We start from the raw sequence: 144,179 nt of genomic DNA on the forward strand, positions 1-144,179 counted from the left end.
CGCCACCTTCAATGTTACTGGACCATTAATTTCTATCCAAGAACAACGGGGTAACAACTAACCTACGTTTTGTTTTTATTTAGTCGTCTGAATTACTATCTCAAGAACATTTTGCAACAATGATTGTTTATATCTATAAAAAAATAATAAAATTTTCTTTTTTACATATTTAAAACATTTTTTTATTCAGGATATTTAAATGAGATGGGGAAAAAACCTAACCTATGTAAAACATACATACAGAATACAAATGAATAGAATACAGTCGTCGCCAACTCCCCAGATTTGGGAGCCGCGTGCTAACCAGGATTATCTCGGGTTTACTCTCGGGGTTGTCCGAGAAAGTTCCTCGGGTTTAGATTGTTTATAGGGAACTAGATTTATTCACTGATTATTCGTTAATTATAAAATGTAATTTATAAGGACACTACATTTGTTTATTTAACAGCAATTGATATGGCGATAAAAAACAATCCTCGAGCAATTTCTGTAGGAGTAATGGTAAAAAAAGTTACTGCAAACTTAAATTACAAAAAATAAGATTTACCTATATAATCGTGTTTTTTTGAATGGACACACGCCAGGATAGATTTGACAATGATTCCTCATGCCATTAAATTGTTTCGCTAGATGTTTTGGTACAACGTCATAAACGTCCGCAAACATTGCTTATGGATTTATGTTCCTGTGAGGCTGCGAATACCGGAGTCTCACTTCTGACCGAATAATAGTAAAATACTGAAAAAAGCATCATACAAAGACATAGTTTGTGTTAGGTTGTATTTTGTTCAACCGAATCATAATCATTTAAATTCAGCGATTGACTGGTCTCAATTTGGCTCACAATCTAATTTGAACACATTTAAATCTCAACTTGCAAGTGATTTTTAAGCTTGATAACAGTTGATGATATTTTAGAATTACATCATTCAAAGTAAATTATTTATTTGGGTGTCTTTTTATTTCCTGATGATCCCTAATGTGATATTAAGATCTGAATGAAGTACGACCTAGTTCAGCTGTAGATGACGGTGACAACATGAGGTAGCGGTGATGGCGAGCTACACCTGATACATGAACGTGTATTAACGATATTTATTCACCACATATGAATAAGATACGATTAGAGAAAACCACGGTGTTATTACCATGTATGTATGATCTTGTAAAACTTACAGGTATTTTATTTGTAGGTGTCTCAGTTTTGTCATATTAATACAAATAAAACACAATCAAATAGTTAATATGAGCTTTCCTCCAAATAACGGCCCTGTACTCTGCAGCGCCTTTGAGAACGCAAAATAACTGAAGGGGGGCAACCCTTGTCAGATGATCGTCTTCGACTAGTAACTCTCTCTTCACTGACTTGAGTGTTAATCGCGTAACATTTTTTGCCATACATCTTATTTTTAACATGCCTATCACCTTAATGTTTATAAACCCAAAGAGCCCAAACACACTGTAGAGGATTGATCGTTTCCATTTTGTTAAACCCCATTTCATTTCATTTCATTTCCGTTTCAATTTTTTCCAGGACTGGTAAAAGTCATCTATAAGCAGTGACCTCATTTTAGTAGGCAATTTCCACAATTCATATACTCTATGTTTACTTTCTGATCATCTCGCCTAAAAATTATGAATATTCACCAAAGTATGGCTGAAAATATAAATTCAAACAAACTTCTAGACCCAAAAAATTACAAGATATAGCACGCAAAAGGGAGTACAGCGAGAATTGCTTTATAGAACTACATTCAGGGGATGCATGATTATTTCCAGTCCTGATGAGGAATTCCACTAAAGATTCTATCCTGATTGACTTCAATGTTAAATTGTATTTTATTTAATAAGAATAGGATTGAGGAAACTATATACACCCCCTCAATAAATTTTATAATTACAATTAATTTACTAAAATACATGTATATAGCCGAAACTAGTCATATTGTGTTATTTGATACACATAAAGTTTGATGACGACTATAAGGCCTGAAAGTATACTTATAACATGTGGTAGTGGAAATAACAGAAGATAGTAATGGTTATATTAGACGGTAACAGTACTTAAAGTTACAATTTCATATTTTTAAGTTATATTTTTAAAATGTATTAAAATAAAGCCCTAAAATAGATGGTATCTATAAACAGTCCTACCTTGTTAAAGAATAATCCTATTAATCCTATAATTCACTATTGCCAGTTAAGAAATTGGCAAAAATATCATTTTCAACTTCAAATTCAAACGTTTGAAGATAGCTATTCCATGGTGGGGAAAAGGAAAACAAGGGAGGTAATTGGGAGGTAATTGTGTTATTATTTCCGATGTTGTGATTTTTAAGTGTGAGAATGACACCAGTGATCGTATAATAGTGAGTTGACAACCTATTGAGCAAAAGACATAGAAATAATTATGTTTTGACTTTCTTAGAAAATGTGAAATTGTAACTGTAATCCTAAACACGGGCATACGCTATGGAGATGGAGTGTGCTATGAGGGAACTTTTGTCCAGACAGCGGCGATACGGCCTACTCTTATTTTAAACCTCAACTGCCGAGGGTTCCATTACGTGCACACGGGATCACGGTTTTTCGTTCCAACCGAAAGACTAGACACTGTTACCTTCCACTCCCCCCCCCCCCCACAAGGTGGAAAAGTCCATGGTAATTTGCCAGCCAGCATCGGTACAAACAAAACTTCTTGGGCCCTGTGCACTCTTATATAACATTCCACTGACAAAAGTTGCATTACGTGCACGAGACCACCTGGTTAGTGAACCAGCGCTACCGTGGAGATTGATATTGGGGTGTGACCAAGAAAAAGCTTTAGTGTATTCTGTAAAACAAAATTGCCCTTGTAGCATCGTAACGTTATGCACATAAGAAGAGTAAAAAGAACAACATTAAACGATTTTTAGAAAAATCTGGATAATCCTAAGAAAAGGGAATTTAAATTTTAAATATTTCTTATAATAGCAAATCGAGCATAATGTATTCAAAATTATGATAGATATATTGAAAGCGTACATCAGAACACATATCAACATATAAAACTGACTCTCTTCTGAAATATAAATTCCTTATTTTAAAACAAGTATGATGTGGGTCGGTAGCTGCAAATTGAACCAAAAAATCTTTTCAATCCTATAGAATCTTTGTAATTTTTAGGTGTGGCAAGCAAAAACAAATGCTAAAAAATTTTTGTATAAAGTTTTTTTCTTAAAAAGTTTTTAAAGAGATAGGTTGCTAGGCAAAGAAATCATTAGAATATACTGTTCAAGTTAAATTGTTAAAAATTAATAGGATTTTTCGTCTTAAACAGGTATGAATGCAGCTTTTCAAGTTATCGAAAATCTTTGAAAATCCACAGGATTTCTTGTCTATAAGGACCTTAACGCGTGTTAACTTTCGTCTCTATGGTCACCATACGATTTTGAATGTGATCAAGGGCAATAACCCTGGCAATTGTTAAAAATCAATAGGCCTCTACCTTTCAAGACACGGTGTACAAATTTCAAGTCATTCGGGTGACACCTGTGGTCTACAGCATCCACAAGAGTTTTCAAACAGATCGAGGGCCATAACTCTGGCAGTAATTATCGGAAATCGTTGACAGGCCGGTCGACGGACAGACGAGAACGATGGAAATATATTCGGGAGTATAAAAATCCTGATCCAATTTTAACTCTAACCAGAAGGTTTCACCTTGTCATTGATGCAGAACCAGGGCGTGGGGACTGGTAACTAACAGTGTCTTGTGTCTTTCTGAGGTCCCGTGTAGCCTACACGTGTTCGTAACAGAACCCTTGTCAGTTGGAATTTGAAATTAGAGTAGGCACACTACAGACGTATGTCAGTCTTCATTGGTGGAACGTTCAAATAACCACATATGGACAATGTGGTGACGTTGGAGATAGTCATTCACGACACGAGCGCGGTGGGCACGGACATCATCCTCTTGAAAGATGAAACGTCGACCTGCACGTTGAGCAAAGGGCTGAACTATCGGTGCCAGGATGTGGTCACGGTAGTACACACCAGTGACCCTTCCTTGAACAATATGCAAGTCCGTTCTGCCAGTCATGACGTTAACGTTAGCATGATGCTCATTTACACGCCTCCAAACGGGAGCACGCCTATCGGTGAAATCCATGCAGAGTAAATCTGGACTCATCTGAGAACATTACACGCGCCCATCGACGATTACCCCAATTTCTACGCTGCCTACACCATTGACGCCTGTTTGCCATGTACTGGCGAGTTAATGGAGGCACAACACGCGGTCGTCGCGCATGCAAATGGGCTGCATGTAGCCGATTTCTAATCGTTTTGGGGTGTAACTCGAATTCCTGTAACTTGGTACAGTTTACAGAAAGCTGGTTGGCCGTTTGTCCTTGATTTCGCAGGACCTGTGTATGAATGTATCGATCCTGGGCTTGTGTAGTGGCTCTAGGACGACCTGAACGAGATCTATCATCAGCATTGTGTGTTTGTTGGTACCGGTTCCACAATCTGCTGATCACAGACTGTGACACATTAAGCATGTTGGCCACTGCTCGCTGTGTAGAACCCATTTGAAGCATGCCAATAGCACGTAGACGTTCATCATGTTGAAGACGCCTCATTGCAAATTAAACGTAACACACTAAAGCAAAGATACGCTATGCAAGAACCGATAGGAAAACAGAAATGGATAGGATAAACCAGCACGCGGCAGTTTTCATCAACCCTCCCTTGAAGTGTCAAATTTGACAATAAACCTTTCCCACGTGTATGGCGCTATTGCGTGTCGCACGTGCAGCTCAGTGGTTCTGTTGGGGCGATATGTTCTTCATCTGTGAACATACCCTCAAAGCATGTCAAGTGTCCTTGACTATTATATCACAACCTGCATAGGTATTGACATTTCAATATCTCCTACTTTTTTGAAGAGTATATAATGATAATTAATGCGGAGTTGTAATATTAGTCGATTAATGTGGATTTGTGTAGATTTGTGCTGTTGGTGGTAATTGGTGAACAAATCTACCAATTAAACTTCCTAGGCGGGATAACGAGAGGTCGAGGGAGCGAGAACGCGGGGATATTCAAAGGCGAGAAAGCGAGAAGTCGAGGTAAAATATGGCGACGATTTAGATCATATTTGAATGGCCGCTAACAGCCACCGCAGCCTTGCGAATATTCACTGCTGAACAATTTGTTCCGGATGCGTACTTTTAGTTTATTAATCAATACAAGGCAGTTTATCTTTTTTTATAAACTAAAGTAGTCAGGGAACGAAACTTTACTCCCACAGCAGTTAAATCGTCCGACGGTCGACAAGGGTTGTCGCATATTTATACTTTGTAGGTAATAGGGCGCATTTATAAGACAATTTCATACAGATCAGTTCGTGATTTTCGTCGTTTGAGGGTTAAAAAGGTTCTACAAGCTCAAACAAAGGGCCTTATCTCTGGAAGTAATTTACAGAAATTGTTGCAATTAGACAAAATTTTGAGTTTTACTAATCTAAATAATGCATTTAAATTTTATACAGATCGGATGATGACTCTTGGCGTTCGAGCGTTCACAAGGTTCAACAAAGTCAAACAAAGGCCATGATTTTAGACGTAATTAACGGAAATTGCTGATTTTGGTAGGATTCTTTGTTTTACTAATTCAAATGATCATAACTTTTGCTGTTAGAGCGTCCACGAGGTTCAACAAAATGAAACAAGGGCCATCACTTTATTAACAGAAATTACTGAAATTCAATAGGCTTCTTTGTTTCCCTAATTTGAATTATGTCGTTAGAGCGTTCACGAGGTTTAACAAAGTGAAAAAGGATAATAACTCGAGATGTAATTAATGGAAATTGCTGAAATTCACTAATTTAAAGGATGCATATAAACTTCATACAGATCGGACGACAACTTTTGTTTAATCACTGACTAAAACTAATCACGGACTACACGTATTATCAGGTGCTTTTGTTATTCATGTCCATGAAGCCCCTGCAATTTTTACGCCAAATTTAACCTTAGTTACTACGTCCGTATTTTGCAAAACCGTATATGACATAGAACCGTATATGGTAATAGTATTTGAAATCGTTGATTGGCTGATAGCGATCTATTGTTATGCATAGTCATCGGAAAATTCCATATTCGCCCGTGAATTTCAAATGGAGTCGTGATAAAAGTTGTTCTCAGAGTATACAAATGGTGATAGGAGGGTTTCCTCCCACTGCTAAAGAATCCTATGCGCATTTATGAAAAACTAGCAATTTATGGGGTTATATATAAGCTACTTGCTTGGATCTATTCATTTGCCACGTCACCTATTTTCTCAAAGGCAGCTTACTGGACTTACTCATAATCAGCTGTTATATTTACGGGATTATCAAATTCACCGTTAAACGGTAACAAACTTAGTCTCCATGGGGGTGTGAACGAGTCCACCAATGCCGTTTGGACGACCCAACCAATTTTTTTCGTAAAAATTACGTTTATAATTTCTTATTAAACAATTAATATCATTTTTTATTTTCCGAAATGCATTCCATGGTTTATGCTTCACCCAGAGGGTGTCTAGTGGTCTAATAGTCACATTCTTAATCTGAATATTATTTTTTGCAATATTAATCAAGTATGTAAATCTGAAACATCCTCGGTGGCTAGGGCGTGCGCGTTACATCAAAAGGCCATTGATTCAACTGGCGTGGTTTCGATTCCCAGGATGTACGTGACAAGGAGTAGGGTCGCCTGTCCAACCTCGTGGGTTTTCTCCGGATGCCCCCCCCCCCACACACACACACACACTGCTAATTATTGAAATAAATTTGAACCATAAGTTAGTCTCGAAATGACCTAGTTTGTGTCGAGTGTCTCTCTCTATCTCTCTCTCTCATGCATGGCTTTTAGGCAGGGAGTACACAGCACAGTGGTCGCTACAGAAATTATCCAAACAACCGGTTGTTTTAACAAAATACGGGCAATTAGTTAAAATTAGATGAAGTATTGAATTTCTACCGTGTTCTTTATATCTAGTTGGGGAGTTAATTAATTGTTTAATTTTAAAATGTTGACTATTTCATGAATAAAAGTATCCGTTACCTGACAAAAATCTTTATTAATATCACCCATGATTAAACATTTCGATATATCATCTAATACAACCAAACTAATAGAATTTAAAATAAAATAATTTACCCGAGAAGGACTACTTGGAGACCTATAAAATTTCCCAAATAAAAATATATTACTTTTAGTATGAATTATGATCCAATTAAACTCCGTATTGTCAATTTATATTTCAAAGTATATATTTCTAACATAAACTGCTACCCCCACCACCCTTGTTTGGTGTGCGGTCTTTCTTAACTGGTGGTTAAGACGCTGGCTCGCTAGCCTGGAGGTGTTCGATCCCTGCATTAGCCAAGAAGGTTCATTCAGATTTTCCGACGTAATGCAGGACGGAGGGCCTGGCAATGACAGCTGTCTAGTTGTTCGGGTGTGACGAAAATCCGAGGCCCCGTGTACACATTGGCCTGCACGTAAAAGATCCCTTGACAGTTGGAATTCGATATAAGAGTAGGCCGTAATTCGGAGCAGAATAATAGGATGTTAACCCCAGGTTATTTCATTTCATTTCCTAACTGGTACTTGGTAAGATGGAATAGAGACTAAGTTATCAGGAATGTCTGCTTTTAACCAAGTTTCAGATATTAAGAGAATATCGTAACTATCTGACTCTAAAGAGATGAAGTCAATCTTACATGTGATTTCTTGGTCTATAACATTCTTTGAGCATCCTGATGATCTAAGTCATTATAGATTGAAGAGTGCTAATTTATATCTATTTACTATGTAAAAGTGGGGAAAAGGAGAAGTGCTATAAACAGACGGATTAAATTCTAGTATCGTGAAATGACATTTATTATCCTGGGCGTAATATATTTCATTGGAAGATAATAAGCCACATATAGATTGAATACGTTTATGTTTTAATAGTGTAAAATAAACGTGGTATACCATAGCAACATCTCCGATTGTATATTTATATCAATAAAAAATACACCATACACCATTGACATGTTTCGTAGCCAGCCTCTTCATTCACAATCCGGGTAGACGTCGCCTTTAGTACTTTATTCAATACATTAATACCGAGTCTTAGTGTAGTACAACAATTTATATTTTCAACTTGAATAGTCCATGTTTAGTAGAAAAATATATTATATATCATATTTACATTAGTATGTTTGATTGACGCTTTTATTCTAAAGATGAAATATGTTTTCTTATCGAGTACCTGCCATTCGATCTATAGATTTGAATTACTTCCCTGTTGTTTGAAGTGATTCTCTAAACATCGTCTTTATATTTGAGTTCATTCAATTTTCATTCTTCAAACATCATTTGACTATGTAAATGACACCGTGGGCTCCACTACTTTATAATTACCAGAAATGTAAGATTCTTAAAGATGCTTTATATTTGGACTAATAACATATTCAAACTAATTTGTCTATCCAATTTGTCTTCAAATCCCGCTCGAAACATTATTAATCGCAAGAAAACTTGCTGTGTTTGTCACGTGACTTAATTTAGGGCGAATACATCCAGATTGTATTTGTCATTCGTCGCTGTCCATTAACTTAAATATAGAAGCCTATGCAAATTTTTTGATTATCCTCTGACAACTTATATCTTTTTCGCAAAGTATACTGGACTCATTAGATTAACACATATTAATTATAAAGCGCTCATTACGTAACTCGAGAATACAGACTGACAGTTAGTGATACCCTTACATTTTTGTCACGTGCCGCCCTATGTGTCTTTTTCAGGGAATCCAGAATTTTTGTAATTAGATTGGGTGTCTCTACTTTCCATATATACATAATATGCCATAACTTTATTGAATATAACCATACCCTATAAATAATTTCGTGCGAATGTAATTATTTCTAAAAGCCATATTTCGATTTTATGAAATATATTTATTCTTCGCTGATATTTATTGTCAAAGATGTCTTCTATTCTTACACACGTTTATCAAACACACGTTTGAAGCAACAAAAAGCCTTATAAATCACGTATAATAAAGCAACAAGAAACGTGGACGAGAAGACGAAGGCTATCTCATGTATGCTTATGCATTGATTTAGTAATATCGTGTTATTACTATTTGCATTTATTAACATATAGTTTTAAATTAGACAAAAAAGGATGAAAAATAAACAAGTCAACAGCATAGCGAATACAAATAAATGAATAATTCTGACAGACAATATAAAAGTTGAAAATTAAATGTAGGTATGTATATCCCATATGCTAAACAACGTTTACTATGAGTATAATAGTTGAGTCGTGCATTTTGCACAAAATGATTGAGGGTGTACACTTAATATACCGGACCCAGAAACCCCTATTTATTCATTCATTCATTCATTTCATTGGTTAACATGTACCGTCATATTAAAACCACTCAGGTATCAAGTTTCTACACCAGTTCATTCCCACCGTTTGTTATACCTGCATACAAAATGTTGCCGTATACCACTGTTTGGATTTATAGTTGTATATTTGTTTGTATCCAAGGTCAAGGTATGTTGTTTTATATTATTTATTTCCCTATTTTGGTTTTAAATATATAAAAATAGATGACCATCATAAATGAATAAATAGATAAACAAACCCTTTCCTACTTTACTGAGTGACTGTTTTAAAATATATGTTACAGAGTTCTCGAACTATAATATACATGTATAATGCAGTAATGAAATAGTTTTTTTGACAAACGTTTGACTGGTGTTTATCTTAAATTTCACACCAATTTTAAAAATAGTTTTAAAAAATAATAAAGCCATTATTTCCAACATCTTACTACCCGTTTATACATTCAATAATGTATTTTTCTTTGATGTTTAGTGTGTGTGTGGGGGGGGGGGTGTTAAAAAAAGAAAATTACAATATAACTGTCAAGCGAAAGTAGAAAATATACATACTCTATTACAAACATGACAACGTGATTGTAATAGTCACATTTTAGGTTGAGATAATTGTAGGTTGGTTAAAATTCAATGCTAAATTATTATGGATTATGGGAAACCTATTAAATATAATCAGAATCAAGCAATAATTTTTATTCTATAAACGTGGTAATGGATTTTTTGATGATATAGACTAAAGACATATTCAAGCTTATTTATCTATCAAGAGTTTGGTTCAATTTCCTCTTGATTGGGGAGGATCCATATATAGTGTGTATTTGTCGTTAGTCGCTGTCCAATTACCATACAAATCCATCTAAAAAAAATTTAATTGGAGAATCCATTTTAGCTTGTATTTGTGGTTTTCCATGTTCCCTACATATCGAAGCCTAGTTTATCCCCTGCCAACTTCTTTTATCGCCGGGGGGTTGGATGGCCGAATGGTTAGCACGTGCGTGCTGTATCATAAAGCCTGTTATTGAGTCAACTGGCGTGTTTTCGAATCCCGGGTTGTACGTGACAAGGAGTAGGGTCGCTTGTCCAACTTCGTGGGGATTTCTCCGGGTCCTTCGGTTTCCTCCCACTTCTAAAGACCCCTACGCGCAGGCGAATTAATAAAATAAAATTGAACCATATGTTAGTCCCGAAATGACCTAGTTTGTGTCGAGAGGACGTTAAACCCCATTTCTCTCTCTCTCTCTTTTTTATCGCCCAATTCTCTCAATGTTCTCACAAACGTTAGCTATTAGATCAGCACACAAGACGCGCTCCTTACGTCACATTTTTGTCTTGTGCGCACCCAATGGATGTTTCAGGGATTCCAGTATTTTTCTAGCAGGATTGATATCTGTATTTTCCAAGGAAATACCAAATTTGCAACAATTCTAGTGGAAATAATTACCCAATAGATGCTTTCGTGTGAATGTATCTTCAAGTATAAGGAAATGCTGATACTGAAACCTATGTAACGACTCTCAAAGTAAACTATAGACATGTATATACCTGTTCATGACAAGAATTATTCCAACGGACTGTTATTTCAGTTGTCTGTATTTCCAAAATAATGTTATTCAGTCATCCAACACGTTTTGAAAATAATTAGATTTGTATTCTCTTCCTTGTCTCTCTGTTCGTATGAGTTGAACAACATGCGTAATAATATATTTGATCTAAACGTACTGGACATGGTCATTTTTCAACACGAAGGTTTTGATGTTGGTAGTGGTTTGGTTTATACAAATCAACCAGTCTTATTGTTATCTAAGAAGTTGATTTTAAAATCATGAAATGCAACTACAGCAGAAATGGTTCTATATACTTGGCAGGATTTTGTTTCATGAAAATAAAAGATTGGTTGTAGATATATCATTTATTGTAGCGATTCTGTAATCTCTATTATAAATAATTAATATCCAACATACTAAACAAAATTACGACGCCTATACTTATTAACTCTTGTGCGGACACGTCTCACGAAAAACACTGTCGGCACCAAGGGGTAATCTAAGACCCCAGACACAAATTGTTTTTTGGATGCATAATTTTATTCAAATACCGCCAAATATTTGAGGTATTAAAAGTGACGATATGAATTATAAGGTATTTTTGAAACCATACAAATCTACAAATAACTTCATTTTCATTTCTTCATGTAGAATCGTCTTTTGATTAGGTTGGTAGAGTACCAAGATTTGCTTTCAGATCTAGATTACTAGAATGACCAACACAATATCATCAGTAAGAAAGATTCCAAATACAAAGCTAGCACTGAGCGAAGAACCAGCAAAATGTTGAAAGGAAAGGAGGGGTAAGGGGTTGGTGGTGGTCCAGAAGACATCCTTGTGTCCGACAATGTAATACTCGTAGTTTCTTGTCAAATGATGAATGTTGCCACTAACTCACTTCCGTTCTATTTGCAGCATTATACTCGACATTAAGTAGCTGATAATGTATAAATTTCTCGCTAGACAATTATGAACTAGTTCCTCACAAACGTTAAAGATATGGTCGTAGGGTCCCGAAATACCCCTTGTATAAGCTCGAAGGTTAAACTAAACATGGAGAATACAGCTTTAGTTGATGTAATTTAAATGGATCAATTTGTACCTTTAAAAAACTTAGCTGAGTAGAAAATTGGATGTGATTACTATCTAAACCTTTCATTCTTTATGTTGTCGTTTAAAGTAAATAGTTGATAACCCTAGTGACCAATCGTGTAACAATTACAAGTTTTCACATCTTGGACATCGCTGTTCATAGCTATTGAAGACGCTTTGTACTCTTTGTCTTGAGGGTTGGGTGGCCGAGTGGTCTAGCTCTTTGCTAAGTTAAGCGATCAGTATATTATATCAAACTTCAGGATTATCTGATCGCAAATGATTTTTTGGTTCCCGTACAGTTGGATCAGTTGGTCGCTGTATTCAGGTGTCTGAAAGTAGAACTCAAAGAAATATTAGATGATCAGACTATACTCGAGTATCGAATGATATAATATAATACAGACTCACACCAATCAAATTCTAATTCAGTTGTTTAAGACTTTATAAGAGGGGTGTTGTCTTGTGGTTGGTTTTATCACTTACAGTTTAATTCACTTTCATATTTTGAATTTTAACTTTCGTAGCTTGTGTTGCTTTATACATGAAATATTCTTCTATCTTTCGTTTACTCTTAATTCGTTTAAATATGTAGTATCGGTCTACCTGTATTTCAGAAGTTGACTGTTTTAAACGTATACATTGTTTTGCAAAAGCCATATACAAGTCATATACCTGGAATTAAGGTCATGAACATAATCTTGCTCTCGTAACAACCCTTACCACTGCTTCTGAAATATGCATGTATGGGCACAACATCTCATTTTCTAGCACCATAATGCTACCTGTAAAAACTAATTCGATCTTGATTGGTTTTCGGGGATGTAGAATATCAACACCTGGTCCCTGATTTTATACACGACAATGTTTAAGTACTAACTTAAATATTATGTGCACAGGACCACACCACACAAAAACAAAACCCAACAAAGTCTCCGTATCACACTGGCATTCAATTCAATGTTATTCTAGTATAACGAATTGACGAATATGGGTGTGGCAATGTCTAGCCAATTATCATAAACGCATTCCACGTGTGTATATTTATATAGCCGCCATACAAAACAACATTAAACCCACTTGTTGTCCTTACGATATAATAAAGTGTGGCTTTATTGATACAAATTAGTCAACCATATAAACCGAAATATATGTCTGGTGTATGTGTATTACTTCATTCTTTTCCAATTACTTATTTCAACGGATTTTAATTTATTGATTAGATTAAAGGGTTGTTTGTTTTCAGGATTTATGAAAATTGTTTTATTGCGTACGTAATATTTCACAATATTCAGTGATCCCTTTAAGATCTTAAAATAACTACGGTCGAATTACACTATTCTTACACAAAAATTACTTGTTTGTATCCAGCTTCTTTTGTGTTTCTCTGCATACCTGTATAATTGTGTCACGACCAAGATCCTTTAGTTTGTCCATAATACTGTTTAAAGCCGATGTGAATAAGTAAAATTAGATATTGAACATCGAAGAAGACCCTGATAATAAAGTGGCTTGAATCGTGATATTTTATGTTTTGTTGTGTTTGTGTGTCGTTATTTTTATCCAAGAGGTTTGGGCCCTCCCTGTTTAATTTCTATACAATATTAAAGGAGTCACATGGCTAATAAAAACAGTAATCGTTAATATTCACCATTGCACCATCACATCGTCATATCTCTTTTTAGGTGCAAAGCCACAGTCAGGCGTGTAAAAGTAATTTTCAATTCCCATGTAAAAAAGGGCGTAAAGACATATAATGTAGGTTTTTTTGTGTCACAATATTGTCGTTGACGCTAAACGTGAAGTTATGAAAATTATATTTGATGTTTGGCGTTATATGGTCGCAACATTTACATCGAAGATCTGGGCATAAAACGCGGTCCTTGTGATAGATGAGATGAATTTTCCTGTGGTTAGAGGGCGTTGCAAATTAGCTTGCTGTCTTTTCGACTTAATGAATTGAACATTGTCAAATTTCGTTTGGAGGTTGTTTTATGTCAGGTTTTACCTGCTCCAATGTATTGTTTTCATAAAGTTGAGATGTGAGGGGGTTATGCGTAGAGACAAAGGTAATGATATTATCCGAACCATATCTTTCACTTTAGTAGTCTTCAATGCATGGATATCAATTGCCAAAGCCTTATTTATCCCAATTTCTATTACCGCGATGGGGTAATGCTATTTCATTAAATTTCGTTGCTCACCTAATCTGAGAATCCGGAGGTCTTCATCTATCACAATGGGGCATATTTTTCTAACTAAAGAAAAGGGTATATTATTTTTGGTATGGCGTGCGCGACATGATTTATAAGATAGATAGTTTTTGGTGTCCGTTATAAGGATTTCTCCCTTTCGTTTGACTAGAACGTCCAAAAATGCGATTTGTAAATTGTTTGTTTCAATTATGCATTTGATACTTAAATCTAAATCATTCATTATTTCTTTCAAATTTGCAATGTCGCCTATGGTTTCATTCCAGGAACCGTTTCGATTGGTTTTCTAAATATAACCTGTAGTTCACGCCATACTTAATTTCTGCAATTGAGTATATTTTTTTTCTCTAGAAATCCCATTGTTAAAATTACTTAACTATGGTGCCGTCTTGCGACCCATCTATCGCTATACCAAGAATATGTTTGTCATTTGTTAGTCAGGATGATTCGTATGGCTTTGAGGATGACGTTTTTTGGGGTTTTTTTTTGTTTTTTACCAATTCTTTCATGACTGTATTTAGGATGTTTATCCAGTCAATATTCTATGGTCTGAAAGCATAGGTCATTGGAAATGTTGTCATACATATAACAAACCTCCATGGCTACAAAAACGTCGCCATCTTTTAGATTTTGGGGCAATCTATTAACAAAATCTATGTCATCCCGAATAACAGATTTTATATTTACAATAAGATTGATAGTCAATTAGTAGGGCAGTATAGATTGTCAATTATTGGTCTAAATGAAAGATTGTCTGGTTTGAGATACCAAATTACCAAACAGGATAATACAGATTCTGCTGATCATCACCGTGAGAACAGATTACACAAACTAAACACATTTCATTGACACGATTTTGTTAAATATTATATATATATATATATATATATATATATATATATATATATATATATATATATATATATAGTTTCAACATATAACCCAACTCAAGAAAAAGCAAGGGATGTAATAAATAAACATACATATTTATTAAGAAATAGTAAAAAAATGTTTGATATATGGGATGCCACAAAGATTATAAATTCTTTTAAACAACCCCCAAATTTACGACGAATACTTACTTCTTCAAAATTTGATTCTGAAGTCACAGAATCAAGTGTCACAAAGTGTGGGGACAATAGATGTAAAACTTGTGACAATATTATTGAAGTGAAAACAGTAAAAATTAATGGAAATGTAAATTTTAAAATAAATCAATCTATGACCTGTAAAAGTAAAAATGTTTTATATTTGATAATATTTCCAGGTTGTAATGAAGAGTATATAGGCAAAACTGAATCACAACTTAACATAAGGATAAACCTACACAGATCCCACATAGCTAATCCCAAAAATAGAATGATTACACTAAGCGAACACTTAGATACATGTGGAAAGGGAAAATTTAGGGTATTCCCCTTATATAAACTCAACTGGTCGGATAATAATTTGCTAGAAAATAAAGAATGGCATTTTATTAACAAGTATCACCCTAAATTAAATGCTGCATAATTTTATATTGTAATTTGGTATTCCAAAATATTTACATTTGATATTATTATTGTCATGTACATAATATATGTATTGTAACGTCATGACGCCATGTAGTTGTTCACTATCTCATTATTAAATGCCTGATGATCCCCGTAGTGGGTGAAAGTGCTAGCTAAGATGAAATTAGTTTTTTCTTTCTAAAAACCTAATATTTCTATATACTTTTACCTGAGAGTAGAATATTTTATTTATTTCATTTTCGGATGGTCAGAGTAATGACTTTATTTAAAATTCAATATAATAATATGTATATTTTAAGTACTAGCCGATTCTGTCAATGAAAACGTGTCTCAATTATATATGACTAGTATATTTAGAAATATAACCAATATATACAAATATATTAATAATCTAAAACAAAATATCTCAAAGTAAATAAGAAATTTTTAATGATTTTAAATCACTAAAAGGCCATAATTCAGTAAAAAAAATAATAATAATACACCGATTCCTACAAAACTCAAACTTGATCTGTAACCCTGCTGTTTAAAGCTTTGTGTACCAACACTCAATCAATCCCCCAAGGCTTAACACACATCATTTGTCGGTACGATTATCCATTTCATGTATAAATCAGTAGCAAATGGGATCCTAATCCAGTAAATATCGCAGGCTAGCGTTGACATCGAGAGTTTATTATGTTCTGGATAAGTTAATTAATGTCTAATAATATAGATAAGAAAGACCTTGCATAATGTTTAAGTCTAAAGTTAATCGAATCTCACGACACGCGAAGTGCATCTGTACAATCAGGTAGTGTATCATATTCCAATCGAATATATCTTTAAAATCTAGGCAAACAGAATTTTCAATCATTTTAAGATGACAGACGGACAGGCGCGCGTCTGTTGGGGATTAATAAGCGTGATCTTATTTACATTTGATACAAAATAAAGAGTTCTTTAGATAATAATGTTTACGATTATAGCATAAATCGTGGTGGGATGCTATTTAATGTTCTTGGACGTGAACAGATTATCGTTCAGGCATTTGTTAGCGATCTTACAAAAAGAAAGATGGCAGCATGAAATCAGTAAAAGGAATAGGGTCTATAGATGACCAGAACTTCTGGTATTGTGTGTGGAAGTCTAAATATGACTTTGTGTCTGGGGTATCGTTCCTTTAATAAAATAAGTTTGCCATTGTGAGCTGACCTGAGTGTCAAGCAAACTTTATACACTCAACTATTCACAGACATTCTTCCAATATCCGATGACTAACTTTTCAAGTGTAGAGACTTTTTTTTAATTTTTATACTTTCGTTCTTGTTATTTTTTAATGCAAATTTAAAAGTAACAAAATGTGATACCTGAATATGCACAATTATTTGTGGTTTTATTTTTTTATTTCAGTTTGGGATGCATATATAAAGTTTCATAGTCAGCCTGGAAATAACAAGTGCGATTTCCATGATACGATACATGTTACTTTACAGACAAATGATTCTGAACATTTTCTTGGTCTAAAACGTAACGATGACATCGACACACAGTTACCTTTGTATTCAATCTCTGCTGATACCGAGGGAAATACGCTCTATAAAAGACATTATGATACTGTCGGAAAAGTAAGTTTTTATGGCAAATGTCGTTTTTGTATTCACGTATTGTCGTAGTTCTAGTCCTTCAGTCTGTTAAGTTCTGTTTTTGCTAAATATTGTTCGGAGATAATGATCATCGGGACAAGGATTATCCCTTCCGTTTTAACATTAACAAGAACAATATAATGTAAACACATAAACATAACTACATGGTTAAACAAGGAGGCCCACTCAAGCAGTCTCACAACCAAACCTCGTCTCTCCGGGGTCTCTCTAACTCAATGCTCATTGATCTTATAGTATTGATATACCAATTGATATATCAAATGCAGATACAAAGGGAATTAGATATCATCCCTATCAGATAATTGAAATGATTTTACATTTACGCTCGTTTTTTGTCAAAAATTTGATGCTAGAAGAGGTGAAGGTGTATGTAATTTTAGCCAGTCTTTATGTCCTATTTAAAGATCAAACCCGTGTTATAACGCTGAAAAGAAAGACACAAAACATACAGTACAGTGTGGATATGCTAGCTGTTGTTGTCGTATGTTACATTGCCTGGCATGTCCACCAGATTCTAACATCGCCCTCTTAGAGTGTCATTCGGGGAATCACTGCCATTTATGTAATTTTGTAAAGTATCCGCCAGTTCTCGAAAATACCAGCGGTGACTTCTCGTATAAAAGAAAGCCCATTTTACATTTTATACAGGGTATTTTGCTACTGGGGATATTCCCTCATGATAGTTCAATACAACCACCCATCAGTATCATACTTTTGAAAGAAACTTGTACAGTTAATCTGCAGTCATAGGCGTAGGAGCCGGGCAATGAAAAATTCGACGACCTTTTTTTTTTATTAACGTTTAGAGAAAAAATATAAATAACTTATTTCTATGAGATCCACACTGCCCGAAAAGTATTTTCTCGTCTTTTTCTTGTCCACTGCATGCCCGAAAATATGCCCGAAGCTCTCTTATGATATGTATGCCCGAATAAACGGTATTGATTTCGGGCAATTTTCTCTTATGCCCCCCTGAATTACTTTGAGCTCCTACGCCTATGTCTGCAGTTGTCTTCATCGATATACTTATTAGCCTGTATTTATATTATTGCTAACAAAATATAAAGAACTGGGATGTATAAGTATAGGTTATTCTATGCTTACGTCATATGGGGAAAACCTACATATATTGCACCGATATCAAATTAGTATTCAGTTAATGTTTAATATTTAATGTCGGTCAATAAGTTATTTACATTCTAGTATCTAATATTAGAATTCCGTCTTTTTTTCTTCAGAAAATAGCTGTTTATCAGGACTTACAAAATGGCGCCTCGCTGTTGATCCAATGTATTAACGAAGTCAGTGAAACAGACGGTCATTTTCTTATGGTAAGTGGCAACGTGTACGACAAAAATCCTTCTTAATAAATATAATTATCTTGGAACATTACGAATAATCGCAAATTAATACTCGTCGCCAGAAATAAACACAGACTCAGATTAACAGCATAAAGCCATCTTACTTCTTTAATGCGCTACTGATGATGAATAATTTGTCAAATAGGCCCTTTGTTTCCTACTTTTGGTGTTCAGCCGCCATTGGTAATTGAAGTAAATCTTAGCATTTCGTGGTTAGTCTAGTTCATATATAATATTATAGGTAGTCACCGTAGAATTAAAGACGAACAATGGAGAAAAAAAAGTCATATTTGAGTCAAAATTCAAATAAATTGTTCTTCCAATTGCAATGACACAGAACTATTCTCAACTAACTCACAACTTTATAATCCAAGATAGCAACGGTTCTTCGCGTAATATTAATATGTAATTTTTTATATTTATGAATTTAATTTTCCCTTGATGGAACTATGTTTTATTTTAGCAACTGACTGCATTAGGATTACCATAAAAAGGGTTATAGAACGCATTCTTATAGCATCATTTCTACCCAACCAGAGTTTCTCCATAATCTGGTCTTACCTTTAACCATAAAGCCAGGTTTACACTTTTTAGGCTACCAGCCGCAGTAAGACACCGGCTGACGCAGCATCGAAGATATTGTCAATTCCGCCGTTTGTGGCGATCAACGGCGTACGTTGGAGGGGGGAGGGAGAAATCTGGTTTAACGTCCACTCAACACAAACTAGATCATTTCAGGACTAACATATGGTTCAATTTTATTTCAATAACTCGCTTGCGCATAGGGGTCTTTAGCGATGGGAGGAAACCGGAGGACCCGGAGAAAACCCACGAGCTTGGACAGGCGACCCAACTCCTTGTCACGTACAACCGGGGAATCGAAACCACGCCAGGCGTACGTTGGCATCAACCAAAACGTATGAACACAAACCAACGCCAGAAGAAATATGGCCCTTTACCTTCTGCAACTTCAGATATTGGTGTCATTTAATGACCAGGGTGAACAGACCAAATCTGCTGCACAATGTTGATCAATTTCTCATCAGTGTCATCCATGATTAAAGGTTTTGAAGTAAAGGCCAGTAATCCGGATTAGTATATTGACTGGCCCTACAACAAGTGTTGTGATTGGCAGGAAATACCTGTGAAAGTCAGGGTCAGCGTCGGCCTTGAAAATTCTACAAATCTGAACTCTACAAATTTTACGGTGTTGAACATTGACGTCGGTTTATTCGTGATGACGTTTTACGTCCATCATAAGTATAAGAATATATAGTTATGCCGCTCAACATCGTTTAACGCCGACTGGAAAGCTACGACGCCGTCCATCGGCGTTTGAAAGCGTGGGAAGTATAGGCCCGGTTTTATGCTGTCCTTAGCAACCTATGGGGAGGCTGTTTCAATGTAATGTTTCGGTATCCCTTTATGATTTACTATTGACCAATGCTGTATCTTCGCAGATATTTTATTAGTGCATTGTTTCAAAAACATTTAAATGATGTTAATCGGCTTATGTTCGTTGTTATTTTTTTTATTCACGGATTAGAAGATTGGGAAGGATCGATATAATATACCCTTAATCTCTGCTTAAAGACGTGTTCCTTCAATAGCCAGTTGGTCATCTAATGACAGTTTTCTAACCACAGAATGAAATCGCCGTAGCTCAGAAAGTAAGGCGCTGGTTCGCTAACCAGGTGGTCTCGGTTTCTGAAGCGATGTTGGCAGAAAGTTCCTCAAGATTTTATTGCGTGCCAGTGTACCCGGGCGCCCGTGTACACGTTTGCGTAATCGTAAATAACCTTGACAATTGGAATTCGAACAAAAATTACCCTCATAGCCCACGGACATGACTTCAGTATCCCAGTATATGCAGAAAAGTGGGATATTACGATCCCGGGCGTGTGCATTAAAAATAAAATTACTATGAATAACATAGTTATATCCTCAAAGAGCATAATAATCTGACAGTAAATTATGTAACGTATTCATTAAAACTGCTGAACTAATTTTCAGCATTTGCTTTCTGGCACTTCAATTACATGGCGACGTTAACATACCCCCATTCATCTCCATACTTGTTTTCCACATAGCGATAGCAGTTTTAAAATTGAAATGTGTACACTTTAAAATGAGATCCAAATGAAGCATTTGATACATTATAATGTTTGTGAAAACAAAATTATATTTCCCTATTGCTTGATTTTTTTTTCCAATCTGTTAGTACATATTTAGGATCTGATGGAAACATATCTTTAAGGATAATTAAGGCGCGTGTTTGATACGAATGTGTTCTGCCTAGACATGTCACAATCACGGCATCAAATGATACGGCGACGGAAAAGCGTGTTGGAAACGCCAGATATCGTGCTGTGGTCTCCATGGTCGGCAATGATCGCCGAGTCACGGCGTTTGTTTTGGGCATGTTCAAAGCAAACGCCAAGGTTCTGCGATCAGGCCTGGGTGGCTATGAGAAAGTGATTTTTTTTATAAAGTTTGTTATTTTTCGGGACATTTTCTCGCGTTGTGTTCACGTTTTCCGGCGACCTTGTGCGGTCGAATCAGCGCAGTAAGGACGCCACTCCGGTCTGACGGGGCGTAAAGCAAGTGGACAAACACCAAACGGTAATCTACTGAGAAAATGGCCAGTATGTTAATAGGTTTTTGTTCCTTGCGAATTCACTTTATATTTTGGGGATTGTTTGTAGCTTTTTATACAAGAATAATATTATTGTTACGTTATTACCATAACGCAGCTAAAAGAAAATAATTCTCAGACATAATTCAATTTCTTATGGCGTACTATGATCTAAAAAATGTCGACCTTACGGTCAATCGTTGGTTTAAACTACATTAACGATACCAATATGGAGACTTATTGATATCAATGTTAGCCGCGAGTCATTACATTTAGACTCTCTCTCCCTCTCATGAATATTCACCAAATCCTAGCAGAAAATATTAATTCCAGCCCTTTTCTTTGATTAAACACCAAAAAATTTACAAAAACAGACATCCTAAAGGTTTGTAATGGGAAATGGGGCGAAACACTATAAATAGATCGAGCTACATTGAGGGGAATATTTGGTGGTCCATATATGAGATTTGCCTAGAAGCAATTCCTCAGTGTGAACACGAGTTGTCCTGAACGTAGATTGATGCTTTGTAATGCCATTTTATTGTAATCATAACGGCGGTTCAAAGCCACCAAACACCTTACTATAAAAATAGTACTACAATATAGCCCTGATTATAGATGGCCAATAAAAACACCATTACAGATATATTCTAGAAGATAAAAATTGTATGTTAGATAAAATTTATCCAAGTGTAAAAAGGTGATAGATATAAATGTGATATACGCCCAGATAATCATACATATAGTCAGTACAATGCGCCATAAATAAATCTTACTGATTGTGGATATTCGGATTCGAACTGATGTCCTCTCACGGTCTCTATTTGCAGCTCCTCGTCTTCAAGGGAATTATAAAGGAGCTGACTGAAGGTTGTGTACTTCATACTACTCTTTACTTAAATAGGTCATCTGGAACACGCGCATAGATCTAATGGGTCAACTACAACATTAATCCTTCTTTAAAATTTAAATGACACTTGTTTAGTCTAGTTTATCACATCAGTGCTCGGGAATAATTTTGTAAAGGCTGTAAATAGGACAGCTTGTAAAAAGCTTAATTTTATTTTGCACTGGAGTTTAAATAGCCCATTAATGAAGCAATGGTTACGAACATTATCATTTCATTATCAATTGCTGAACTAGTTACTAGTATCGACTTAGAAGTAAGCTTAATATGAAAAAAACCTTTTCTAGGAGTCGGTCCAATATTATACCCTAGTGTTACAACATAATACAGTGCTTCGAATTTCTAATTCCACTATTGAAATGAATATATATTCCTAAAGCTTTATCGATGCTCGTGAGATGGATGTGTCACAGTAATTGTTTGGAAACACATTATAGTTGTGTCGACTATTTTGATTACTGCCTGAGCATACCGAGCTGCCAATATTTAATGAGCTGATAATGTGATTAGTAATACTTAGTAATATTAATATGATGCCACCTGGACAACAGTGTTTATATTTTCTTTCATACATATTCGCATAGCTACAGTATCTTGAATTTAATTTAAGGCAGTGAATATAAGACCAGTCTGGTTCAAATGACTGCAGGGGTGAGCCCCTAACCCTCTCATTTTACTAGATTTTAATCTTCAAAATTGATCAGCCATTTGATAAAACGTTAAACTTGGCCGCGCTGATAAAATAACAACACGTAATGACCAGTATCTTAGTTTATGCCTATCCAGTTCAATATTCACTTCCTTATTGTAATCCAAAACGTATTTCGATGATAAAGAGAGACAGGTTTATTTCACAATATCCCCTACATAATAATACATCTTTGGTTTGAGAGATGTAAACGATTCGTGACAAGGCTTTCTTTTTATTCGTTATTGCAAGTTGCGTAACTGTTGAGTGTTTATACTCAAAAGATCAAACTTCACCTTTAAGACACACCACAATGAAGGGAGACAATAAAACTCCTGGGGGTAATCACGATCTTACTCTAATATAATACAAGTCCTTTATATACAACATGGCCATATCCTTTATCAATTAAAGTATATAGTCAGTGTTTGCATAGTGTGTTTTTTACTACTTCAATTGAAAACCAACCCCACCATTCAGCATAAAGTGATTTGAAATAACATTTTTATTTTCGTGCCTTATATAAACTAAACTCAATATCTAGGGCAATGGTTCCCAACTTCAACGTCGCAAATTTTGTTGTGTCCTCCTTTGATATGAAAACAAATTGAGTTTTGTAAGTATAGGATATTAACCTACCCGAGGTTGATATGGTAGAGAACGCGCGGGCGAACCATATCAATCCGAGGGAGAGTAGGTTTATATCCGACATATACAACGCCATTTCACCCTTAAATTTAATGGGCTCTTCCATTAAAAGGCAACAACGATTGGATAATTGCTCGATAGTTTCCGCCAAATAGCGAAAATTACCGAAGTAATCAAATAATTGTCAAAAGAATAAAAATTCATTTCTGTGGGTTTTTTTTTATTATTTCGATCATCTACGTCATCAGCGGTTGATATGAGCCGAATATATTGATCTGAGATGACGTCATTAGCGGTTGATATGAAATATCAACCTGTCATGACGTCATCAGCGGTTGATATGAACGAATATATCAACCTATGATGATGTCATGACAGGTTGTTATGAGATATAACTGCTATGGACAACAAAGTAAAAACTACCGCCAGTTGTATATAAGTATATAATGCAATTAAATCCTTCAAATAAGATATTGATTGCTTCCAATAATATAAAATTATTCAAATAATATAAAAATAATCATAGCCAATTTAGTGAGATCCTTGGTGTTTAATGCAAAGACATTTAATACGTGCCTATAATTTGTTGTAATTCTCATATTATTTCAACAAAATAACCAGAATACAATGCCCCAGGCGAATAAAATTAATGTTAATATACGTACAACTGAAGTTGAATGATGGATCTTAAAAGTCAATGGGTGTCATTTTACAAATTCAAACATAAAGATATTAAAAACATAAATTAACACAGGGTAATCAGAAAATTGAAAACTCTTAGTTAATAGGGCTAAATGCCCCCTTGTGAGGCATGCATGGTGCATTTGGAATCACTGATCTAGGGCATTTATAGCGTGTTTTTATCATGATTTGCGTCAGTACACATTGATGGGCGTGTCACGAACCTTTGACAGAGTGGGTAAAAAGCGGCTATTCATTCGTATGTGAGACAGTTATTCTCAATAGTAATGATGTGAATGACGAATATCTTTCTATTGTATGTTTACAATGTCATTTATCCCACTGTCGTTTTAAATCTAACTTTTCTCAGCTAGAGGGGAGAGAAATACCTAAGCATTGCGAGTGGGTAGCCCCCCCCCCCCACCCTCCCATCTCACAAACATCAGTCTTTGTATTATTGAAATACGAGAATAATAGTTAAATATACAGTTAAAAGTTATATTATATTCAAAGCGATCAATTCTAACTGAAAGTGGTGTGACCATTTACAGTTTCCATTAGTTTCCATTGTTTTCACACCGCCATCGTCATATATCTTATAGTATAATGTAATAATAATTTCATATATTTCGTACGTGACAGTTCGTTCTTCCTGGAGATCTTTTTAATACTTGTAGCCGCTTATCACGTAGCAGTTATATTAAAATAGTGCTTATTTGTGTTTTTTAAGACATAGAAGAATTAACGCGTTTTGTAGTACATTTAAAAAATATAATAATTAAAGTAATTCCAGAGTTATGTCAGGTCCATGTATTATTTCACTTATAAGTAAGTCCTATTTCAGTGGATCAGGGCCCTGTTTCACGAAATTTTAACTTAAGATAAAATCCAAATTTTAGTAGATACTTCAGTTTTGATTGGCTAAGCACTAAAATCAATCTAATATTATCCAATCAAATTACTAAATTTTGGATTTTATCTTAGTTCAAATTTGGTGAAATAGGCCCCTGGTGTTTATGAACACAAATATTTTACAGGAAACGTTCGCATGTAATCTGGGAATTAATTATTGTTTCTCCTTTGTTTTATAGGATGGGCATTTGTATTTGAAGAATAGTCATTATCGAATAGAACCAGTTCTGACGAATGGTCAAGTAGATCGTCATCCCGATAATAAATACAAACATCGTTATAGTCTCTCTGTACAGGAAGATCACCATAGCTGCCACGTAGAAAAACCTTCTGGTAATCATTTATTATACCTTTCTTGTGCGTGCAAAAGAAATATTGGTAGTGCTTGGTAGTTTTAGGAAATTAGGGAATAAATATATTCGTATCCTGCAATTAGGCCTGGCTGTCTAAACATTTTCATATGTTTTTTCTTCATTCAACAGATTTAGTTGGCCGTCACAGAATAATAAAATAGCTTCATATAACAATTCATATAATATACTCTTCAAAAAAAGTAGGCGATATTGAAATGCAAATACTTATGCCGGTTATGATATGATAAATAGTCATGGACACTTGACATGCTTTGAGAGTATGTTCACAGATCAGATGAAGAATTTATCGCCCCAACACAACCACTGAGAGCTGCACATGCGACACACAATAGCGCCACACACGTGGGAGGGGTTCATTGTCAAATTTGACATTTCAAGGAAGGGTTGATGAAAACTGCCGCGTGCTGGTTTATCTATCCATGTTTGCTTTCCTATCGGTTCTTGCATAAGATTTACTGTTTAGCGTATCTTTGCTTTAGTATGTTACGTTTAATTTGATCGGCAGACGTGTTCGTCAACGTCAACGTCAACCGACAACACTGCAAGAATTGGCCGTGGCACTGCAAGAGGAGTGGGTCAGATTGCCCCAAATCGTGATTGAACGGTTGATTAGGAGCATGCCACGACGAATTTCTGAATGTCTGAGGATTGGTGGAGCAATTACTCATTATTAAGACAAAAATCATAAACGTCCATTCATTTTCACTTTTGACGGTGTATCTCTTTGCGAGTGAAATGGGGCCGTCAGATAAGCCGCCCATATGAACTGTTTATATTCATGTGTAGGGAATTGACCTGTTATTAACATACACTGATTACCTCTTATAAAAACAGCAGTGCATTTCCGCAGTTTTGTATTGTTTCTGAATATCCCCTACGTTTTTGAAGAGTATATAAAATCTGCCCTGGTGACTTTACAAACATCCAAATAATTGTATCCCATGATTAAATCTTAACATGTCTAAAATTACACACTGAAATATCCACGTACATGGCCACACCTTCGATAGTCAATGAAAAGGGAAATACTTATTCTAAAGACCAGGATACTCGTTTGTAGATGTTTACTTGTATGTATATTTATAAACCGTATGAAAAGATTTATGAATATTGTTATACAGCCGGGGACAGTGTCCTGTGGGTGAATTGGGATCACCAAATGGGTTAATAGAGACGAGCATACATGTACGTCATTCACTGTCCTACACATATTTCGATCTTTAATGCCATTTTGGTTTGGGTCCCATCCGAACGACTAGACACTTTCCATGCCAGGCTTCCCGAACTGCATGACGAGTGATGCCAAGTGATTTGTATGTGACGTATTTACGCTTGTATCACGCCTTTGAAATTCCACATTATGACGTAATCTTAAAGATGCATTATGTAAGAGCCAAATCTGCATATTGCAGAACTTTCTTTTGGCCGCAAATGTTATATAAATTATTAATTAGATATTCGTTCACATGACAAACACATAATCAACCTACTTGACCATCAAATGTTTATGATTTTGAACAGATTGAAACACAACCAAATTAAGACTTTGTTACTATTGTAACAACGGTAGCAATGAAAATTAAGACTACGCTATTCTTCAAACAATAATAGTCCATGGGCTGGAGGGGCTCACCTTGCAACCCCCCTTAGAATCTACAAAGTGATGTTTTTCTGGAAGGTTATTATGTTTATTTAAATATTCTATATGTTACCACGCGAAAAATTGGGTCTCACTAACTTTTCTAGGTAGTTTATGTAACTGTCACCACAAAGCGTGCGAAAAAAAAAATTGGGGTAGGGGAAATTAAAATGACCATGAAATTCGGTTAGAGTCATTCCATGCTTGACATAATCACCATCACGCTATAAACACTAGTACACATAGAATATTAGTTTAAAGATACACAATGTAAGATTTAGTTAAAGGGCTGACAGTTCTCACTATAATAGTTTAAATATAAATAATGAAAAATTACTTCAACCTGGGCCAAGTTATTATAGTCCATGGGCTGGAGGGGCTCACCTTGCACCCCCCCCCCCCTTAGAATCTACAAAGTGATGTTTTTCTGGAAGGTTATTATGTATATTTAAATATTCTATATGTTACCACGCGAAAAATTGGGTCTCACTAACTTTTCTAGGTAGTTTATATGTAATTGTCACCACAAAGCGTGCGAAAAAAAAAATTGGGGTAGGGGAAATTAAAATGACCATAGCTCCAAGTAGAATAGGTGTATAATAATGGTTGACCCCTCAAAATGTGTCTGTGGGTTCCCTCTACACTTTGCACTTGGTTTTATGCAAATGAGTTTACTTAGTAGGTTAACAGAGGTCAAAAGGTCACCGATTTCGGAGGTTGCTTGAAATTGGGCACTACTTTGTGAATCCCACTAAAAACAGATGATAACATGCAATTTTCTCATTATAATACTTTGAATTCTCTATTATAGATAGGATTGACAATTACAAATCACCCATGTTTAATTATTTTAGTACAAAATCATTTTGAGACAAAGAGAAAAAGGGCTTATTTACGAAGTCACCAAAACGACTGCTGATCAGTACAATATTCTCTAAAACTGCCCCAACAAAGTTTTTGTTCACCGATTCTGAAGTTTTGTACTCATGCCGCTAAATAGGTCAATAAAGGGCAAATATCTTTCAGACTTAGTAATATACCCGATGATACAAATGTGATCTACATGACAACACCAAATCAAAATTGCGTTTATCAAAAAGAAGTTATCGCCATATGTGAAGAAAAAGCCTATATTTTAACACCAGATGGTAAAACAGTTGAAAAGTCTGAGATTCTATCTCTTGAATCTGACCAGGAGGAGACAGATACCCGGGTGGTGCTCTATTGCTCATTTGCTGAACAGGAAAAAAAAACAGTTTGTACGAGTCAGGAGTCCCGACAGCGACATATTTTTCATCGTGCTCTATTATGCACCCAACTTCAACATCCGTATTCTGTTTGACACGGGCTCTGGTAATCACAGAAGACTGCTAGATGTGACAGACATGTCAAAGGATTTTTCTCCAATGTATTGTGCAGCATTGTTGGGTCTTCACGCCTTCACAAGATGTGATATAACCAGCGCGTTCAAGGGCATCGGAAAAGTCAAGCCAATAAAACTGCTGCAGCTTAAACCACGCTATCAGGAGGTTTTTCAAAACCTAGGCACAACTTGGAGAATCCCCGATGAAGTATACCAAGGCCTTGAAGAGTTCACATGCAAGATGTACAATAAAACGACTAAAGCATCAGCAGTGAACGAGGTCCGATATGAAATGCTTGCTTCGAAGTGCGGGGGACAAACAGGAGTGGAAATAAAGCTTGAAAGAAAAGTAGACCTGTCATCTCTTCCACCCCCAACGAACACATCAGAAGAGTGAACTACCCGGTCGGCATTTGGAAGAGAGCACACATCCCGAAGCCAATAATTCCCGAGGCAACGGATGATCATGGGTGGGTGAAGCGTAATGGCCAAATCGAACCGAAATGGAGCGCCGGGGATGTAATCCCACCCAAATTGGCAGATGTACTTGAGAAAATGGAATGCGATGATGATGATGAAGGTCAGGATGATAGCGAGACTGACTCAGATGATAGTGAAAACGAAGAAGAGATTTCAAGTAGTGACAGTGATGATGACTAAGATACACAAAGATATCATGGGTCTTTTCTATGTATACTCCGTCAAATCATGGTTAATTCAGTTGTAAATATTGATAAACGCAATTTTGATTTGGTGTTGTCATGTAGATCACATTTGTATCATCGGGTATATTACTAAGTCTGAAAGATATTTGCCCTTTATTGACCTATTTAGCGGCATGAGTACAAAACTTCAGAATCGGTGAACAAAAACTTTGTTGGGGCAGTTTTAGAGAATATTGTACTGATAAGCAGTCGTTTTGGTGACTTCGTAAATAAGCCATTTTTCTCTTTGTCTCAAAATGATTTTGTACTAAAATAATTAAACATGGGTGATTTGTAATTGTCAATCCTATCTATAATAAAGAATTCCAAGTATTATAATGAGAAAATTGCATGTTATCATCTGTTTTTGGTGGGATTCACAAAGTAGTGCCCAATTTCAAGCAACCTCCGAAATCGGTGACCTTTTGAGGGGTCAACCATTATTATACACCTATTCTACTTGAAGCTATGGTCATTTTAATTTCCCCTACCCCAATTTTTTTTTCGCACGCTTTGTGGTGACAATTACATATAAACTACCTAGTCAAGTTAGTGAGACCCAATTTTTCGCGTGGTAACATATAGAATATTTAAATATACATAATAACCTTCCAGAAAAACATCACTTTGTAGATTCTAAGGGGGGGGGGTGCAAGGTGAGCCCCTCCAGCCCATGGACTATAATAACTTGGCCCAGGTTGAAGTAATTTTTCATTATTTATATTTAAACTATTATAGTGAGAACTGTCAGCCCTTTAACTAAATCTTACATTATGTATCTTTAAACTAATATTCTATGTGTACTAGTGTTTATAGCGTGATGGTGATTATGTCAAGCATGGAATGACTCTAACCGAATTTCATGGAATTTGGTCGACACACTTCACGCTTTGCACCACATACCCACAGAATCTCAGCCTGTTAGAAATCGAGAAGTCGGCAAATCGTCTCTTTACGTGTTTTTATAAATTCTTTCATTTTTTAAATGAAAATCCATCATGTAATTTGCATAACAAATATATCATTGTAGACAATTTAAATTCACCAATATCTTCTAGGTTAAACTTTTGTTATCTCCTAAAGAAATTATTCAGTAAACATTTCTTTACAAAATTGAATATGTCAATCAAGTTGCAGGTTAGTAACTTAAAAAAAAAAATCTATCATTGCATAGAAATTTTATATTAATTTCACTAGATTTGCACCTTGGTGACCTTTCAAAATTTTAATAGGCAAACAAAAACTGTTGTGTTATCTAATATTGACTATTCAGTGCTCTAGCAGAGCTTTATATTGAGTTTTCCATTAAATTTAAATCTAATTGAAATCGTGCATCATGTTTTATAAAAGGTCTTTTGTATATTTGGGCTAACATCCCTTTCTTGTCTGTCTGTAAAAGGGGCCAAATGAATAATTGCTGATTGCAAAATGAAATAGGGTTTAATATCATGCAGTATGCTATGAGGGCGTGCCCATAATCGTATTACAATTATCAAAGGCTCTTTCAAGCCCACGCCAACGGGTACACGGGTGAACCTCGTTTTTGGTCCCACTGAAGAACTGCTGATATCTACACCTACAATAAAATATTAATTCTTATAACAGGTGGCCTCGTGAGTTTTCTCCGTACGTTCTCATCCCACTCCCTTAAGACTCTTGTGCTTAATAACCTAATTGTTCAAATGCGGATGAACCATGATTATGTTAGTCCCGAAATACGAAATAACCCAGTTTTTGTAGTTGAACCTCATTCAGAATATGATATAGTTTTCACAAGTACGATAGCTAGAACGTTCTGAGTCTGAGAAGGATAGATCAGTTGGGTTAAAACAAACTGTTGTGACTAACAAGTACAGTCATTGAATGAATCATAGACATAAGAACTGCAACTGTAGTGTTATTATTGTCTTCGTATCAGACCATCTTGTGAACCTACCCATTGAAATCACCAGAAATTGGCAAAACTGACTACAAGACAGTTATCAAGTACCTGCAACTGAAAGGACTAATCCCTACACAGATATATGTCAACATGGTCTCCACTTTAGGGCATGGTGCATCTTCCTTTTCACAGTAAAGAAGTGGGCTGAGAAATTTAAGCGTGGCAGGGAGAGCATTCACGATGACCCGCGTTCTGGAAGGTCTTCAACAGCAACCATTCAATAAAACATGATCCGGGTGCATGACATGGTGATGGTTGATCGACCGCTCGACATTGGAAGTGTTGTTGGCATCTCTCATGAGAGGGTTGGAAAGATTATCGCCAAAGATTTAGGAATTATAAAAGTTTCTGCACGATGGGTGGCAAAGGTCTTGACGTGACAGTTTCCTGACGTCCTGTGACAATCTGCACCGTTTTGAAGCAGATCCTGATAACCTTTTGGCCACATTTGTAACCATGGATAAGACCAGATTCTAATTTTGAGTCATTTTCCTAGTAATGATGACGTCATGTCAGCTGTAAACGACTTAGAAAAATATATAGAAACCATTGACTTTGTACAGCTCTTTCACAGATAGGCTTAGACCTTCTCAACCAGCCCTCGTAATTGCCGAAGCTAACTTATTTTACTTTAACATCATGTCGAGTGGATAGTCATCCAGTGAACGCTGGCAATCCCATTTAAAAATATAATAATGATTCAAGTATTGTGTTGTGAAGCGACTATTGAACACTCACCCGGCATTTACAACTTGACAATTGAATCAGTGCTGTTGGACAAATACAGGCAGTCTTAATAGACCCCACCCTCTCTCACGCTACTCTTAGTTCCGTGTTATTTTAAAGGGGTTGGGCATGGTAACTCATTAACTAGAAGGTCAAGGGTTTGTTCCCGTTTTTAGCCGAGAAAGTTAATCGGGATTTTCCATTTTGTGTTCCCGTTGTTAATTGTGTAGCAAGGAAGGTCTAGTAAAGAAAAGCGTCTAGCTGTTAGGTGGGATAAAAATCTGACATCCATCCGTGTACTCGTAGGTGTGCAGGTAAAACATGCCTTGACATCTGCAATTCGAATTAGGGTGTGCGGAAACGTCAGTCAGGATGAAATTTCCTTGGAAGGACACTGCATGTGCCCGTCTTCATTATCCCTGTTGGTGCAAAAAAAAGACGCTACCCCCCCCCCCCCACACACACACACACACATATATTTTAGTTCTTAAAGGATCATTCATATTCCATTCAAATACTTCATGGCAGAAATATCATTGATTGCTGAAGAATAAAAACAATATCTAGAAAATGTCACAAATTATCATCGAGTACTATGTTTTCATCTGTTGAAAAAATAGGATTATGATTAGGTTTGACCTTTTGTAAGATGAACTAATTGGGTTAATTGGGTTAAGGAGACGAAACCTAATCTTCCTACGACACCAAACTAAAATCTAAAAAAAAACACAACAGAACAGAGCCAGACCAACAATTTTAATTCATAATTAAAAATAATTTGAGGCGTTTTGAAGTTGTGTCAAGCTCTTCGGCATGATACCTACTGTCACAAATCGGATGCTATAAGGCTTAAATCGCACGATGCGAGATCCTTTCTAGTGGACTCGTCGTTTTAAGAAGACAGGAGACCGAAATCCATCGAAAGACGATTTGCTTCGATACAACCTATCTATGATTCGAACGATTAAAACTTGTTGGTCCAGTCAGTTTCGCTGGATTTACAATTTCGTTGGGATGATGCCAGTGGGGATCGGGCTTAAACCAACATATTTGTTGATGTGGGCATTTAAATTTATATGTTATGATTAAATGGAAGAGAAGGTCTGATTGCAGGTTACATTTATGAAAATATAATTACAAATATAAGTAAGATTTGTCAATGGCAAGATTTCTTAAGAATACAGATTTCAACAAGATGCCATTTTTGTTTTACTCTTTGCTCAGAAATAATCAATGAAACGAGATTTGAAATAAAAGATTATCTATACACAGGAATATTTATTTTTTGGTTGTTTTAAACATAAATGATGGATGCGTTATTTCAACCAGCAAATGAACATTAACTACAATGCTCTATTGCGGTATTTTTATGTCATAAGCCGGGTTTTTAGTGATGTATTCATAGTGTAGTATCATCGATCCAATAAAAAATGATTCATATCTTAAAACTGGTACTAAGGCTGGCTGAATAGTTCTAAGCCTAAAAAGGATAGATCAATTGGGTTGAAACAAACTTTTGCCACCAACAAGTGCAATCATTGAATGAATCATAGACCTTAGAACTGCATCTGTAGTGTTATTATTGTCTTCATACTAGACCATCTTATGAACCTACCCATTGAAATCCCACAAATGGACAAAACCGGCAATAGGACAGCCATCAAGTACCTGCAACTGAAAGGACTCGCCCCAACACAGATACATGACGACATGTGGGCTGCAGAAGTTACGCAGGGAGAGCCTTGGCGATGACTCGCGTCCTAGAAGGCCATCAACATCAACCATTTAAGTAAACATTATACGGGTGCATGACATGGTGATGGCTGATCGACGATTGATGCCAGTGTTGTGGGTATCTCTCATGAGAGTGGTTACGCACATTATTGCCAACGAGTTAGGAATGTTAAATGTTTCTGCAAGATGGGTGCAAAAGCTCTTGACTGCGGATCAGAAATATGTCCGATTCCTGACGTCCCGTGACAATCTCCGCCGTTTTGAAGCAGATCCTGACGTTATGTCCGCTGTGAACGACTTTTTTTAGAGTGGCTGAAAAAAAATCTTCCTGACCGGCATCCAGGCCTTGCAACATCGTTGGCAAAAGTGTGCACATCTCGAAGGGGAGTGTGTAGAAAAAGAAATGGAAACCATCGACTTTGTACAGGTCTTTTACAGATATTCTTAGAACTTTTCAGCCAGCCCTCGTATTGTAATCTGATATTAACACCTTTTTTAATACATATCCTTTCAGGATTTATATTTAGAGGTACAAAACGTTTGGTTATTTAAGAATAAAACAAGCATTATAAGTTTCAGAGAGATTTTAAAGATTTGCTGCATTTCTCAGCGATATCATTTATCTGGACGCAGAAGTTAAATAAACACACTTTACACAACACTTTTCACATTGTCTTTTGTGGATTTATTTTCTGTTTTGTACGGTTTCTTGTAAGCTTGTATTATGGTGATGTAAGGTATATCTACGTTCCTCTGGTAATCGTTACAGCGATGAAGAAACCCAGTTAATTGTCCACTCTGTTTAGGCCTATGATGGTTTGTGTCCGGACGTTCAAATCTGTGCCTGAAAATATAAAAAATAATAGATATGGAAATATAAAAATAATCGACATTGAATGAAAGAAATAGATAAATAATCGATATGGAATGAAAGAAATTCACATAGCTGTCTGTCAAATTTATGTTGTAGTTCTGAATATGAAGTCTTTAAGTTACGTATCTCGCCTAGAAACAAAAATTAAATGTGTGATAATTCAAAATCCACGCTAATATGTAACTCAGATTGATTAATTAACATTTGATTACGAAACTAAAATCAAAATACCAACGATAGATAAAGTCCTGGCTTTGATTCAATCGGATTTTTTTTTTAAAAAATTAATTTTTCGCGAACAACAAAATAGCGACTGATTTATTGCATAGCGAGCAGCATGGAACAATGAAATTTCAATTCTACATATTATATCTTTGTAAATACTGAACAGTTTTTGGACCGACATTCATCTTTCACAATAAACAAAATTAGAAGTGATTCTATAGCGCTAAAATGACGAATCTGGATTTAAAGTGTTGAATGGACATCACTCTCTCTCTCTCTCTCTCTCTCTATCGATCTCGATGTTATTATGTGTTTGATTTGGGGGTTTTTACGACAGAGGCTATATTTATTTTTCAGACGATAACTTCAATGCACCTTCTTCCAAACAAAAGAGAATTAAAAGAGAAACTGCAACATTACCACCAATCGTTATTGATATATCGGTACATGTAGACAAAGAAGGGTTTAAAGCGTACGGTTATTTTATGTATTTTAATTTTATATAAATAATGAACATCATATACTGTATGTTTTAAAATGGAATGAAATAGGGTTAACGTCAAACTTTTCTGCATCAATCGGTCTAACGATGACGGACACACTCTACGCAGTGCGCTAAGAGGGAAACTTGCGTTTCGGCTTATTTTTCATCTTTTACGTGCATGCTAATGACTACACGGAGTAAATATTTAATTCAAAACATTGCACAACCCATGTGGTCATATCAGCTAAATAAAAAAGCTGTTATTGGAGTAACATTAGAGGCGCAAGAAAATGAAACCCACATATCTAACACATTGTTTAATCTCTAATCACACTGTAACGTTACTGTTGTTGTTACATCCCTAATCCTACAGTTAGACCCGTGACCTCATTGTTAGATCTCTAATGACACTCTAAAGTCCGGCCCACACCGCCACGACTTGCCCAGACTCTACTCAACGAAACGTCTTGTCTCAGATAATCAGTGCAGTGTGGACAGCCCCACGACCACGATTCAATCGATTTTCATCGCGTCGTGGCCCGTCGGCCCGACTGAGCATGTCTGCAGTTGCAGAGTAGCATTTAGTCATGTGACTGTGCAGTTCATGTGCTCCTTGTTTTCCCGCGAAAATTCAGGATGACAGATTTTTCGAGGAGTCAACTTCAGCGGCATCTTGGCAAAATATAATGTCACTTTTATGCTTCCGGTTTACTTTTGGAATCACTCGCTAGAGGGAAGTGGCGTAACTCACGACGCATAATCTGTGAGAGTCGGGCCTGTGTGGACTGGTACCGTCGTAGGCAAGTGAAGTAAAGACGCGACCCGATTTTTTTTACACCTATCTAAGACGCTGAGTCCTGTCGGGTTGTGTGTAGTCGTAGCGGTATGGGCTGGGCTTTAGACCTGTGACCAAAGTATTTTATTGTCGACTCTTAGTTTTAGAATCTTTGTTTCTTTGTGTCACTGTAGTAAAAGTAGAGTAGTTCAAGTAAAGCCCGGTCCATACCGCTACGACTACACACAACACGACGAGACTCGGCGTCTTGGGTAGTTGTAAAAAAAAATCGGGTCGCGTCTTAACTTCACTTACCTACGACGGTACCAGTCCACACAGGCCCGACTCTCACAGATTATGCGTCGTGAGTTACGCCACTTCCCTCTCTTCCGTCCAAAAATCTGCCATCTTGAATTTTCCCGGGAAAACAAGGAGCACATGACCTGCACAGTCACATGACTAAATACTACTCTCTGATTGGCTAAACAACAGTAAGACAATTGATCGTGTCGTGTGAGTGTCCACACAAACAAAATGGGTTACGACTGCAACCAACTGCATCCGACTACGACTGAACATGCTCAGTCGGGCCACGACGCGACGAAATCGATTGAATCGTGGTCGTGGGACTGTCCACACTGCACTGATTATCTGAGACAAGACGTTGCGTCGGGTAGAGTCTGGGCAAGTCGTGGCGGTGTGGGCCGGACTTAAATTTAATGTAGGACAAACTCCTGCTGTAGCATGCAATGCGAATATCTTCTAAGGATTATAAAACAAACATCGTAGTACGTTTTACGTCCTAATAGTGGGGTAATGTCAACGAGCTAGCCAGGGGTAAGATGTTAAAAGTATATTGCGTATATATCACAATATTGAAATGAATATAATCACCTGGTACATTCTTTTAATTATTATAAGTGATGAAAGCGCATGTGTTTGTTGTGGCGGGGGGGGGGGGTGTCATTGGTTGATCAAACTCATCATAATTTGATTATCTTATAAATAAAATTTGTAGTGATATCATATCATTAGCAAGGCAATGATGAGCAATACATAATCACATTTAAATAAATCCATTACAGAGACTTTCATATAAAGTTTCTATGTGAGAAAGATTTAATCGAGGGTCTTCCTTAATACCGTCTAGAATAAAGACTGTTTGAAATAGCCTATAAGGCTTCTAGCCACACTTTAGACATCTGTCAACACTTGACGCTAGACTCTTCTAATATTTATAACAGCTTAATTTTAATGATTCACTTGTTAGGTATCAGTGTTGAATGAGGCTAAGTGACAACCCTTTTATTTGAGTAATTGTGCAATCTCATCGTAAACGAAGTCTTACAATACTGAAGATGAGGCCGAGTCGTTTCATGAGCGTGGTGTCTTTTTGTGGTGATCATCCAAATAAATCACAACGAGGGATAAGACATTAATTTTAGGAACTCTTTAATAGAAATGCACTTGTTGTTAATAATAGCTTCATTCAAGCTAACATTTTAAAATCATGGCCGGTAATAAAAGATTAAGATGATATTGCGTACATATGGATTTGTGCTTTAGATGATCCTGATAAATAGGAAAGTCTATGATAAAGCCCTCATTTAATACATTTTAGAGAAATAATAGCATCAGTCTATAGTTTCTTAGAATAATTTCAGGCAGTTGTATAAAAAAAAATTCCTTTTTAAAGAAACGATAAAAGGTTGCCTTCAAAAAAAAAGTTTTTCTTTTTAAAATTTGGATTGGTTTCAATTTTTGGTTTAAGTTATGCTTTTTCGGTTGCGAAAAAGATGAACCAATATATAACTGCATTTTCTTTCTAGGTGGCAAGACAGATCGAAAAATGATGAAGAAGCAAGAGCCGTCGTAAAGAAATATTTTACGCACGTCATCAGTGGGGTAAGAATAGTCTATTATATGTTGCTAAACTGTAATGTACATTTTGACTATTTAGGTGACAAGGAATATAAAGTAGCATGTATGTCTATAATTTTGTTCTTGCAGATAAATTTGAGATACCAATCTATGAAACCAGATTTAAACGTGGTTGTTAGACCGATATCTATAACCATTCATGAGGTCGGTATATAATTATATTGTAAATATTCATCATATACTTATGTACTTTACAAACACTTATCAACCTTCAGAAAAGTATAATTCTTCTTACTATCTGAAATGTGACTATCTCTTTCTCCAAGACTGTAACCATTTCTGTTTCATATCAAAATTAATATAACTTTAGACTCACCTAAGTGTGTATTAAAGGTCGAAGCTATGGACTACTTAGAGTAGTATACAGTATTACTGTCTATTTATTTGCAGATTGAACGTCCATTTACAGATGGCATAAAGGAGATAAGAAATGGCGTAGAAACTGTAAATGCTGAACATGTTTTAACTAATTTAACTAGTTGGATTCAATCTAATACAAATACTGTTGGCAATTATGATCATGTCATGCTATTTACCGGGTAAGTGATAGATATGAACAGTGCATAACATTTTTATATCAAGTGGAAAAGAGAGAGAGAGAAATGGGGTTTAACGTCCACTCGACACAAACTAGGTCATTTCGGGACTAAAATATGGTTTAATTTTATTTCAATAATTCGCTTGCGCATAGGGGTCTTTAGCAGTGGGAGGAAGCCGGAGTACCCGGAGAAAACCCACGAGGTTGGACAGGCGACTCCACTCCTTGTCACGTTCAACCGGGGATTCGAAACCACGCCAGTCGACTCAATGACAGACTTTATGATACAGCGCGCGCACGCTAACCATTCAGCCATCCAACCCCCCTCACGTGGAAAAGAAGGAGAGTCAAGTTGCTTAGTTTTGCAAGTAAAATAGTAAACCTATATAATATACATTAAAATCAATAAGGGAAAGAAAAGATCAAATTATTGGTCTATAAACAGAATAATAATAATAACTAGACCTGAAAGCAGCACTGAACCGGCTTTCAGGAATCAGACAGGAAGTGTCATACAAAAGCCCATTCATCGAGCTACCAACCGATACTTTAGTTGTTTTGATTCAGTGACACCCGACGGAGAAATCACGATTTTCGCAAGAGTATCTATTTTTTTACCGTTTTTTGGGGTGTTTTTTTTTTTTTAAATATCGGATATTTTTTCGACTACATCCGGTTTACAGATCATTGTTGGGATAGATTTAACAAGTGGTATTGGAACTTAACTTCCTGTACCAGAAGTTTCAGAAACATCCATTGAACAATTTTTAAAACAAAAGAAAACTAGAAGAGCATTTTCAGATAAAAAAAAAATAATAGAGGGTCTATCGATAGAGAAAGTTTAAGAAAATCGCTGACCAGTTTTCGAGATATAGGCGTGCCATGGTTCGGTTCCTGATCACGATATCTGTATGAATGGGGTATATAATACGATAGACCATTCATCGGGGGCCACGTAACGATACCTTAATTCGTTTAATCCGTTGATATCGGATGGAGAAATCGCGTTTCTCCCAAAAGCATCCATTTTTGCGGGGTTTTTTTTCAAAATAACGGACATTATTTCGACTACTTCCGGTTTAGGGATCATTGTTGGAATTGCTTTATCCAACGGTCCGACCATATGGCTTTATGTTCCAGGATTAACATCGATTAACCCTTTTAAAAAAATAAAAGGGTTTTGAAATGGGCAGAAAATTCGAAAAATAAAGGGCGATAACTCTGAATGAAACTTATATTACTGGAATCGGACCACGTAATGATACCTTAATTCGTTTAATTGTCCATCTTCTTTCAATTTACCAAAATTGCAACTTGAGAACTGTATTAGTGAAATTAGAAAATGGATGTCAAAGAACTTTCTAAAATTGAATGATGATAAAACCGAATATTTGTTATTAGGCTCAAGGCATCAATTAAGTAAATCTGCACAAGATAACCCCCCTGTTGTAATTGGTAATTGTGATATATTTTCATCTTATTCTGCTCGTAATATTGGCGCTATCTTTGATAGTTTTATGCTTATGGGAGCTCAAGTAAATAATATTTGTAAATTGTGCTATTTTAATATTAGAAATATAGGTAAAATACGTAAATGTGTAACTGTAGAGGCCACTAAGTCACTTGTTAATTCTCTGGTCACTTCTCGATTAGATAACTTTAATTCACTTTTAGTTGGTTTACCTTTAAAGCTTATAGATAAATTACAAAAAGTACAGAATACTGCGGCTAGACTTGTTACTTTAACTAAGAAATGTGACCACATAACTCCTGTTTTATATAATTTACACTGGTTACCTGTTAAATATCGAATTGATTTTAAGATTTTATTACTTACTTTTAAATGTTTAAATAATTTAGCTCCTGTTTACCTCTCAGATCTTTTAGAACTTTATACACCTGGCCGAACATTACGTACATCAGATAAACTACTTTTAAAGCCCAAAACTGTTCAACTAGTCTCCTATGGTCAGCGCTCTTTTAGTTATCAAGCACCTGTTTTATGGAATAATCTACCATTTAGTTTAAGATGTTGTACATCTCTGTATTCTTTTAAAAAACAACTTAAAACACATTTATTTAATCAGGCTTTTAACTGACTCTGTATACAATCGTTAACATGCCCATAATCTTGTTGTTTATGTGTGATTTACATTGTCACTTTGTAAAGTGCCCCTGAACATGTTATATGAAAGGGTGCACTATAAATATGCTGTAACAATAATAATAATATCGGACGGAGAAATCGCGTTTTTCCCAAAAGCATCCATTTTTTGCGGGTTTTTTTTCAAAATATCGGACATTATTTCGACTACCGGTACTTCCGGTTTACGGATCGTTGTTGGAATTGCTTTATCTGATCACATGGCTTTATGTTTCAGGAGTTTCAAAAAACATCGATTAATCCCTTTTAAAAAAATATAAGGGTTATAAAATGGGCAGAAGATTCGAAAAAATTCGAAAAATAAAGGGCAATAACTCTAAATGAAACTTATATTATTGGAATTGGGTGGACTTCAGGTATCCAAAAATGTAGGTCAAATTTAAAAATTTTGAAAAATATCAAAAATTGTCTCGTAAACAACGTGTTTTCAAATTTCGAACGATAAAAGCCATAGGTGAATGTTTAAAATTGAAAAATGTGAGATAGCCATTGTCTCGGAAAAGATTCAGGGTTTACAAAAATGTCATTTGTTCGAAAATAGGTAAAGAATTGACGAAACCACGGCCAATTTTTAATTTCTGGCCACAGTTCAAAATTCGGCCACTTTTGGTCTGCCCAGAAGTTTCAAATATAGTTTATCAAGTCACCACTACATGATTTCCCGATAGAAATTTGGTACCAGATCGATATATGCTTCCGATCATGGAGAAATAGGCAACGCGGTTGTAAAAACAATAGTCTTTCATCCAAAAGTCTGAAAGCCTAATAATAAAAAGTTAGGTAGGATGTTTGAAAACCATCACAGAGAATTAACAAAACTAGTAATGAAATGAAACAGAAAACAAATAGGTAAATCAATTCTCGGATTTAATAAAAAAAAAAAAGATGGATAAAATACAACAAGAAGAAATATGGCAACACCCGAATGTTTATGTGCTCAAGAATTTTTTTTTTACGTAAATAAGTATGTGCGAAAGTGAAATGAAACTTTTACCGCATTCTGTCATCCATAATATATGCCAGAAAAGGTGCCAGTGTAGCATGTAACAGACCTACAGCGCAAGTTTTAAATCGTGGTAACTGTATGTATTTTAACAATGGCACCTCAAAAACTCACTACAGCAAAATGATGGAAAGTTACTGGCTAGTCAGGGCACAACTCCCTGATCCGTAATCATTTCTCGGGGAACAAGGTTTGGTGATTGTTTCTAATAGAAGGGACCCCAGTGAAGATATTTGTAGTTTGATATTCCATACAAACAACAGCAATTGGAACACTGCATTGAGAGCACTGCAAACTTTCTTAAACTGAATTCTGACAAAACAGAGTACATGACCATTGGCTCAAAATCATGTGTTTAATCATTAGATAGGCACCCCATTCGTGTTGGAAGTGATCACATTAGCCCCGTTCAATCTGCTAGAAATTGGGTGTTATGGTTAACACTACCATGGATATGTCCAAACAGGTTGCAGCGGTATCGAAGGCATATAACTTTCAGCTGTTCAACATTGGCCGTGTACGGAAATACTTAAATACAGATTCAACTAAATTTTTGGTGAACTCTTTAATCACATCTAGATTGGACTATTGCAATTCCAGCTTCTTCTCTTCGCTCATTACAAAAGATACAAAACACTGCTGCACGTGTAATCACCAGATCAAAACCCCACGACCATATTACACCTGTGCTCAAATCCCTTCACTGGCTGCCCATAAACAGGCGTATTCAATTGTAAATAATCCTACTCACTTACAAGTGCATCATCCATGGTTTAGTTCCTGACTATCTGAGCGATGTTCTACAAATCAAAAGCGGAGAAAGAACAACTCGATCAACATCAAAACACAAACTTTGAAAGTGTCCTGTGGTGATAGGGCTTTTTCAGTGGCAGCACCCATCTAATGGAATAAACTCCTAGCAATATTAAAGGAAGCCAGAAAATTAGAGTCCTTTAAATCATTCTTGAAGACTCACTTATTTAATTGTGAATACCAATATGTCGGCAGCAATTGGCGTGAAATATATTCTTTCAATACCAATAACAATATACACAGATGATATGTAGTTTAGGGAGTTTTGGAAGACACGAGAAACGAATATTCCATTTCCAACCTTATGGGAATAATGGGAATAGAAATAACATACAAAAATTGAGCATTTTCCCGATACAGGTATACACATGTAATAATAACAACCATAAATTGTTTCAGTCATCCATGAATCTTACCCTTCATTTACAGCTATCATAATACAGTATAATGCAGTAGATGATAATGTATTTTATCGTATGAGATGTGTCAAAAGTCTCAGTATTTTGAATCATCTAGTGGTATACGCGTGATACACGCTGCAAATTGTATGTTTACAAGTCACTTAATAGTTTTCTAATCTTAGCGACCGCTTTGGAATTGGGGAATTTATAGTATTTTAAAAGGGTATAGGCACTAAACTCCCAACACATTTAAGGGTCAAATCGTACAAAATTTTCATAATGGCCGAATAGATATCTCTGAAATGTGATAAGGATCACCCTAAGATGATAAATATTGGTATGAATGTTACTTTGTTTGCGGTTGTTTAGATTTATTCGAATGAAATTGCTTGATCCGATAGTTTTTGGTACAAAGGCGCCTTGATAGGGCAAAGTTTGGATTCTCCGTGAACCATATAAAGGGGTTCAACAAAATTTGGTAGGTATGTTGATTGAGTGGTACTTTTCAATAATGCGTTCACAAGAAAAGGGTGGGACATTATCCAGAGGCGTGCATGGAGAAGGATGGGAGGGGGCAATTATCCGTTTCATGGTGAATCCAAACCCGGAGGGGAATCAAAATAAAATTTGTTGAAATTTGAAATTATCTTTGTTATAATATTTGTTATAAAAGGTTTATTTCGTCTGATTTTACATATATATTTAAAATGTTTCTTTTGTCGCATGTCTCAAAAGCAGGTCCTACACCTGAATATTGGATTGGCAGTGAAAGCATATAACGGCCCAGGCATGATCAAACGTCTTTACGTCGCCAACATTGACACCATGAAGGGACATATTTAGACATTGTGGACTTCTTGATTCTCTTATAACTCACGATGGATTGCAGCTAATTTCAGAACCATATTGTAGATTCATGGATGCCTGGAACAATTTATGGTTGTTATTATTACATGGGTCTGTAGTCGCAAAAATGCTTAATTTTTGTATGTTATCTCCTTTCAAATTAGGTCATCAGCTTGGCAATGGCAATTCGTGTTTCTCGTCCCCACAACCCCTGAAACGACCTATCACATAAGTATGTTGCTATTTGTATTTAAAGAATACTTTTTGCGCCAATTTCTTTATTCATTTTGGATTTTAGCCGCCATATTGGATCAACTGTTTGTGAGATGAATTGGAAACTGTCCAAAATGAGTCTGGTGACCAACAAAACCTACAAAATGATCTATAATCCGGGTCATTTCGCCAACACTGTTTGTCACGCTCAATTATTGTCGCATCTTGGATTTTCGGTTCTCCTGAAGTTAGCCAGTAGTTTTCAGAGGTAGAAAACCCCAAGTATCTTAGGTAGGGTCCCTTCTATCAGAAACCATCGTCAAACCCTGTTCCCAAGAAATGGTCATGGATCTGAGTGTTGTGCCTCGACTAACTGAGTTACTCGACATCCCTTGTTTTTATCATCATATTTATTTATTTTCGCTTTTATTTTCGAAACGATGGCCTAAATAACCTCAAAGGCATGTCACTTTAATATTTATATTACAGATATGATTTATATAGTACTGGCAATGAAGAGTTTACAGCCGGGTTAGCTTCTGTCGGTACCTTGTGTAAAACAGACGGCACCAGTGTGTCTGTGGTAGAAGACCGAGGTGGATACCAGAGTATTGTTACAGCTACACACGAATTGGGACACGGGTAAGGATTTTACTTAAATAAAACACGTCTACGTATTATTAGGTAAACGACAATTTAACCTTTATTCTTTAATTGCAAAAAATTAAATGTTCAGAAATTAAGGGTTATTGTAAACAAAAATGGGCGTACACGCAGACATTGGAATGTTTGTTCCAAAAGCTCCCAAGATCTAAAAGAATAGAATTTGTTGGATTTGACACAGTACTGGCTTTAACAATACCAAAAAATAGTTGGGTTTTTTTTGGTTTTTTATTCTAAACCATAAACAAAAGAAACCTTGAAAATCAAAATAATTCTAGTGACATATATAAATATTACTGTGTGGTCAAACAGATGTTTTATATTTCTTCAGGACAAACGCTGAGCATGATGGAAGTGGGAACCCGTGTAAAGCACTGGAAAGATATATAATGTCACCTAGAACATATAATGAAACAGCAGAAACTGCTCTTAACCCATGGAAATTTTCTTCTTGTTCTAAAGATTCCTTTAAAGCCTTCTTATCAGAACTTGTAAATAATTCGTAAGTATGTTGCCACTTCTTAGATATGTTCTTAGTTATTAAGACAATAATACCAAATATTGAAGTAGTACCAGAAGACAAGCTGATTGTAAAACCATGGACGGCTTCGTGGAAGAGGCATGGTATGCTTGCTATTTCCAAACACCTGTTGCTACTCGTCACTGGGCACGTCTGATTTTGTTCTTTCGTAACAATCTTTTTTTTCTTCTTATCCAGGGACACACAAGACTGTGTTACTAAATCAATAAGCCAGACTGGTATACCTAATATTACTAATGAGCTTGCTGGTCAGTTGTATGGTCCTGATGAACAGTGTCGTCACATTTTCTCCGCTGATTCTTATGTATGCCGTGTAAGTCTACTACTTCTTATTGAAATAAAGATCTGTTGATTGGTTAAATTGCCGTGGGAATTCACGTTGAACAAAGTGTGCCCCATTTTCTCCGGAATGCTCCATGTTTGACTCCAATTATTTTTTGTTGCGATCATATTATAATACGTTTTCTTTCCTGCATCTCACATCTTAGAAAACTGTACATTGTAAAAAAGATTTAATATATAACTATACTCAACAAAATTCCAGGGTTAATATTTGGACAATCATACTTATTAATAGGATGTGTGACCCTGACATACATTGTACATATCATCTTATATGTATACTGACGGTAACATATATTTTATCTATATGATAGATAAAGAATATTTAAGTCATCCTCTACCCAGTAGACCTCGTCTTCTAAACCGCCGGTTCAAAATATCGTTCCAGTACTGACGGATATTGTATACCGGGCAGATTAAGTTTACACCTGATAATTATAACTTTGTTTTTTGGAGTTCACATAGCTGACACATTATGTTGTACCGTAATTTCTGACATAATATGTTTTCGGTTTTTTTTTATATTTTAGGATAGAATTTTTGGTAATGAGACTGATATATGTAGAAAGATGTTTTGTCATGTAACTGGTACATTATGTCGAGGTATAATACCAGCTCAAGGTACTTCTTGTGGAGATAAAAAGGTATGTAATTATGGCTACGTATAATCAATAAAACAGATGTATAGTACTAGAAATAAAGTAAAAATTTCAAGCAGAAATTCCCTTCATCTTCTAATAGTAGAATTTATTAATCTAACGGATTGAAAGAAATGACATGAAATCGTAACTTGGTGTTTTTAAGGGGGGTATTTTTATATAATTTACAGTGGTGTATTCAAGGTGAATGTGTAGCAAATATACGTGCCCCAGATCGAGCAGGTATGTACAATGCAGTTGGTCATTTTAAAGAACCCTTCCAATAGCCATGTTGTATGGCACATATCCATTTGCACTTGTTACATGAAAACGCCAAATCCGATATTATTCTAAAAAATAATATATGTGTGAAATATTTTATCGGTCAAAAACACACACACATTAATGAAGTGTAACATAGTCTCTAGAAAGCTTGAACCCGCTGTAGCCTCTGTATTTTAGGCTGGCATACCAATATGTGATATTGGCATCCAATAGTATTTTGTATTGTCGGTTGTATCACACCACGTTTTCCTGATAAGGCACAATCAATTACACACTTTACCGAAGTTCAGGTAGATAAGCATTGCTCAACTGTTCTGTAAGTAGCGTAGGTAAATCACCCAGCACACCAAACTAGTTCTAAAACTGTTGGCAAACGGGCTCAGACTTTGTGCGAACGGAGTAAACGTAGTAGCAGCTGTTTACGGTCTGTTTAAGGACTCCATGGACGGGATAGGACTGGTTTGGACGCGAAGGGGGCTCTAAATGTTCTCCGTCCTGCAATTAGACGGAGTGACAACGTACATGTACTTAAAACGAGAAGGATGTCTATGAACGGAATTGTCGTACTATCAACAGAATTGCCGTACTTCGATCCTAAAAGCGATGTGCTACAACGTGAAGTGGTCGGGCATTAATTAACATTTAGATGGATGTGAGTCTTGGTTTGCTTCAGGGAATTCTGCTGCTGTCCATCTGCAGACTCCATAGGCAAGTTCAGGAGGCTCGGTATCTTGGGCCTTATCTGGTTTGCCATCACAAGAGCTGGAGCTTGGGATGCTTCGTGTAGTACTAGTGTCCTTTTGCCACATTCTTTGGGTGCATAATGAAACAAAGGAGGCAACTATAGTACTATATTAGAATATCTTGTTCTGCACAGCTCGAAGTGTTGAACGGGAATGGGGTTGTACAAGCAATAGAAGCGCGTTCACACGCACTAAGAAATAGATGAGGACAAATTTAACTGTCTCTGAACGGGGTGGCCGGGTTACAAGTTAGTGAAAACCAGTTGCGGACTTACTGGGAATGAGGTAGAACTAGTTACGAACGGGTTTAAACTGACTACGGAATGGGTTTGAACAAGATGGATGTATCGAGGATTGTCTATGAACGAACTGGGATCGTATTATAGATATTATTTACACAATCTACCCCGACCACAATCCGTTTTATTATTTTCTAGGACGCTATAAGGCGTTTTTTTGAGAACTTGTTTGGTGTGATGAGGGCTTAAAGCCTTAACCCTAAATTTTCTAGTTCTTAATATTTTAACTAGAAAAGCTTCATTAACATGGCAGTCACAAGAACACAGTACTCCGACCTCACATGATTTTACAAATAAGAGGGTTAAGAATTAATTTTGATGTTTTTTTCGTCTTTAAAATAATAACCATGAACCTAACAAAGTCATATTACTTTCGTGTTAAGTTTGGGCAAATTATTTTAAGAATCTAAGAAGATATTTGGTGCGTTTTGTTTAATTGTGCCCTTGAATAAGAATTAATCTCGTAAAGTCATACTATTAACTGCCATTATAGTAGCGAAGCCTCGTAAAGTTCGCGAATTTAGGAAAATAGGGTTAAACTTTAAGGCTGAATTTGCGATATTGGCGTATTATGATATTTTGATATGAACATCCTAAAAATTTAAAGGAAGAAATACGAATTCATTCGTGGGCGCCTAACCAATCTCACTGGGCATTATGGGTGCCCTGCCAATTATATTATGGGCGCCCATGATCTCGTCGTCGGCGGCCCACCAATCTCGACATTATGGGCGCCCCTCCGGGATGAGGCACCCAACCAATCATGCCGTTTTAGGCACCCATTGATCAAGTCGTGGGCGCCCAACCATTATGCATTATGTGCGGCCCGCCATCATATATTATCATTATAAGGTGCCCCACCAATCCAATCATGTCATCATGAACGCCCCCCCGGGATAAGGCACCCCACACAGATCACGCCGTTCTGGGCGCCCCATAAATCAAGTTGTGGTGTCAATCGTGTGATTCATTGTGATTCATTATGAGGCGCCTCACCAGTTTGGGGCCCCTCATATATAACTACATGTTTGGCGAGGTGGTCCCCCACCAATCTCGTCGTGTACGCCCAACCAATGTCACTCGGCTTTATGGGGGGCCCACGCTGATATAGGCACGTTGGTCGTTGGCTTTGTATTGCATCCAATGGAAAAGGCGCTTCCGGCGATCATTGGGGGCGCCGATTTTTTCAAGGGGTGCGGTGGGGGGGGGGGGAGCTGGCCCCCTTTCCCCCCCCCCCACCCGCTAGAAACGGGCCTGATTACAGCATTTCAACTGTTGATTGTGATTTCCAGATCCTCGTTAAACTATAAATTTGTTTATGGGATAGATGGAATATACTTTATTTTAAAGACAATTACGGGCACTGATCAAATATTTTTTGAATGTTTCAGCTGGGTGTATATATGGAGACCATGATGGCACGGTACCTAACGCAAAAGAATCAGTAACTTGTAATGATATCAAAACAACTTTTAATGGTTATTGTTACAAAGGATATGCTGACAGTTGCTGTGAAACCTGTGCACAAGTGAAGACCAATAATTCAGGTAATCTATGCTGTTCCGAAGAGGAAGTTAATTCCAACAATAACGTTGAGTAAAGTGTTGTGGTTTCAATCCCAGGCTTGTACATGACACGGGGTAGTTATAATATTTATATGGTATTTGTTATCATATTATATCATATCCTGTTATATTATATATCATATCAAATCTTATCAAGATATTTTTTTAACTCGACAGATTGCTTGTATGGGGATAAGGCCAAAGATTGTAATGTTAATAGATGTGGAAAAAAATTAGAAAATAGCGACATGCTCTATGACGTAGATTGCTGTGGTACGTGTGAGGGAATAACCACTGACATAACTTCTACCACGACCACAACAACTACCTCAATTACACCAAGTTGCACGGATGTTCCTAGCGTTAATGGAAAAACCTGTTCTGAATACTTACAAGACCGAGGGAGTCGTCAGTGTTATGAACCAAAAACTAAGGAGGCATGCTGTGCATCATGTAGACAACGTAAAGAAAATATACTTGGTAAGTAATTCACTCGAATTTGTTGATTTAAATCGAAAAGTCAGGATTCAAGTTTTGGAACACAAAAAAGGGTTATATCTCAACACTGACTTTCTCTATAGACGAAAAAATGTTCAACAAAGACAAAGAAACAATAAATCGACAATTTTCGTTTTCAGTCCAAATCAAATTTACTGATATATGTGCGTTTGTTGTTTGTGGTATATTGTGCCATGCCTGTAGGTGTGTCTTGTGTATTTGGTTGTGTGTGGTGCTAAAATTCGTCGAGCTCATAAATACATTATCAATTATACCGAGATGAAGATATATGTTTCGAAAAACATTAGATATTGCAAATTATTGTTGTTGAAAAATATACACTATATATAATAAAACAAATAATATGACTAGGGCCATTACGAATGATACATCTCTCTAATTGTAAGACGTGCTGATTTATATTGTTGGTTTAATATGTAATTTATTTCTATAATTCTATTTTTCATCGTCATTAGAAATATAATACCTTCAGAAACAAAACAGTTTAAGGGTCGAACATATGACCCTTTTATGCTGGAAATACCCGACTACTAACATTTAACTCCCTGTATGCCCAGTTCACGTTTAGATAGCATATTTCCCCTTGATTCGGCAACAAATGTTAGCAATATTTTAATTAGACTGATTTATATTTTATTTTAACTTTTATATAAAAATAGATTGTGAATATGGTGATAAACCTGAAGTCTGTGACATCAGTTCTTGTGGCAAACCAGTAGAAGGAGGCGGGACGTACACAGATGCGTGCTGTAAAACATGTGCGACTGATACGACACCATCGACACCAACAATGATGACTGATACGCCTTGTGTGGATAATAACGACATTGATGGTATGACGTGTGCTGTGTATATAACCAAGAATGGTAAAGCTAGTTGTTATTTGAGTAATGTTGTAACAACTTGCTGTCAGACTTGTACAGCGTATAAAGTTATTTCTCAACCAGGTATGTTTTTTGTTCTATTTATTAATCTTTATTAGAATTGGAATCTTAATTTTAAAAGGATCAGACCGATTTGGCATGTGTAAAATGAAAAGTATTGAATTAAGAAAGTTTCATGTGTAGAACTGCGTATCTATCTAAGTCACACCAGAATCATACACAGCATTTGATCATTTATTTTTAAAGGAAAAGTCATATTTGAAATATACAAAAGAAAGCCTACCACAAAAGTATTGTTACCTTTTCAAATATCCAAAATAAATGAGAAGTGATATCAGGCGTGGGATTAACGGTGGCTAAGTGAGTAAGACGCTTGTTTGCTACTCTGGAGATCGCGGGTTCGATCCTGGTGTTGGCCGTGAAAGTTCATCAGGATTTTTCGGCGTAGTTTCCCGTTGTCAGCGGTGCAGGACGGAGAGCCTGACCTAGTCATTCGTTCGGATGGAGCGACGTGCACGTAAAATATCCCTTGGAAGTTGGAATTCCCATACCACAATGCATGGCGTATGACCGTTTTTATTAGCCCAGTTTGCAGAATAGTAGGACGTAAAATCCTATATCATTTTGACTGTAAGGTTATATCGGAAGGATTGCGCGAAAAATCTGACAAACCTTTCCCAGATCCCGTACTAGTTTCACACATATATAGGTTTTGAAGAAAATAGCGGACTCTCGCTCGTGCTTTGTGTTTAGATTGGAGTAAATCAGATTTCCGATAGCTAGTTGAGCCTGGGGTCATTTTGAATATATTATAATATGCCACTTTTTGTCTTTTTTGTGTAGGTTGTGAATATGGTGACCGAGAGGCTTCCTGTTCTTCTGTTGATTTTACTAGTTTTGCGGCATGTGGTACACAGAGTAAACAGCAATGTTGTGAAAGTTGTGCTAAGTTGAAAGAGCAACCGGTATCACCGTGTAATGATACGGCGGGTATTGGGGGACTATCTTGCAATGAATATATAGCTAAAAACAAAAAGGTCTCGTGTTATAATGAGGATGTTAAACGCTTGTGTTGTAAATCTTGCCATTTTGTCGCAGACGATAAGAAAAAAGGTAAGTATGTAATGTCTTCGATTACTGTCTGATATTTTAAAGTAACAAGGGGACTGAAATCGAAAATTTCCAATAGTTCTCATAGCATAAATCTCTTATATTCCTTTAACACTGGTTTTTTTCCTCGTGAGATAAACACATTTATAGACATAATTTCACATTTTTCAACAAACTACCAAACGTGTACAGTGTGTTAATAGAGTCTGTGTTGGTGTCCATATTATTGTTGACTGGCAGTGGCACATAATCCCATGGTAGCCTTGCTATGGAGCTTTGGCTTCTAAGTACCCATTGGAGCTGTGTACTGGATCTAATATGCAATATTAACTCGAACATCCGACAGCACTATGTGAGCTAATCAATCTTTGATATTAGTAAATAATTTCCTTTTTTTCAGGCTGTGAATATGGGGACTTATATGCCGATACTTGCAATCTGCTTGACTTTAGCAAGTATGATAATTGTGGTACAACAACGAAATTTTACTGCTGTGATAAATGTTTAAAGTTAGATGATTCTGACAATGCTGATCCTGGTAATGCTATACGAAACGGTGGGAGTACATTGCTCATTGTTAGTCTGCTTTGTATTGCGTTCTGTTTTTGCCATACAAATATGGGGTTGTTATAAATGCCAAAGAAAACTATTTTGATTAACCCACGAGAAAACGTTACTTCGGACACATTCCGAACCAGTTGTCTTTCATACATTAAGTTTGTATTATATTATTCATTGTGCATCCTACTCATTTGTATATCTTACTAAAGATTCACTGTGTGTATAACTTGTACTTTGCTTACATACAGTTGTCATCAAAAATTAATAAAATACAACGGGATATATACCTGGGGCAGGTTGTTCAAAACTCAGTTATTTTAACGACCCGTTAAACGTGTCGTTTGGTTAATTGTTGTTAAATATATTTTACTGGAAAGTCAAGTTAGCTAACGGCCTGATTAAAGTTATTTTTTTTAAATTCAATGTGCATGTAATATAACTTCATAGAAGTTAGTATCAACAAGAATCTGAAGAAAGTGGGACAACTGTGAAGTCTGTTCACAAAATTTGATTAAATACAACAAGATAACTGTAAAATGTCCTACAGAAAACACTGTTAAAAATCTATAGAATACTATAGTATTTTCCGATAGAAATTTTACCATAAATCTGTTGGAAAAAGTATAGGATATGCGCCCTAGAAACTGTAGATCATTTCCTGCAGGCTCCCAAAATTCTGTAAAATACTATATAATTTCATCCTACAGAAAACAAACTCCGTAGAATGTTCTATAGACTTTTATAGAAAACTACACTGGTATTCTATAGCTAAGGGTATAGATAGCCGACTCATGCCATCGCTAAACCGATAACGGGGCTCAACGCCGTCGTTAAATATAACGGCAAGTTAACATGTTAAAGATAACGGGGCTTCCTGCAACAGACTTTCTCTCCGTGAAAGATAACAAACTGTTAACACCATGCGAGTCTTTATAAGTTAACAGAGCTTTGAACAACCGACCCCTAGACATTTTAAATAGGGATCAAGCGACGTTGAATTATTTTTCACCTGTGGACAGCGGGTTCCTGGTTATACTAACAACAGAATCCATAGAAAGAGGTCGAAAGGGACCGAAAGTCGAGTGGGTTAACAAACTAGTTTGGCTGTTAAAAGATGAAATCTCAAGGTCAGATTTGATGCACTTAAGCTACTATTTAGAATTCGTATAACTGCTTTTGAAATCATTGATTTGTACCCATTCCTTTCAGTGCGCCACTAATATTATCACAGCTAATGTCAACGGCTAGTGTCATCCCTTTCTTAATCAGTTTCCTAAAATGAAGTGTCCCAGATCAGTTTGACTACAAAAATAGGGCTTCAGACTTAGTCGAATTTTTTTGGCTATGGTAAAAATAAGACTGCACTTTTCTGATGTCTTATAACTTCATCTTCGGTTTAAAATATTGTATATTTTGTTTGTTTTCTGATGTTTTTTTTTTTTGTTTTTTTTTTTGTTTTTTGGGGGTGGGGGTATTGGGTTTTTTTATTTGTCCTGATTTATGTCAAATGAAATGTTAGAATCTCAAAAACACCGAGTATATATGCTGTGTATATATTAAGGGTAAACCTTTAAACTATAGTCAAATCGAGGGAAGAAAAAATGGTTGTTAGTAGTCTATATTTAAATATGCCGGTATTATATACTAATACAATGTATGCTGATATAATATTGTTCTAGGAATTATATTTGTGGGATTTATAATATATTTGTAAATAAAACTAATGAAATGGTTCGAGTGTTTTCTGTAAGATCGTGAAGTTCGAGAAATAGCCTATACGACTAGACGCCGTTTTCCATAAGCCTGGCGCACACTGCGCGACGACATAGTCGATTTCGGTCGCCGACGATGAAAAATCAAAAACTCGCCTAGTGTGAGAACTCGATGGCTAGCGATTTTCCGTTGCCAATGACGTTTGATATGAACGTCCTATCCGTCGCTTCATCGGCAACAAATCGTGTAATGTGCTCACCTCGGCGACAAGTTAAGCGACAAACAAAGAAATAAATCCACTTATTAAACCAATCATTTTTGGTTCGTCTTCTCATCTGACACAACCACACACGTGGTTTCTCAGAATTCATTTTTGTTGCATGGTAATCTAATTTAGGCCTAACTGACTAATTGAAATTAAGTTTGCAATTCTGGCATACGGTAGGCCCAGTGGATTGTTCCGTCTATATAGCAATATACTCAATTATAATATAGTCCAAGGATTAATAGATGGTAATTACAATAGGCGTTTTTTTCCAGTACCTGTACCGAGAAAACCCATCCAGAACGCAGGTTATATAACAATTCTTCCAGATCCTAGTGTAGTACAGACAAATAAAACGAAATTTTGAACTATAAAAAACGAAACGAAATAGGATCTGTGTTCTAATCTCAGATTGTTATATTTACTTTTACAAGTACATTTATGTTGCCATTCACGTACTTCTATAGTTTGTATGAATTGGACGTATTTTCTTCAAAAAAAATATATCACAGACGCGCAGGTATTTACACATGACTAGGGTAAAACTCTGCATGTAATATGAATTATTTCTGATACTAATTGGGTTTTTTTTGTTTTTTTATATAAATATAATGTTTTATAATACTAACATAATTTTCCGAATATAAAAGAAGACATGGTTAGCTCAGAGGGCATTAAAAAGTTTAGTGAATTTATGAAGTCATTATTGTTCTCCATCGTGAAAGATTGGTTTCTTGAAACTTGTGATTTGTTTATTATCTTTATATTTTAGTGTTTCATGATAACATAAAAAAAAGTCACATAGAACTTAAAAGACATCGTTCTAAAAGTGTAATTTATTTATGCTAATTATACAATTAGTTAATACCGTAGTTAGCTAATTAAACCCAGCAAGCCTCTAAATGATCTAATATTAAATTCAGAAGGACTGCACCGCATATAAACACACACTCATAAGATAAACCGGTGGACAAGACACACAACACATTGATATTTCACGTAATAAACAGCAAAAGTATATATCAAATCAAGTGGATTATAAACATCATCGTAGCCTCTATCGAGTGCACAAGGTTTCGGAAAAGGGGGCATAATATGTTGAATACCGATAGGATTCGCCATCCTGTAATCACGATGCTTCAAACCTAATTTGAAAAGAATCCTTCAAAACGGTAGCGTTCACAAACCAATTGTTGACAGATTGACGGACAGGGTGGCGACATCATGCGCCAACACTGATATGTGGGCTTATACGTGTACACAACATTGCCAGCTAACTACCCATTCTGAAACAAACTATCTGTCCATTATTAATAAACTGTCCATTATTAAAAGACTTAAAATGCATTATGTAAGAGCTAAACCTGCCTATTACAGGCTTCAAATGTTATACAAATTATTATTTAGACATTTATTCACATGCCAAGCCTATAATCAACTTTCTAGACTATCGGATGGCTCAGATGTTAACGGATTAAATTACGATCGCCATTTAATGATGTTGTGTATTTGGATTCATACAACACTAACATTGGGCGTGATGATTTTGATTTTTATTATAACCGCCATGACATTGTAACATATCAGATAAGGGGCGTAACTATATTGAGTAGAGATAATACGGATCCACTACACAACACCTCTCTCCAACATCAAATGTCTCCTGAAAAGCATAAACATAATAAACACAATAAAAGGGAAACTGTCACTAGGTACATAGGTACTCTGAATACCATTTTTCCGTAGAAATGATGTATACTCAGTTGAGTGGAAAGGAGGTCCGTTGTCGGACACTATTTGCTCGGGTAATCCGTATCTGCCGAAAATGCTTCGTAAGGCGTCAATAGTTGCTTGAGCATTAGTTGTTCTCATTGGACCATAAATCTCAGGCCACTTAGAGTGAGCATCGACCAATATCAGGAAATGTTGACCTTCGTAAGTAGCAAAATCAATGTGGATACGTTGACATGGTCTGGAGGGCCATGTCCACGGTGTTAATAGGGCCTTAGCTAGATTATTTCGTATTTGTATACATTGCTGACAATCTCTAGAAATACGTTCAACATCTAAGGCTATGTTAGGCCATCATACATAGCTTCTGGCTCGGCTTTACATTTTAACTACCCCAAGATGGGCATTGTGAAGTTCGTCAAGGATTTTGGCTTGTATAGCTGGAGGTATGATTATTCGGAGTCCCCATAATAAACATCTTTTTTCTATAGAGAGTTCATGTTTGCGATGAAAGTATGGCTGAAAGTATTCGGGATCTGGACATTTTTCCGGCCAGCCAACTTGAGTAAGACGAAGGACACTGGAAAGGGTTTTGTCGACTCGTGTGGAATTTCCTATGTGAACAGGAGTAATCGGCATTTTGTCCAATCTTGGCGAACTTGCATAGATGTTTCTTCGGTAGAGTGATCTGATGTCTTAGGACGCGTAAATCTAGATAATGCATCAGCGTTCACTATCTCGTCGAATTTCTTATACTTAATGTCGTGCGTGTAGGATCAGAGTAAAGTGACCATCTGTGGATTCTGGCGGCAGCAAGTACTGGCGTCGGACTGTCTGGGGCCAAGATTTTCAGAAGAGGCTTATGATTGGCGTACAGGATAAACCGCTTGGCGAAAAGGCACATATAGATCTTGGTTATGCCAAAGATAATGGCTTAAGCCTCCTTCTCGATGTGACTGTAGTTTTTCTTTGCACCGTTGAGAGTTCTTGAGGCATAAGCTATCGGTCGTTTGCTGCCATCTAGAAATCTCTGTGAAATGACAGCCCCAATACCATACTGACTTGCATCACACTCAAGGATTAGAGGAAGCTTCGGATTGAAGTGTGCCAGTGCATATGAGAACGATAAGGCTTCCTTGCAGATGAGAATGCTTTCTGACAGTTAATATGCCCTGCCTCCCTGAAGCAATCGATTAAGAGGATGAACTATACTACTCAATGAAGGTATGGACTTCTCAGTTCAGTAGTATTCTCGGGAACAGAAGCATCGCGGATTGCCTTTATCTCATCTCTAGGTGAGATTCCATCTTTGGATATGACGAAACCCATGTAGATGACTGAATCTTGAAGGAACTTGCATTTTTCTAATTTCAGTAGAAACCATATTTTGAGAGACGTTGAAATATCGCTTCTACATTAACGATATGGTGTCTGTCGTTGGCTCCAGAAATCGTTGGATGCAGATGATATTATCTATGCCTTGGGGTATTATATCCATAGTTCTCTGGAAAATGCTTGGAGATGATGCAATGCAAAAGGGTAACCTCTTGTAACGATAGCGTGTTGATTGTGACGTATTGTTGACTGTCTTTATCAAGGAGTAACTGTTGGTAAGCACATTTGAGGTCGAGTTTCGTAAACTTATAGCTTCCTGAAAACGTCATCCGGGAGTGGAATTGGATATGCTGGGATATTGAGTTGAGGATTCACAGTTATAGCGTAATCTCCACAGGATCTTGTGGAACCATCGGATTTAGGAACATGAACTAAAGATGTCGCCCAATCGCTATAGTCAACTTTCTCGACAACACCTTCGCTTTCTAATCTCTGGAGCTCTTCCTCCACAGCAGGCTGTAAGACATAGAGTACTGGTCTTGTTCTGTAGAACTTCGGTATAACATCAGCTTTCATATCTGGATATGTCTGAATAATATTCTCTAATTGAGTGTTAGTTATCTTGGGCTGGATGCGGAAGATGTTGTGTCAGTCGAGCTTGATTCTGGATAATCAATCACTGCCAACAAGCGAAGGACCGGAACCTTCCACTACTGTAACTGTTAAACGGATGTGCTGGTCTTTGTAGCTTGATTTTACCAGTGTAAGAATGTAAACTGGCATTTCAAAAGGAATATCCTTGAAATTAGATCAATATGTCTGATCAGAAATTATTGATAGCCCAGAACCAGTGTCAACCTCTATTTCTAAACCAATATCGTTTATTCTGAACGGAACTGAGCATTCCAGACTGATGTGGGTTTATTTTAAATATGGCTACGGGTTAATTATCATCTTCTTCGTAATAATCATCTTCGTAAGTAAGTTGATGAACTTTCGACCTTCGGGAAAGTTTGTGTTTCGGATTATGACAGGCACTTGGAATGTCACCATGTCTGTTACAGTTGTAGCATGTAGCATTCCCGTATTTACAGTCATCTCGCTGGTGGTCGGATTTCCCACAACTCAAACATGTGTAACCCTTGGATTGCGAAAATAAGTTTGAATTGTTTATGTCTCTGGATCGATGCCTGGATTTTTTTTTGGAGCAGGCATGGTTGGGACAGGTTTCGGAGTGTACGATCGTCTCTGGTGAATTTGGTTTACCTCTTGAGATAATATTTTGATTAGTTGAAGTTCGGCTAAATCTTTGTCAGCTGTTTCATGGGACAAGGCAATTTTTAGACAATCTTTTAAATTCTTTGTTCCTGACAATAACATTTTTTGAATGATGGAACTTCTCAGCCCACAAACACATATATCTCGCAATGCCTCTTTATGGTGCTCTCCAAAAATGAAATGAAATGAAATGGGGTTTAACGTCCAACTGTTCTGCTCCTAACCTGGGCTAATGAAAACGGTCATACGCCATACAGTGTGCTATGAGGGAAATTTTGCCAGGGCAGCGGCGCTACGGCCTACTCTTATATCGAATTCCAACTGCCAAGGGATCTTTTACGTGCACGCCAATGTGTACACCGGACCTAGGTTTTTCGTCCCATCCGAACGACTAGACAGCTGTCCTTGTCAGGCCCTCCGTCCTGCATTACTGACAAGGGGGAAACCACGCCGGAAAATCTGGATGAACTTTCTCGGCCAATGCAGGGATCGAACACCCGACCTCCAGGATAGCGAGCCAGCGTCTTACCCACTTAGCCACGTGATCCCCCTGGTGCTCTCCAAACTCACAGGTAGCGGCTAATTCTGATAATGACTCTCCCGGTTGTTGTAAAACCGAAAGCGTTCAGCTACAATGAGCCTTGGCGGAGCCATATGTTATACTAAAATGTCTACCATTTCTGCGTAGGATTTTTGGGATGGTATAGGGTAGAATAGGTGGTATCCCCGATGCAGGATATGAGGATAGCCCGTCGACGAGAAGTTCGTTCCTCATCTTCCGGAATTTCATTGGCCACGAAATATTGGCCTAAGCGCTCAAAATAACGCATAATATTACCAGTGGTGGAGTGAGTCAAAAGGTTCAATTTTACCCAGTAGAGACATTTTTACCAGTGGTGGAATGAGTCAAAAAGGTTCAATTTTACCCAGTAGAGACATTTTTACCAGTGGTGGAGTGAGTCTACCCAGTAGAGACATTTTTAAATTTATCTAGTCGCCACTATTTGGTGTATTTGGATTCATACAATACTAACATTGGACGTGATAAGTTTGATTTATTATGACCGCCATGACATTGTAACATATCAGATAAGGGGCGTAACTATATTGAGTAGAGCTAATACGGATCCACTACACTACACATGATTTAATTTAAAAATGGAGAAGCAAGGCTGAGTCTCGATCAACAAGAAACGTTGCTACGATAATAAACAAGCTATGCCAAAACTTCAAACAGTAATAACGTCGCTCAGAATAAAGTAATTTGAATGAAATTTTTAATATAATAATTTTGAATCATTTGTTTTTGGAACTATTATAGAAAGGACAAGCAACTCCATGTGTAAATCTTACTTAATGCATCTTTAATAATATACAGTTATTTATTAAGAAGTGAGTAATGTTGATACATTACACCAAGGTCCGGGGGGGGGGGAAAGTCCCAGGGGCCCCATAAATATATATTTAGGTTGGTTTTCTTTACGTTGGCATAACCGGTATTCGTGTCGTAGAGCCCTCAATCCCATCCATTGGTCTTAATGTCCTTGCACAGGTGTGTGTGTTGAAAGGTGGGGTGGGGGATAAGTTTTTCTTGCTTGGGCACATAACAATTACCTCGGTGGCCTTTATTACACCATTATAATCGACACATTACACCATATATATAACAAAGGGTGGCGTCATCGCTTTGGTTTAATTGTTTGAAAGTTTGAAAGATACACCCACCTTAAGATCCCTCTATTGATAAAATTTTCAGATTTCTTTTTCGTTTTCCTGGACTGAGAGAACTCTGTAGAAAATCAAACATGTCGGCTATTGAAGAATATTCATCTGTTTGACAATGGAATCCGAGGTTGAGATTACACGATCGCTTTCTGAAATAGTAAAAGAATAGATTAAGGAGAAAATACTGAACAAAAGTATTCCTATCTGTCTGCTGTCCAACGTTAACAGTTCTTTCCTGGAGTTTTACCTCCACTTCCACCAAGGGTGATATCGTAGACAATGAAAACGGTAACAGCACATTTTGCTAAATATTGTTACCGTACTGGTTGTAGTAGTTCTATTTAAATCTACAATATTTCAGATAAAACTTTAATTTTAAAAATGAATGTATGTAAACTCTAAGGACAATAATTATTCTATTTCTTCAAAACACTGTGTGTGTTTGCTATTGAAAGGTGACTATAGTCAAGGGTGAAATGTTACGTAATTCAAATGACATGTTAATTTATTATAATCCCTTATTGTTTATAAAACTGTTATAGATAGAAAGTAACTGACAATATGGTCTGTCAGGAAATCTGGGTCTTATACCTGCCCGAGCTACCTAGCGTACGTTAGTTTCAACCATTCAGGCCATCTCGGCACACTTTGGCATGTACGTAAAAGAACCATTGGCAATTGGAATTAAAAGAAGAGTTGGTAGAAACGCTGCAGTCCAGGGAAACTTTCTTCGTGGCAATCTTCGTCTTTATTAGTCCAATTTGTGCAGAAAAATAAAACGTTGAAAGTTTGATTAATAAACATTTAATAAATACGCTTACCTATTTACATTGGTCTTAGTTTCAGGTTTATTCAATAGATCGTTTAATAGTTGAATAAGATAACTCCTTTTAAGTTTATTCTGTTGTTGACCTCTAAAATGGAAAGAATAAGACATCGGGTGTGTGTTATGTATTAGATGTATAGTTCAGATTGTAAGGGGTGGGGTGTGTGGCATGGTGGTTGTGTTTTTAAATCCAGACCCAAAGAAATGTCGGGTTTTATAAAACTGGTTGAAAAGCACATCTGCATATTACCAAAAACTGATGTCGCGTGTATACATTTGCAGTGAACGGGAAAGACCCCTTGGCAATTATAATTCGAAGATGAGCAGTGAAAATTGTACCCTTTGCATTGTACCTATAGCCATAAGGTTAGTCATAACACTTACGACTTCTGTCCAATGGGCTCCTTATTTACTACTTCAAAATCTTCCATAGCTTTGTGACGAAAATATTTCCGTATGAAAATAACCCCCAAGAACTCAAGGTGATGACTTTTAAATATAAGACTTTTCTTGTTTTGTAGATTTAGGGTTTTACATGCACCACGAAAAACAAAACAAAACAAAGAACAGAGGGTTGGATGACCGAATGGTTAGCGAGAGCGCATTGTGTTATGAGGTCTGTCATTGAGTCAACTGGCGTGGTTTTGATTCCCCGGTTGTACGTGACCTTATGGGTTTTCTTCGGGTTTTCCTGTTTCCTCCCACTGCTAAAGACTCCTACGCGCAAGCGAATTATTGAAATAAAATTGAAACATGTGTTAGTCCCGAAATGACCTAGTTTGTGTCAAGTGGACGTTAAACCCATCCCTCCCTCTCTCTCTCTCTCTCTCTCTCGCACCACGGAAATTGAAATCCAGGTAAAATTTAGCCAAGGTCAGAGAAATCAGCGATTATGTTTAAGACGTATTATCTTCTAATTGATAATGAAGATCCATTTTGTTTTCAATGATAGCCAGGTGAAAGCTAGGTTCAATCATTTAGGGGGAAATTGTTTCCATTTTGCATGGTATACACTTACTATAAATCAGTTTTGTCTAAATAACATTTACAACCTTCATTGAAGAATATTCATTCGTCTTGATGTTACGAAATGCAATATTAAAGCCGCTGATTGGCATTTGCATTTTTCGGATAGTATCGAATTTCTACGACTCCGCGTTATAACGTTATAATGTACTCAAGTTGAATATTTAACATTTATGAAGTAAGACTACAAAAGCAACAGTAAGACTGGTGTACTCCGCCGATATCCTAAAGTGAGTAGATGACACATACACATTTCTCTTTTAGAAAAGTATCGAGCAAACAAACTCATCATATCTAATCTTAGTCTAAACAGAAAACGTTCACAATCGAACTCAGTCAAGGTTCAGTGCTCTCGCCATCAGTTGAAATTATCTTGTCCCAAAGCATCAGCCAATGAAATTACTTAGCTCTGTTTAGCTTTAGGGGGGAAACGTTAATCATTGAACTCAGTCAAGACATTCACCTAATGAACATCTACACATTCTCCCGCAATTAAAAACAGAGTTGTTGTGTTCCAAAGTTTTGACCAATCAAATTGCTTATCGCTACTTAGCCCAGACAGGAAATTCTCATCATCGAACTTAGTCAAGATATTGGTGTAATGGATTTATACTTTTGAGTTTCATCTCACCAACGTTATCGTGTTCCAGGGTCTCAACCAATCAAAATAGTGGACAAATGAGCATAATTGAACGCTCTCGAGGCATTCACCTAATAAACACCTGCGCCAAGTTTGAACATGCTACCTCATTTGACAGGAGAGTACTTGTGTCCCAAATAGTGTGACTGACGGACAGACATACATACAGAAGGACAGAATGACAATAATATTGGAGCTTGCAAGCCATTCAAAATCACTCAAAATGACACCAGCAGCTTCAACGTGTATATACTGCAATAATAAGTAATTTTAATACCACTCTATCAAGTGAACTACACCTAAGATTATACTCATGACATTCTGTGACTTACTTGAAACTATAAAAGTAAACTTTTTAAACCATATGATAAAACTTATGTAAAATTCAAAGAGCAAAAATAGACATTCAGTTTATTATATCAAAAATTATCTAGATGTTTGTAATATTTAAATTAAAGAATATAGGGGGTGTTCGTGTGTGTATAAACGATAAATCTAAAAGATAAATTTAAAATGTTTATCAGCGTTTGAAGTGGTTTTTGTATATCAAGGTCAGCTGAGTCAATGGAAGTTCTTTTTAAAACATCAACCGAGATGAAAAGGCTTATATTTGACAGGTGTAACCCAAAACCAAAACTCTACTTTCCCGATAAACAGAATGACGATCAGCGGTAAAGTTCAATACACTAGAACATAGGCCTACTAGGCTTATAAAAGGAGAGAGAACCTAAAGAGTTTTTAGGATACGCGTTCAAACCTACCAAAGAAGTCAAGATGAATCACTAAGCATGACTCTGGGTCACTCACTAGTCCTCGCTATTTTCCCTTTGCCAGTAATGTCGGGCGACGGTCTGAAAACTACCGAAGTGTCGGGTATACATTGGTTTGCAGAACCCTTGGCAGTTGAGTACACGGGACCTACGTTTTTCGTTCCTGAACGACAAGACGTTGTACACTGCTGGGCCCTCAGTCCTGCACCACTGACATAGGGGTCATTCCATATCAACTGATGCAAGGTTTTAACCCGACCCCTCCAGATTTTTCCAATTTTTTTATATTTTGTTATGGATCCTTTGAGATGACCATATGCCAAATTACAGGCCTATCGAACAATTTTTCGCGAAGTTATGGCGCCCAGAAGAGTTCTATGTCGGAAAATTGAGTCACATCCATCCGCAAATTTGCTAATTTCAAGCAACGAATTAGGCAGGTTCAAAAGCCAATAGACTTATTTTAACTTGCTTTTCTAATGGAACTCTGGCCAAATTTTCCGAATCTGGCATTATTCTTGGTCTACGCCTAAACCCTTGGTCTCTAACTTGTACTGAATTTGGTATAAAAACGACTGAAAATCGAAACTTTGTGACGCGTTCACAACCAAACTACGAGTGCGGCTAATGTCATCTCAGGATACTCTGGAGCTCTTGGACAGGTCTTATGGCCAAACAAAAAAATTAGGTTCTCTGGCCCCGGGTTTGCAGAAATTTTCGCACCTGAAAATTGAAAATATCGAAAATTTCACATTTTCACGCTCAAATTTCGAAATGTGGGGTCACATAGATTTCGACGAAAATCGCATGGTAGTAAGAACCATCCAGTGTCATGTTTATGTGAAAGTATGATTTTTGATATTTTTCTCCTTCATACATATTTTTGACAATAAAAATACATAAAATAACTTGATTTCACGATTTCTGTTTTGGAGCGAAGTGTACGTTTGATGCATGTTTTCTCACTCAATGAGGCAGAAATGAGGTATTCCGGCCTCAACTAAGCTGTCGCTCCCAGTATTCTTCCAGAAAGTGTCGCCAAAATGGTGTTAAAAGTTGGCAAATTGCAAACTATAAAATATAAAAAAATTGGAAAAATCAGGAGGGGTCGGGTTAAAACCTTGCATCAGTTGATATGGAATGACCCACAGGGAAACCACACCGGAAAATTGCGAGGGACTTTGTCGCCCACCACCGAGAACAAACCCGAGACTTCATGTCTAGTGAGTTAAGAGTCTTACTCGTTGAGCCACCGCGACTCCCTTTTTCAAACCAAACATTATGCCTTTAAATGTTTAAGTCGATTAACAACATTGCAGACAATTGTTTAATCTGTTGGGTTTTTTGAATGAGTAGATCGATATAAATGGAGACAACCTTGGAATGGACCAGATCAATGACAAAAGTACACTCATACTTTACAGTTTTTAAAGAATTTTTTTCTTTAAAACTGGTATGAAGCATTAAGGTCACGAGAGGGCGACCCTTATCGATATTCAGCGTTCTTTCGTTCAAGAGTTACGCCCCCTGTTTCGCGATAGAGGCTACAATTTTGAATGATTGTTGTTAAAATTTGGTGCCCAGCATTGGATTCATGGAAGGACGAACCCTGTCGGTTTTCAACTTTCATTCAGCAACCCGCTTTGTTTTCAAAAACCTTGTGAATTTGTTAGAAATGGCATGGTGATGTGGTTTAACGTCCTACTGTTCTGCTCCGACTGGGATAATGAAGACGGGCATACGCTATACAGTGTTCTATGAGGGACATTTTGCCCGCACAGCGGCGCTACGGCTTACTCCTATATCAAATTAAAACTGTCAATGATTCTTTTACGTGCACGCCAATATGTACACGGGGTCTTAACGTCCCATCAGAACGACTATACTGTACATTGTTCCTTGCCCTGCCCTCCGTCCTGCACCACTGATAATAGTTCTTGTGACAGACCTGGGATTTTGGAGCATCATTACCAATTTGATTAATAAATTAAACCGTGATTTTATACTGGAAAAAAGCAAGGTTTTGGCATTTTTTCAAGATTTATTTTATAACTTTACTACCAAATCATGATCAGAGTAACTTTAGCCAAATTGTGTATATGGTCTGCTTAAGTTATTCATTTGGCATAAATAAATACGCTCAGTGGTTCTCTAGCCCTGTACAGCTGCGGTGGCCACAAATTCAACAAAAGTCTTAAGTAGACTATCAAATTTAAAAATGTTAAACGTCGGCGAGGCAGGGTACCAACTTAGTGAACGTTTAGCTATGGGTGTCACAATCGCAACGATATTTGGGGAGGGGTTGTTTCTGAGGCAAAATTTGTCACTAAAGACAATTCTGAGATTATGTCAGTTCTGTGACGTCATTTTCGGTTGGGGATCTGTCCGATTTCCAAAATGGCCGCCAAAATTTAACGAACAAAATGAAAATGAATTTCTAGTTAGGATAGGTGAGTATCACCCAAGGTAAGGCTTGTGATATAACATATATAGGGTTTTTTTAGCCACTGAACTTAAAATTGATCTCTAAAATTAAAAGTTTTTTCGATACACCTAGTTGTTAAAAATGTGCGCCCTAATGTTAGGTCACAAATGGTTATGCGATGCGTGTTTACAGCCATTGTGGTAACAATTCCAGGGATGGAATGGAAAGGGGTATGGTAGTTTCAAGGGTCTCTAAACTGGTTAATGATCTTGCGTAGTTTGGCGTCCCCTGATGAATTTACGTTGTTTTTTTATGAATTGTTAAGAAAGACACACATTAAATATGTGTATAAGTTAGAAACACCATGATATACCATAGAAAGTACCATTTTCATACAGTTTTTCAAAAACATTTCGCGCCCGTTTGGAGAGAAACTCCCCCCCCCCCGCCCCATAGTGTGGGAACCCCTAACGAAGCAAGGATCAGAACCCCTAAATATTTTCTATCCAGACGGACCTCCCGTATAATTATCTACAGTATAACCCAGTACCCAGTTAAACAGTTATTTTCTAGTGGTTTATATACTGGAGATATGAGGATGATATTATCTATATAAATATATTTACAGTAGTCAGCTATAAGGATTAACTACCAGTTATCATATAAAACATACCAGTCCTCGGGCCACATCTCTAATTGGTAAAAAAACCTCCATATAAACCCTATTTCCTTCTTATATCAATAACTCACTTTGTTATCGCTATTTTATATCACTAACGTCCCTACTATACAGTACATTATAAACCTCATTTCACACCCTGAACATCTTTTTGATATGTGGAAGCGTTGGGGGGGGGGGGCTAACGTCCACTCGACACAAACTAGGTCATTTCGGGACTAACATATGGTTCAAGTTTATTTCAATAATTCGCTTGCGGGTAGGGGGCTTTAGCAGTAGGATGAAATCGCAGAACCATGAGAAAACCCACGAGGTTGGTCAGGCGACCCTACTGGTACAAGCGGGGAATCGAAACCACGCCACTTGACTCAGTGCACACATTATTATGTCATTCACACGGGACGTGAGATTCTACAATTTATAATAGTTGTTGCTAAATTCACCTCGGTTGGAAAAAACTAACATTTCTACAGGTAGCTTATTGCGCGTGCAATTGAGACGGAAACTTATATACCTATTGTTACTTTGCTCTGACCTAGTTGCAGGTCTGATTTCGTGAAAAGCATCGCGAAAAGAAATAAATGACAATTTGCCAAATCGTTCAATTTCACTCGCTGTAATATAATGATGTCTTGGATTTGTAGATCGAGATTGACCGAAAACAGCCTATGGTGTATATATTTCTAAACAAGTTAAGGTTTATGCTTGGCTAGTCGTAGGACTTAGTTTCTCGCTAATAGCTATAGTAGTCATCATAGAAATAGACTGAAATGAACTGGTGTAAAACCTCCTCCTTTTCTGCACCAACCGGGAAAATGGAGGCGCGCTTACGTCATTCCACCCGCATGCGTTAAGAAAAACGGTTGCCCTTGTAGCGGCCTTTCCACCCACTCTTCTTCGCTTTACAACTGTCAACGGTTCCTTTACTTGTACACCAATGTATACACAGGACGTTTGGTTTTCGCCCCGTCCGAACGACTTTACGCATTCGTCATTGAAGATATATCTATTTAATCCAACCATAATACGTAAATGTACGCTGATTTGAATTTTTGTATCTATTAACCATGAATTTGAATGCCCTTTAGTACCGCTATAATTTTAATACCAAATCCAAGCAGGGCAACACGCTGTATGGGCAGCTGTTCGATCACGTATTCTAGCCTACTTGGGACATTCAGTCGAGCCCTGGTATCTCAGTTGGGCTTATATCTCCAAAATGCGTCGTTCGAAATTGTCGTGCAGATCAAGTGTCTCTATAATATCACAAATACTATGGCGTCGCTGTTTTCATTAAAACTGCTACAAGATCTGTGATGAGAAAACTTACAAATTAAAGTTGAAAGGAAAATTACTTCCTTCATGGACATTCCAACAAAATCGTTTCATTAAGTCATTAAGAATATGTTTAGAGCAACTGAGGAAAATATTTATGAAATACACTTATATTATTTAGTGGAAGATAATAAAATGAGATTTTCTTTTAATTATTAAGTCTTGCTTTTTCGACTTGAAAAATGACTGTTGATACTACGGCCTACTCTTATATGGAATTCCAACTGCCAAGGGATCTTTTACGTGCACACCAATGTGTACACGGGACCTCGGTCCCACCCGAACGACTATATGTTGTCCCTCTGACAAAGGGGTCCCCATCCGGAAAATCCCGATGAACTTTCTGGACCAACGCTGGGATCGAACACGGGACCTCCAGGTTAGCGAGCCAACGTCTTAATTACTGAGCCCACATCATTACCCTTTATTAAATGCCCATTATTACTCATTGATATCGACGAATTTTACCTTGTGGGTCGTGGAGCCGGTATCGCGTTGTCCGTCTTTATTGGCATGGTTAAGACGTTAAGCCCAGTTTCATTAATTTGGGGACGGGGGGTATGGCCGAATGGTTTGCGCGAGAGCGTTGTATCATGAGGTTTGTCAATGGGTCAACTGGCATGGTTTCGATCCCCCGGTTGTACGCGACAAGAAGTATGGTCGCCTGTCAAACCTCGTGGGTTTTCTCCGAGTCCTCCGGTATCCTCCCACCGCTAAAGACCCCTACGCGCAAGCGAATTATTGAAATAAAATTGAACCATATGTTAGTTCCAAAATGACATAGTTTGTGCCATATGGACGATAAACACACTCTCTCTCTCTCTCTCTCTCTCTCTCTTCCCCCCTCTCTCTCTCTCTCTCTCTCTGTCTCTCTCTCACTCTACCCGTCACTAACACAATTACTTTTACTTGGATATGGGCAACACTATATTTATCTTCCAGAAATATGATTAATAATGAAAGGTATTTTGACGAATACTGAAAGGACAAAACATATATATATAAATTGATTTTGAATATATATTTAAATAGACAATGAATTATAACCTACCTGCTGATATCTCGAGGATGGTACATCTGTAAATGTACTTGGTTTACATAACTGAGTAATATAGTGAGAAAAAATATACAAGGTATTCCCATAATCGAATTTTATCTGTAAATAAAAAAGATGGTAGAAAGTTAAGAAGTAATTACATAATCGCAATAATGCGAAAGACAATAACCACCAAAGAAAGAAGGGAGCACAAACTATGCCACATGCTGTTTTGTATTGCCCGTTCAGAGAGAACTCTAAGAAAACCCACGAGGTTAGATATCCCCAAAGAATTTTAGCTCAACAATACTGAAATTTTGTCCTCTATTTGCGTTTGAGATTCTGGCTAAGTAAACAGCTCTGAGTGCGGTTGTAGGCATAATATTCCTAAAGCAATGGCCAGAGAAATCCCTCTCTGGACATGGCTGCATTGACTTCTGATACTTGAGCTTTTGAGGGAGTGTGTTTATTCTTGTTCAATTAAATCTCTCCTAAGTACACCAACCTGACTGCTCTTCGTTTAATCTGGAGTCTTTTCTAAAACTTTGGACAGTGATTTAAGTTATTAAAAACGGCGAAAGTATTGTTCGTCTCCAAGCAGTATTGTTTACACAGTAGCCGTTTTGATAGCCTCGTTTGTCAAGCAATTAGTTTTTCCGCAATATTCTGCTATGCACTGATTAATTGGGCGTAATAAATTTCATGAGTCATGACGTAACGCTATGTAAACATATCTGGAGCTCTGTTTAAACCCGAATGGTATTGTTACGCAGTTAGGTATCGGTTGTAATCGGGCTATGGACCAGTCATAATTTGGAACAGAAATTTGCTTTCATTACAGCAGTGTTTGAGTGGGATTAGGCCTAATCAAACGAAACACTGCGAGGAGTATGGGTTGTAAGTGGTTGATGCTCTTCAAAAAGCAGAGCTTAGATAAGGGTTCCAAATTTGTTTTTATCGCCAAGATAATTGAATTGAGAAATGATCGATATTATCTGGTTCGAAATATCCCATTTTTTATACGCACAAATTTCATGAGAGGACAAACTGTATCGATATGCCGAGTGGTTATGAGAGGACGAACCATTTTCAGCATTCTGTGACTTTCCATTCCGGAGTTATTCCCCTTTGCCGAAAACCTTGTTAACGCGACAGAGGGTGTAGTTTTCAACGAATTCTGTTCAAATTTGGAGTAAAGTATTGTTGTCATGAGAGTTTAACCCTATCGACATTCAGCGTTCTAACGCGAAAGAGTCTACATTTTTTACAAGATTTTTTTTCAAATTTGGTTTGAAGCATTGTGGCCAGAACAAGACGAACCCTGTCGATATTCAGCATTCTGCCATTTTTTATTTCAGAGTTATCCCCCTTTGTTGAAAACCTTGTGGACGCTATAGAGGCTACAGTGTTTGATTGATGTTTTTTTTTCAATGTAACTTGACGTTGTTTTTAAGAATATACTCCCACCCCAAGCCACCACCAGCCGAAAAGCTTGTGAACAAGATAGGTTCTGTAGTTTTAACGGATATTTTTCAAATTTGGTGAACCTATTTGTTTCCAGCATTCTGCAACTTTTCGTCAGATTTATCCCCCTTTTCCGAAAACATTGTTTTTGACGGATTTCTTTCAAATTTGGTGGGAAGCATTCGGGTCATGAGAGGACGGCCCAATCGATATTAAGCGTCTGTGACTTTCCGTTCCTGAGTCATTCTGCCTTGTGAACACGATAGAGGCTATAGTTATTAACAGATTTTTGTCAAATTTGGTGTGGATAATTGGGGTCGTGAGAGGGTGAACCTTATCGATATTCAGCGTTCTGCGACTTTCCGTTCCGGAGAATTTAACCTTTTTCCGAAGAACCTTGTGAACGCTATGAAGGCTATAATTTTTAATGAATGGGGGCCGTGGCGACTCAGTGAGCAAGACATTGGCTGGCTTACCTGGAGGTCCCGTGGTCGATCCAGGTGTTGGTTGAGAAAGTTCATCTGGATTTTCCTACGGGGTTCCCCTTTGTCAGTGGTGCAGGACAGAGGGTCTGGCAAAGGACAGCTAGGGTCTAGAGTACACATTAGTCTGCACGTATAAGATTCCTTGACAGACAGGGACAAATGAGGTCCCTTGTACACATTAGCGTGCAGGTATAAGATTCCGTAACATTTGAAATTCGATATAAGAGTAGGCCATAGTGCCGCTATCTGGACACACTTCCCTTCACAGCACACTGTAAGGCGCGTGCTCGTCCTCATTAGCCTAGTCGGAGAAGAACCCCATTTCATTTTCTTTATGGATCTTTCTCATATTTGGCTTGAAGCATCGGGGTCATTGGTTCCTATCGATATTCATAATCCGCAGCCTTCCGTTCCTGAGTTATCCCCTCTTTACCGAAAACCGTGTGAATGCGATAGAGGCTATAGGTTTTAACAGATTTGTTTTCAAATTTATTGGAAGTAATGGGGTCATAAGAGGATAAACCCTGGAGATTAGATTTCTTCAAGGATCCTAGTTCCTTATCAACTTTGCTCAACATCCAAGTTTTTCTTTCGGATAAGCTGCAGTTGAGACAAAGCTACTGGGAGGGTGTATTCCACGCTTTGCGTGGCTATCTTTGGAAAAGCCACTGACATTATGTATTGGTTTGGTCAAGGACCCACATACTTTCGTTGTCCATACTGAAAATATTGTAACAATCACACCAACTTAATTTATTCATTTTTATAATAATGGTAATAATTACAACTATTTATTTTATTAAAGTGTCACACATCTCTGACCATCGTGGTGTACGTCACGGGGCATTCAAATACAATACACATTTCAAGAGTTGGCATTGTGGAGACGAAAACGAAATCTTTACAAACAAGTTATATTCATCGAACTGTGAAGTTTCACTCAATATTACATACGTGCATAGCCTGTAGTTTTGTAGAGCCTTTTGTAATATATAATTTGTAATGGAACACAAAAGTACAACGACATATATAATATATACAGGAAGACCAACTATCTTCTTACTGTTAGTGTTATCAGGTGGGGGGCGCAACAATTGCTATAAATTGAAGAAGTGTCATGAGTTATGGTAAATAAGTATTACTAGTCTTAGTCCTTTTCAGCAAATCGTATCTACAAATCTGGTCTATACATTAAATCTTATTGACAATCTTGTTTACACATCTTATCTGCAAAGCTTATATACAAAGCTTATATACAAATCAATCAAGATTATCTTTAAGAACTTGGTGTTAACCATAGTGGAGATAGCGAGAAGTTCAACGTTTCTAGTGATTTAGTGTTTTTAAAATATGTAATTGTCGTTTAATTGATTAATGCCAGTTTAGGACAAATGTTTGGCCTGTTAATGGCTTTGTTTGTCTTAATCTTACACTGTTTATATGAAGTTTAGGACAATGGTATATAAATGAACATTCTGTTGCAGTTGATGTTGTTCTTCTTTTCTACTGTTAATTTCAAAAGCAGTTTTAAATTGAATTCAATTATACTGTCTTAGGTCTCATACAGGATTGCTTTTTAAGTTGTGGAAAATGAATTGGACCAAAAACCAGTTCCTTTAATTTAATAGATAATTGTATAATAATATCATATGCTCTGTCAGCAGTGGTTAGAACAAATTTATCCTTTAGAATTTCTATGCATCATTTTCAGCAGAATCTGTAAATGTTTCAGAAAGAGGTCGCACTGTAGCCCGATTGTGACCTTATTGATTCTGGAATCCAATTACTTTGTCTCCATTCATCAAAAACTGGTAGAACTAGCAGTTTATCTGTTAATTAATTATTTATACATATTATTATTATGTAAACGGTTAGAAAAGTTGGTTTTATTAGGTTGTTCTAATAGTGGTTTCACAGATTTCTTAATATTTTCAATTGTAGACAAATCACATGTAATAATATAGCTAATATGTTTAACTTTATATGGCGAAGCTTTGCGATTACATTTTGCGGACTCAAAAGTTTCTGTCTACAATTATACTTCTCTTTCACAAAATTTTAATAACAGTGGTACCATGTGTAGTAGACCACGGTAAGAGTATAATGGCTATATGATGACGCCCCACATCCCGTTATGGATTGGCCCTATCACTAAATTGTAACTAAGTCATGTTATTGCTCCGTTTATTTCTAAATCATTCAACTTTCTGAGGGTTAAGTTGGGTTTTTTAAAGATCGTATAAGTCTACAAAGTCTTAAAATAGATGTATATAACAATGGACTTATTATCAAAGTTTTAAAATATGCAATTAGAGACATCATTAGTACAGACTTCATGCATTCATGAGCTAAACTGACATATTATATCCCCAGACAGTGCTAAAATCTTAACATGAAAGAATAAGGGTTGTCAGACGTCAAGATTGATAAATATATTAGGATTGTTAAGATATCTTCTTTCCAGGCATGTAAAAAGTTAATTATAAAAAGACGACGAAGATGTTAATTAATTAAAAAGGTTCGTTAATATCATGTTATCTTCTTTTATCCAATTCACTGACTTGGGAAATAATTTATAAAAGAAAAGAACCCGTAAACAATAAAGTCATAAATTTGCATTAGGAAATTTAATTCACTACCAAGCAGTCTATGATAAACATCGGTTTTTCGTATTTCGGCCATTCTTTCTGGTAATAGTAGCTTACTAATTTGTGCTATTATACGTACGTACGCGATCAATAAATTAGCCAGGGAATTTGATAATACAATCCTGATTAGAGGCATCATGTCGAAAGTACTTAATTATTCCAAAGCTTTCCGACTGACATCTAATGTTGCTTATGCTACATTCGTTTAATGTCGTAAGTTAGGGAGTGACCAAGTCAAATTAATTCACATTGTCATCATTACACATAAACTCTGACACTGCTATATATTATAAGAATTAGATGTCCGCGTGTGTGGAACTCCCATGCAGCTAATTGTGGGGAGACAGTATAACTTTTTAGCGGCACTTTTGCTGGGCGAGACCGGTACTTTTGCCAGTTTTTTCTTTTACCCTATATGTCGTTTAACTATGTCTGATGTGTAGTGTTGTGTTTTTCATTTGTGTGGGTAGGTGGGGACAAATTCAAGAACCACCGCAGACGGGGCAAACACTAGCAACGTCCAGGCCCGTAACTAGGGGGGGGGGGGGGTCCCCTGTAAAAACCTTCGCCCCCCCCCCCCCCCTGTGAAAAAACTTTCGACCATAAAAAAAAATAGATATACATTGTCCGTCAATATTACAGCACCCCCGAGAACACTTACCGCCCCCCTCGTTGCTCTGAGCTAGTTACGGCCCTGGCAACGTCACCGGCGAATTGTTATGATTGTAGCATGGTACAACATTATCATCAAAAACTGCTTCATGGTGTATGTATATTCATATATACACACACTGATCGTAACGTTCGACTAGGTGTCACTGTGAGACCAGTTTGTGGTCAGATATGAAAACTATTACTATTGCCCACTCTTGACTGCTATATGGAACGGCTTGTACAGATATGTAATAAAACATACAATAAAATGACTTCATTTCTGTGACCATCAATAGCGCATGTATCATATAGACTATTTTTAAAATGTAAATAGATAAACCAAGGCAGACGTGATTTACTATTAGGGCCATAACCCAATAATCAACATGCGTCAATATCAAACTGAACCGAGATCTTTGGAATATAAACATACATTTTACGTTCATCAAAATCGGATAAAAATTGTGACATGCAGGGTGTCCCCAAACAAAATCTGAACGGACACAAGGCAGACCGACGGATAAAAGGGCGGGCGGATTGATGGGTGGACGGACGGACAGGGGCGACGGCAATATACGTCCACATGAAAATGTGGCCGTAGAAAAATGAATTGACTCTGATACTATATTGATTATATAAATATAATCTTCATCTGGGAAAACCATCCCAGATCCATTGTCTATCCTATTCTTATCGCCAAGGATATCGGTTAATTGATCGCGACAAGAAACCTGTTGTGTTTTTGGTGGAGGGTGGTTTCATCTTTATTTACAAATAGTTCTCAGACATAGTACATAAAATTTTAAAGATAGACTATAGTTATTGTTCTATATTTAATTAATACTGGCGTCAAAACGTGATTTCTGCATCTTCTTCCGCTGTGGGACACATTTTAAAGTGTAAAAAGAATCTACAACCAAATCGTATCGGGAGGTGTGTATAAAATAGGTAAAGGGCTAGGCGATGCCGCCATTTTGCGGCCAAGCGCAAAAGCAGTCATGTTGAAAATAATCGTAACCAAGGCTAGATATGAAGTTAATTTAGCGAACGGATAATGGGGTGTATATACCTACGGTGTTCACATCTGATGTATACATTAATCTGCCCATCACCTAAATTATCTGTACTGCGAATATCTGAGAGACAGTTAAGGAAAGTCTTTCAATATCGTTTTCTTGTTTTCTTTAAAGTATTAGTGGCGTTCATTTTTATTAATGTCAATCAGACTTTCAAGCTCGTCATGTTGAAGAGAAGCTAGATATAGTTGTAAATAATACCGATCAGCTATATATATGTGTCTATAAATCTTGTATTATTTACATCTAAAAATGGCTATTAACAGCGGAATTCGTTTAAAATGTCAAATAGAATCCATCGTTTACGTGACGGTAAAATGTGAAACGTTGAAATTCTAATATACGACTACTTTTACTGTCACGCTAAATAACCAGCTTATCATTTTAGCCAAAGCTAATGTTTCTTGAATAGGGTGAGCAGGCGGCATTTATTAAAGCTGCAAATTGATTTTTTGAATTGTTCAGATTTCATTATTTGATTTTTATGTCCGAATAATCCAAGATTGATAGCCAACATGTCTCAATTAGGCACGGCCCAAATCTTCGCTTAGTTGTTTATTGGTGTCCTCTTATTCTAAGTAAACTAACAAGTTGGCTTAAATGAATTTTACTCTGTATTACTTAAAAACTGGAGTTAAAATTTAGAAGCTAAGATTGCTTTGGCTATGACTCAACAACCAGTTTTATTTTCAACAACCCAATTTCTCGTCGGCTACAAGTAACTGGATGTATTCTTGAAATCTTCATAACGCATCTATCATAGCAATGATCTCTGTGTTAAAATTATATTTGGAACGTATTTTACCATCCTCGGTATCCCCAGTGTTTTCATTCCGTTCTGCTCCACTATACCCAGGTTAATCCATATCTCGACAATTACACCACAATATTTATATATATATATATATATATATATATATATATATATACCAAGCCTTAAATCAATTTCGCACATGTATAGTCACTAAATAAAAGGCCATGTTGTACTTAATATGCTATGACCATTTAACCATCTATATAAATAATAGACTGCAAAATGGTTAAGAGTGTCGGCTGTAACATCCGGGCACTTTTGAGTAAAAAATAGGTTACGTGCCCTTGTTTTGAAATGAGTCTCGCTTAACAAGTCTACCGACTATTCTACGTCTGATTGACAGGCCGGGATAATCAAGACTACTTTTTTACGAAACACAACAGAAAGCTCTTGAACCAGAAATTGAATATAGAAACACGCACGTTTAGCAAACCATCAATTGTTTTAAAAACCTTGTAAAAGTAAAATGAAACTACTGTTAGTATCATAAATAAACTATAAACGAATACTCTTCGAAACGTCGCCTAAATAAATCAGTAGCTGTTTTCCATAAGTATGTACTTTATAGTTTATTTATCTGCCCACTTAGTTAGCTAAGTGAACTTCAACATACTTGCAATGTGTTGATTTAAAACAAACTTTTTCCTCAAAATTGGGCCGAGCATGAGGTTTAAGTTAGTCGGGTTAAGTTGAGCCACTGGTGCAAGTTCCGAGTTTTGAAATTTTCTATATATTTACAAAACGAATGGTGAATATACAGTGCACTTTGTCACATCCGACCTCTGGGCCCTTATTCACGAAAACTTAAACTAAGTTACCACCGAAATTTTAAGAAATACTGCAACTTCATTGGATATATGCAAATTGATTTTACTGGTCAGCCAATCGAATTGCAGTATTTCTTAAAATTTCGATTGTATCTTAGTTTAAGTTTTCGTGAATAAGGGCCCTGATCACTCCTGCACCCTGTTACATCCGACATCATTTTCATGTCCCGATTTATTTCCTTATTACTTCAGCCAAAAAATCTCTGGGTAATTCGACCTCTGTACGTTCCGGATTACGACATCAATCAGCCGTCCCGTCATACGATTTCCATTGAATCGACACCGTATAATCCGGCCTTCATTCGGACGGTGTAAAGCAAACACTTACCGATCAATTATCCGTTCAACGATCTTCAGTTCCTGAGTTATCCCCTTTCCGAAAACGCGATAGGGGTTAACAGTTTTACCCTAATTTTAAAAATTCCGTGTTAAGCATTATGGGCGTGATAGGACGAACCCACTCGGGGTACAGCGTTCCGCATCCTTCCGTTCGAGAGTTACGCCCCATTTTCCGAAAACCTTGTTAACAAGATAGTTATAAATATCGTGTGAAGCATTGGGGTCATGCGAGGGCAATCCTAATCGATATTCAGCGCCTAATATACCCTTTTTAGAAAGTAAATGAATTGAAATAAGGCCTACCGTACTACTTTCCTATACACCAACTGAGCTAATGAAGACGAGCATACGCCATGCAGTATGCTATGAGGGACATTTTGGTCCGACAGTGGCGCGACTGTCTACTTTTATTTCAAATTCCAACAGCCATGAGCTCTTTTATGAGTTCCTTGGCCTTTGCAATAGACAATGCAATTAACCTGCACATCAAAATATAGAACAATCAGTACACGAATACAACACAGACAATGTAAGGGATGTAACTGTAATTGGAAAACATTTAATCTGACGATAGACCAGTTTCAATTGGGGATCGGCTAAATGTATGTTATGATAGATATTATTCGTTTTGGTTCCACCGGGTAGTTCCTGATAATGGAACTTTTCTATAATAACCAAATCTTCACTGGAAGCCAGAAAAGTATTTAGTGGCGTAGTGGGTCAGTATATAATTTATACTTATTTTATTACGAAAGTGATAATCTTTAAAGTCACTGATAAATTCCACAACGTTCGTCATTCTGTTTAGAAGATATAAACAAAGCAGCTCCACCTATAATAATAATGTGTAACATCTTTTGACGGGACTTGTTTTAATCCGATTAAATCCAAATCGGCAAATTATCTACCGTAATTTGCTGTATTCACTAAATACTAAATAATCAATATGAGTTAACTTTAGCGTGGATTAAAACTTGAAAAATCAAATAGTGTCAGAAAAATGCAAATGCCGCTCATCGGCTTTAGAAATCGTTATATGACTATAACCGTCTGGGGAAAAGTAAAAAAATAGCGTGTTGGCGATATTCAATTAATAGTAATACTCTTCAACCCAAACTAAAGCGCCTGATATACTTTTCTACTAGAGAGTTTGAATGATCTGCCATCCAATTTCATCCACAAAAATTATTTGATTTATCGACACTGTGTATTGCATTTCCTCGGGATAAATTGAAAGCAAGATTAAAGCTATGAAAATTTCGCAACCTGCGGTATACCCTGCAGAAGAAACAAAACAAGTCGGTGGGAAAGTCATTTTATGGGGTTTTTTTTAATCCAATTGAATCCAAGTCGGGAGATTATCTACCGTTGATCGATTAGGTATTTTAGCATTTCTACTAGCATTAACTGAATGAAATATTAGCAGCTTGGGTGCAACCGCTATATCGGTCGCGGTCTTGATAGTTTAAACCTTTATTTAATTCACTCGTCTATTGCTACTAAACTTTTTATAGGAAGTAACAGCCATTTCAAATGCTTCGATTCTGATGAATTGATTAATGCCTGCCAAAGCAAAACAACGGTCGTTCAATTGATAAAATGCGTTGAAACTGGGCCGAATTCGAAGACAACTTGTACAATTTTCACCGCTAGGAAAATATATTATTTGCTCAATCGTTTCAAATTCAGCTATTGATTTTATATTGCTTCGATCAGTCCGGTTTGTCTTCTGATTTGGGTGCTAAATATATGAACGAATTATCCCTTGTAAGTGATGACGTAGGCGATTGGATGGCTATCACCACCAGACATCAGTTTCAACTCTTTAGGGACGTATGACAAAACAGATCCTACTTTAGTTTGTCTGGTCTATTTTTTAACGCCTAGACTTCATTTCTATATTGGTTATTAAAAATTAAGAATAGATTTAAACCCTTAGGAGTTCTGTCATGGAAATATTTCACTTGATTTCTATTTTGTCTTCATTTCTGCCTCGGGAGCTTTAATTGTATAGGTTGATCAAACCATCTTTAAATTGTCATGGACATAGATGTATCACAGTGTCTGTATGCTAGGAGTTCTAATTAGTATTATTACTATTATTGTGTTATGTTTATAGCCTAATGCAGTGGTTCATGCCCCAAAAATTCCCAAAACAGACAATATTTGGGGCTTATTCTAACATTATATGATAAGAGAGAGAGAGAGATGGGGTTTAACGTCCACTCGACACAAACTACGTCATTTCAGGACTAACATATGGTTCAACTTTATTTCAATAATTTGCTTGCGCGTAGGGGTCTTTAGAAGTGTGTGGGGGGGGGCGGGTGACCCCGACCTACTCCCTGTCACGTACAGCCGGGAAATCGAAACCACGCCAGTTGACCCAATGACAGACCTTATGATGCAGCGCCCACGCGCTAACCATTCAGTCATCCTACCATAAAAACTTCATACATCAACAATCGAAGCCTGGCCACGTTTGATTTTTGAGGATATAACCATTTGGGCATTTTTTTAATATTTTTTTTAAATGGTTCAAAATCTGTTCGGGTTCCATGATCAAGGCAGTTTTCTCTTAGTTTACTAGCTACGGAATACTGTCTATGGGACAATTGAATTTAATATGCACGGATGCGCAGAGCTTAGTTGTTGAATAGTATGCCATGTAATAAAGATTGTTTAACTTTTTATATTACTATACACGTTCAATTGAATATGAAAAGATCGAGAAGCCTGATAAAATAAAAATTTTATATTTTATTATTAGTCTCATAGATAAATAAATATACTGTGCAGCATAATGTATGCTGAAAAATGTACGAGGAAAATATTATACAAATATTATATTAATACAATAACGATCGGACGTTGGAGCAATTTGATGGGGATTTAAAATTTAAGTTGGTGTACTTGAAGTGGTAAATACAACATATATGATCCATTAACACCAAATCCAAAATGAGGAGTACGTTCTCTCGGGTGGCAAGTTCATAGACGAATGGGCTCGGTCGGTAAGGTTTGATACAAGGAGATGGGTTGGGGGGGGGCGTACAGGGCAGAAATTGATTACCTGAAAATAAATCCCGTCCCACAGGCTCCAGGCATGAAGCAGTAGCAACCATACCAACAATTTTTTTCATAAAGTTGCCTTCACATTTAGAAAAGAATGTTCCTTGTCCGCTATGATTTATAGGACTCTCTGAATCATGACACTTGCTGCGAAATCGGCACTGTACTTTCCCGGAGTGACGATAATTCTAAAGTTCATTTCCGATTCTCTTCTTGTCCCATCCCGACAATGTCTAATGTTAGTCACTCTTTTTATGTAATCTCATGCCCCCCCCCCCTTATTTTCCTCCTTTCCGCCAAAGAACCGGTAAGCGTTTTCTCTCAGTCTTTTTCTGTAAATTTATAAAGTTGAATTTTCGTTACAGTTTTAAGGCACTCGTAGGATTTATTATTTTTTTTTATAACATGAATGTTTTGCTGCCAAAAGTATAAGATGATTGTGCAATCCTCATTAATCTATCAAGTGACTGAACACGCTTTCCGGAAATTTGTTATGAGGCATGTCAGAACCAGAGCTTGATAGACTGATGCTCCGTACATTTTTGGGATTTATTAATAATGTCTAGCACAGACCTATTTGTGATTTTTACCACGGTAGTTTCCTTAGTGCTCAAGTCAGACAAGGGGTACTTGTTAAATCAAATGCTGTAGTAAATCCTCAACACAACGTCAAACAATAAATAAATAAAGCGGAAACTAACCACGGGGTTTTGCGCTTAAATAAAAGTAAATTTCACAGTCTTGCAGTGTCGGTAGGTTGCCGCGAGAGTAAGTTTAAAAATAGAAAAATGTCGAAACGGCACGAGGTGACACTGAACCGACAACCGTTACACTATATACGTCATTAGTTACAATCAACTAAATTAAAGATAAAATCTCCGAGTTTCAGCCATAGTTTTTATCAAGTTAATAACTATATATTTTTAAAAAGTCCAACGCGTCAAGAAGAAAAAATTCTCATAGCTAAATAAGTGAAATAATATTGTCACGTGAAGGTCTATATTGGGCAAATGTTTGCTGTCTGCAGTGCACGAGCGACCCCTTGACTGAATAGTTTTCTTTCTCGCAGTTGTGTTCAGTGGTGAACAGGCTGACAAGTAGGTCAGTATTAATTAGCACAAATAATTGAGGCTGTGAACCACTCTACCTAATGGAGACGGTTCGCAATGCAAATATTTTGTGCAATGGAGGCAACGCCCCCCCCCCCCCCGGCCCCAAATAACTAAAAATAAAAAAGCCCCAAAATATCAGCGATTAAGTGGACATTTAAAATGATTATTTTCCTCAAAATACTCACATTAGAAAGGATTCATCAGAAAACATAACCCATCCTGGGTTTTGTTTATATATGTTACAGTCAATCTGTGTAATCAGTCATTTCGCGTAATGACTAAACGAATCAGTCATTTCGCGAAGAGCCTGTGAGCACAAGGCAATACGTGTAATGACTGAAAATTCCAGACATTACACGAAATGACTAAAATTCCTATCCTTTTTTTACACATAATGCCTGATTGTAGATTTTGCAAATCAGGCAATATGTGTAACACATAAAATTACAACATAAACTTTTAAAAAAAAAAACATTTAATATTGGTTTTTAGTTTTTATTTTGCTTTTCAGGGCATTAGGTCTGTAGAATGGTTGTTTTTATTGAAATTTAATGAACCTAAAAGTTTAAATCCTGCCCTTCTAATAACCTGTTTTTAGTTTAATGGATGGTCCCATTGCCGTTTAATAGATGAATGATGTGATTTCAATCTGAAGGAATCACTATAGCATCCAGAGTAAATACTACTCACAGATTTAATATTCAAGAAATTAATACACATCTACTTGCCTTGCTTCTCACAGTGTGTATAGGTTTGAGCCAAAAAACGAGAGACCTATCAGGTAGTCTCTAATCCGTAGTAATGATGTCTTCTCTAATCCTTAGTTATAGTATCGAGCGTAAAACGAATATTATATCTTTAATTTTTATATAATCGATCAAGTTCATTTTCACAAGTCTTTGAACATCTTGTTGTAATATTAGATATTTGTAATAGCGTAGCAAAACCAACAAGTAAGCCAGAGGGCGATGACCCTCCACAGTTTGATTGAAGGGTGCGGAGAGTATTTGTAGATGAGTTAGATGACAATAATTGGAGAAATGGCTTCGAGCTGTCATGATCACCACATGGATGCCAACCTGTCTAATACCTAGTTTTGCGACCTATTGATATATCTTACATGAAGCTATTTAATAATGAGAACAAATTGGTCTTTTTAGTACTACTAATTCAATCATATGGTAACAAATTTGGTTCTTTTTAGTACTCGAAACCTAATAATATCGACCAATTATTTATAATAAATGTTTTCTTTTACAGTTAATAATACTGTTTTTGTTCTGTGACACGCAACAGTTATTAAACGGGATTCGTTACATTTTTCGTTGAAACCACAAATCATCTCCATGACAAGCCAAATATGAAAACTGTTCAAAAAGTTTGTTTATTCTGTATTCGATGTGTCTGAGTGTAACGTTGTTATATTGTTTTCACTCCAACTGAGATGAATGAGGCAACACAATTCATGCTATGCATTATTATTCATTTGTACATATCATATGAGTGTTTCGTTGTTCCATTTGAAAACAACATGTGCATTTTAGTTAAAACTTTGTGTATTTTCAAATTTGATTGTATTTTAATGGGTCCACGACAGATATATTGTAGCGAATGTTAATTCCTAAAAACCCTGTACCCAATTCCCGCACAACTATACAAAACTTTACTGTACTATACATTTTCGCAGATGTACAAGCTTTTAGTTTCCAGTTTATATTTTGGATGATAAGTCCCCAAATACATGCTTTCATAAAGTGTCTGGATAGCCATATCTCAAACTTGCATACATATTAGTGGTAAGTGATCGTCGCGATTTGCAAGTCAATCAAACAATTAAACAGTCTTAAATCCTACTAAGCATATCCAGCCATCACTTTCGAACAGACTCAATGTTTTAAACTTGAACGTTCAGACAAACCTATCTGGGCTATTTCTTCGCATTGTAGTGTTTAAAGGAGCTAAATCGCTAATATTTGGGACCTAGAAATTGACACGAATGGCCCACAATGGATATAATAATGTAATATGAATGTATATAAACTGATTTACATTCAATCGTTTCTGTTATTTTATTGTAATTTCTAATCAGTTATGTTCGGTGAAATACGCCAGAAGTCTCAATCGAATGGCACTCTGGCGTCTGGATATTCCAGTCTACACCGCTGGTATTTATTGCGCATGCTCTCCAGATAAGAATAAGAATATGTCCTCACCGTTTGACATATGTCTAGCCTCGTTCTTCGAGTCCCTTGTTACAAATGGCGCCGAAACGCATTATGGTACACGATTCGTGTACCAATGGTAAAATGTTTATTTTGTTTTAAATATTGGATATCAGAAGCCCATCTTTTCCCGGTAAGATCACAACATCAATGTTGATTTAAATTGACAAATAATTCGTGTTTTCAATGTCGAAAAATTTGGATGATACTGAGTTAGAGACTTAGCTACTTTAATCATTATACTTTTATCAGCAACTACCCTGTGGAAAATGAGACAGTTCCTTTAATACACTGGCGTTCTGCAGTCGGTTAGATTATTGTGAACTCTCTAGCTTTTAATTAAACAAATATATACACTTGTCAAGTGCGAAAACCTACATAGAATAGCTGTTCGAAATTTTAAATCCAGATACTTAAAGGGAGACCAAAATCTAATCCGCAACCAGAAGGGGGAAATGTTAAAACAAAAATCCAAACTGATTCTGTTTCTATTCCTTCTACAAATTGATAGTGTATACGTGTACCACTTCGTAAAAACACGTCACATTCGCATAACTGTCTTCTACCGCAATAATAAAGTCAAGACAATGGGTTCCGTCACTCATCCAATTACAACAAACTTATAAGTTGAAGAGGTAAATAGTATAGGTTAATGTCAATGAAGTATCGTTTCAGGCCAACGAATTTATTTGATAAACAGGGCCATACTATATACCGGAAAACACCGGAAAACACAGGAAAACACCGGAAAACAACCGGAAAACAACCGGAAAACACCATTTTATACTGAATACCGGAAAACACCGGAAAAACACTAAATACCGGAAAACATCCTAAATACCGGAAAACACCCTAAATAGGTAACCCTGAGCCTGGTCCTCTGTGTGCGTTTTTGGACCAAGTGAGCGCCGATGAAGGAAGGTGAAGGTCATTACGATGTTCGTTTTACAAATAGCCCCCCTCCCCCTCAAAAAAATTTTTAAAAAATTCCGATTTTTTTTCTCTAAAATTTTGTTGATGCTTATTATGTTTTGAATGTTTTAAAAGACGCAATCAGTCTACCTCCATCATTGAACATATTTTATTTTGTATTTTAATTTTAGTTTTCAGTAAATTTCAGTAGATTTCAGTGTTTCAGTATTTCATTAGATTAAACACTGCCCTCGGAGGGCCCCACTATATGCCGGCTGCGACGGTCTCCTGGTTCTTACCAGTAACGCTGGCATTAGGGTGGTACGAATTAGTGGAAGGCACGACTAGGCCAACTCCTCCCTAGGTAACAAAAAATCGCATCATAAAACAGCAAGTATCATCAAAAGCGAGTTAATAAATCTCTGAATAGTTCGAGTTGAAGTTCCAGGTTTAACCGCTATGTGTCCTAATCACCAAACGAAATGGATGCCACGCAATTCTCGGAAAGGCTGTAATCTGAAAAGTGTTTATCCTTTCCAAGAGCTATCCATCTCGTTGGAAAGGCTAAAAATCTACTTGTTTCTGAGCTTACTTTCATTCCAGGGTCAAATATAATCACTTGAACCATAATAATATTCAACATATTCCATCATATTCTGAGGGCCGCACACAGGATTTTTTTCTGGATTACTTTTCGAGCTTTTTTCCCCAACTTGTTGACCAGTTTTCCTTGAGAAAACCCCAACTTTCGCCCAATTGTCCATGAGAAAACTACATAATCTATCTTACTGCATTGACGGGAAGTGGTAAGCTGGACGTCTGTGAAAAGGGTTGATCGATAAATTTTCAAGGAAGCAATTGTTGTTTTTGTTTGTGAAATAGAGGACTCTAGCCGATGAGGCTACTTCCCCCCCCCCCCCGCGAATCTCAGGCAACCAACTTGTTTTATGTACTACTATCGTAATAAAACATTACTATGTTAACCACTTCCTGGTGGCTGAAGACTTACACCGAATGCGTATTCGGAAAACAATGTCGACGAGAAAATGTTTTTTCCAGATCGATATTCGAGATGTCTTCTTTTGCACAAATTATGCTGCACTGTGTAAGAACTTGCATCCTTTGATCTGAAGATTGTAGATGGAAAAGTATCATTTGCACTATTTCAAAGTAAACCTGCATTTTCGTATATCATCCCGTAATTTGTGATTAATGACAATGACTGTGGAAATAATATGGGTTGAGGAACGGAAGATCTATGTTCGTCACGTGACTGGACAATTTCACCCCCGTCCCACCCTGACGATGATCCCTCCCGGAGCGGCGCGGCGCGCTCTCTAAAAAAATCTCGGGCTCAGTTTACTCTTCTAAGTTTACTCTTCTACGTTTTCCGGTAGCTATTTAGTAACCCGGAGTTTGGTCCTCGTGTGTGGTTTTGGACCAGGTGAGCGCTGATGAAATAAGTTTATTAACATACAAGAGAGCGATCGCCTACGGTCAAAGAAAAATTTGTAAAACCAATTTTTCGGAAAAATTCGAATTTTTTTTTTTTGTGACAGAAAATTTTTTTCGTCAAAAAAATTTTGGAGAAAAAAAAATCGGAAATTTTTTTTGGGGGGTGGAGGGGTATTTGTAAAACGAACATCGTAATGACCTTGACCTTCCTTCGTCGGCGCTCACTTGGTCCAAAACCGCACACAGAGGACCAGGCTCCGGGTTACCTATTTAGGGTGTTTTCCGGTATTTAGTGTTTTTCGGGCTCAGTTTACTCTTCTAAGTTTACTCTTCTACGTTTTCCGGTAGCTATTTAGTAACCCGGAGTTTTGTCCTCGTGTGTGGTTTTGGACCAGGTGAGCGCTGATGAAATAAGTTTATTAACATACAAGAGAGCGATCGCCTACGGTCAAAGAAAAATTTCTTCTCCTACATTTCTCTCAAAAAAAAATTCAAATTTTTTTTCCAGTATTTTTCTCTGTAAACTTATTTTGTACGGAATGTTATTCTTGTAAAACCAATTTTTCGGAAAAATTCGAATTTTTTTTTTTGTGACAGAAAATTTTTTTCGTCAAAAAAATTTTGGAGAAAAAAAAATTATTTTTTTTTGGGGGGTGGAGGGGTATTTGTAAAACGAACATCGTAATGACCTTGGCCTTCCTTCGTCGGCGCTCACTTGGTCCAAAACCGCACACAGAGGACCAGGCTCCGGGTTACCTATTTAGGGTGTTTTCCGGTATTTAGTGTTTTTCCGGTGTTTTCCGGTATTCAGTATAAAATGGTGTTTTCCGGTTGTTTTCCGGTGTTTTCCGGTATATAGTATTGCCGGATAAACATACCGAAGAAAGCGCCCCTGAGACAGCACCTTATTATTATTTTTTACTACAAATTTGGAACAAGATGCAGAGTAGAAACAATTTTAAATTCAAATTTGTATAAAATGTGGGTGGTCATTCATTGTATCTGATGATTTACTGATCTTTCTTTCTGTTTGAATTTTGAAACGAGATGCAGAGTAGGAACGATTTTAAATTAAAATGTGTAAGAAATGTCGGTGGTCATTCATTGTATCTGATGATTTTCGAACTGATTTACTCATCTTTCTTTCTGTTTGAATATAAAATCATAGAATGGTGTGAATTTGTTATGTAAACTGTTATTAAGATTATATTGAACGTTACTGTGTTTGTTTTGAAACCTAGTAAACGAAATATTGCCGACTATGGAAGCTCTATAAGAGTAGCACATCGACAACAGTCCTGACCCACTGTACCAATTAAACTATTGGTTTCTAGACGACATGACCCAACAATGTTTCTGGAATGAATAACACGTATCCTCGGTTATATTTCTGTCTCCATCGCGGACCCGACGTTTATTAAACATTACTGCTAAGTTGATTTTTAAAGGAGCTTCACCGGTAATGTTTTTAAACCTCTGGGTGATTTTGTTATCCATATTATGGACAATTTTATTCCAAATGGTATACAGGTCATAAGGGAGGTCAAACTATTTATGTATCAGAAAGACAAGAAGAATCCGAGACGAGAAAGATTGAATCAGTAGAGTGATTACAATATTGGGATGACAGGAGCAAGGACATGCCTGCAAAACATATGAAGTCGAATTATTTCTGTGAGTTTAAATCCCGTCATTCAAAAACTTCCACCTATAGGGAAATAATAAACTCACAAATCTCTTTCGCATTAAACGCAGATGAGATATTCAAAAGAGAAGGACTCTGATTTCTATCGTCGAAAATGAGCTTGATGTCCCCAAGAGATCTAAGCATACCATGCTGTGTACATGACATGCGTCACAACTTGTAGTTGTGAGATAGTTACTGGCCAGAGTAATAATAAATGATACATGTATATGCACTTTTGCCATAGGTGCCAACCTTTCGCAAACACAAACGAGCGATAAACGTGAAGGGTGATTATTTTCATTAACTTAGCACCAAGTCAGACAATTTAATGTCATACGTGATGACATTCATGTTTAGGTTATTGTTATGGTTTGTTTATTTTCTTATTTTACACGCTTCTTAAACATAATGAGTCTTGTTCCATATTGTCTGGTACTTGGAACAAAAGAAATGTCATAATATATTTAAATTGCCGTAGGACTAGAGTGCTACATAACTGTCATTGTGTGAAAGTAACAATGATTCTCCTACCCAAGTGGATAAGATTCTTGTTATACACTTTAGCAAAATCCAATCGGAGACGCATAGCTCCTCATTGGTTACCTCGTATAAATGTGCTTATCCTCCGCTTCCAGTGAAACTGGGCGAAATTCGCAAATGATACACATATCAGTCTACAATTTGTAAAAGCCAGCATTTGATTTGGGAGTACTTTGGCATCACTCCTGTACATAGCTGCATCCACAGGGTTATTGATATTCTTTTTACCCCTTGGTTCTAGTATCCTACGAGGTCTTATCGCCACTATCGTTGTTGTCTCTTCTTGTGGGTGGTTCGTTTGAGGCAAGAAGCAGTCGTTCATGGTCCCAACTCGCTGGAATTTGTTTATTCAAACTTGTTGGGGGTGTCAAAACAGTACAAACATCGAAATTCATAGAGTAACTGTTCCTAACATCCAAGCCTTGTAAACCACTTTAAGGTCAGGGGTTGTTTGGCTAGTTACAAGGAAATCCATTTTGAAATTAAACGTCGCACAGCTGGACTCCGACTAGTAATTATTTCCCCTTATTTCATTTCATGTAGTGCAAGTTATAAATAGACAATTTTTCCCTTAATTTTCCCCCCTCTTCCTGCATTTTTTGGTTGACTTTTTGGTCTAGAATTGGAGAAAAGGGATCAAATTTGCAATTTCATAGCAGTTTTGGGTAATACGGATAAATTGTCTTTCTGCAGAGCAATCATTGTGTCAACGGTCAACCCCCTACAAAATTATGATGAGGAGATTGCCAAATGTGGTCCGCATTGTGCCTATAAAGATGGGAACCAACGGAATGTTGAGCAAAAAGCTACAGCCTTTGATGTTACAGCCATTTAACATTGAAGTCAATGGGCAAATAATTGCTAGTCTGAGGCCAGCTTTGTTTGCAGAGTTACCTCCCCTGTCACCGAACCTTGCAAATACTCTTTGGGTCACAGTTTTCAAGATTCTTTCCCCAAAAATGCTGGGATTGTTCCGAGAAACCCATATCAAAATTCTTGCGTAGTTATTGACCCTGCCATCAAAGCAACCCTTGAAACAGATACTGGTGGGCGTATTTTCGTTTTCTGGCAACTAGAAATATCCTTTGATTAATCGATTTCCGGTATTGACAAGGACAGCGTGAATGAAAGGATATATGAAATAATTTAACCAGTTTATATTAACATCTGGTGTATTTTTATACGTTCCATGGGAATTAACCTTCTTCCACGTCTTTGCACTATAGTAATCATGTCAATTTACGTGTGCAGATTAATACGTAAAGTGACGTTTGCATTTTGTCGGAAAATGAAATGAGAAGAGAAAAGAAAAAGTAAAGTGTACCATTCACGTTTAGGGACGGATTAGAACGATGGAACTTCGCTTCATCTTTATTTTGTTAATACTGAACCATTTGTGGACTTTTGTATTCCTATTAGAAATTTAATTTTTACAATATTGTAGTTTAGAAGGGAGTTCTTTATCGCTAAAATCACGCTCAGTGGCTTTTAGCTTTGCAGTTATTCAAATATTGCATGAAGTTTATTAGCGCTTGAAAATCTGCATAGGCGGGAAAAAGTATTTGAGCGAGTAAAACTGTCTATGTGTTTGTTTGTTGTTGTTTTGTTTTTGGGTTTTTTTTGTTGTTGGTTTTTTTTACCGGTTTGCATAGTTTTGGTAAAACTCTTGGACTTTTGTCATGGCGACTGTGAAATAGTTTATTTTTCATGATAACAACCTGTTGGTTGTTGATATTTCTATATTCTTAGTTAACAATTAATCAATAGGAATTACAGCACATAATTAATGTTAACAATCTTGGTAAAAATGATCTGAAGTTGATCTCATAATGACGGTTTGTAGAAAGGTTCCTCATTGTATGGCTCATTTGGGTCTATATATCTCCATGCGTTAGCTATGGCTTTAATCCTATAATATATCGTCTATACAAACAATATATCATACTAAAACGTTTTAATAATTTAAAACAAAGAATTTTGAAGACAAGTAATTAGGGAAATATATAAGACAATAAGATATAAATGGGATGTAATTAAGTTAGACCGAACATATCATTCGGCGTTTTTTATCAAACTATTATTTGTGAAATTCATATAAATTCTTTCAGTGCCTGCACGTTAGAACCTCCAATGTCTGGCGTTGACTGTAAATTACGAGTACTAAATAAAGACGAAAAATGAAAGGCGTGTTATTGTCTACCTGAATAAATACTACCGATTAAAACGCAATAGGTAACATAAGAAATTAATTGTAAAACATTGGTGTCACGCTTTGGTCAGCAGGCATCATCATAATTCGTAGTACATACGAAGACAAGAACATAATACAAACAATATTACTGCCAATCGGCAGCTAACTTTAAATATGTATATGGGAATGAATAAATTCTTGCCTTGTTTCGCGCGGTAGAATAATTTCTTCTGAAATCTACTATGAGATGCCATCACAATATCAAATTTTACAAATGAATTTAAAACATCAAACTTTATTATGTGACAGTCGTGGAAGAATGATGAAACAATACGGACATGATAAATGATCGGAACAAAATATATCCTTGGCCGTCTCGATGGTAGTAACCTTATACAATATTAGTATTACGGCACCACAACATCAAAACTGATGATGAAAACAAAAGAAAATGAGTCCAGCTACGCTCGGTGACATTGTCTTTGTTTCAATCTCAATCCCCATACTTTTAAAATCGCCTTTACGGGCCTGCTGCGACATTGTGTACCCCGGATAAATAGTCATTATAATCTCATTTAAAGTTAAGTGGATATTTTTCACTTTAACTGGAAATTGAAAACACTAAAAGATTAAGGCATCCCAATTGAAAGTAGCTAAGTCTGTAACTCAATATCATCCAAAATCTTCGACATTGAAAACACGAATTTTTTTGCAATGTTCGGCGAAATACGCCAGAAGTCTCAATCGAATGTCAATTTCTAGCGCCTGGTTATTCCAGTCTACACCGATAGTATTTATTGTGCATGTTCTCCAGATAAGAATAATATGACGTCACCGTTTGACATGACTTGTGGAATATGTCTAGTCTCGTTCTTAGAGTCCCTTGTTACTAATGGCGCTGAAACGCATTATGGTACACGATTCGTGTACCAATGGTAAAATGTTTAATTTGTCTTAAATAGTGGATATCAGAAGCCCATCTTTTCCCGGTAAGATCACAACATCAATGTAGATTTTGATTCACAAATAATTCGTGTTTTCAATGTCAAAGACTTTGGATGATATTGAGTTATAGTATAGAGACTTGGCTACTTTAACATTGCCTTTGATTACTACTTACCCTTAACTTACAGGAAGTTGCGTTTATTTAAGTGAAATCTAGTAGTTAACGGAACTAAATCTCTAACTCGATAATGTCCATAATATTCGAAATTAAAAACACGAATTGGAATTCAATATTGACCTATTTCAATCAATACTGGTGCTGTTATCTTGCCGTGAAAATATGGGATCCCAATATCCAATATTTAAGACACAATGACCATCTTATAATCAGTACACGAGTCGTGTACTCTATGGTCTCGGGAGCCATTTGTATTATATAATAAACAAGGACAAACGTATACTACAAGGCAATGCGACAATGCGGAAGTTATTATTAATAGCTGATTCCCAAAGGATAAAAAAATAATTAAAACAAAGTTCAGAATGGACTTAGTAACTGTAAAAGGTGGCCGTTTAATTTGGACTGTTCGCGTATTTCACTGAACATAATTGATTAGAAATTACAATATATATTAAAGACACTTATATGGATATACTACTTCTGAATTTATTAACATGCTACGTTTCGATACACATACAGATATCGTTATCTTAATAATGATATATAACATTCGTTCGTTCGTTTCTGGAGTTTTACATCCACTTCCACCTAAGGTGATATCGTAGACAATATATATAACAAAAATGTGGTGCAATATATAGTTAACAATTGGAAACCATGTAACAGATTAATCATTAATTAAGAATTAACAAGATAGAGAAGTAATAATATGGATAAACAATTACAAAGGATTAACAAATTGAAAGACTGTAATGTATTGATAACAATTAGAAACTATTTGAACTTAGCAGATCCAACTAATAATTATACAAGATTAACGAGATGAGAGATAACAATATATAGATAACAATTAAACACTAATTAGCAGGTGAAACCTTAACTACAGGATCATAAGATAAAAAGGGGTTAACCGCACAGGCAAGAAATCGAAAACTAGGGGAAGAAAACCATTATGTATTGATAACGTAATGTATCGAAATGTAGCATGTTAATAAATTCAGAAGTAGTATATCCATATAAGTGTTTTTAATTTGTGAAATCTACCTCTATATTATGTCTTATAAGGATTATACAATATATATATTTGTAAATGAATATAAATCACTTTATATACATTCATATTACTTTTAGATTAAATTTCGTCTATTTTAAGGTTCAAAAGATTAGAGACATACGCCCTTTAAGTGATTAATTTAGACTTAAGATTTCCTTTGGTAGGGTCCCCCACCATAAATAAATATCTCCAAATATCTCGACAATTACGGCACAATATTTATATATATATACCAAGCCTTAAATCAGTTCCGCACATTTACAGTCACTAAATAAATGGTCATGTTGTACTTAATAAGCTATGACCATTTAACCATCCATAAATAATAGACTGAAAAATGGTTACGAGTGTCGGCCATAACATCCGGGCAATTTTGAGTAAAAAATAGGTTACGTGCCCTGGTTTTGAAATTAGTCTCGCTTAACCAGTCTACAGACCATTCTCCATCTGATTGACAGACTGGGATAATCAAGACTTCCTTTTTACGAAACATAACAGAAAGCAGAAACAAGAAATTGGATTTAGAAACACACACGTTAGGCAAACTCAACAATTATTTGAAGAACCATGTAAAAGTAAATCAAAACTACTGCCAGTGTCATGTTCTTGTCTAACCCGGGTGTTTCAGAGATATTATTTGTACTAAACCAAAAGATGCCGCTCCTAACCGTATAGTTAATGATAAAGCAATTTAAAAAATAAAACGAACGTAATTCCTAAAGTTGCTGTAATAACCAAAAATCTAAATATTACTGCTATTCAGAATCGTCAACAATAGATTTTTTACGCTTGTAATAGTTGATAGATGTGTAGAGAATTCCACGTGCGATGGTTATTTATAGACTCATTTATAGACATGCCACTGAAGCTTGCCCATTCGCCGTGTCGAGTTGACCTTTCAGTAGGGAAAATTTTCGCTGCACGGGGCACCCTACCTTTGGATACGGACCCTGTTCGCATGCATAACATTTACTTATGTATACAAATTTGTTCATATGCATTTTTGCATGAGTTTTAAGTATGGTGCGTAAATATCAAGGGGTGCTTTGAAATGCTCCCACAAATATTGTCATTCGGTTTTGGTCTTCCGTAATGGACAGTCTGAAGGATAAGACAATAATTTCCTTATGTGCTACGTAAGTCTTGGGCTATACGATATACAATAAGAGATCAATCTGGTCAATAATGCGGGATACAACCTGGTGGAGAATACGCACAACCATGTATACAATAACGAATTGCATACAGAAACGTGTTTGGTAATATATGTACAAATAATACGGAATGTATAAACCAATTGAAAGCTGGGTCAGAGAGAACCAGCAATCCACGGAGAAGAAGGTGTGACACAGCAGCTAACAAGAACTATGGAACACTAGTCTATGTCAGTATTTTGTACTTCCCTTTGGACTTCAATATAGACTTCACGTTGTGTACTTTTAAATAGTCAATAAAACTCTTGGTTTATATAAGAAATACAAGAAACTACATAATTCATAACAGCTATGACATCACATGTATAAGTTTTAAAAAGGTTGGCATCACCGTTTACTGGCTAGCATCAACACCCGAATGTAGGACAGTGGTGTCGGGAAGACCTCAGCGTTTATTGCATCCATGAAGTATGTGGTGTCTTAACTGATATTCTTATGCACATGTATAAGCAGGTGTGCAAGTTTATTATGCGTTCGCTGTGCTGATATATTTCCACTATCTCCTGACTTGATGTAAATCTACCCCTAGTGCACTATAAAAACGTGGAATAATTTTAAAACTAAAGTTGTCTACGATATCAACCTGGGTGGAAGTGGAAGTGAAACCCCTACGAACGAAAGATTAAAACTAAACTTTATTCAGCATAATTACCCAAAATAAAAAGAAATAAAAGCTTTTTATGGTGAACAACAACTTCAAATTGTCCATTGCATACGGCGTAAAAATAACAGTGACTTAAAATACCATATATCCCTTATGCATGTTTATGATTATTTTGGATTTGACTGTGATCTCGACCTTGAAACCACTGAACACTTTTTACTCCACTGTCCACTCTATCGTTATAATACCATCCGTAAAATACAATTTTGTGATGATAGTCCGATCCTTAATGTAAATCCGTCGGGTTTTCGGGTAGAAATCGTGGAATAAGCTTTATTTTGAACGTTTCGATGTTTAATGTCAAAAAACAATCTTAACATTTTTTGAGTAGGTCTTCATAGTATAGGAGGCCATTATCTGAGGGTAGCCATTTTGCGAAAATATTCTAACTTACTTTTTTTCATTTTCACCTTATTTATAATGTTATCGACAAATCAACTTTGGTTTGGCAATGCATTAGTATTGACAAGGGTCATGACTATATTTCAGATTTTTTCCCATCACTTCATGAAGATATTTCCAAGATGGCGGCCATGTTTGGTGGGAAAATGGGACGATGTGAAGATTTTGTTTAATTAGTAGTGTTTGGTGTCAATAAATATGTTTTTGGGATCGCAGATTCCATTTCTGACATTTCCAACCTCGTAAGATCACATGTTCACATGGTTAGCATATTTCCAGGATGGCGGTCATTTTTGGCGGGAAAATAAGACGATGTGCAGATTTTGATTAAGTAGTAGTGTTTGGTGTCAATATATATGTTTTTGGGGTTGTTTATTCCATTTCTGATATTTACAACCTTGTAAATTGATCACATGTTCACATATTTAGCATATTTCCAAGATGGCGGCCATTTGTGGCGGGAAATGGGACGATGTGAAGATTATGATTAAGTAGTAATGTTTGGTATCAATGTTTACGGAGGGAGGGGGGGGGTCAGATTCCATTCCTGACATTAACAACCTTGTAAAATGATCACATGTTGATATATTCACATATTTAGCGTATTTCCAATATTGCTGTCACATGTGGCGGGAAATCGGACGATGTACTGATTTTGATTAAGTATTCGTCTTTGGTGTCAATATATATGTTTTCGATGGCGCAGATTCGATTTCTGCCGTATACAACTGCTTAAATGATCGCATTTTTTCAAGGCGGTGGAATGTTTTCTAAACACATTATTATCATATATTTACTTGTCGTTGCTATTTACAGGTTTCTAAGTCCAATTCTGCTACGTAGACTATTAGCTTGTAGCACATTCCCGACAGCCGGTTTGGTATATTATCCAACGATGAAAATTACTGATCCGAGATGACCATTGAGCTGATATCGATTTTCCTGGGAAAGAAGACAAAGAGAGCGTAACAGCAGTGTGAGGCTTGCGCCAATAAGCGTGGCAAGAAATTGACACGCGCCCATCATGCTCCTGCCACGACCACACCATGCGCTTACCTACTCCCAGCGCGCTCAAGATCGTACTACGCTCATGGCTAAGCCCTGGCTTCGCGCACCGTGTTCCCACTATGCTCTCGCGGTTAGCAGTCAGACCGGTATACGTTCTCAACCACCACACCTCTGACATGCTTTTTCGCCACGCCTATTGAGCCTGCGCCATGCCCACCCCTTCCTCATTCACTTGCACAGCAGAGAACAACCAAACGTCAAGCAATCAAGAACATTTTTAGTTTCGTGATGTTTCCCCTTTGGGTGCTAGACTGCAGTTGATGGACGAAGCTCAACACCTTCCCTATATGTACAAAAAGGTCGTAACAGAATAGCAAGCATGTGGCTAGGAGCATAGTTCCAGCGTTACGGCAACGTAGTAAAGATGGGGGGGGACGTGGCTGTAAATGAAATACTTGCTTAGAAGCCCTCGTGGCATAGATATAGATTATGCCACTGACTTCCAAGCTGAATGTGGAATGATCATGTGGAATGCTGTTGCGTTAGAAACATAAAGTATGTCACCACTTACAGAACGACGTGGCTGGCTACTTTTATATCACTGACATCAGTTCTTTCAATGGTGATGGCAGTGATGCCATAGATGACTGGAGTCATTTGATAATATAATCTATGCCTTGAAGGTTTTTTTATAGTGTGGTAGTGTATATTTGTGTATATTTGTATTTATTGTATTTTGAGTATTTGTTGTATTATTGTCCCTTTAATATATTGGTAATTTATGGTATATTTGGTGTTTGTGGCATTGTCTCTTTAATAGTACATCTCTAAGCTGGTCAACAATGTCTTTACAATAGCAAGTCTAAACTCTACTCACTTTTAACTCACTAAAATAACCACATCTCAGCTTCTCTTTCAAATCTCACTTGCAACTTAACCTTGGTACAAGGAACACAGTATATCACTTGGTAAGTTTTATATTTATTTGACTTGACTTTTATATCTTTATATATTTAATATAATTGGAGTCTATCTTATGTATGAAATATGGGGATCGTGTGACTAAGTGGGTAAGACGCTGGCTCGCTAGCCTGGAGGTCGGGTGTTCCATCCCTGCATTGGCCTAGAAAAGTCATCCAGATTTTCCGGCGTGGTTCCCCCTTGTCAGTGATGCAGGACGGAGGGCCTGACAAGGACAGCTGTCTAGTCCTTCGGATGAGACGAAAAACCGAGGTCCCGTGCATACATTGGAATGCACGTAAAAGATCCCTTGGCAGTTGGAATTCGATATAAGAGTAGGCGATAGTGCCGCTGCCCGGAAAAAATTTCCCTCATAGCACACTGTATGGCGTATGCCCGTCTTCATTAGCCCAGCATAGGAGCAGAACAGTAGGACGTTAAACCCCATTTCATTTTTTTTAATTTATATATGAAATAATTAAATTACTAGTATATTTCTATAAGTATTTCTATAATTATATTTGTGCATTTTTAGAATATTATACTTAGTTTAATCCATTCATATTGTTAATTTCAGTCTTATATTGCTGTGTCTGTATGTTTGAGATATATGTATTTGTATGTAATTGTATTAGTTAAGATCTCATTGTAAATATCTTATTCATTCCTTTGTTTCCAATTAATGAACTTCCCGTCAGAACTTTAAATATATGTACATAATGTATATTATTATTATTCTTGATATTTATACATTTCTTTATGTTTCTTCAGGGTTTTTATCTTCTTTGTATACCGCTTTATATTTAATATCATACATTTCTGTTCTACTTTTTAATTTATTAATTACCTTTTCAAAAGTTGTAACTCTCACATTTTTAACCATCGTTAATTTTATATCTATAACTGACAGAAAACATAAACCGAAAGTCTCGATGGCGTCACCAAGTCTTAAAATCGGACTGATCGACTAAGTAAATGCGCTATTTTTCTGGAAAATCGATATTAGCTCAGTGGCCAACTCGGATGAGAAATTTTCATCGTTCGATAATATACCTAATGGGTAAAACACGGCACTAGCTTCCAGGGACATGCTACAAGCCTATACATGGCAGAATTGGATTCAGAAACGTTTTATGTAATGTGTTTAGAACCCCCCCCCCCTCCCTGCCACAAACGGCCGGGGTCATCATGGAAATATGATGTATGAGTGGACATAGCATCATTTCATGCAATTGTAAATGGCAGAAATCGAATCTGCGCCCCGAAAACATATTGACACGAAACACGAATACTTAATCAATATCAGCACGTCGTCCCATTTTTCTTTGAAAATGGCCGCCATCTTGGAAATATGCAAAATAGGTAAACATGTGATCATTTTACACAGTTATAACTGGCAGAAATGGAATCTGTGTCCCTGAAAAGATGTATATTGACACTAAAGACGACCACTTAATCAATATCAGCACATCGTCCCATTTTCCCGCCATAAAATGGCCGCCAGCTTGAAAATATGCAAAATAGGTCTACATGTGATCATTTTACACAGTTGTAACTGCCAGAAATTGAATCTGTGTCCCTTAAAACATATTGACACCAAACTGTGACCAAACACTACTAATTAATCTAAATCAGCGCATCGTCAGACTTTCCCGCCAAATATAGTCGCCATCGTGGAAATATCTTCATGAAGTGATGGGAACTTTAAATTTAGGTAAGATCGAGAAGAACTGTTGCAGCATTTTATATCGGTAACTTCCGGAACAACGAAATCTTAATCTTCGAGTTGGTGATACTTGACGAATGAGTATAGCTGTTTTTATGCCTTTTTTCCATGGCCTTTGCCTACTGGTATTGCAAACGGTCACATTATAAAAAAAACGACAAAAGAACACTAAATGAAACCACAAGAAAAATGTTGGTATCTTTGTGCTAAGGGTACGAGTTCACTGCTTCTCGAACATAACACCTGTAGTTGATGCTTCGGGTCTAGATTTAAGATGTCAGTGGTATCGGGTGTTCCATAAAGAGTGAAGTGAAGTTGCACGACACTCGTTCGTACTGGATGTATTACCAAAGGTATAATGATTGGTATAGTCACTTGATTTTATATAAAAGAATATTCTATTCAAAATATGTAAAAAGAGTAAATTTAGACAAATAAATGCAGATTTTTATTTTATTAAAATGTAACTGAGATTTGCTAATATTTTTTTTACAGAATACATGCTACCACCAATATGACACACACAAGATGAAATATGTACAATGTATGTCAGTGTCACACATCCTGTTAATAAGTATAATAGTTTCTATAATATATTGACTTTTTAATGGTGTAATGTATAATTTATATCACTGTAACGGGTAATTTATATCTTAAGGTGATAAACAGACATAATGTTTCATATCATCTGTAGGACATTTTTATGGTATTTTTCTCCATTAATTTGAGGGGGCGCAACAAGAACAAATGTTTGCATGAATAAGCTATAAGCCTTTCAAGTTTGGTTGAAATGTCCAAGCTGTCACGGCATGCTCTACGTCTAATCTTGTTTATACAATTTTTGAGCCTCCTTCATTATGAAATCATACATATTCCACTATTGTGTGTATAAATATTTACGTTTAAGCTGACTTATTTAAAACTTAAAACGGTGAATATTGGCGATGTATTGTCATTACGTTATACATCATGAACAATCTCCCCGTAAAAAAAACTTCATTTAAAGAACCTGAAGTACACTGCCAGACTGTTTTGTTTTGTTTTTGTTTTTGTTTGTTTGTTTTTTAGGGGTTTTTTGGGGGTTTTTTGGGGGTTTTTTTTGGGGGGGGGGGGGGTAGTGACTAATACTTGTGTCATGAACGATTACACCGACCACTTATGTATTAAAAACAAAAGTATCATTGAATTCACCCAATTTATTAACGTCTCTCCTAAATGTGTTATGCTCTTTTCCCCAGTTCGAGACAATTTATTACCTTTAGTAAAGTTACTTTAGAAAGCTACGATTTTCAAACATAAAACATATCTTTAGCTAGACATATAAATGTGTTTTATTTTAATTACATGGATCTTTGACGGATGAGGTGAGGAATCACGTTATATTTCTAAAATCGGTAATTACGAGTAAATCGACATACCAAGACACCATTATATTGGGTTATTCTCTTTTATGGATATAAAAAATACACCTATTCTCGGTGACTACTGAATTGATTTAGTTCAATTAAATTTTTTGCAAACAAAACTTAAATCGACATAAACAATAAAATCCAAAACATTGTGTGTCTGTAATAACAGATATCTCCTATTTATTGAGTAGCTTGTAATTACCTATTCATTTGAGTAGCCTGTGAGTCTGTTTTACCAGTTTATTTGAGTAGTCTGTGATTCTATTTTACCTGTTTATTTGAGGGGGGCTGAATGGTTAGCACGTGTGTGCTGTATCATAAGACCTTTCATTGAGTCAACTGGCGTGGTTTCGAATCCTCGGTTGTACGTGACAAGGAGTAGGGTCGCCTGTCCAACCTCGTGGGTTTTCTTCGGGTTCTCCGGTTTCCTCCCACTGCTAAAGACCCCTACGCGCAAACGAATTAGTGAAATAAAATTAAACCATATGTTAGTCCCGAAATGACCTAGTTTGTGTCGAGTGGACGTTAAACTCCATTTCTCTCTCTCTCTCTGTTTATTTGAGTAGTCTGTGATTATGTTTTATCTGTTTATAATTTGAGTAGTCTGTGATTATGTTTTACCTGTTTATTGGAGTAATCGGCGATTCTGCTGTATCTCTTTATCGGATCGATGTCTTCTATTGAATCAGGAGTGAATATAGTTGCACTCAACTCGGATCAGAACCTTTTTTCACTCGGTTCAGGGCGGGTGAGTCTCCCCGATCCGATGAACACCATAATAAACATTGATTCATAACTTACCATATTTGAGCTCCTTTAATATACATGTATAACCTATTATATATTGAAAACTTTAAGCGATACAAATATTTGTGTTCTCTAGTAACCGGTTACAGATAAATAAACGTATAATTATTATTAATGACCACAATATCCTGTCGTATGATTTTCTAAACTTGACTATCTTCGTTTCCAGTAACTTACAAATAATATGACAAGTAGCAATGTGTGTTCAGAAATAATAATCATAAAAAGGAACTGCCTTTATGTACTTCTACCTATAACGGAGACACACGTTCATTCATACCTCCCGTCGGAGCAGAACAGTGGGGCGTTAAAGCCCATTTCATTTCATTTCATTAAGGCACACAAACTAACATAACTAATCAGAAACGAAATAAAAAAGGGGTTAGAGGGGTCATTCCGTTACCCCCCCCCCCCCTACACCCACACACACACACACACACACACTATTGTTCTCATAGTAGGAGCAGTCAGCATGGGAATTATCAAATACAAAAGGATTAAAACTACAATCAGCTTCACAGAAATGTGGTTTACAACACAAAAGTGAAACTCGATAAAAAAAAAAGCAACTTTATATATAGTTTACTACATTTACCATAATCTACATAAAATAGACAAAAAGAATTAAAAACAAATCTTAAACCCACAAGATGTGAAATATTGTCAGTATATTCAATAGCACGTTTTACTCCCGTGAACAGTTGATTCTTGATGCTTATAAATACGGTGTTAACAGGGGCGTACATAACGATTTTGTTTGGGGGGGGGGGGGGGTGTTTAGCCAAAAAACGACCGACTGATGCCCATACCCCTAGTAGGAGTGACGCAGTCAGGAGCCGAGCACCACAGGTGCGGGTTTTGTAGGGGCCATGTGCAGTAGCGGATCTAGATAGGGGTGTGGGGGTCCAAATCTAGGGCGCTACCCCAGCCACAATCCCACCCCACAATGAATGTCAACAAAATACAGACTATAACATTAAGCGTCCCGGTAGAACATAGATGGTATTGTATAATTATATAGTTGTTTGCCGATCGTTGTCTCGCTGGAAAGCAGCTTTATTTAAGTTGACAAAAAGTTTATGTCATATGATGATTGTTCCTATAACACTGAGCAACCTGAGAAAATTTTGAAAAATTGAGTCAATATCTTGGCATTTGAGGTCATTGCTGGGAGAAATTCTTGTGGACGAGAGGACTAGAAATGTGAGTCAATTTGACAAAATTTCGAGATCTGCCCTTGTCAATTCCGCCTGTTTTGCAAGAGTTGACAGAACTTTTTTATAGTCTGACGCCTCACGACCCACACAACAGTGCCAGTGGTACTACTAACATAACTAGGCAGTTCAGTATAACCGTGAATTGTGAATATGAAAGTGCTGAGACAGTATAAGACAACAGAGGAGTGGAAGAATGATGTTATAATGGAATCGAGCGCCCCAGGCGCGAAAAAATTTCGGATGTGTAACCGAGCTTTTAATTTTTGCGACTGGGCCTGACAATTTTAGTCAATGTCATGGCAAATGGATCCAAATTCTCGTTAACCAGAGGATAAGAAATGGGACAGAATCTTGAGGCCTATCTGTCAATGTCGCCTGTTTTGTGAGAGTAGAACTAACAATTCTACAGTCTTTTGACCCACGACTCACTCACTAGTGGTACTACTAACTGGGCGATTCACTGTAACCGTGAATATGATAGTGATGAGATAGTATAAGACAGAGAAGGAGTTGAAGAATGATGGCATAATGGAATTGAGCGCCGATATGTAACTGAGCTTTTAATTTTTGAGGACTGGGCCTGAGGGCACTTTACCTCAATGGGGCGCTTACTTGGTCTCTGAAATCTCCTGGACTTTGGGGAGAGATTTTGCAGAATTCTGATGGTCAGAAAACACCCCATTAATTCATTTAGTCTGAGACCGACTGCGGTGAGCACTTTTTTTTGAGACCGACTATTTTTTTGCCATGGGGTGAAAAACATTTTTTTCAAACATGATAAGTCGACAAGGTTATTTTATACTAAAGTTTTGCGTGAGTAGAGTGACGTGTGCAGTGAGCACTTATTTTGATACCGACTGCTCATATCTTACGACCGACTGCATTGATTTTGCGACCGACTAGTATTTGAGATCTATTCTGGCATTATTTGTTAACCTCATTAATTCATTAAGACGGCGATGCATAATTTTGAGACCGACTGCAGTGACTGCACTTATTTTGAGACCGACTATTTTTCTCCCTGGGGGAAATTTTGTTCTTAAGACTTACATACTCACAACAGAATACGAGTGAAACACATCACTTTTTTCAAACATGATAAGTTGACAAGGTTATTTTATACTAAAGTTTTGCGTGAGTAGCGTGACGTGTGCAGTGAGCACTTATTTTGATACCGACTGCTCTTATTTTGCGACCGACTGCACTGATTTTGCGACCGACTATTTTTTTCCTGGGGGGGGGGGGGTTCCACCCCCCCCAAACCCCCACATTTACGCCCCTGGGTGTTAAACTCTTCTGTATTTTTGCCTTAGAAATAAATCATACACGAACTTGGGCGTTTGCAATTTTTAAAGATATGTTGTAATTGGAATGATAAATGTCATTATATAGTGATAATGAGTTGCTAATCATATACATGTATGTGATTGATTCGTGAGTAAATTTTGAATGCAAGATAAGTGAATAATATTTAAGATACGCGGTAACCCATGACACAAGAACTATGAACTTATCTCATATATTTTAATCATTAACATAATTAACTAGATAACAGTAATAATAATGATACAGTCTATAATCCTTTGTTTACACTTAAGTTTCCTCGCCTCTCCGCCATAACACCGTTTGATTGAGGTGCATTGCAGGATTAAACCATTACGCAAGGAAAACGCTAAAGGAATGCCTAGAACTTTTAAACTTTGAAGTCTTGAACTCTTAGTTAATTTTTAATGACATGGAACTTATCGGACGAACACTTTTAATATGTAAATAATCTACGGGCCTAGCTATGTGGTTTTTACTGCGAGCACTTCGCTTTTCCACATAAAGCCAGCTGATTCTTTTTTCCCCACGGGTTTTTTTTCTATCCGCTCTGATGATGCCAAACATCAGTCAGTTGGACCGCCTATTTTAACTTTATTATGAGAAAGGGAGAAGATGATCCGCCCTCTATTCTCACGACAGCGAGTTTAGAAGTGTGCTTCAAGGAACGTTTGGTATCCGAGGACCTTTTTATTTTGTGTTTTTAACAATTTTCAAGTGTAAATAATTTAATTAAATCAACCTGTCCATAATATCATATTCATTGTATTGGACGTTAAATCTGTAATAAACAACAACAACATAATGACCTTCCAGTTTATAACTAACTAACAATGCGGTTTGTTTAATGGCAGGCCCAGGGAACCACCTACGCCAATAAGTATAATTATTATACATTTAAACTGATCATGTACAGCTACTAGAATATGGCTTGTCTAGAAAAAGAAAGACGTGATTCTTAATACTCTGCTGTAAAAGCTTGTAATTCATATGATTAAGTCACATTTATATTTTGTGATATGTGATAGTGTTATTGATCACCTAGAGACACTATTATTTCCACATTTTATGTATACTTTCATATTTATAATGTTCATTTCCTATAATTTACTTTAAATTCTTTACAGAAACTTCTTGTCTTTAGACAGATGTGATAAAACCTATTACATTCAGCGAATAAATCTTTAAGAATAAAGTGTTGGTAGATCTTCATTTATTTCCGAAAATGTCTTTATGTGAATCGATGGTATTTATAGGACTCGTTTTAAAATCGAATTTAAATATTATTTAAGTCAGGTGTCCTGCGTGAAGTAGGTTATTCTTACGTCTGTCCTATCTTTACATCATTGTCAACGAGTTAGCAAGTTTCTATGAAAAATATTATCCCTATATTTATCACATTATTTCTTCGATCATGTATCTAAATTCACGCTATAATAATATGATTTTAAAGCCTCGAACATGCTGTAATAACAATTGACAAAAATCATTTAAAATTTTAGATATGATGAGTCTTGATTAGAGCAGAATGACAGACTAAAAAAGAAGACACGTCACCTTTAAACTACAAGGAGGGGGGGGGGGCTAGATCATAATGTCTATCATTGAGTCAAATGGCGTGGTTTCGATTCCCCGCTTGTACGTGATAATAAGTAGGGTCGCCTGTCCAACCTCGTGGGTTTTCTCCGGGTCTTCCGGTTTCCTCCCACTGCTAAAGACCTCTACGCACAAGAGAATTATTAAATTATATAATTGAACCATTATGTTAATCTCGAAATTATCGAGTTTGTGAAGAGTGGACGTTAAACCTCATTTCTCTATCTCTCCCCTTAAACCTCAGACTACGGTTAGGAATTGTATAGATTTGACCTCGAAGCAAAAGGGGTATAGACCAGAGATTTATATGCTTTTCATGAATACATAGTATTTTTCAAAAATTCCAATATTGTCTGTCACGACCCCACGAAAAGTGCTTGGCAACCCCAGCTGGGATCGCGACCCAGAGTTTCGGAACCCAGGCTCTAAACCATTGTCGAAAAAAAGACATCTTTGTGTTACGGAAAATGTTTAATCTATCAATAAAGGAGTGTTATAATATGCATGTTGTTTTGGGTTTTTTTGGTATTTACGTCCAGGAATTGATCAATATCATATTAGGTGTTACTAATTGAATTTTTATGGCTACTGACATATGTAATATTGATATTTGTACAGATTAATAGCATGCGTACCAAAGCAATAAAACAATTATACTGTATATACATGGCAATTCTCCCTTTAACATCATCGCTGCAAATACATCAATATGAAATAAGTAAATATTTACATCCGATAATTATCGGTCGTTCCACAGGTTCTTTTATGATGATTAAAGAATATAACTTTTACTTGTCAACAAGATCATAACTTAAGATGACCAAACCACCAGTAATCAAGATTTCCATTTCTAATTCAGGGGTCCTAAAGACAAGTAATTTGTAATCGTCGATACTGGTTATTAACTGATTAAATGAGATCCGATTCTCACGCCGATTAAGCAATAACATATGTTTATTGCCCACCCTCCACCCCCACCACACAAAACACATACCACACCTACACACCCACACACACACACACCCACACACACACACACACACACACACACCTCATAAACTTTATAAATATACACTTAAAAAGTAGGGGATATTCTGAAACAATTGCCTACACATGAACATAAACAGTTCATATGGGCGGCTTATCTGACGGCCCCATTTCATCCGCAAAGAGATACACTGCCAAAAGTGAAAATGGACGTTTTTGATTTTTGTCTTAATAATGAGTAATTGCTCCACCAATCCTCAGACATACAGCAATTCGTCGTGGCATACTCCTAATCAACTGTCCTATCACGATTTGGGGCAATCTGACCCACTCCTCTTGCAGTGCCACGGCCAATTCTTGCAGTGTTGTTGGTTGACGTTGACGTCGACGAACACGTCCCCCCGATCAAATTAAACGTAACACACTAAAGCAAAGGCCGATAGGAAAGTAAACATGGATATGATAAACCAGCAAGCGGCAGTTTTCATCAAACCTTCCTTGAAGTGTCAAATTTGACAATGAACCCCTCCCACGTGTATGGCGCTATTGCGTGTCGCACATGCAGCTCAGTGGTTCTGTTGGGGCGAAAAGTTCTTCATCTGTGAACATACTCTCAAAGCATGTCAAGTGTCCTTGACTATTTAACATATCACAACCTGCATAGGTATTTGCATTTCAATATCCCCTATTTTTTTTGAAGAGTATAGGATATTAATATCTACAAAACCCAAAACATCGATTGGTTTCAGACTGGCTCTTTTTCAAATTCCTACTGATACCAGATCTAACTTTACACAACCTGGGTCACATTTTTGCGCTCCATTAGTAAAACTAGACACCTTTTTTCAATGTAGAAATGAACAAACTTCTATTGGATTTACATAATATAAAATCTAATTAAAGGAACATTTCTTTAATCGACTGACTTATGGGTTGGTCTCGGCATTTAAGAAACAGTCCCCTGTATCCGTAATATTTCAAATCATAAAATACAGAAATATTATTGAATAGAATATCAATTCAAAAACCAAATTAAAGTACATGTATGTCCACGATTTATGTTAATTGAGATATGGAACCATTATGTCTCGGATTTTCATAATAGAAATGGAGAGAAAAAAATACTGGGCTTTTTGACATTTCAGAAAAGAAATTAGCATTAGATTCCCCAGAGTTTTTTGCATGCTAAAACTTTTAACCACGCCATAAAGTTTAAAACAAAAATACGTTGGATATAACCACGTATCGGGAGGTAGAGCAAGCGCAAACCAATGGCGTTTAATATTGCGCTATTTTGCTCAAAACAAGTTAATCATAAACTTCTATTGTTTCTACAAAATATTGACTTTTCTACACATGTTCCCCTTTGAAGAATTGAACTGAACATAGTTTATACTAAAATACATAAATCGCATAAACGAATGTCGCACACAGAAACATACAAAATAACGCTTTTTATGTTGAGATATTCTTTAAAGAGGATAAACATAAATTTACCTGTTAAAGCTAAGATGACAACTAGAAGTTTATACCGGCTAATGGAAAGTTCCGCTTCCTCTTTAAGTCTAGTTTAAAACAGGTGCACATCAGAACATATTAAGCAAAATTCTTGCACAGATCGAAGCGTCTAGAACATTCTTGTTGAAGCTTTAAGATAGAAACGTCTAATCCATGCTTCTATAAGCTGGGTGGTGTTAAAGGTGTACAAATACTGAACAAGACTTTCAAATATAGCAAATTTATCAATGATTTGTACGCGTGGTTGTACGAATTCTAAGCCTAGCCCACTACCAATGAAATCTCAGATAAGTTGAAGTCGTTTGTTTCTACGCGACGTTTGATAATTTGATAAACACCCGCTGATTGGCAGACTCAACCAATGAATTTGTTTCTTGGTAACTGACGTCACGTCAAGGAGTTTCTGTTTATTGAGGGGGTAAAGATGTCTTTACAATTTGATATGTTCATCTCACATAATGAAAGTAGCGTGGATACTTGCAATTACTATTCATATGATGCCGCTTAATTGTATTTACAGGCTATCGAGTCTCACTATGATTCGAGTGCTTCATAAAGAACCTTTCAGAACACGAGCGATATAGTGAACTCTGAACGGCTTAATAAAAGTACAAAATACAAATTTATCATTAGTTTAAAGAGAAATTACCGCCAAAATGTAAAATAAATTGAACTCAAACCAAGAGCGATAGGCATTTTAAAAGTACAAAACCATTTATTTAAATACAAATTATGATATAATATGTTGCAGGGCTTCAATGAATGTACCAATTGTAGCGGCTGTAATCGTACGTTGTAAACCTAAGAGCAGGTAAAATACGACGCTAAATCTACATTAATAAGATTGTTATCCTCTAAGCTAAATCAAAAATATTGATTGTTTCATTATTTTCCGATATTAACCCTTTAAAACTGGTTCACGTAAAAAAAAAAAACGTCCATCATGTAAGTCGATTTAAATTCATAGACATTCTAAGACAATTATATTGCAATATTCTAAGAATACATATTAGAAGAAATGGCCAGAAGTGACAGCGAGTTTGTTAGAACTTGTAGTAGTTTCGGTGACAGGAGATATCCGCGACTCTAAGCTGGTGTAAAGGATTGGCAGGGAGGGTGATTTGGGGGTTTGACCCCTCACCCTGCATATAAGTAAATAATGTCTTATTGTATTAAACGTCAACGCTGATTAATCCATGTCTGACACGCCCTTCGAGTACAACTTGTCAGATCTTCATGTAGTGTAGGCCATCGAAATTATAAAAAAAACTAAACGAAATATAGATCTGTATTATAATCAGATTGAGATATGTAAGTTGTATGAAATACAAGGGAACGTTGTGTTCAATATTATATCTTGGCAATTTGGAAACCAATCTAAAAAAAAATACCCGTGTCAAGGACGTTTGGCTTTGTTTTTAGAATTCATTAAAATTCAATGACGTTTGGCTTTGGTTTTAGAATATTGTATATCTCCGACCCACTTGAAATAATTTTTTTGTTCATGTGACCCCTGAATCAAAATGAGTTTGACATCCCTGATATAGATAATTAATCAGTATACATACGTCTTTGTAGTCGTCACTAGCAGAGCTGGTATATAAAAATTCATAGGTTTTATCAAAACCCAGTATTTCCTGGTTATCTGAAAAGACACATTTGCAGCAATACCAGCTTATTTTTTCAATTAATTAGAAAGAAATTACTCCCAAAAGAGTTTATATGTCATGTTTTATTGGGTATACATGGAATATATTTACAATGATAAAATCTTTAAAAACAAGATTCACTTGATTTGATATTTGTTTATTTGGTGCAATGTCCGCAGGTTTATCTTGTAGATTTTTGTTTTACGCCTAGTGCGGTCCTCCTGCACTTACTATTACAGTATTATTTAGGTTTTGCCATATATCTATTTTAGTGAGAAAATTACATATAGATGCTTTGTTTCAATTCAAATATTTGTTAGGAATTTATCCCCAAATCTAACCTGAACTAAAAGTTTACAGATATATTAGTAGAAATACTGTTTTGGGAGAACTTATATGCCCCCCCCCCCCCACCCCACCGATTTGTTGAACCGTCCATTTTTCGGGCAATGTATTTCAGTTTTTCGGGCACTAACATCAGAGAATGGATAATGCGACCATATCTCATGGAAGTATAATTGTGTAATTAATTAAAATTAAACAACCATCTCAGCTTTGTGGAAAATTCATTTTAGTTAATGATTGATTCATTCAGAAAACTTTGGGTGACAAATTTTTCGGGCAAATAGGCTCAGCCCCCCTCCCCTCCCAACCCCCAACTCCCAGCTGAGATTGGCCCCCTACACCTATGTAGCCCCTTACCTGTTGTTCAATCCGATTGTTGAATCAAATATTGTTTAAACTATTGTTGTCCCTCCTATCCGAACGACTGGGCATTGTCCTTCAAGCCCAATCCCATCCCGCACCACTGACGGGGGAACCCGCACCATGTTTGTCTTGTACATGTACATATCTCATCTGTGTAAGTGTAGTAAATGTGAAAATGAAACCGAATTTGATGTTTATACATGTAGTGACAGTGCTGATAACAACTAACTTCGATGACATTTAAAGTGCAGAGTAACTGCGTAATTTTGATTTTCAATAATTGTTTTATTTCAATAAATAATTAGTTTTTGTCTTATATCTATATCTGTTAGACAATTACGCAATTATAGATATGGTTTCAGTTTAAATGTTTGTAATTCGGCTTTAAATATCTGAACTAGAGGTTGGCATCTACCTGTAGTAAAAATAACGTAGGGTCTAACTGAAAGGGTGTGAGCTTATGTTTTAGTGGAAAAAATCACGTGGTTTCAATGCGATTTACAAAACTACGGACAGAGACTGGTCTCCATTACTTCATAGACATATTGCTCAACCAATGTCAAACATATCTCCTTGTTCATCAGACTAAGCGCCCATAATTTCTGGGTAAACACCCGCTCACCAACCCTTGCAGTCCCCTGGGACCCCATTAACGATATAAATATTGGGCTTTTGTGCTCACACATGGTCTTGTGCGTCATACATCATCAGCAGTCAACACGCACCTAAAATACTGTTACCGATTGCAGACATTTGGCAGAAAGGGAGATAACTCTCTATTACGGTTAATCGATTTCCAAAATTCTGTATGTTCCCATGTGCATTATGTTTTTTTTTTCATTTTGGTTTAAATCAAAATTTAACCAATATCACATTCTTTGCCGACGATGAAAGAATTTGGTGTTTTCGCCAATATTTAATTTTATGTCGAACTTCACAACTGTTAGTATAGATATAGCATTTACTTGAATATTATCACATTTTTCAGCTGGCCCTAAATCGAGTTAGTGCAAACTTTTTGCTTGGAACTCTCTGGATTTGTTCCTGGTGTTATAAGCTTTCCAAAAATGTATAGTTTGTTTATTAGGGAGGACCATGTAGCGGAATTGTGTTTCTAAGCAAGCTGAAAATTTTGGCTGCATAAATAGCAGAGTAATGTAAGTTTTGTTCATACTCCTTGTAGTATAACGATTGATGAATCTACATTTTTTTTTTTTTAGAAAAAGAAAAGGGATCCAAGAATTGCGAAAGAATATGATTATTCGTGGCTTTAACCACATACAAGTTATTGACACACAGGTTTTCTCCGGATATAAAACTTTTTTTCTAAATATTGTAAATAGAATTTTTTCGGTGCCATGTCAAAATCATTGAACTTTGACCTGGGCGAATTTATGTGCCGATCTCTGGTGTTTGAATTCATGGGCCTTGCATACTTTGTATTTAAGGGAAATAACAAGCTTTCAATAGGTCCGGTCTACTATAGGTATGCTAGCTTAGGTCATTTTGACTTAATGGCTATTTGTGTCATAATGTGTGGAATGCTGTCTCTGATCATCGGATTGGTTCAAATGTGAGTAGCACCGATAAATCAGTTTAATTTGTGGTGTCTGTGGGTAGAAAATATGTCTAGATATTTGACTTATTTTATGTACAAATCGCATGATAATTAAACCATTTATATACCAGTAAATAACCAATACGACAAAGGAGTGGGGGAAAAGCTAATGGAAAAAAATCAAACCGTACATCAATTTTAAAATACATACCATAATTATGTATTCCACAAATCCATTAATCTGTATAAAATGATTCTTAGTTTCTTTTGCAGACTAAATAATTGTTCATGCTAAAACACAACAGTCTGAATGAGGACTAAGGTGTACTCTGTTGACCGTAATTTAGAAACACATTTAAGTTAGAGAATCTCTTGACCAAAGATTTTTTTCCGTACAGATGCATAAAGAATTGAAGTTTCAAACATCGTGAGATTCAATAAGTTTGTAAATGACCTTAATTTCTTTTTTAAATTCATGCAAAGCCTGGACGTGTTATAATAAATGCCTGAAGAGCAACTTCGGTTGTGAAAACGTTAGCACAAATTATGTAGTTTCATTTTACATGGTTATACTGTTGAAAACTGTAGAAGTAGGTATAGTAAAGATAAAGTTAGAGTTGATACCCAGGGTAGAAAATTACTTTACATTTGCAAACAGGCTTCTATACGTATTTTAAATGGAAGAACTTGTGGGGATTCCTCAGAAGAATTTACTTCTTACCATTATAATGGCAGAACAGTTGTGAATTATACTGTTGTGTCAGAAACTTTATTACATTTAATTTTCACTTTTAGAGTTTGTAATCATTGCCAAACTTAGTTTATACTTGATATAAAAATATCCACAGCTAAATTAAAAGGTGATCTCAATAGGAAGGCTTTCAATCCAATTAAGTTCATCTGGGACAATAATGTTAAGAATCAGATCCAACGAAATTTTGAAAAGTTTAGTGTTTGTAACGTTTCAGAAAGTATAAGTCTTGAAAAGAAGATTAATGAATTGGAAACGGGCATTAAGGCAAATTAAAGCCAGTCTTTGAAACCTAGGCTTATTAAAAAGAGGAAAAGAATGACGAAACCATGGTTTCAATCCTCCTGTTCACAAACGAAAAGAAGTCTTAATCAAAAAAATCATAACGATCCAGTTATACGTCAAACTTACTACAGACTGAAGCGGACCTACACAAAAATGCTTAAGGAAGAGAGGCTTACTTATAAACAAAAATTGATCAGTAAAATCGAAGAAATAAATGTATCGAACTACCTTTAAATCTCACTTTGAAACACCTGGTACACACACTACTATTGATAATACTTTTGATTACAATTTTATGGATAATATCAAAAAGGCCTTGTAGGATTTTGAAAGTACAAGCATGGAGAATGAAGAGTTAAATTTTCCTTTATCTCTTCTAGAGATTCACACCCATATTTCCAAATTGAAAGTGGCAAGAGTGAAGGCCTTGACCGTCCTGGACGGGATAAGTAATGAGATTTTAAAAGCTTTAAAATTCCAAATTTCCCCGCACTTAATGTACTTATTCAATAATTGTTTACAACTTGGTTACTTTCCCCAGAGATGGGTTAATGATATCATTGTCCCAATACCTAAAGTAAAGTCGCCACTTTCAGTAAAATGATTTGAGAGGCCTGACAATAACTAGTTGTATAGGTAAATAACTTATAAGTATTTTGACAAGTAGATTGACTAAATATTTTCAATCGCAAGCAATGCCATCCTAATTTCAATGCGGTTTCCGAAAGAATTACAAAACATCAGACAACATAATTATCCTTAGGTCTCTTGTTGATAAATGTTTTAAGCAAAATAAATATTTGTATGCATGTTTTATAGACTTATAGACTGATCGCGTATGGAGAGATGGTTTGTTTTACAAACTACAGTCGTTAGGTGTCACTGCGCCGCTATACAATTGCCTGAAAAGCATGTTTTCTAATAGTAACCTTCAGGTCAAAGTTGGAAATTTTCTCAGTGCTGAATTTAAAAATGATGTTGAGGTCATGCAAGGAAATAACTTAAGTCCCCTACTGTATAATATATATTCATAGATAAACTACCTGAACTTCTGATGCAATCTACAGACCTACCACGTTTAGGTGATAAACCCATACCAGCTCTTTTGTATGCGGATGATATTATTATATTCACTTTAACACCAAGTGGACTCCAATCATCCCTTGATATTGTTGGCTCATATAGTAAAACGTGGAGATTAATATTAAGAAAACACAAATTATGTTTTTTAATAAATCTGGCAAGACATGTTTCCAGAAATTTTATATAAACAATGCTAAACTTGAAAATGTTAGTGAATACAAATATCTAGGTATCTCAGTTCAGTCATCCAGTTCTCTTAGTAAAGGCTTTGAGTATTTAATTGATAAATCATTAAAGGCATACTTTAAGATTATAAAAGCTTCTTCTCATATTAATGTTTCACCTCATATATTATTTAAACTGTTTGACTCATTAGTCAAACCTATTACCTTGTATGCATGTGATTATTGGGGTGATTATAACAAACATTAATAACAACTTAAAAATTGAAAAGCTATATTTAAATTTGTGTAAGAGTATTTTGAAAATTCACAAAAAGGCTACTAACTCAGTTTTCTTGCTGAACTAGGCAGATTTCCTCTCTTTCTAGATGTGAAATATAGAATGGTTAAGACATGGATATAATCTGAAGTTAAATGTTATAATTCATTAATGTCGCTAGCTGTCACAGATGGAAACAGGAATGGGTGAAATATTTACTCTTGCAAAAAAATGAAACTTTTAATACAGAATTCTTTTTACACTTATTTAAAACCCGATTACATGATATATATATATATCCAGTCCTGGAAACACACTGACCAGAGTAAGACTATCCAGCATCTAAATGGACATATGAAATCAAATTTAAAACCTGTTTTAATATAATATAAAGAATTCATATAACATCGAAAATTATTTATGTGCACTGAAAAAAGAAGAAAGGGGTGCACTTAGTAAATTTAGACTTAGTGCACATAAACGGGAAGTTGAAAAGGGAAGAGACAGTAAACCCTTTATTCCTCGTAATGAGAGATTATGTAAAAACTGCAACCTTCAATTGGTAGAAGATGAAAAACATTTCTTATTGTATTGTCCAATTTATGATAATTTGAGATGCCCTCCCAAGCCATATTAGGTTATCATAGGCAAGTTAAGATACATGTAATATAAGATACAGAACTAATACCTTACTTGAATCCTCTGTGATAACTAGCTGGACCTTAAACCCCATACTCCACTCAGTGTTTCGTTTGATTATACTTAACCACACTCAAACACTGCTGGACTGACGGGTGATTCCTGTCCCAAATTATGTTTCGTTAATCGGGATTAACCAGAGCTTTAAATATGTTAACGTAAAAGTGTATAGTGACAATCGCACCTACATTACGTCACAACGCGGGAAATTCATTAACCAGAGAATAACAGAATATTGCAGAAAAACTAATTGTGTGATAAACAAGGCTATCCAAAATGCTGCAAACATAAACATTGTCATGTAGAATATGTTTTTCACAATCTTTTAATACATTCAATCAAAGAAACGGGCTGTCGTGTTACGTATGTATCAGTTATTTCAACAAACGGAATGAACAGAATCCAACTACGATTTCCAACCATGGAACTCAGGAGAGATTTGATTGAGCGATATAATGAGACAAACTTCGTCAAAACCCCAAGTTTCTGCTCCAAGTACAGCAATGGCTAGAAAGGAATTACTCGGGCCATTGCTTCAGGAATATGTTAAACCCCATCCATTTCGATTCTGTGGTAAATCACACTGCATCCAGATATCAAGTCTAGTCTAGCAGCCATTAATAATTGACTGTCATACCATAACATAAACTACACTGACAGGGCAATGTTATGTCAACATATTAACTCATTTAAATAAATCCATCCACGATTAATGAAGACGGCTGTAGACGCACGTGTTGGTTTATCTATTAAAATGATAATTTGTTAGTTCACAAGTTCATTGTTACTTAGGCTATCGTGTAGAAATGTGATTAATGTCTCCGTCCTCCACCTTTCATCTAACAAAAAGGTATTCGTCATTTGTTCAATTATAGATTCTTCTTTGCGTGAAAGGTGTTTTTGTAGATAAGAATAATCGAAGATTTCCGATCAATCATAATTAATACAGGTCTTTTATGTTTTATTAAGTAAATAGAATAAAACTTAGTAATACGAATCCTTAAGTGCATTCAAATTCGAAGTCAACTAATGTACCTGGACACAGTCGTTGAATTGTATATTGACTTTACCAGAGAAATGTGCCACGATAACTGTAGAGTAACCATGACAAAAGGGTACATATACACTGTCTCACACACGGCACTACTGTTATAACCTCAGGTCCGTAGGAACAAATTTTAAAGGACAATATTGGTGTCAGTCATTATTACATATGTGATAGAACTGGTTAAATGCATTCCAAATATAATTTTAACACAGAGATCATTGCTACGGGAGACGTGTAACAAGCACATGAAGAAACGGGAAGTGACGCCAAACATGACAAACACGATTTGTCCTTCTATATAATAGACTGAAGTAACGAGCGGTAACAGGATCGAATTTCATTTCACTGATAATTTCGTTGAAGTTGAAAAGTTATTATATGGGACGGTGAGACGGATCAAATATAACACCTAGATTTTTAACCCTTGTTGCAAATTCAATACTAGAATCAGGAGTCGATGCGAGACGCTGTGGTGTTCCAACAAGTATTGCTTCTGTTTCATGTTGCTTAATTTTGTTTCACCATAATAATGGACACGTTTTATACGCTTTAATTTCAGTTCAGAAACACTTGGGTTTAATATTATTGAGTGAAGGAATACAAACAATTTTTATTTTCTTATCTTCGTCATTGAAATCACCTTGCGGTATTGACAGGGACGCGTTCTGTTTTACGGTTGTATTTAAATTTACAAACATCTGACGCGGATGCAGTGTCATATTGCAATGGGATAATGTAATCTAACAGCCAAGTAGATAAGCCTAGTATATATTGCGAGTGCCAAAAACTGTTTATCATAGAAGTCACCCAATTCAGTACTAATCTTTATTTGTTGAAATCAAATTCTAACAATAAACTTGACAGAATAAGAGTTCTTCAACCAGCTATATATAGTTGAAGAACTATACAAAACAGTACATAACTTTAAAGGGTCACCATTTCTTCTGTAATTATTTTTATTTGTTTTTTTTTGGGGGGGGGGGGGTATTCTGTATTATAATAATTTTGCAAAAGAAAAGAATTTTGATAATAAATGAACTGATAAAAGCATATAGGAGGCAGACCACCATTAAATTTCACCATACCGGTACCCAGTTCGTCTATTTATAGCAATTCTCTCTGTCTCTTTTCTCCCCTTTTGCATACCCATTTTTGTTGATTTTTTGGTCTAGAATGGACGAAGAGGGTTTGAATTAACATTTTCTGCCAGGTTTTGGTAAATATTCATGATTTTGAGACGGAAGGATAACGGCGTTATCAGGTTAGCTACGGTGATATGTACGGCAACTAGTTACATGTTTTTAGTATGCTTCTTCAAGTCTGTGTATCTCAAAATTTTGGCGGTCAACCTCATACAAATTTTAGAGCAAAGACATGACCATTTGTTTCTCTGTCTGTAGTGAAAAGCATTCAGCCCAACGAAAATTTTGGAGAAAAGTTGGAGGTGGGCAAAGAGACCAGAATTAACGTTGAAGTCAATGGAGAAATTAGTGGTGGTCTGCCTCCATTTAGTCTGATTTCACAAGATGGGGTTACTTCCCTTCATTCATAAACTATGTTTTGACGTCTGCGTTCTGCTTAAACAGTAGTGATATCACAAATACTAACCAACGCTTGTGATTATTTTGGCCATGCTTGATTTGATAAGAGTAGGGCGGTGGTGGTGGGGGGGGGTCAAAGGTCAAATGAGGTCATTTACTTTGAAAGTTTATACGTAGCCATTCTTGTATCATGAAAACGTGCTGAAAATGGTCGAAACTAATCACTCTCTCAAAAAAATGTGAACTTGCTAAATTCAGCTTTGTTCTTTGTGACCTCGGGGGTCAAAACGTTAGATTTTCCATTTTTGCACTAGGAAGATTTAACGCAATACACGTCAGAGAAAATATAAAAACTAAAGAGAAACATTTTCTGCCTAGTAATAGGAACATTCCGAACATTTAAAATTTATTTTTAGAGGTCTTTTACCGTACGTTTACTTTGGAATGTTGAAAAAGATCTTGCACAACAGAACCAAAACACTTCGAGACCCGTTTCAAAAATACTTAAATACTTTCAAACCGAAATCTCTCCGATTTAGTTTCACCTCGATTGCTATACATAATGAAACTAGTTGTCCGAAAAACAATTGAATAGTTACATGATTGGACTCCAGTCTGCAGGCCGCGTTACGAAGCCTGTCAAACGTTTCCCCAGTGATGTTTACCAATACGGCATTTACATTTCGTGATCTATAAGCTGAAATTCATTAAAACTCATAAAAAAATTTGCACACTTTTAATCATGTCGTCAGATACGTGTTTCCCGGTCACGGATTAACGTCGGTTTTCCCAGATTGGGATTCCCGGAAATCCACCCGGACTGCAGGCTGGAATCCAACCATGGAACTATTCAATTGTTTTTCGGACAACTAGTAATGTATAGTAATCGTTGTTAAACTATATGAGGAGATTTCGATTTGACAGTTTTTACGTATTTTTTGAAACAGGTTTTGAAGTGTTTTGGTTCTGTTATGCAAGATCTTTTTCGACATTCCAAAGTAAACGTACGGTGCTAAGACTCCCTAAAGATACATTTTAAATGTTCCTATTATTAATTAGAAGAAGTTTATTTTTAGTTCTTATATTTTATGCTGACGTTTATTGCTTTAAATCTTCCTAGTGCAAAAATTTGACCTTTTGACCTCCGGGGTCTTAAAGAACAAAGGTGAATTTAGCAAGTTTACATTTTTATGAAAGAGTGATTAGTTTGATCATTTTCAGCATGTTTCCACGATACAAGAATGGCAGCGCATTCAATATGAGTGTAAATGACCTCATTTGACTTTTGACCCCGAATATCTCAAAACGCCCCAACGACGGACTGATTACCACTCGGCAAAGTATTCTACGCAAAATTTACCAATTGAAAAGTTGGTTTCGGTTTTGTGCCTGTTTGATGGACGCCTCCCTGCACTGAGCCGCCTGTCTATTACACTGTATGGTACTTGTCCACTGGTGCAATTAAACCTGTAAGTTATTTCTGCTTTTAGATCTTTCAGCAGCATTTGATACAGTGGACACACGATGTAACAAGATTAGCTCTGGTAATTATAAACAACAAACAATCTGACAAGAAAATTATAAGCTTCTGTATTGCACAGGGTCCAGTTTTGTTTCGCATATAGAAGACCCCATTGACCAAAATTACTGAGAACTATTAGCTGTAGTTCCACATGTACGGGGTTGACACTATCTGTCGTGTAAACCTTTTGCTGCTTGCCAAAGCCCAACTTAACTGGAGCGTGGCTCTGGGCCTGACTAGAATAGCGGGGCCCCTAACGCGACGAAAAGATTATTTCATATACTTTTGAATGGCACGCATGAGTAACACACAATTAAACGGTCTGTAATACAAGAATAACTACATAACATCTGATCACATACGAAATCTATTCAGTTCCGAATGACATACAATGCGCGGAAATGACATATAACGGCAGGGAACTGTTATAACAAGTGAAATCAACGGGTTGGGTTGTTACAGAGTTCAGAACAATTTGCGACTTTGTTTACGACTACTGAGCTCATCGATTATTATCTCATCATCCAGTGTTCGGAGAAATTCATTTTCAATAGGCAGTAGCATGGACGCAGATCCCGGTGGGGACACCGAGACGCGTTCCCACCAATATTTTAGTGGTGGGGACATGATATACTGTGTCCCTACCACTTATTTCCGATGTTTTGCTTACTGTTTATTTTTTGAAATTGAAATCATTCCAGAGCTTTTATTGACATTTCAGAAAGTGTAGAGTTAGTCCCAGGCACTTGAGGCCAGGGTCCTTGAAGTTATACAGCTGCAACCGGTGACCGATTTTTAAAATATTCCATAGGGATTATAATAATATGTATCTCACGTAGGTGTGCATATCTGATACGCTGGGTATTAAAGGGTTAAGGAATAATTGAGATTTTTTTTTATCTGGTATACTGGATGATAAATCAGCAAACTAAAGGATTTAGTTTGTATATCAGGGGATCCGTTCATTGCTAGATTTGCTGCCATACTAAATAAACGTATTTTTAAAGACTGGTTTCTATCTCTCTCTGTGGGCCCCGTCTTCATTAGCCCAGCATAGGAGCAGAACAGTAGGACGTTAAACCCCATTTCATTTCATTTCTCTCTGTGGGCAATTAAATCTAAAATTTAAGACTCGAACCCTCTAATTTTTGGAGTACAGTAAGCTGGGCCAAGAATCGTGTACTTATTATTATAAGTAAGTGAAGTTTTTTTGCTGTTTTGAAGATCGTTTAGAAATTTAGGAAATTTATCGGAAAAGACATTTTTTAAAACCTGTCATGGGCCGGCCAGAAAGAAGAAAAAAGGGAAAAGAAACGGGCAGAATGGATATAATTAAAGTGTACTGTTCTTTAGTTTTAGATATATTAAACACTTTATTGAATGGGGTTTTTTCGATTAGAAAATTGCTCTCTGAACTATTTTGTTATTGGTAAAAACTCCTCAGAATCGCTGAGAATGCATATTTAGACACCATTTTGTAACAAAAATTCCAAAAATTGTAAAAGACCCCACCCCAACCCAACTCTAGCAGCTCACGCCAGCGGCGTTCGGTTATATAGTCGGTCCTTTTGTTTCACAAACGAACCCGCCCACCTTGCTTCCAGCCTACGGGCCCGACTCTGTATGAACACTTATAAATTTCTAAAGAAAATATTCTTTAAATTTTATTAGGATCTACACTGAATGAATAATACAGTAAAATGTTACATTTATTTCAATTGGGGTTGAATATTGATATGTTTAGTTGTGTGTGTAGCTTGTTTTAGTTTGTATAAATTAAAAGATTTGTATGCCTGTACATTTGTGTACCTAATTGAATACACATTTTATCAAAGACTTTACGTAGTCTTCGAACACTACTATGGAGGCGGAGCTGGAATCTCAGTAGTGTAAATATTTCTAGTTCTTGTAGTGTACATGAGAGAATAAATCTTGAACGGTGGCTTGAAGATTTGTCTTTGGATTAGATTTCGTATCATTTGCTGCCTCAGGAATTAGAATTGTTTGCCAGAAAAAGATGCTGAAAATACCGACAGAGTGCGTTTTAGAGCGCCTAGTTTTCAAAAAATTTCGGGGGAGGACCACCGAACCCCCCTCTTTACCAATAGTCGCCCGCGCATGAACTGTCCCCATCACTAATTTTTGGCGATCTGCGCCCCTGGCCAGTAGTGCTAAAGCTTGGAGTTTCTCTTGGGTGAGGGTTGATCTTTTCTCACTTTTCAAATTCGCAAGTACACTGAAAGATCTTTCGTCACGGGTTTCGACCAATCACAGAGAAGGTTGAGGTATTGCAGACTCACCCAGTCTCCGCCCGTCGCGCCGCTAGAAACCTAGACCGATCACCGAGTGGAACTTCACAGAGAAGGTTGAGGGATAGCTCATGCTCCGCCATTGCGCCGCAAGATCGATTACCGCGATACTTTCATCTGGAATTTTTCTCTTTTTGCCATGAACCGCGAGACTCCCTAAACCGTGGGGCCCTGGGCCTGGGCCTCTCAGGTCCATGCCTAAGCTGGGTTTTGCGTCTGGCGATTTTAATATATCAAAATATCAAATTGTCCGGTCACTGATCGATCCTCCGTTTCCAAAGAAATAGCGGTCTACAAATCCATTCACAAACAAATTTAAATAGCAGAGTTCTCCGCTTACATAATCAGCAGGGTTCAACTTTCCGGGGCAAATATTTCGCGGATTTCGTTGATTTTCTTTTCAACAATTAAAGTCCAGAAACAAAACTGTTAATATAGTTGAATGTTATCTTCTAGCCAGTTCAGAAATGGTTGCTTCTAACGGCTATAACAAGAGCTTGTAATTCTAGTCTGAGAATGCTAAAATTGGGCGTTGAAGTTTTATATAATATACTCTTCAAAAAAAAGTAAGGAATATTTAGAAACAATACAAAAATGCGGAAATGTACTGCTGTTTTTATTAGAGGTAACCAGTGTATGTTAATAACAGGCCAATTGCCTAAACATGAACATAAACAGTTCATATGGGCGGCTTATCTGACGGCCCCATTTCACTCGCAAAGAGATACACCGTCAAAAGTGCAAATGGACGTTTTTGATTTTTGTCTTAATAATGCTCCACCAATCCTCAGACATTCAGCAATTCGTCGTGGCATGCTCAAAATCAACCTTCCAATCACGATTTGGGGCAATCTGACTCACTCCTCTTGCAGTGCCACGGCCAATTCTTGCAGTGTTGTCGGTTGACGTTCACGAACGTCAAATTAAACGTAACACACTAAAGCAATGATACAGTAAATCTTATGCAAGAACCAATAGGAAAGCAAACATGGATAGATAAACCAGCACGCGGCAGTTTTCATCAACCCTTCCTTGAAGTGTCAAGTTTGACAATGAACCCCTCCCACGTGTATGGCGCTATTGCGTGTCGCATGTGCAGCTCAATGGTTCTGTTGGGGCGATAAGTTATTCATCTGTGAACATACTCTCAAAGCATGTCAAGTCTTAGTGTCCATGACTATTTATCATATCACAACCTACATAGGTATTTGCATTTCAATATCCCCTACTTTTTTAAAGAGTATATTTTGAATCTGATTGGCTTTCGTGTTTCTAAATAGAGCAGAATTGGCTGAGCAGAGCTAGGCAGCTGTTTTGAAAATATGAACATTATGTCTGGGTTTATGAAGTCCCTGTACCCACCATATATATCTTACGAAGATTGTCAGGCAACCTAAAAATACATCCACAACAGCTAAGTCGTCCCAGCAACCCCTTAAGTTTGTATTGTGAATCCTTAGGTATATAAGAAAAAAACAAAATCCTTATACTGTATAATATCATCGGCCCTGTCAACAATTGTTTATTCAGTGATCAGAACAGTAGGACGTTAAACTCCATTTTTATTTCATTTCATTTATTCGGTCAATTTTGGTTTCGCTTATTATGTCGAAATGTGGTAAATAAAATGTTCTTGGCTTTGTAGGTTTCGCCCCTTCATCAGATAAATTTCTATTTCTAGCACATCCCCTTTGGATGTAATTAGCCTAATGTAATCTGTACTCAAAGTTCTCAGCCAGCTTGGTGTCGATTATCAGGTTTTTGCTTATACAGGCTACCATCATAATGTTCAAGTAAGTATGTCTAAAATGATATTAGCAAGCTTCGGTTGATTCAGATTCTAACCTAGAAAACCGTCCTGGAATTTTCAATCTTTTAAACCAATTTCATCGCTGTTATTAATATTGGAACTGGTGCTCTTCCCAAGGTTGCCTTTATCACTTATCCTAATGACAATAAGGCCATATGTGGCCAGAGACTTTTGTGGTCCAAATGTTCGTAAGACAACGCAATGTAATACGACTCTTGGTATTAGATATCCAATCATAATTTCGTCAGTTGTTTTTATCATATGGTATTATATTATTTTTATAATCTTCACGTTTGTCCCTAAGATTATATAATAATAGACGCTATTTTCCTTTATTCGAGCCGGTACACTGAATATTAACACGACAATATTGTCAGTAACATACATAAAAACTGGGTCATTTAGAAATCGTACTAGCTTCGTCTTCATAATAACCAGTCAAATATTGAATGGCTGATTTTAAGTTCTCAGCAAATTGCTACATCCTTAGTATCAGAGCTAATCAGTGTTGGAAAATTTACTAAACCATTCAAACTTTCTGCAACAAGTTTGCCAGGGTGTCCATATCTTGTTTCAATCATAGAAGCCTTCGGCACTATATGCACAACCTGAGGTACATTCCATCACCCCAACAGCTTAGTCAGGGATATATAGAAGGACCTGTAGTAAATTTAATTTTCATGATTCCATACTCTGAAGCATATCTAGTTTTAACAACTGGGGGTTGCTGTCAACAGTCTGGCAGAAACATTGTCATTTCGACCATAATTTGTTTTCATTATGTGACGGAATCTTACATCTATGTTTAGCGGCAGTCGTATTCGGGTCTATCCCAGATATTTCAGCTTGTGCACCGACCGGCCTGAGACACAGATAGCAAGATAATATGTTGTAGGATAATGTTTAACATTGCTAAAACAAAACATAGAGAGAATCCTCCTGGAAACACGTGTCAAGTGAAAAGTAACCGTGTTCCATAAAATTGTGTCCAGTTAGCCTGTCCTCAAGCGTAACATTCAATATGTAAAAGTCATGAAAAAATATGAATACGGCACCCCCTGACATTGGTGTAATGTTTTAGTTTAATTCCGTAAAATATGCCAAAATGCCAAAACAGTGTTTACAGAAGACTGAAACTTTCACAATTTTTCATGGGGGTAGCCCCCCCCCCCCTTAGTGGGAGGGTGAACCTCCCACACTCTCCCTATCGCGCTTCATCGGCCTCCGGCGTCACAGATTGTTAACATTTTATATAATTTCATTTGCGCCCCCCCCCCCTGTATATTTCACGGCTACGCCTCTGCACCCATGTCCGTCCGTTTGTCCGTTGGCTAATTAACACAAAAGAGGCTACATTTATTAACTGGTTGTTTTTGAATTTAGTGAGAAGCATTAGATTAGAGAGGACGAACCCTATATTTCTGTTCCAAAACCTTGTTGACCTTCCGTTTTTTAATGATTTTTTTTTTTCAAATTTGGTTGGAAGAGTTAGGATCGTGAGAGAATGAGCCCTGTCGATATTCCACGTTCCATGACCTTCCGTTCAGTTGTTTGGTGAAATCTCCAATGGACAAAAGCATAACATCATATAATGTAATTTGGAGTATCAATATATGATTTTTAGTTATCAGATTTTTGCGCCACAAAGCGACATTTTATTTATCAGATTAACTGTTTTATGGGTCCTTGCCCCGACTGACAACCCCCACCATCTCGGTGAGCCTAAGGGTCAAAACTAGCTTTTGGATAAAAAATTGGTTTTTAAAACGCAAATGTATCGTCGTTTGAATAGTTTTTAATGTATGTACGTCAAGATTAATCATGTGGGCGATCAGAGCACTATAAATTGTCAAAAGATGACAATTCGGAAAACTTACATCATTGTAGTCGTTTTGAAAGTTGTGACCTTAATGACAGTAAATTGTTTAAATTTCAACTAGGGTCTTCCTTAATCACAAGTTCTATAATCTGTACGTGCTAACAGGGTTTCTATAAGGACTTAGAAATGACGTGTTATTGATTAGCTTGTCAAGATTAGTGTAATAGTGACATTTTCTGTCAAAAATTGTGACATTTTAAATGTCATCAATGTCAAAGAGGTCATTTTAAAATTTGATAACATACATTATGACCTCTTGCATCAAACTGGCCCGCAGTTATTTGGCATAACCGCCGTGCCACAGATTGTTCTTACATGACGATTAATAACATGAAAACTTATCAAACAATTAAAATCTGTCCAAACTATTTTTTAGTATGACGGTCACGTACTTCAGGAAAGAAACGCGATGAAGTCAAGCCTCTGCTAACGTAGAATTGTTAGTGGGGGGGGGGGGAGATTTCGGAATGGGATATTGCCTAACTGTAGGTCACTATAGAAATACAAACTGACTGGGGTGCATTATCAGGGTTCAGGTGGGAAATCAAAGCTGAACGGAAATCGGTCAGTTTGTAATTAGATAGCTAAGTATGGACAGGTGACATTGTGGTTTATTTAGGATGTCAGTGCCGGATTGGGTTTGGTAGGCTGAAGCCTAGTGCCTCACGATTTTTTTGATTGTTGGGGGGGGGGGGGCTCTGGCCAAGGTATATAATACTTTTTATACTTTCATACCCCTTTCTTACATGTACTGTAGTCTTAAACACCCGCCATCTTCGGCTTTGAACAATCGTGTTTTCAAACAAACACTTTCAGTTTCCTCTAGTCGTGAAGTTGTGTGATTGGAAGGGGCCATATGATTGGAATAGGCAAGGGCCGCTCTTCATCTAAATCCGACCCTGATCTTAGAATTCTTTGAGATTAACCCCAATTTTTGAAAACTCATCCGATCTTCACGGTGCAATCAATTGGGTGGGGATATCTCCTGTTTTATATAATTTATACTGGTTACCTGTTAGATATCGAATTGTTTTTAAGATTTTATTACTTACTTTTAAATGTTTAAATAATTTATCTCCTGTTTACCTATCAGATCTTTTAGAACTTTATACACCTGGTCGAACATTACGTACATCAGGTAAACTACTTTTAAAGCACAAAACTGTTCAACTAGTCTCTTATGGCTAGCGCTCGTTTAGTTTTTAAGCACCTGTTTTATTTAATAATCTACCATTTAGTTTAAGATGCTGTACATCTCTATATTCTTTTAAAAGAGAAATTAAAACACATTTATTTAAACATGCTTCTAACTGATTCTGTATAGAACTGTTAATATATTAATGACCTTGTTGTTTTTCTTATATTATTACATAATAATAATATGAGAGAGAGAGAGAGAGAGAGAGAGAGAGAGAGAGAAAGAAATGGGATTTAACATCAACTCGACACAAACTAGGTCATTTCGGCTAACGTATGGTTAAATTAATTTCTAGCCCTTTTCATATGGTCACCCCGATCGTGGTCTGTTGAAGACAGAAAACATGAGACCGCCTGTTTTTTAAAAAAAAAAAAAGATTCTATTAGCCTGAGAGGACGTTAAATGTTCTGGCAACCAATGTGCAAACCATATAATAGACAAAATATTAACAGAATTCTCACCATCATAAATAAAAAACCCAATAGTATTTATAACAATTTGAAGTACAAATCTGAAATTTCCTCGATCCGATTGGCTGATATTCATTATCTTTTGGAAAATAACACGGCGAAGTAATATAATTCCTTAACATCGATGGAAGCATCTAAAAAGTACCCTTCAAACCAGTTTTCATGAGGGAAATCTTAATGTATGATATCTAGACCATATTGTTTATGATTTGAATTTGTTAAAAGTAAAGTTACATCAATAGAACACAATTTTTATGGGAAACAATCACTGGTTTATTCTAAAAGCACGACGTTTCGACAAGTATCCTCTTATCCTCTTAAAGTTACATCATCTATTTTATCATTAAATATAGGCTAGTTCACAGTACAAAAGCTTTTCTTATGCCTTATCTTTTTTACAGCATTAAAACAACGGGGAAGACTTTCGTCTTACTTAATTTAGAAGTTTTGGATCTTAATAGTAGTGATGTAGTTCCTTTCAACAGTTTAACTTAACATGTGATGCTAGTTAATAAAGAATCCATTCAACTTACCAGAAATAACATTTGGAAACAACATAACTGACGCTTATACACCATTAGAAGTTATTAGAGGTCCGTCTTGTCGTCCTCCCACACCCAGAACTAAACCCAGGATGGTCTGTATGAAATCTAATAAGAGAATCGCCAGCTTACCAAGTTCAGAACAACACAATTATAGTAAATCGTTGCGTAGTAAATGTCATAAATGAAACAAAACAGTTAGAACAACTAGTACATAATTCCTTCTAAAAAAACTGACAAGACAAACAAAAAAACAGTGTACAAGATAAAAGGTTCTTAGATAAGATAAATTCGACTATAACTTACACAAATAATGGCCATTATCAAATCGATCTACCTGTTAGATCTAATAATATTATTTTCCCTGATAATAGATAACAGGACGAACAGAGACTTTGGTATTTATAGAAGACAATATCTTAATAAAGCCAATGGTAGAATATGGTACTTGCTCCATCATGCCTGTTAATGTCCTCGTAAAAGGAAAATCAGAGTTGTATTTGATTTAAGTGCAAAGTTTCAAGGCATTTGTCTGAATCAGATGTTATTTGGGGCAACATCATCACCTAGTTTCGTCATATCAGCATTACAAAGAACAGCCAGGGATAATAAGACAGATTTAAACACAGAAGCAGCTTTTTTTACGTAGATGACTGTTTGAAATCAGTTCCGTCAATAAATATAATCAGATACATTGTTCTCTAGTATTTGGCAAGTCTAGAGTGGCATCCCTGGTAAGAATACTAATCATTCAATTTGACAGAAAATGACATATTTTACTCGACTGACAGCCAGTGCATCCTTGGATACATAGCAAATACAACAACCAGATTCCAAACTTTTGTCGCGGACAGAATTGAAATGATCTGAGTCATCAGAATTATCCCAAAAGAGATTTGTTGATAGGAAATCTAACATAACAGACGACTTTTCTAGAGATAAAACCTGTATATCAAATATGAAGTGGCTTACAGGACCAGATTTCTTTATGACAGCCAGTGACAGAGAATGATAGTGAAGTTAACATCATGAATAGTGAAGATACCATGAATAGATTATTTTAATATTCTTCAGCGTGGTTAAAGTTCAAGAAAATCGTGGCTTCGATTTTGATAGGTATGAAGAATCTTCAAAATCGTATCCAGAGAAAATGTCAAACAGATTATAAAGAACCAGGGAGCCACGGTGGTTCAGCGGGTAAGACGTTGGCTCCCTGCGTTGGCCGAGAAAGTTCATCGGGATTTTCCGGCGAAGTTTCCCCTTGCCAGTGATAACATATAGTCGATTGGGTGGGATGATAAACCGAGGTCCCGTGTTAACATTGGCGTGCACGTAAAAGATCCCTTTGCAGATGGAATTCGATATAAGAATAGACCGTAGTACCGCTTTTCGGGCAAAATTTCCACCATAGCACACTGTAGCAGAACAGTGGGAAGTTAAACCCATTTCATATTTATTTCATTTCATATAAAGAACCAATTAATCAACCTGATGATGAAAAGAATGAGAGTTCATCTTTATCAGTCGAATCTCTAAAAAAAAAGCAGGCGGTAGAATTTTAATTTATGTCAAGAATCGACAATTTTGTTCGGAAATTTTCAGATTGAAGAAATCTTTAAATCTGACGAAGGACAGTACAATTTTAAAGTTAGACCCATATTTACAGGATCTGCAAAGATCAAATTTAACAGATGGCTTGAAACATCCAATACTTCTTCCAAAGATTTCAGAGTTTCACAACCTATATTAGAAGAGATTCTATGTGAGCAAAGTTGCGGGAAACATATTGGATAGTCAAGGCTGAAAGAGCAATCAAATATTTAGTAGCTAAATGTATAGTTTGTCGTCATTATAGATCTAAAATTGGTGAGCAAAAAATGACTAACCTTCCTACTGACAGATTAACAGCGGATGAAACAGTACTTTAAGTAACAGGGGTAGATTATTTGGTCATTACCAAATTAAACAAGGTCGCAGTATTGTAAAATGGTATGCAGTCATTTTACATGGCTCAGAACCAGGGCTGTACACATAGTGATGGCATATTCATTAGAAGTATTTTAAGAAGTATTTGTGATGAAAAATTTCGAGTCGTCAATATGCCCACGTTTTCTCGCAGCCTCGTACTCGCTAAAAATCGAGCGCGGGGGTTTCTGGACTGCTAAAATCGAGCGTGGAAGTTTAGGGAATGACAAATTCAACGTAAATCAAAAATCATGAATAATCCAATGTCACAACACTTAGTTTAAAGGAAAATTTAGCTGAGAATTTCAAAGTATTCAGAGTTTCCAGATGTACATGATTGCTTCTGGCTACGACAAACAAAACCGAAAAGAAGACTGGCAAACATTCCACTTCGTGTCATCGGAATTGATGTTGCCAAAGTTTATAATGGTTTTCACTGGCAAGATGGCGAGAATAAAGAAAATGTTGAGACTATTCTTGAAATGTTTTATACGTTCTGTACACCCTTAAAGAACATCCCAATAGAAAGACATAAATTTAACACCAGGGTACAACAACCTGGAGAGAAATTTGATGCTTTTTATTCCAATTTGTGCAATCTTAAAAGACTCGTGTATTCGTGATATAATTTTATGTTGAATAAGGGACAATTAATTATGAAGGGTCCTTCTAATGAAAGCTGATTACACCTTACAACAAGTAATTGACTCCTGACTTACCAAAATAATAAACATTTTCAACAGTCAGAAAATGTTGAAGAAACAGTCCATGAAGTCCGGAATGGCTACAGATCACATCAGAGACAACAATCATACCATGAGGTTAGGGACGGTAATAATTATTATGGACAAAAGCCGCAATCGCCTTACAGAAAATAGTAAAGTGGAAAATGGCCGATGTAAATACTGTGGACCCCCCCCCCCCCCCTCCGCCCCGATGAGAAAGGTTCATGTCCAGCTAGAAGAGCTGTATGTAGTAGCTGTCATAAAGTAGATCACTACAGATCAGTATGTTTATCGCGGTTAAATGACAGACCAAGAGACGTTCACACTATTCAATCTAACGAAAATGAAGATTTTCAGAATGAAGCATTTCTTGGTGCGGTGACCTCTGGAGATGAACCTAGTGCTAAATCTACTAAAGACTGGCGAGTTAATATTAAACTGGCCAAGTAGATGGGTCGGTCCATGTCAAGTAGAGCAAATTTCGGAAAGTTGGGAACATGACCCCCTCCAAAAAAATTATAAAAAATATATCTCGCTGAGATATGGCCATTTGAAATTTGGGTACTGAAACGGATCATATGTAAATTTAATATTTTTTTTCAGGTTTTCGGGTGCTTTAAACTCACATTTTTATTAGGAGTAGAACTCTCTAACTTTGTAAACTAAGACAACGTTTGAGGTAGATTACGAATTTAGCATCACACGCAATGTATACACAATGTATACACAACCTCCAAAATTGGCATAGTTAATGTCAGTTTGAATTTTATCAATTTACAAAAGAGTCGATGGGATATATACTTTTCCAAATACATGTATTCAGTCTCGAAATTCAATGCACACAAAAAACGTACAAAATATGCTCATCTCCACTTTCTATTTTCGCCATGTGGGACAGAGGTTAAAATTCTGAAAAAGTTTGATAATGAAACTTCAATGCCCCTACTATAACATACAATAAAGTCCACTTTGTGTATTTGATGGCTTATATTTTTAATTGGCACTTGAAATCTTTGATGAAGTTTTAATGGCTATTATCAAAATTGTTGACTTTTCACGTTGATTTTAAAATAACTTCTAAATGCCACATATCCCTCAAACGTAAGAGTAAATGTTTGCGTAAATTACGAATAAGCAATCATTTTGGATCTACATTGTATTATTCTAATTTTATTTTGCCTCCCAAATGAGAAAAAATGGATCATTGGGCTTCGACTAAAATTACTTCTAAAAGACTTAGACCCCACATATACTATTCAAAAAAAGTAGGGGATATTTGATTTTTAAGTGTTATTAAAGTCACCTAATGAAACTGACGAAGAAACAAATGACAAAATGAAATGAAGTTCACATTCATCGATTTATTCCAAATGATCGTTAGACTAAGTAAGGCACAGACTGACCATTATAAGGGTAAAATGATACCCGGGGTCAACAGCAAAGTTACCACAGCATCACAACCAAGTCAGTAACGGGTAAATCCTCCTCTGTTTGCCAAACAAGCATTGATCCGACGTGGCATACTCCTAATGAGACGTCTAAGGTCATTTTGGTCCAGATTGTCCCATTCCTGTTGCAACGCAGCAGCAAGTTCTTGGACATTGGCAGGACGTGGTTGACGTTGACGTAACCTCTGTCCAAGCATGTCCCAGACATGCTCGATGGGGGAGAGGTCGGGATTCAGTTCTGGCCAAGGTAATGTGGTGATGTTCTGTTGTTGGAGGTAACCTGTAACGATCCTGGCCCTGTGACATCTTGCGTTGTCATCCTGGAAGATGAAACGGCGGCCATGACGTCGTGCGAACGGCACAACATGGACTGCCAAGATGTTGTCCCGGTAGTACTGGCCTGTAACACGCCCTGCAACAACATGTAAAGCCGTTCTTCCAGCAACAGTGATGCCTCCCCACACCATAACAGAACAACCCCCAAATCGATCATGTCTGATGACGTTAACGTCTTGGAAGCGCTCGTTTCGACGACGCCACACCCTCCTACGTCTGTCCAAAAAATCAACAGTGAACCTTGACTCATCTGAAAACATCACATTGCTCCAGCGTCGATTATCCCAGTGTTGACGATCCCTACACCAACAACGTCTTGCCTGAATGTGATGATCTCTCAAACAAGGGATCACGCGAGGACGTCGGGCGCGAAGGTGACCCCTATGCAGTCGATTCCGAATCGTCTGGCCACTCACTCTCACACCAGTGTCTGTTTGAAGACGAGCGCTGATCTGATTTGCTGTGACGACACGATTTCTCAAGGCCAAGGTACGGATAAATCGATCCTGGGCTTGAGTTGTCGCCCTTGGTCGACCTGAGCGTGGTCTGTCCTGTACAGATTGTGTATCACGGTATCTGGACCATAGCCTGCTTATGACAGACTGAGAAACATTCATCGTCCGCGCCACAACCGCCTGTGTTGTGCCGATCTGTAGCATGCCAAGGGCACGTAACCTTTCATTTTGGGTAAGCCGACGCATATCAAAATTTGTTTTCTGGTTACTAAAACAATTAAACTGATGTTTCCACCCTGGAATTCAATGCCACAATGACTGTAACATTCAAAGTCAGAGTCGTGCAAATCTTGGGTTGGACCCCCATGATGATCCCAAGCATCACCTGCATTCCATGCGGTAGCTATTGGTGCGTTTGGGCGTCACATGTAACTGGAAATGTTTCTTGTGTTAGGTTCTATAGTGACTTTTTTCGTAGTCATTTGCATATTTTAGTATTATGCCCCCAAAATCAAATATCCCCTACTTTTTTTGAATAGTATATTTGTCATTGGTCAAAGCAATTTCTAATGTCGAATAAGAATATAATATATAGATTCCTTTTGGCTACAGGGAGTATCGTTTCCATTTAATTTTGCTTTCAAAAACAGGGGGAAACTTGTTTAGTCTGCTTAGAAAATTGAAGTACAGTAATGAAGTTACACTATCACCGAACACCTGAAAACTACAGGCCGCAATTCTTGACGCATGGTCTTGCATACTTATTCCTTATACCCTAAGGATGTTTCCTATTGTTTTTTAGTGCATGCCCAACCCTAAGGGTCAGAGCCAAACCCATTTTTTCACAACAGATACTGTTGATTTTAAAAGAAATAGATTTAATTTAAATAAACTACCAAATAATAACAGTATCCAGAATACTGGTTGTGACAATAAAGATCCACCAAGTTCTAATGACTGTCAAACTAGTCAACCTTTAAAGAAAGGTCCAGATATTGTTTCAATATGTAGACCAAAACGTGTTATAAAACGTCCAAACCGTTTTGTATGGGGGGTGGGGTGTGGATGGCCGAATGGTTAGCACGCGCGCGCTGTATCATACGGTCTGTCATTGAGTCAACTGACGGGGTTTCGATTCCCCGGTTGTACGTGACAAGGAGAAGGGTCGCCTGTTCAACCTCTTGGGTTTCCTCCGGGTCCTCCGGTTTCCTCCCACTGCTAAAGACCCCTACGCGCAAGCGAATTATTGAAATAAAATTGAACCATGTGTTAGTCCCGAAATGACCAAGTTTGTGTCGAGTGGATGTTAAACCCCATCACTCTCTCTCTCTCTCTCTCTCTCTCTCTCTCTCCAAACCCTGAGGTGTAGGGGTGATAAGAATATACCCTTCGTATGTCCTGCGTGTCCTAAAATGCGACTGAAAGGATTCCTGTAATGGGGCAACGTGTCTGCCGTGCGTTGCGACCCGTGTCGGTGGAGAGTGGAATCCCGGTAATCTCCTCATAGGTCCTTAAATTTTAGTAGAGATTTAATAAGTTGCAGAGACCTTGAAGACAGCAGTGAGGAAGAAATGGTAGAATACCTTTCTTCTCAGGGTGTACAACGCTTTTAAAGGGACTATTCCGATTTGAACAGAGTCTCAAAAATTCAGCTCACAATATTTAGTCGTTTGGACGTGAACGTCATAAATGCTTATCCGGACACGTAACCCTTTTAAGATTTCTGGTCATTTTTTCGTTGGGTGACCTGATAATCGATTCCCATTCTTTTAGAGGTCTATACAATGAATGACCATGTGCTGTACTTGATACCGAAAGGTAAATTTCACCTACACATTATTTTTATAAAGTAAAAGTCTGGTTTATCCGTAAGTCGTATAATACAGCCTGGGACACCTGCCTCCATTTCCAGATGAAGACTGACGGGTTTAAGTTGTTTGCAAACATATCACGTATATTGAGTTAGTTTTAACACAAAATTAAGCAGTTTTATTCTTCAACATATTATCGGGATTGGCCCTTTTAAAGAATCAGTGTTCGTCGAGGAGATAAGGTGATTCCAACAAGCACCTACATCCTCACTTTCAACCGTCCCGAAATACCAAAGACTCTCAAGGCAGGTTATTTAAACTTACATCCCACTTCTACTCTTTGCCACTAGCAACCTTTGATAAAATTGTCCTGTTTATTTGCAATACATGCATATAAGTATCCGTGTATCAGAATTGTACAGAAAGACTACTGTTCATTTCTGATACACGGATACTTTTATACCGTTTTAGATACCTATCAAGCAATAAGTAGCGGACGTTTAGTCCGACCCCGATCGCAATTGATAACGACGTCTCTGAACCATGTACATGAAACAACTAGTCAAAATCATAGTAACAAAACAAAATGGGGGGAACTACATGGCAGTTCAAAAACATATACAATGACATCAAATTAACATAACAACATATTACAAAAATCAATTATTATACATATCAATTGGCATCTATTTCATAATTTGGTTTGATTTATATTAATATGCAAAATATATAAATTAGGATATTGAATAATTATTTTAATTAATTGTGATGATAGAAGGCACAGTTCTCTTGCTGGACACTTCACAGGCATTGAAAATAAGCAGGATGAAAAGAAACGCCTAGAAAGTCATAAACTTTATTACAAATAAATTTCAACGGAAGAACAATCCGCCGATGCATACTTTCACCAGGAATGACCCACGTTTCGCATTTCCTTTACACTACATTTAATAATATCGCAGTCCTCTACGCCATAGACAAGTTGTTTTGACGATGTGGTCTAAACAAACACGTGATTGTTTTACGCTCAGAGTATCATAGCAAGACGCACTTGTAAATACTATTCAGGTCGTCTCTCCACTGCGAAATCATTCTACCATGAAATGTAACGTGAGGCTCAGAAAGGGATAAATAATAAAAGAGCAGAAAGTATTTGTCACTTTTCGGTTGAAACGACTCGATAATAAATACTATTTTTCACATTTTGCTTCACAATACTCGATAGAAATGTGATGTAAGTAACTTATTAGCACCTTTCCTCGGTGTATCGGTGAATATCAGGACAGTTTTGGTCGGGAGCCGCCTCGGCTGGGCCCCTCGACCAAAACTGTCCTGATATTCACCGATACACCGAGGAAAGTTTTGTTAATAACTACTACATACCTGTGGATATTCCTACATATCCAATCCTCTTCGTTGCTACAAGTGCCAAAAGTTTGGACACAGCAAAACTGTCTGCTGGGGTAAAGACACCTGCGCTCGTTGTGGTCATGATGGCCACGAGAGCGCTACCTGCCAGGCTGAATTTTGTTGTGTGAATTCTAAGGGAAAGCACTTTGCTTATCCCCGTGAATGTCCAATATGGCAAAAAGAGAAAAGACTCTAACAGATTATGTCTGAACGAAAGATACCATATTTCGATGCTAGAAGGTAGGTAGATTTAACTGCACCTTTTCCCATTGCACCACAAGGGAAATCATTTTCAAGTGCAGTTAAAGTTGTCACCAAATCCATCTCCGTTCAGACGGATTTAACCTGGTCTGATAAGCAGGAACTTAAAACTTTGGCGACATCAGATCAAAATAAAGGGGTTTCGAGCTCCTCTCATTCATGTAAGAGCTCGATTCAAACAAATTTGTCCTTGCCTGGTGATAGTTCATTTTTCTTGCCCCAAACTGAAGTTAATGGGACCAATCTCAATTCTTCTACCCAGAATGGCAAGGAACCACCTTCATTGGATAGATCGAAAGTTGCAACTCCTGACCCCAGGTCCACTGGTTCAGGATCGCAGTCAACGGCTATCCCACCCTCACAGGAACAAGTATTTCTTTCTACAAGGCAAAAGAAATTAGCAAAGTTACGTGAGAAGGGTGAAAAGGGTTCACAAGACCATATTATTCATTTCACTAAATATGACGGCATTACAGTAAAGAGAGTCAATAATCACCCCGTCGGCGGTAAACCGCCAAAAATAAATTGTCCCTGACAATGGTAAATTCCATTATTCAATGGAATTGTCGTGGTTTAAAACCAAATTTTAATGAAGTTTAACTTTTAATTCAAAAGTATAATCCTCTGGCTATGTGTTTACAGGTAACGTTCTTAAGGAATTCTGACACTTTGTCTTTTAGACAATATTTTGGCTACCATCATCATGCAGTTGATGATGGTAGAGCTCACGGGGGTGTTTCCTATTCTTAATGGAGACATTCCTCAGAGTCAAGTCGCCCTAAACTCGCCTTTACAGGCCGTTGGAGTAAGGGTGACTCTACATATTTCTATAACACTCTGTTCTGTGTATCTTCCACCAAGTTACATTTTAATCCCAGAGATCCTGATGACCTTGTTGCACGACTTCCTCTCTCGTTTATAATTACGGGGGATTTCAGTGGTCATCATTCCCTCTGGGGTAGTCCAGATGAGAACAACAGATGAGGTAAACAAATAGCGGACTTCATTAAGATTAATAATTTGTGTTTATTAAATGATGACTCGCCTACTTATCTACATCCTGCCACAGCTACTTTTTTCTTCCCTTGATCTTACCATTTGCTCTCCTGTCCTGTTTCAGGATTTTAAGTGGCGAGTAAATGAAGATCTGTGTGGTAGTGACCACTTTCCTATCTTGATTGATAATAATGGTCCCTCTCCGGTCAAAAGACCTCAGAGGTGGAAGTTGCATAAGGCTGACTAAGCTCTTTTAGAATCTATGTGTCTCTTCTCTTTTGATGCAAAAACCACGAGAGAGCGTGATCGCATTTTGACACGACTAAAGAACCACCCTTCCATGGAGAATATTTCGACAAACCAAATGGTCCGGGCGAAGGCTCGTAGAACCATGCGTCAAGCAAAGAAATCTTCAAATTAAGGTTACGTCTCGAAGATCAATTCCTATACCACATCAAAATCGGCATGGGATAGGATTCGTAGGATTAAAGGTAAAAGTAGTGCATTATCAGTTAACCATCTAAATCTTGATAATACCAACTTAACAACATTTCCTGATATTGCTAATTCCCTAGCCAGTACAATTTCATTCAATTCATCATCCAGTTTCTCCTCTGATGCCTTTCGGGGCATTAAAAATCAACAGGAGAAAATGCGACTTAACTTCAAGTGCCGCAATGATGAATGTTACAATGATCATTTCTTCTGTTGAAGAGCTCCGTGACTCACTTAAATGAGCTCGCGATACTGCAACTGGTCCAGATGAAATACGCTACCAGATTTTAAAACATTTACCTTTTCCAACACTCTCAATCTTACTATATCTTTTCAACCGGATTTGGGTTGATGGGAATTTCCCTCCTTCGTGGCATGACGTGACAGTAATTCCCATCCCTAAACCAGGTAAAGATCATACGAATCCTACCAACTATCGTCCGATCGCTTTAACTAGCTGTATTTGCAAAACCATGGAGAGATTGATCAATCGAAGGCTTGTATGGTACCTTGAATCCAAAAACCTCATTACAGACCTCCAATGTGGATTTCGGTCCCAAAGGAGCACTCTTGGTCATCTCGTTCGTTTTGAAACGTTCGTCAGGGACGCTTTCATCCAGAAGCAACCGCTCTCGCATTGGTCATATCTTTTAACACTTATTTTCATCTTAAAGCGAGGGTCTCAACCAAAATGTGAACACTGCTATGTTCCTTTGACAGTGAAGCACATTTTGATTGAGTGCAATCATCTCAAGCATACAAGATTACGAAATTACCGTTGCCAGTCAGCGACAATACTATATACCGGAAAACAACCAGATAATAATGGAAAACAACTGGAAAACTACCGGAAAACACCATGTTATACTGAATACCGGAAATACCATAAAACCACTAAATACCGGAAAACACACTAAATACCGGAAAACACCCTAAATAGGTAACAAAGAGTCTGGCCCTCTGTTTGCGGAGAGTTAGGGTTATTGTTAGGGCTAGGGTTAGGTTTTTCCGGTGTTTTCCAGAGGACCAGGCTCCGAGTTACCTATTTAGGATGTTTTCCGGTATTTAGTGTGTTTTTCGGTATTTAGTGTTTTTCCGGTGTTTCCGGTATTCAGTATAATATGGTATATAGTATAGCCGACCAGTCAGTACACCAGGTATTTGCTCAACCGGAGCTATATAAGTTTCTAACATTTTAAAAGAGACAATTAAAGTTTTATAATAAATTTTAATTGTATATATTTATCACGTGTTCTGTTTTTTAAATATTTAAATATGTAAAATATTTAATATTTGTTTTTAAGTTTATTGTCTGTGATATTTGATTTATTTACATATATAAATATTTGTGATATTGTTTTAATTTTTTCGTTAAATTCACCATATGTTTGGCGCAATATAGCCCGGTTGGAGCTGACGTGCCATAAAACCCCATTTCATTCATCCATTCTTTAACATTGCCACTTTAACATGAATTGACGTCATTAGCGTTTCATTATGGCTCCCTAATAAACGTCTAATTTGCTGTTTCTTTATACAATATACAACACAACAGTTGCTTTGGCTTGCTTTGATTTGCTTGATGTGTAACCCGACCTATAAATAGTTCCACTACTGATGTCTTTCGTCCTGTGTCTTGACTCCAGCAACAGACGCCATTACAATATTGCAGATTAACTCACCCGACCCCTTGTAGGTCCCTTTTTGGCCATTGCAGGTCAATATTTGGGTTTGCAGAAATGGGTATTTTTATTAGCCATTTTGTTATATATAGGATAAAATTACAACATTATTATTGTCTCTTTTCTTTTTATATATTAAAGACACATTCTCAGCACCCGATCAAATATGGTGTTTAACCATAGCATTTTCTGTATCCGGTCATATGGTATGCAACCATCGCATTATTTCCAAATTGTCTCTTAGCGCATGTTGTGGGGCGTTTCATTTTCTGTTTATTACACACTTGTTTCTGGGCTCAACATTTTCCTAATATTTTATTTCTTGTTTGTTTTCTGCACTCTTTGTTTTATTAATCAACGTTTTTCTACTATCTCTCTTGCACGAGCCTTATTTATATTTATCTAATCTGCTACTTAATATGATGTAATGAGTACAGCTGTATTTTTGTGATTTGTAGAAAGAGGCTAAGCCGACAAGTCGACATCTAGACGTTACGACAAAAATAACACGATGATACGACAGAGTAAAGTATCGTGTGATTGCGTCAATACTGTCGTGATGTCGCGTTATGAACAGGGTGAGATTAACATGGCCACTATCAGCCACCATACAATACTGTCGTGATGTCGCGTTATGAAAAGGGCGAGATTTAACATGGCCACCATATATTACTACAACAATTTCAGCCAATAGAGCTTTCTCGTTGTCAGGTCAGTCATAGATTACGGAACAGCAAAGGAAATAACGTTACTTAATATCAAATATTATATACATTGAAAATGTGCTGATCAATGTATGCAGTATGTACAAATCGCCATTCTTATACAGTAACATTATCACAAATTGCATATTACGGACGTAAATAGGCCTATATATATTAATATGTTGTTTACTTTCCGCATATTATTCAAGTGTGTAATTTGAACGCAACTTAATTTTCAGCACGACTTGCTTAACCAGACTGATATTTTAATTTTGACGAAATAGGTATAATAAACCACTTCATGCGTCGAAAACGCCTAACACTTGCTGAAAGTAAAAATTAATATTATGATATATAATAGTATTTGTGTCGATTACTTTATTGTTTGAATACCCAGTGCTGTAGCTGGTAATCGGATACTTTTATTGCTGCCACTTCCTCCCATGATCCTCTATTCTTGGTGCCAATCATTCGGACATTCCTCCTGCCTATGGTCGACATATTTTGCTAAAGCCACTCGTATAGTACTCATCAGTTTACTGACTCAATTTTTTTACACAGAGTTGTATACCCGTAATACCGTATTAGAAGAAAGAAATTTGCAAAACCTATTTCAACAGTGTTATTTGCAGTACCGGTACTTTTTGTTTACGTCCGGTATCATCTGAAAGAAAGAAATTTTGCAGAGGCTTGGCTTGCCGTAGACTACACGAGACTAGAGTAGAAAGAAACTTCCAACAACTTTGTTCCTGGATTTCAACAGTGTATTTGCCGCACCTCTGTTTCCTGGATACTGACAGTGATTCAAGGAATTGATAAGTTAAGTTTGTCCTACCAGATATTTGCATTGATCAATAGATCCGTTAAGTTTAACAATCGTGTGGTGCCCGTTTTTTAGGTCAAACGGTTGAAGTAAATTCCAACTGGCACTGTTAGGCGCAATCTTCACCCCTCGCGCAGATTGGACCCCGCGCGCGCAGATTGCAATCTGCGCTTATGAAGCTGGCGCGCAGATTGCCAACTTTGCGCTGATTACCCCACGATGTTTTTAGAGATATTGTAGTGTGTCAGACGCAACTATATATTATATTATATATGACCTGCCTCCTGTGGTCTTTGTAGTGAAATAATTTTCAAAATCACTGCATAATTATCGTGTGTGCTTAGAAAATAAGATTTTTAATTCTAGTCAGCAGTATCTTATAATCGGTGCTGACCACGTGACTGAATGTCAAAAATATATGCTGTAGTGTAATAATAGTTTGACCGATGGTAGTTACTTTAGTAACGAAGTCTTAGAGACCCGTATGTAGGTTCACAAAGTATGTCATGTAGACCTCTCGACGGAAACTGCTTTATAACTCAAAAGCCCTTTTACTACTTCCTCTTTTCTGGTAGTCAAATGCGGTGATACTTTTCTTCCCGTATCGATTTGCTCCAATTTGCTCGACCAGTAAACTGACGGTCACAAAATTCATTAAAATGTAATCATTAAAATGACTAATACTAACGCACTTATCCATAGTGAATACCGAGTAAGATTAGGCGGATTATCATCGCGGTAATCCATTTTAGTCCGGACAAAGTTCACTTCGCGCGCGCAGATTACTCATCGGAAATTAGACGGAGATTCGCGCATGCGCGGGAGTAATCTGTCCGAGGAGGGTAATCTGCGCTCAACATCACTATACGCACGGCACGCTTAGTTACGACTTATTACTGGTAATTATAATATCTCAACTAGCAATTGTTGCTTAAGAAGGAATTTATGTTTTTGGAGGCGCTAATTCTGTCAATTTACGTTGCTAAGTCTTTTTGGTTCTTGCATTTCCGCACACTTTCGACGTGTCGTAAACTGCCCTAGTTCCTTGCGCTTGGTGCCCGTTTATTAAGGTCAAAGTACATAACACCCGCACTTTTTTACGCTTTCCCTTGCATCACTAGACAAAATTTGTTCATAATTCTGTCTACTCATTGTCGCGATTTTTGTAGATATTTACGTCACTCAAAAGTTTGTTTGGTCAAGTCATTGACTTTTGCGCTCGTGTTCGCTGCTCTATTCTTCGCGCTTGAATTCTTCCAATATGGCGGCTTCGAATACCATGTGCTTCTATTCGACCATCTACCCTCCACATTTCATATTTTGGCACTTCGCACGTAACGATTTCGAATATATCTACTACAAATTCGTCCATTCCAACTTCCAACGGCGAACGGGATCCACGATTTGTCAGCGTCCTGCGTATCACTCTAGAGGGTTGGCCGTACTTCAAATATAGTTGAGGACCTCCGTTCCATAACCATTGCGTGGTTGGGTTGCTTACTTTGCTATATTGAATCTTGCCTGCTGTGCTCTATTGCACATATTGCTTTTATTTCTTTACATATATATATATCTTGTCTGCTGTGCTATATTAAATCTTGCCTGCTGTGCTCTATATTTTTTTTTTTAAAAAAAGCTGCTTCTATATGGAATCATGCCAGCCGTGCTCTATTGCACATTTTGCTTTTATTTCTTTACATATATACCTTGCCTGCTGTGCTATATTGAATCTTGCCTGCTGTGAAGAAAAAAAAAAAAAAAAAAAAAGCTGCTTATATATTGAATCTTGCAGGCCGTGCTCTATTGCACATATAATTCTTCTCTTTTCAGGATGCCCAAGAGACGTCACGAGTCTGCTACCGTTTCAGATGTTGCACCTGTCAACGGCGGGGGATCGTTTGACTGACATCCTGATCGACAAATTGCTGCAACGTGGGCTTGTTTTCCAACCACCCGTGTCGTGCCAAGTCGCTGCTCCTCCACCTATACAGCCACCAAGCTCTCTTCAACCACCATCAGAATACCCGTCGCAACCCTCAAGCTCGTCAACTTCTCAACCGCCTCACTTAGCATCTTCACTGGGACAGCAATCAGAACCACCAGCACCAGCGGTACCAACTGCATCACCACCCGAACCTAACCAACAACAATCCAGGCACCATCCCTTAACTTCCCACTCGCACCATTTGGAAGTACCCACACCATCCGTTTTTCCATCCAGGCCTCTCAATTATTTAATAATGTTGACGTTAATACTAATATCACTAGTTCCTTGTCTAATCATGTTTCAGATAAAGCCAAGCTGGACATCTGGTCGGGAAAATATGTGGACTTATCCAACCTGTTACCTGGGGCCTCCGACACCCAGTATGCCTTCAACCTTCAGGATGTTAATGACTTGCCCACATTAACTACTAGTATTTCCCCTAAACAAAAGTCTAATACCCTTTCCCTTGACCGCTGGCAAAAAACTTTCTCTTTAACGCTCATGATTTTGATAAGTTAGAAAATTCTGTTTATTTAGAAAATTTTAACTTGGTTAGTGAATCTTTTGTTTTAAAGCTAATTAAATCGTCTGCTCCTAAATCTTGTTCATTAGATCCTGTTCCGACTTCTGTTCTTAAGGACTGTCTAGACGAAGTTATTCCAGTTTTTACCAATATTATTAATTCTTGTATATCATCCGCTACTATTCCCAACGTTTTCAAACGAGCTTATGTTACCCCTTTAATTAAAAAGTCTACACTAGATCCTAATGTTTTTAAAAATTACAGGCCAGTCTCTAACTTAAGTTTTATTTCTAAAATATTGGAGAAATGTATTGCTTCTCAGATAAAGGCCCATCTAGATGATAACTGTTTGTATGAACCATTTCAAAGTGCTTATAAACAATTTCACAGTACCGAAACAGCTTTAACCCGGGTTTCAAATGATATTTTAATGGAAATTGATAATAGAAAATGTACATTTTTAATTTTATTAGATTTATCTGCTACTTTCGACACGGTGGACCCTTCCATTCTTCTACGTAAACTTCAATTTAAATTCGGTATTTGTGGCTCTGCATTAAATCTTTAAGAGAGCTATCTTGTGGGTAGAAAACAGTGTATTTTAGTTAATTGCAAATCGTCGTCTGAATCTGTTTTGTCATCTGGGGTTCCCCAAGGTTCTGTTCTTGGTCCGATTTTATTTACCCTCTATACGTCACCATTAGGAGATATTGTCAGAAAATATGGTCTCAGCTTTCATTTGTATGCCGATGATACTCAATTATATATTTCATTTACACCTAATTGTCCATCTTCTTTCAATTTATCAAAATTGCAACTTGAGAACTGTATTAGTGAAATTAGAAAATGGATGTCAAAGAACTTTCTAAAATTGAATGATGATGAAACCGAATATTTGTTATTAGGCTCAAGGCATCAATTAAGTAAATCTGCACAAGATAACCCCCCTGTTGTAATTGGTAATTGTGATATATTTTCATCTTATTCTGCTCGTAATATTGGCGCTATCTTTGATAGTTTTATGCTTATGGGAGCTCAAGTAAATAATATTTGTAAATTGTGCTATTTTAATATTAGAAATATAGGTAAAATACGTAAATGTGTAACTGTAGAGGCTACTAAGTCACTTGTTAATTCTCTGGTCACTTCTCGATTAGATAACTTTAATTCACTTTTAGTTGGTTTACCTTTAAAGCTTATAGATAAATTACAAAAAGTACAGAATACTGCGGCTAGACTTGTTACTTTAACTAAGAAATGTGACCACATAACTCCTGTTTTATATAATTTACACTGGTTACCTGTTAAATATCGAATTGATTTTATTACTTACTTTTAAATGTTTAAATAATTTAGCTCCTGTTTACCTCTCAGATCTTTTAGAACTTTATACACCTGGCCGAACATTACGTACATCAGATAAACTACTTTTAAAGCCCAAAACTGTTCAACTAGTCTCCTATGGTCAGCGCTCTTTTAGTTATCAAGCACCTGTTTTATGGAATAATCTACCATTTAGTTTAAGATGTTGTACATCTCTGTATTCTTTTAAAAAAACAACTTAAAACATATTTATTTAATCAGGCTTT

The 144,179-nt window shown here is 36.7% G+C and overlaps 1 protein-coding gene and 1 long non-coding RNA gene across 2 annotated transcripts; one reads left to right on the forward strand and one right to left on the reverse strand.

The window, feature by feature from the left end:
* Positions 1 to 9,477: 9,477 nt before the first annotated feature.
* On the forward strand, positions 9,478 to 53,917 carry LOC126823880 (uncharacterized). The gene is made up of 18 exons (XM_050552928.1): positions 9,478 to 9,587; positions 17,189 to 17,403; positions 18,681 to 18,773; positions 25,454 to 25,607; positions 35,213 to 35,327; positions 37,944 to 38,019; positions 38,125 to 38,199; positions 38,446 to 38,594; positions 44,523 to 44,675; positions 45,028 to 45,198; positions 45,415 to 45,550; positions 46,110 to 46,223; positions 46,409 to 46,460; positions 48,936 to 49,091; positions 49,287 to 49,589; positions 50,288 to 50,575; positions 51,356 to 51,625; positions 52,023 to 53,917. The coding sequence occupies exons 1-18, from the start codon at positions 9,527 to 9,529 to the stop codon at positions 52,253 to 52,255; spliced, it is 2,814 nt and encodes a 937-aa protein (XP_050408885.1). The 5' UTR covers positions 9,478 to 9,526; the 3' UTR covers positions 52,256 to 53,917.
* LOC126823881 (uncharacterized) lies at positions 33,298 to 107,712 on the reverse strand. Its single transcript, XR_007681354.2, has 5 exons — positions 107,456 to 107,712; positions 68,983 to 69,087; positions 61,052 to 61,144; positions 60,231 to 60,379; positions 33,298 to 34,600 (listed from the first exon to the last, which is right to left on the reverse strand). It is a non-coding gene; the product is annotated as an uncharacterized LOC126823881 (long non-coding RNA).
* Between the last annotated feature and the right edge of the window lie 36,467 nt (positions 107,713 to 144,179).

This window comes from Patella vulgata, chromosome 6, assembly GCF_932274485.2.
Source record: "Patella vulgata chromosome 6, xgPatVulg1.2, whole genome shotgun sequence".
Classification (NCBI taxonomy): Eukaryota; Metazoa; Mollusca; class Gastropoda; family Patellidae; genus Patella; species Patella vulgata.

Coding starts and splice junctions, on each gene's coding strand:
- LOC126823880 (XM_050552928.1), top strand. CDS start 9,527: ATGTTGCCGTATACCACTGTTTGGATTTATAGTTGTATATTTGTTTGT. Junction 9,588..17,188: donor TGTTTGTATCCAAGGTCAAG/GTATGTTGTTTT, acceptor TTTTTATTTCAG/TTTGGGATGCATATATAAAG. Junction 18,774..25,453: donor CAGACGGTCATTTTCTTATG/GTAAGTGGCAAC, acceptor TTTGTTTTATAG/GATGGGCATTTGTATTTGAA.